Source organism: Cibotium barometz, chromosome 32, assembly GCF_041138505.1.
Source record: "Cibotium barometz isolate CiBa-2024 chromosome 32, ASM4113850v1, whole genome shotgun sequence".
In the NCBI taxonomy this organism is placed as follows: Eukaryota; Viridiplantae; Streptophyta; class Polypodiopsida; order Cyatheales; family Cibotiaceae; genus Cibotium; species Cibotium barometz.
The window spans coordinates 4666842-4811020 of record NC_141077.1 but is presented as its reverse complement, the minus strand read 5'-3'; the positions used below and the strand labels follow the sequence as shown (position 1 = coordinate 4811020).

At 40.3% G+C, this 144179-nt stretch overlaps 2 protein-coding genes across 2 annotated transcripts; both read left to right on the top strand.

The window, feature by feature from the left end:
- Positions 1-25676: 25676 nt before the first annotated feature.
- RPA32B (Replication protein A, subunit RPA32) lies at positions 25677-28551 on the top strand. The gene is made up of 10 exons (XM_086825582.1): positions 25677-25853; positions 26627-26740; positions 26823-26920; positions 27013-27060; positions 27173-27250; positions 27343-27421; positions 27511-27615; positions 27692-27780; positions 27941-28012; positions 28307-28551. Exons 1-10 carry the CDS (start codon positions 25746-25748, stop codon positions 28386-28388), a joined length of 873 nt encoding a protein of 290 aa, XP_086681708.1. The 5' UTR covers positions 25677-25745; the 3' UTR covers positions 28389-28551.
- A 31845-nt stretch (positions 28552-60396) lies between these two features.
- On the top strand, positions 60397-111393 carry LOC147619751 (protein disulfide isomerase-like 1-4). The gene is made up of 12 exons (XM_086825581.1): positions 60397-61152; positions 88544-88673; positions 88763-88928; positions 89018-89136; positions 89377-89457; positions 109808-109894; positions 109982-110059; positions 110143-110211; positions 110288-110368; positions 110477-110611; positions 110721-110777; positions 110908-111393. The coding sequence occupies exons 1-12, from the start codon at positions 60620-60622 to the stop codon at positions 111091-111093; spliced, it is 1722 nt and encodes a 573-aa protein (XP_086681707.1). The 5' UTR covers positions 60397-60619; the 3' UTR covers positions 111094-111393.
- The last annotated feature ends 32786 nt before the right edge of the window (positions 111394-144179 follow it).

The following is a 144179-nucleotide window of genomic DNA, read 5'->3' as shown; positions in this document are numbered from 1 at the left end:
AGAGTAAACCAAGTAATTGAAGATATTCTTCAGTCATGCTGTGGGCAAAGAACCCAAGAAGTGGCTAAGCTACTTAAATCTAGTGGAGTTTGCTTATAATGCCTCTTATCACCGAAGTATTGAGATGAGCCCATTCAAAGCTCTGTATGGACAAGATTGCCTCACACCATTAACTTGGTCCGACCCATTGATCAGGGTAGAGATGTCCAAACAGATGCTTGATGACATGGAGCAGCAAATGTAGGCAATCCGCAAAGATATTAAGGCTGCCCAGGACAAACAAAAGCAGTATGCTAACAAGAAAAGAACAAAGAGAGTGTTTGAAGAAGCAGATATGGTCTTCATTCGTGTACGACCCAAGATAAGTTCTTTATCTTTACGGAAGTACAAAAAGCTGTCTCTGAGATACTGTGGGCCGTACGCCATTACTAAGAAAGTAGGATATCTAGCTTACGAACTTCTTTTGCCTCCCCATCTCAAAGTACATTATGTATTCCATATCAGTTTACTTAAAAAGTTTGTACCCAGCCCAAGTCACGTTCTTGATGAGATGAACGGTTGATTTCTCCGACTTACGGCCAGATGGTACTCCAAACTTGAAGAAATCCTTGATGCTCGAATGAGAAGGTTCTTAGGAATAGAGTTCTCAGAGAATTTTTGTTCAAGTGGAAGTTCTACCCTTAGAGGACGCCAATTGGGAGAAAGAAGAAGAACTGATAAAGGACTACCCCCACTTTGCGAGATGAGAACATCTCGCGTTTTTCAAGTGGGAGAGGATGTAAGGTTCCTCCTCAGCCCTAAAAGATGTATATGCTCTCCTCTCAGTCCCCTGTAATCATTTCCTATTTCAGAATGCAAGAAAACATTGTTTTTCCTTGTTTTTAGCCTAGAGAGAGGAAATGTTCTAGAGAGAGATAATTCAATTTTGAGATATTTTTGGATATAATTTTTCTCCTAATATCTAAGATGAATTCCCCTAAAACAGAAGTTCAAAAAGAATTTTCCAATGTGCATTAAAAATTAATTGAATATGTGTGTTAAAGACCTTAGCCTAAGGGTCCACATTTTCAAAAAAAATTACTAAGGTCCAAATAAGGTTCTAAAGGGCCAATAGAATTAATCCAAGTGTTGGGATGAAAAAAATACAAAGAATAAAAGAAAATACCCCAAAAATGAGTAAATGTTCACATAAAATGAAGAGTTGACCAAGTACTGGGTTTATTAGTTAAAAATTAAGGTTTATTACTAAAAAAATAAATTTTTGACACCTTAGTAAGGAGGGAGAGGGCTCATGAAGGAGGCACCTTTTTCATCATTACCTTGCATTTTTAATTCAAAAAAATGAGATATTTTTATCTCTCCTCTCTCCTCCTGCAAACTGGATTAAAAAGTGAGCTAAACTGGTCCAAATCTTGTCCAGATTGGATCAAACTGAAGCTGGAAGCCTCTAGAACCTAGTTGGACTTGGTAAGTGGCCTCCCTCACCTATAAATAGACCCTCGTTCCTTTGTATTTCCATCTTTGTGTATTTACATACCAATATTATCTTCATTTTAGTGTAATTCTATTATCCCTCTATTTTGCCTCTACTTTGGGAAGCTTTGGAGCTTCACAAATCTCCATCCTCTCTTGGAGATTAGCCTCCCCATCTTGGTGGCCAAGCTTGCTTTGTGGGCTTCACTTCTTTTTGAAAGAATCAAGCCAAAAATCAAGGGTAAGCCTGAATCCATGGTGTTTTTCTATCTTTCTCAATGATAATCTTCTTCCCAACCCCTCTAATGCTTGGGAAGCTTTTTAATCAATGGTTTTTTTTTCTTGAAATCAAGCTTTTTAATGATTCATAATGTTTAAATGGTTTAATGCTAATCTTTATGCTTAATTATAATGTTTCTTTCTTAGTAAATCTCTCCTTTTGAAAGATTAATCATCTTTATGTTAGCAAGATGGATCTTAATGATAATCTCATTATCTTAATCAAAACTCTAGGTTTGATAAGCTAGAGAAGAAGATTAAATATTTTTTTGATTTTAATCTAGTTAAAAATAATGATTAATTCTTTTAAGCTTGTTTATGATTTAAAAAAATCATATTAATTCATTTTAAGATTGAAAGAGAGTTATGCTAATATTTTTGTATGTATTTTCATATAGTAATGATGAATGGATACTTTAAGAATAATCAAAAGGTTTAAATATAATTATGTTTATAATTATGTTTAGAAGAGGAGTTCCTATCACATTTCATAATTATGGATATTTATTTAAAAGTAGAATTTTGAGAATTCTCAAAAAATACAGCAAAACTATGGTAAAATTTAAAAAAAAAGAATTTAATTTTATGCATAATTTTGTTCATACAAAAAGAGGAATTCCCATCGTATTCTAGGCATAAACATTTTTATGCTAAATGAATGATTTTTGTTACATTTATGAAAAATACTTTTATAGTATTTATGCATATTTATTTAAATAGAGAAAAGTAGTATTTATGCATAATTATTTAAATAGAGAAAAGAGAAAATTTTGTGATATTTATTTTTTCGTTCATTAAAAAAAATTTAGATGCAAAAGAGAAATTCCCATGATATTCTAGATACAAATAGTTTAAATATTAAAAGAGGAATTCCAGGCATATTTCAAAACATGGATATTTTTATTTATTTAAAAGAGGAATTTTCATCGTACTTTAATTATAAAATGCATAAATTAAATTCGGTGTTAAAAGAGAAGGTTTCACCATAATTTCATGTAGAAAATTATGGTATATATCAAAATAGAGAAAAGAATATTTCTATGCAAATAAATCAATAAAATGATGTATGCATATTCACAAATGGATTATTGGAAAAAGAGCTATCTTTATAAAATTCCATTATTCTCGAATAAAACTATTTATAATTCTATTGTGGCCAGGAAAGAATAAATTTTCATAATTTTGGCTTTTACCCTGACAATTGGAAATCTTAGTTAATTTATCAGATAAATAGAAGAAAAATGCTTAGGAATCAAAGTTAGGATTAAATCCGAGTAATTTATGGTTAAACCATGACCAAGTGAGAATGGTGGGCCAGTAAGATGCTCACCTATCTCTCGAATCAAAAATGAAGCAAAACCTTGTGACCGTTCCCATTTCTTCACTATGAAGAATGGATTATCGGTGATTTAGAGAAGTTTTCCTTAGACCTGGAATCATCGAGAAATAAGTCAAAAATTCATTGTAATTGATGGGTGGGTTATTAAGATACTAGAATTGTGATTTTCATTAAGGGTCTGGATTCTGAGAAAAAGGGTCTTGTGGAATCAAACTCAACGGGAAATTCTTACTTGCATAGAAACTCTTTTTTTGAAAAAAGACTGTCTTACACCAGAATGCTGCAGGAAGCATTTGGCTCATGGTTTAATCTAAGGAGAGTCATGTTGCAACATCTGGCAGGGAATCATCGAATGACGTCTCCCGCACAAAGCCGGTCAAGGTCTTGACCAGTCTCGGTATGGTTAAAATGGTGCGCTTCCGGTACGATGGGCGAGGGTCGACAAAACGATCGCTGAGTGAAGTGCTAGGACACCTAAGGAGGATCCTAGAGGGTTATACCAAGCGATGCATAGGCTCGTGGTTGCTAGGACACCCATGTGTATGTCATAGGATTAATCCAAGTGTTGGGATGACAAAAATACAAAGAATAAAAGAAAATACCCCAAAAATGAGTAAATGCTCACATAAGATGAAGAGTTAACCAAGTACTGGGTTTATTAGTTAAAAATTAAGGTTTATAAGTAAAAAAAGTTAATTTTTGACACCTTAGTAAGGAGGGAGAGGGCTCATGAAGGAGGCACCTTTTTTTCATCATTACCTTGCATTTTTAATTCAAAAAAATGAGATATTTTTATCTCTCCTCTTGCAAACTGGATTAAAAAAAGTACGCTTAACTGGTCCAAATCTTGTCCAAATTGGATCAAACTGAAGCTGGAAGCCTCTAGAACCCAGTTGGACTTGGGTTAGTGGCCTCCCTCACCTATAAATGGATCCTTTTTTCATCTTTGTGTATTTACATGCCAGTATTATCTTCATTTTAGTGTAATTCTATTATCCCTCTATTTTGCCTCTACTTTGGGAAGCTTTGAAGCTTCACAAATCTCCATCCTCTCTTGGAGATCACCCTCCCCATCTTGGTGACCAATCTTGCTTTGTGGGCTTCACTTCTTTTTGAAAGAATCAAGCCAAAAATCAAGGGTAAGCCTTAATCCATGGTGTTTTTCTATCTTTCTCAATGATAATCTTCTCCTCAATCCCTCTAATGCTTGGGAAGCTTTTTAATCAATGGTTTTTTTCTTGAAATCAAGCTTTTTAATGATTCATAATGTTTAAACGGTTTAATGCTAATCTTATGCTTAATTATAATATTTTTTATTAATAAATCTCTCCTTTTGAAAGATTAATCATCTTTATGGTTAGATACTTGTTAGAAGGATGGATCTTAATGATAATCCAATTTTCTTAATTAAAAAATCTAGGCTTGATAAGCTAGAGAAGAAGATTAAATATTTTTATGATTGTTATCTAGTTAAAAATGATGATTAATTCTTTTAAGCTTGTTTATGATTAAGAAAAATCATATTAATTCATTTTAAGATTGAAAGAGAGTTATGCTAATATTTTTGTAAGTATTTTCATATAGTAATGAGATGAATGGATACTTTAAGAATAATCATAAGGTTTAAATATAATTATGTTTATAATTATGCTATGTATGTATAATTAAATTTTAGTTTAAAAGAGGAGTTCCTATCACATTTCATAATTATGGGTATTTATTTAAAAATAGAATTTTAATAATTCTTAAAAAATATAACAAAACTATGGTAGTTTTTTAAAAAATTAATTTAATTTTATGCATGATTTTGTTAATACAAAAAGAGGAATTCCCGTCGTATTCTAGGCATAAACATTTTTATGCTAAAAGAATGATTTTTGTTACATTTATGAAAAATACTTTTATAGTATTTATACATATTTATTTAAATAGAGAAAAGAGGAATTCCCGTCATATTCTAGACATAGATATTTTCATGCTAAAAGAATGATTTTTGTCATATTTATGAAAAATACTTTAATAGTATTTATACATAATTATTTAAATAGAGAAAAGAGAAAATTTTGTTACATTTATTTTTTCATGCATTAAAAAAAATTAGATGCAAAAGAGGAATTCCCACGATATTTTAGATACAAATAATTTAAATATTCAAAGAGGAATTCTTGGCATATTTCAAAACATGGGTATTTTTATTTATTTAAAAGATGAATTTTTATCATACTTTAATTAGAAAATGCATAAATTAAAATCGGTGTTAAAAGAGAAGGTTTCACCTTAATTTCATGTAGAAAATTATGGTATATTAATGTGAGGATCAAAATGGAGAAAAGAATATTTCTATCCGAATAAATTAATAAAATGATGTATGCATATTCACAAATGGATTATTGAAAAAAGAGTTATCTTTATAAAATTCCATTATTCTCAAATAGAACTATTTATAATTCTATTGTGGCTAGGAAAGAATAAATTTTCATGATTTTGGATTTTACCCTTACGATTGGAAATCCCAATTAATTTATCAGATAAATAGAAGAAAAACCCATAGGAATCAAAGCTAGGATTAAATCCAAGTAGTTTATGGTTATGACCAAGTGAGAATGGTGGGCCAATAAGATGCTTACCTATCTCTTGAATCAAAAATTAAGCAAAACCTTGTGACCATTCCCATTTTTTTAGTACGAAGAATGGATTACCGGTGATTTAGAGAAGTTTTCCTTAGACCTGGAATCATCGAGAAATAAGTTAGAAATTCATTGTAATTGATGGGTGGGTTACCGAGATACTAGAATTGTGATTTTCATTAAGAAAGTCTGGATTCTGAGAAAAAGGATCTTGTGGAATCAAACTCAACGGAAAATTCATTCTTGCTTAGAAACTCTGTTTTTGAAAAAGGACTATCTTACGCGAGAATGCTGGAGGAAGCATTTGGCTTATGGTTTAATCTAAGGAGAGTGATGTTGAGTCATTGAAGGACGTCTCTCGCCCGCGATAAAGCTTGCCAAGGTTTTGACCGACCTCGGTAGTATGGTTAAAATGGTACGCTTTTGGTACGATGAGTGAGGACCGATGAAGTGGTCCCTGAGTGAAGTGCTAGGACACCTAAGGAGGATCCTAGAGGGTTCTGACTAGGTGATGCACGGGCTCGCGGTTGCTAGGATACCCATTCGTATGTCAAGGAAGATATGGATAGACTAAAATTATCTATGTGAACTGGAACTTGAAATTGGATATCGTTGGTTGACTAGCTGGTCTTTAACGGAGAGTCTGGATAATATTTTGATTGTAAAACAATGGATTGGATATTTTGGAGGATTATGATCAAAATACTATGGTTTCATTTCAATTCTACTTTAAAGACAACTGAATCTATAAAAGGCAATTTTATATTGGGTGCATAAGTGGTGTGTCTAAATTGTATTTTGCATGAGTGCCGGCTATGGGACCTTGGAACTCTTTTCCCTGGTACCCGGGATAAAAACATAACCAAATTTTTATAAAAAGACATCCCAGCAATACAGTGGTTGGGCAATTGGCTAACCCATGGGCCGGTTGGGGTTAGGCTGGATCGGTGGATTCCTATGATACAGTTAGATACGTTCAAGTTATGTTATTTAGAATAAGTCCCATGAAGATTCTTGTTCTATGGGAAAGAATTAACGGCTATGCCTCGCTTAAGGATAAAAAGCGATGATTTCTATGAACCAAGTGCAAGTCCCTTCCTTGATCTGGTCACGTGACCTACAGGTTCGGTCAGAATAGAAAGGATAGTGAAGGCCTTGACCCATTAGTTAAGATTCTCGTTGGAAAATTTTCCTGGAGGAATCGCTCGTGCTTTCTAGGCGAGGGAATTTTTTCGATCTCTCAGTTTCAGAGGAACCACTGGATTAGTCTCTTGTCCGGACATCCGTGGGGGCGATGCCCCTGAGTGGGAATCCAGGCCTGCCCTACGCGAGAGGCTGCTACTTCCACTGCCAACACCCCCAGAGAAGGCCATGCGGAGAGGGTAGGGGTCTCACATCTTCATTAGCCACCACCATTATAGCTCTAGAGGTTATAGTTTGGTTTAAACCATGTCCCTGATTAGAAGGTTAAGAATTTGTTATTGGTACATTGTTTCTCCTAACTCCCAGCCTCAGTACATTTTACCATAGTTTTTCACGATTCTAAGACTTCTTCCCCTTTTCAATAATTCTGAGACTTCTTTCCCTTTTCACAGTTCTAAGTTTTCTTTCCTTTTAACTGTAAGATTCCTCCCCAACCTCTCAAGATGTCCAGCATCTTACCCTATAATCAAATCCCCTCTTCAGAAATATAAAAGATCTTGTTTCTGCCTGTTTTGGCCTAGAGAGAGAAAATATTCTAGAGAGAGATTATTCAAATTTTGAAAATTTTTGGATGGAAAAATATATCTTCTTATTAAAATAAGTTCCCCCGAAACAGTAGTTCAAAAATATTTTTAGAAGGTGCATTAGAAATCAAGTATAATCTGTTCAAGAGGCCTTATCCTAGGGGTCCAGATTTTCAAAAAATTTTAAATTAAGGCTTTGAGGGGCCAATCAGATTTATCCAAATGTGTGGAGAAGATAAATGGAAGAAATAAAGAAAATCCCCCCCAAAAATGAGTAAATACTCACATAAGATGAAGAGTGGACTAAGGACCAAAGAAATTCTTAAAAAATGGATTTTTGACACCTCAAAATGGGAATTCCCCCCCTCATGAATGAGGCGTCTACTTCACATGTGTAATAGAGTTTTAAATCATCAAAAATTGAGATATTTCATCTCTCCTCTCTCCTAATTCAAGTCTAGTTCCAAAAGTAAGCTAAGCTGACCTAAAAATGGTAAAAAATTGACCAAACTGATCTGGAAAATTCTAGAATCAGTTTGCTTGGTTAGGAGCTCACTTTTTCCTACAAATAGAAGCCTCCCTCTTTGTTGAAGCTTAATAGTGTTTTATGCATTGTTACTCTACTCCACCCCAGAGTCAAGAACTATGAATTTCTTAATAATTCATTAAGTTTTGACCATTCCCTCTTCTAAAGAATTGGTGGCCACTCTTGTTGCAAACAAGAGTAGATCCCTCAAACCATTAAGCCAAAGGAAAGCTCCCATAATTCTTGTAAGTTAGTAAATTTACCTTTTCTTTATTCTTTTAATGGTTTTTCTAATCTTGTTTTGTTTAAATTGAAAACTCTGATGCTATGCCTTGCTGGAAAGGCTTTCCCCCTCTCTCATTCTTAAAATCAGCCTTTCTTTATCCTAGTTAAGTGATCTAATAGTGGGAATTAAACTTTTCCTATTGTTTCTCTTTTAAAAGTGGATTTGATTAGTTTAGAGTGCTTAAAACCAATTGGAGATAATTTTTAAGTAATTTTAAGTTAGAAAAAATTAAAAAATGATCAGCCACACAAAGGAGGTTATGGCAAAATTATCTAAAAATTGGTGAAATAAGTTTAATCTTTTCTTATCAAAAAAGAGTAATCCCCACCAATTGTGTATTCTAAAAGTGTAATTTTGATTTTATGCATAGAAAAATTCATAAAGAAATTTATTTTTATTTTGAAAGAGTTATTCTCATCAATTTTGATTTTATGCATAGAAAGATGCATAAAGAAATTTATTTTTATTTCAAAAAAGTTATTTTCATCAATTTTGATTTTATGCATAAAGAAATTTATTTTTATTTCAAATGAGTTATTCTCATAAATTTTGATTTTATGCATAAATAGGTGCATAAAGAATTTATTTTTATTTCAAAAGAGTTATTCTCATCAATTTTTATTTTATGCATAAATAAATGCATAAAGATATATATTTTTATTTCAAAAGAGTTATTTTCATCAATTTTGATTTTATGCATAGAATGATGCATAAAGAAATTTTATTTTTATTTCAAAAGAGTTATTCTCATCAATTTTGATTTTATGCATAAAAAGATGCATAAAGAAATTTATTTTTATTTCAAAAGAGTTATTCTCATCAATTTTGATTTTATGCATAGAATGATGCATAAAGAAATTTCATTTTTATTTCAAAAGAGTTATTCTCATCAATTTTGATTTTATGCATAAAAAGATGCATAAAGAAATTTATTTTTATTTCAAAAGAGTTATTTTCATCAATTTTGATTTTATGCATGGAATGATGCATAAAGAAATTTATTTTTATTTCAAAAGAGGTATTTTCATCAATTTTGATTTTATGCATAAAAAGATGCATAAAGAAATTTATTTTTATTTCAAAAGAGTTATTTTCATCAATTTTGATTTTATGCATAGAATGATGCATAAAGAAATTTATTTTTATTTCAAAAGAGTTATTTTTATCAATTTTGATTTTATGCATAGAATGATGCATAAAGAAATTTTATTTTTATTTCAAAAGAGTTATTCTCATAAATTTTGATTTTATGCATAAAAAGATGCATAAAGAAATTTATTTTTATTTCAAAAGAGTTATTTTCATCAATTTTGATTTTATGCATAGAATGATGCATAAAGAAATTTATTTTTATTTCAAAAGAGTTATTCTCATTATTTTTAGTTCAAAAGAGTTATTTTCATCAATTTTGATTTTATGCATAGAATGATGCATAAAGAAATTTATTTTTATTTCAAAAGAGTTATTCTTATTAAAATTAAATTTATGCATAAAAAGATGCATAAAAGATTTATTTTTATTTTGAAAGTGTTATTCTCCTTAAAATTTAAAATTATGCATAAATAGACGTGTAAAGAATCTTTATATAAAAAAAATAAAGATTCTCTTACATTCTAAGAATGGATGTGATGAGATGGGATGTGAATCAGATAGATGAGAATGAATAGAGAATAGATGTGATGAAAATTGAAGTAATGAGAATGAGAGGTAAATAGATGTGATGAGATGGGATGCGAATCAGATAGATGGGAACGAATGGATGGATGGATGTGGATGTATGTGAATAATAGAAGTGGATGTATGTAAAAGAATGGATGTGGATGGGTGTATGTGAAAGGATAGATGTGGATGTGTATGTGATAAGTATGGATGTGGATGTATGAGAAGAATAGAAGTGGATGTATGTTAAAGAATGGATGTGGATGTAAGAGAAGAATAAAAGTGGATGTATGTTAAAGAATGGATGTGGATGAGTATATGTGCAAGGATAGATGTGGATGTGTATGTGATAAGTATGGATGTGGATGTATGTGGGAGAATATATGTGGATGTAAATGTGATGGATATGAACGAGAATTGAAGCGATGAGATGTGAAGTAAATTGGATAGATATGAATGATAAGGGATGTGAATGAATGTGATAGCATATGAATCGGGATGTGAATGAATGATATAGGATGTGAATGAATGATAAGGGATGTGAATGGATGTGATGTGATGTGAATTGGGATGTGAATGAATGATATAGGATGTGAGCGAATGATAAGGGATGTGAATAAATGTGATGTGATGTGAATCAGGATGTGAATGAATAATATAGGATGTGAATGAATGATAAGGAATGTGAATGGATGTGATGTGATGTGAATCAGGATGTGAATGAATGATATAGGATGTGAATGAATGACAAGGGATGTGAATGGATGTGATGTGGTGTGAATCGGGATATCAATGAATGATATAGGATGTGAATGAATGATAAGGGATGTGAATGGATGTGATGTGATGTGAATCGGGATGTGAATGAATGATATAGGATGTGAATGAATGATAAGGGATGTGAATGGATGTGATTTTATATGGATCTGTTGGTTGATCTTGCTGATCTTCAACGGAGATTCTATCTAGATAATTTTTATGTGATTATATTGCCGAGTACTATGAGCTAGGAACTATTGAAAAGGCCCCCGAGTAAACAGGTGGTGAGCGTTTTGGTCTCCAATGATGCCATAGGTACACCGATGAAGGAAGGAATTGGAAATTAGGATTCAACTGGATAATTAGAGGATTATGATCAGTAATACTATGGTTTCATAAAATGATTGTTTTAAAGATTGTTGAATCTGTGAAAAAGGCAAGTTCATATTGGGTATGTAAGTGGTGTGACTAGTTTTATGTTTGCATGAATATCCGGCTAGGGGGCCAGGGAACTCTTTTCCCTGGGGACAAAACCTAACCAAATTCCTAATTGGATCCCATCACTACAATGGTTGGGCGGTTGGCTACTAACCCATGGGACTAGATGGGGTAGGCTGGACTGATGGATCCCTAAATCGAGACTCAATTTCTGTATAGTACGATAGATGAAGTAAATCCCGGACAAAAATTGTTCTATGGAAAAGAATCAACGGCTGTGCCTCTCAATGAGGAAAAAAGCGTTGGTCTCTATGATCCAAGTACAATCTTTTCCCTGATCTGATTATGGGACTTACGAGTTCAGTTAGATCAGTTCAATTAGTTCAGGCTTTTGACTACGTTAGAGAAAAGTTTTTGTGGAGGAATCGCCTGTGCTTTCCGGGCAAGGGAAGTTTTTTTCGAGTTCGGTTTTTGAAGAAAAGATGGATTAGTCTCTCGTCTGGATATCCGTTGGGCGAGGCCCCGAGTGTGGGAACCTGCCCCGTGCAAGAAGTGCTACTTCTGTTGCTAGCACCCCCAAATTCGTTGCTCAGTGGGGTCAGGGATCTCACAGCTGGTATCAGAGCAAATTGGCTAATGAGGATCAACCGAGAAGCCAAGGATTTATGAAGAAGCACTAAAGGGTTGTAATTATGTGATAAAATTCATACAAATTGATATTCAAACTGAAATTCGTAAACTGGTAATTGGGTCTTCAGATGGAAGTACCGCAATTGTATGGAATCCCTGATTGCTTGAGGTCTAGACATGATGGTATTTACCTTATAGTTCCAAGGACTGTGACTACCCGTATACACCGAAGGTATAACTGCAGCTCTTTACTAGCAGTATATACGAGTAAATATAAGACTTGAAATTGTAAGCATTAATACTATCTAGATGATGAATTCAAATGTGGTTGATATGATTTTAAATTCTGATTTGAGAACTGATGAGTTGATTTGGATTTTGATTGACAAATGAAGATTTCTGAATTTTGGCTTAATTATAATAATTAAGCAAAACCACAATGAGGATGAATGGGACGAGTCCCTATGATAATGTTCGTAGCTGGAATGACGTTAATGACTTCAGCAAATCACTATGAGATTAATGGATTGTGCTAGCAGATTGCTGCTATTAACACTTGACCCGCTGGATCAAGTTAAGGGGTGTCAAATTAAAACTCTGTAAAATTGTAAATTTCCATGGTGAACTGTTCAGATAGAAATCTCGGTCTAATGGACCATTATTGTGATAAGGATTGAATGTTACGATTTGAGTGAATTATTATCTGATGAATGAGTTTTATATAAGGGATCTTTATCCCACGATTGTGTTGGGTTCTCCAGACCATAAGGAACCCACAATCAGTTGGATCTTAAGGATTATTGGTCAAATGGAAGTTCTATCCTTTTGAAGATGCCACTTGGGAGAAAGAAGCCGAACAGTTGGTTAAATGGAAGTTCTATCCTTTTGAAGATGCCACTTGGGAGAAAGAAGCCGAACTCTTGCGGGATTGCCCCCAGTCTGCGAGATGAGGACATCTCGCCAGCCTCTCAAGATTTCGAGCATCTTGCCCTGTAATCAAATCCCCTCTTCGAAAATATAAAAGATCTTGTTTCTGCCTGTTTTGGCCTAGAGAGAGAAAATGTTATAGAGAGAGATTATTCAAATTTTGAATATTTTTGGATAGAAAAATATCTCTTCTTATTAAAATAAGTTCCCCCGAAACAGAAGTTCAAAAAGCTTTTCAGAAAGTGCATTAGAAATCAAGTATAATCTGTTCAAGACAGGAGTCTAGATTTTTGAAAAATTTTAAATTAAGGTTTTGAGGGGCCAATCAGATTCATCCAAATGTGTGGAGAAGATAAATAGAAGAAATAAAGAAAATCTCCCCCAAAAATGAGTAAATACTCACATAAGATGAAGAGTGGACTAAGGACCAAAGGAATTCTAAAAAAATGGATTTTTGACACCTCAAAATGGGAATTCTCCCCCTCATGAATGAGGCGCCTACTTCACATGTGTAATGGAGTTTTAAATCATAAAAAATTGAGATATTTCATCTCTCCTCTCTCCTAATTCAAGTCTAGTTCAAAAAGTAAGCTAAACTGACCTAAAAATGGTCAAAAATTGACCAAACTGATCTGAAAAATTCTAGAATCAGTTTGCTTGGTTAGGAGCTCACTTTTTCCTACAAATAGAAGCCTCCCCTCTTTGTTGAAGCTTAATAGTGTTTTATGCACTATTACTCTACTCCACCCCCCAGAGTCAAGAACTATGAATTTCTTAATAATTCATTAAGTTTTGACCATTCCCTCTTCTAAAGAATTGGTGGCCACTCTTGTTGCAAACAAGAGTAGATCCCTTAAACCATCTAGCCAAATGAAAGCTCCCATAATTCTTGTAAGTTAGTAAATTTGCCTTTTCTTTATTCTTTTAATGGTTTTTCTAATCTTGTTTTGTTTAAATTGAAAACTCTGATGCTATGCCTTGCTGGAAAGGCTTTCCCCCTCTCTCATTCTTAAAATCAGCCCTTCTTTATCCCCTAGTTAAGTGATCTAATAGTGGGAATTAAACTTTTCATATTATTTCTCTTTTAAAAGTGAATTTGATTAGTTTAGAGTGCTTAAAACCAATTAAAGATAATTTTTAAGTAATTTTAAGTTAGAAAAAATTAAAAAATGATCAGCCATACAAAGGAGGTTATGGCAAAATAATCTAAAAATTGGTGAAATAAGTTTTATCTTTTATTATCCAAAAAGAGTAATCCCTACCAATTGTGTATTCTAAAAGTGTAATTTTGATTTTATGCTTAGAAAGATGCATAAAGAAATTTATTTTTATTTCGAAAGAGTTATTCTCATCAATTTTGATTTTATGCATAGAAAGATGCATAAAGAAATTTATTTTTATTTCAAAAGAGTTATTCTCATCAATTTTGATTTTATGCATAGAAAGATGCATAAAGAAATTTATTTTTATTTCAAAAGAGTTATTTTCATCAATTTTGATTTTATGCATAAATAAATGCATAAAGAATTTTTTTTTATTTCAAATGAGTTATTTTATTTTTATTTCAAAAGAGTTATTCTCATCAATTTTGATTTTATGCATAAAAAGATGCATAAAGATATTTATTTTTATTTCAAAAGAGTTATTTTCATCAATTTTGATTTTATGCATAGAATGATGCATAAAGAAATTTTATTTTTATTTCAAAAGAGTTATTCTCATCAATTTTGATTTTATGCATAAAAAGATGCATAAAGAAATTTATTTTTATTTCAAAAGAGTTATTTTCATCAATTTTGATTTTATGCATAGAATGATGCATAAAGAAATTTTATTTTTATTTCAAAAGAGTTATTCTCATCAATTTTGATTTTATGCATAAAAAGATGCATAAAGAAATTTATTTTTATTTCAAAAGAGTTATTTTCATCAATTTTGATTTTATGCATAGAATGATGCATAAAGAAATTTATTTTTATTTCAAAAGAGTGGATATGGATGTATGAGAAGAATCGAAGTGGATGTATGTTAAAGAATGGATGTGGATGTATGAGAAGAATAGAAGTGGATGTATGTTAAAGAATGGATGTGGATGAGTATATGTGTAAGGATAGATGTGGATGTGTATGTGATAAGTATGGATGTGGATGTATGTGGGAGAATATATGTGGATGTAAATGTGATGGATATGAACGAGAATTGAAGCGATGAGATGTGAAGTAAATTGGATAGATATGAATGATAAGCGATGTGAATGAATGATATAGGATGTGAATAAATGTGATAGCATATGAATCAGGATGTGAATGAATAATATAGGATGTGAATGAATGATAAGGGATGTGAATGGATGTGATGTGATGTGATGTGAATCGGGATATGAGTGAATGATATAGGATGTGAGTGAATGATAAGGGATGTGAATGGATGTGATGTGATGTGAATCGGGATGTGAATGAATGATATAGGATGTGAATGAATGATAAGGGATGTGAATGGATGTGATGTGATGAATATCGGGATGTGAATGAATGATATAGGATGTGAATGAATGATAAGGGATGTGAATGGATGTGATGTGATGTGAATCGAGATGTGAATGAATGATATAGGATGTGAATCGATGTAATGTGATGTGAATCGAAATGTGAATGAACGATAAGGGACATGAATGAATGTGTTAGCATGTGAATCATGATGTGAATGAATGAGATGTGATGTGAAATGAATGTGATAACATGCGATGTAAACTAGATAGATGTTAATGTATGTGAAGTGATGAGATATATGGGTGAGATCTGATGAGGAAAAATGAGAAAATAAGTGATAAGGTAGAAAAAGATGTGATTAGATAAGAATGGGAATGCTTATGAAATAGTGTGGATTGATGTGCATGGATGTTTGAATGATGTGGATTGATGTGTGGATTGATGTGGATGGATGTATGGAAGATATGGATGGATGTGTGGATAATGTAGATTGATGTGGATGATGTGGATTGGTGTGTGTGTGACAAGTGAATGATGTGGATTGATGTGGATGATGTGGATGGATGTATGGATGAGATGGATTGATGTGTGGATAATGTGGATTGATGTGCATGGATGTTTGAATGATGTGGATGGATGTATGGATGATGTGGATTGATGTGTGGATGATGCGATTGGATGTGAATTGATGTAGGAATGATGTGATGTGATTGGGATCGATGATGAAAATAAAATTGTGGTAAGATGAAAAAAAGATGGGGTCTAGTGTGAAAGGATGTGGAGTAATGAGAAAAGATGGAAATATTGTTGGAACTGTAATTGTTTATGAAATTTGTTTTTAAATGACTGTTTTATGTCAAGAATGCTAGGGAAGCATTTTGACCGTCTTGTGAATGAGGTCGTGGAGACCTATCTGTTAAAGTTGCAACTGCTGGACGGAGAGTCATCGGAGGACGTCTCGCATAGCAAAGTCGGCCGAGGTCTTGACCAGCCTCGGTTTGATTTAAATGGTGAGCTTCCGGTACAATGGATGAGGGACCTGCGAAGGATCCTAGAGGGTGCTGACCATACAATGCTCGTCGAAGATACCCACCACGAGTACGTCGGGGAAGATATTGGAACAAGGAGTAAGAGTTATTTTCTTAATTCGGGCATGGATCTGGTTGATTGACCTTGCTGGTCCTCAACGGATGAGTCTATGGCTCTTTTATATGGATCTGTTGGTTGATCTTGCTGATCTTTAACGGAGATTCCATCTAGATAATTTTTATGTGATTATATTGCCGGGTACTATGAGCTAGGAACTATTGAAAAGGCCCCCGAGTAAACAGGTGGTGAGCGTTTTGGTCTCCAATGATGCCATAGGTACACCGATGAAGGAAGGAATTGGAAATTAGGATTCAACTGGATAATTAGAGGATTATGATCAGTAACACTATGGTTTCATAAAATGATTGTTTTAAAGATTGTTGAATCTGTGAAAAAGGCAAGTTCATATTGGGTGTGTAAGTGGTGTGACTAGTTTTATGTTTGCATGAATATCCGGCTAGGGGGCCAGGGAACTCTTTTCCCTGGTACTCGGGACAAAACCTAACCAAATTCCTAATTGGATCCCATCACTACAATGGTTGGGCGGTTGGCTAACCCATGGGACTGGATGGGGTTAGGCTGGATTGTTGGATCCTTAAATCGAGACTCAATTTCTGTATAGTACGATAGATGAAGTAAATCCCGGACAAAAATTGTTCTATGGAAAAGAATCAACGGCTGTGCCTCTCAATGAGGAAAAAAGCGTTGGTCTCTATGATGCAAGTACAATCTTTTCCCTGATCTGATTATGGGACTTACGGGTTCGGTCAGATCAGTTCAATTAGTTCAGGCTTTTGACTACGTTAGAGAAAAGTTATCGTGGAGGAATCGCCTGTGCTTTCCGGGCAAGGGAAGTTTTTTTCGAGTTCGGTTTTTGAAGAAAAGATGGATTAGTCTCTCGTTTGGATATCCGTGGGCGAGGCCCCGAGTGTGGGAACCTGCCCCGTGCAAGAAGTGCTACTTCTGTTGCTAGCACCCCCAAATTCGTTGCTCAGTGGGGTCAGGGATCTCACAGCTGGTATCAAAGCAAATTGGCTAATGAGGATCAACCGAGAAGCCAAGGATTTATGAAGAAGCACTAAAGGGTTGTAATTATGTGATAAAATTCATACAAATTGATATTCAAACTGAAATTCATAAATTGGTAATTGGGTCTTCAGATGGAAGTACCGCAATTGTATGGAATCCCTGATTGCTTGAGGTCTAGACATGATGGTATTTACCTTATAGTTCCAAGGACTGTGACTACCCGTATATACCGAAGGTATAACTGCAGCTCTTTACTAGCAGTATATACGAGTAAATATAAGACTTGAAATTGTAAGCATTAATACTATCTAGATGATGAATTCAAATGTGGTTGATATGATTTTAAATTCTGATTTGAGAACTGATGAGTTGATTTGGATTTTGATTGAAAAATGAAGATTTCTGAATTCTGGCTTAATTGTAATAATTAAGCAAAACCACAATGAGGATGAATGGGACGAGTCCCTATAATAATGTTCGTAGCTGGAATGACGTTAATGACTTCAGCAAATCACTATGAGATTAATGGATTGTGCTAGCAGATTGCTGCTATTAACACTTGACCCGCTGGATCAAGTTAAGGGGTGTCAAATTAAAACTCTGTAAAATTGTAAATTTCCATGGTGAACTGTTCAGATAGAAATCTCGGTCTAATGGACCATTATTGTGATAAGGATTGAATGTTACGATCTGAGTGAATTATTATCTGATGAATGAGTTTTATATAAGGGATCTTTATCCCACGATTCTGTTGGGTTCTCCAGACCATAAGGAACCCATAATCAATTGGATCTTAAGGATTATTGGTCAAATGGAAGTTCTATCCTTTTGAAGATACCACTTGCGAGAAAAAAGCCGAACTATTGGTCAAATGGAAGTTCTATCCTTTTGAAGATGCCACTTGGGAGAAAGAAGCCGAACTGTTACGGGATTGCCCCCAGTCTGCGAGATGAGGACATCTCGCTAGCCTCTCAAGATTTCGAGCATCTTGCCCTGTAATCAAATCCCCTCTTCAGAAATATAAAAGATCTTGTTTCTGCCTGTTTTGGCCTAGAGAGAGAAAATGTTATAGAGAGAGATTATTCAAATTTTGAATATTTTTGGATAGAAAAATATCTCTTCTTATTAAAATAAGTTCCCCCGAAACAGAAGTTCAAAAAGCTTTTCAGAAGGTGCATTAGAAATCAAGTATAATCTGTTCAAGACAGGGGTCTAGATTTTTGAAAAATTTTAAATTAAGGTTTTGAGGGGCCAATCAGATTCATCCAAATGTGTGGAGAAGATAAATAGAAGAAATAAAGAAAATCTCCCCCAAAAATGAGTAAATACTCACATAAGATGAAGAGTGGACTAAGGACCAAAGGAATTCTAAAAAAATGGATTTTTGACACCTCAAAATGGGAATTCTCCCCCTCATGAATGAGGCGCCTACTTCACATGTGTAATGGAGTTTTAAATCATCAAAAATTGAGATATTTCATCTCTCCTCTCTCCTAATTCAAGTCTAGTTCAAAAAGTAAGCTAAACTGACCTAAAAATGGTCAAAAATTGACCAAACTGATCTGAAAAATTCTAGAATCAGTTTGCTTGGTTAGGAGCTCACTTTTTCCTACAAATAGAAGCCTCCCTCTTTGTTGAAGCTTAATAGTGTTTTATGCACTATTACTCTACTCCACCCCAGAGTCAAGAACTATGAATTTCTTAATAATTCATTAAGTTTTGACCATTCCCTCTTCTAAAGAATTGGTGGCCACTCTTGTTGCAAACAAGAGTAGATCCCTTAAACCATCTAGCCAAATGAAAGCTCCCATAATTCTTGTAAGTTAGTAAATTTGCCTTTTCTTTATTCTTTTAATGGTTTTTCTAATCTTGTTTTGTTTAAATTGAAAACTCTGATGCTATGCCTTGCTGGAAAGGCTTTCCCCCTCTCTCATTCTTAAAATCAGCCCTTCTTTATCCCCTAGTTAAGTGATCTAATAGTGGGAATTAAACTTTTCATATTGTTTCTCTTTTTAAAGTGAATTTGATTAGTTCAGAGTGCTTAAAACCAATTAGAGATAATTTTTAAGTAATTTTAAGTTAGAAAAAATTAAAAAATGATCAGCCATACAAAGGAGGTTATGGCAAAATTATCTAAAAATTGGTGAAATAAGTTTTATCTTTTATTATCCAAAAAGAGTAATCCCTACCAATTGTGTATTCTAAAAGTGTAATTTTGATTTTATGCATAGAAAGATGCATAAAGAAATTTATTTTTATTTCGAAAGAGTTATTCTCATCAATTTTGATTTTATGCATAGAAAGATGCATAAAGAAATTTATTTTTATGTCAAAAGAGTTATTCTCATCAATTTTGATTTTATGCATAGAAAGATGCATAAAGAAATTTATTTTTATTTCAAAAGAGTTATTTTCATTAATTTTGATTTTATGCATAAATAAATGCATAAAGAATTTTTTTTATCTCAAATGAGTTATTTTATTTTTATTTCAACAGAGTTATTCTCATCAATTTTGATTTTATGCATAAAAAGATGCATAAAGATATTTATTTTTATTTCAAAAGAGTTATTTTCATCAATTTTGATTTTATGCATAGAATGATGCATAAAGAAATTTTATTTTTATTTCAAAAGAGTTATTCTCATCAATTTTGATTTTATGCATAAAAAGATGCATAAAGAAATTTATTTTTATTTCAAAAGAGTTATTCTCATCAATTTTGATTTTATGCATAGAATGATGCATAAAGAAATTTTATTTTTATTTCAAAAGAGTTATTCTCATCAATTTTGATTTTATGCATAAAAAGATGCATAAAGAAATTTATTTTTATTTCAAAAGAGTTATTTTCATCAATTTTGATTTTATGCATAGAATGATGCATAAAGAAATTTATTTTTATTTCAAAAGAGTGGATATGGATGTATGAGAAGAATCGAAGTGGATGTATGTTAAAGAATGGATGTGGATGAGTATATGTGTAAGGATAGATGTGGATGTGTATGTGATAAGTATGGATGTGGATGTAAGTGGGAGAATATATGTGGATGTAAATGTGATGGATATGAACGAGAATTGAAGCGATGAGATATGAAGTAAATTGGATAGATATGAATGATAAGGGATGTGAATGAATGATATAGGATGTGAATAAATGTGATAGCATATGAATCAGGATGTGAATGAATAATATAGGATGTGAATGAATGATAAGGGATGTGAATGGATGTGATGTGATGTGATGTGAATCGGGATATGAGTGAATGATATAGGATGTGAGTGAATGATAAGGGATGTGAATGGATGTGATGTGATGTGAATCGGGATGTGAATGAATGATATAGGATGTGAATGAATGATAAGGGATGTGAATGGATGTGATGTGATGTGAATCGGGATGTGAATGAATGATATAGGATGTGAATGAATGATAAGGGATGTGAATGGATGTGATGTGATGTGAATCGAGATGTGAATGAATGATATAGGATGTGAATCGATGTAATGTGATGTGAATCGAAATGTGAATGAACGATAAGGGACATGAATGAATGTGTTAGCATGTGAATCATGATGTGAATGAATGAGATGTGATGTGAAATGAATGTGATAACATGCGATGTAAACTGGATAGATGTTAATGTATGTGAAGTGATGAGATATATGGGTGAGATCTGATGAGGAAAAATGAGAAAATAAGTGATAAGGTAGAAAAAGATGTGATTAGATGAGAATGGGAATGCTTATGAAATAGTGTGGATTGATGTGCATGGATGTTTGAATGATGTGGATTGATGTGTGGATTGATGTATGGAAGATATGGATGGATGTGTGGATAATGTAGATTGATGTGGATGATGTGGATTGGTGTGTGTATGACGAGTGAATGATGTGGATTGATGTGGATGATGTGGATGGATGTATGGACGAGGTGGATTGATGTGTGGATAATGTGGATTGATGTGCATGGATGTTTGAATGATGTGGATGGATGTATGGATGATGTGGATTGATGTGTGGATGATGCGATTGGATGTCGATGATGAAAATAAAATTGTGGTAAGATGAAAAAAAGATGGGGTCTAGTGTGAAAGGATGTTGAGTAATGAGAAAAGATGGAAATATTGTTGGAACTGTAATTGTTTATGAAATTTGTTTTTAAATGACTGTTTTATGTCAAGAATGCTAGGGAAGCATTTTGACCGTCTTGTGAATGAGGTCGTGGAGACCTATCTGTTAAAGTTGCAACTGCTGGACGGAGAGTCATCGGAGGACGTCTCGCATAGCAAAGTCGGCCGAGGTCTTGACCAGCCTCGGTTTGATTTAAATGGTGAGCTTCCGGTACAATGGATGAGGGACCTGCGAGCGAAGGATCCTAGAGGGTGCTGACCATACGATGCTCGTCGAAGATACCCACCACGAGTACGTCGGGAAAGATATTGGAACAAGGAGTAAGAGTTGTTTTCTGAATTTGGGCATGGATCTGGTTGATTGACCTTGCTGGTCCTCAACGGATGAGTCCATGGCTCTTTTATATGGATCTGTTGGTTGATCTTGCTGATCTTCAACGGAGATTCCATCTAGATAATTTTTATGTGATTATATTGCCGGGTACCATGAGCTAGGAACTATTGAAAAGGCCCCCGAGTAAACAGGTGGTGAGCGTTTTGGTCTCCAATGATGCCATAGGTACACCGATGAAGGAAGGAATTGGAAATTAGGATTCAACTGGATAATTAGAGGATTATGATCAGGAACACTATGGTTTCATAAAATGATTGTTTTAAAGATTGTTGAATCTGTGAAAAAGGCAAGTTCATATTGGGTGTGTAAGTGGTGTGACTAGTTTTATGTTTGCATGAATATCCGGCTAGGGGTCCAGGGAACTCTTTTCCCTGGTACTCAGAACAAAACCTAACCAAATTCCTAATTGGATCCCATCACTACAATGGTTGGGCGGTTGGCTAACCCATGGGACTGGATGGGGTTAGGCTGGACTGATGGATCCCTAAATCGAGACTCAATTTCTGTATAGTACGATAGATGAAGTAAATCCCGGACAAAAATTGTTCTATGGAAAAGAATCAACGGCTGTGCCTCTCAATGAGGAAAAAAGCGTTGGTCTCTATGATCCAAGTACAATCTTTTCCCTGATCTGATTATGGGACTTACGGGTTCGGTCAGATCAGTTCAATTAGTTCAGGCTTTTGACTACGTTAGAGAAAAGTTATCGTGGAGGAATCGCGCGCCCGTGCTTTCCGGGCAAGGGAAGTTTTTTTCGAGTTCGGTTTTTGAAGAAAAGATGGATTAGTCTCTTGTCTGGATATCCGTGGGCGAGGCCCCGAGTGTGGGACCCTGCCCCGTGTAAGAAGTGCTACTTCCACTGCTAGCACCCCCAAATTTGTTGCGCAGTGGGGTTAGGGATCTCACATTAATTGTTGACAATCCTCGCATTCAACAAGTCATATAGAAGTGATAGATCAACATTTTTGGTGTTCCTTCCATGATTAATGTTGGGCTTCTTCGTTCTTGAATCTGTAATCTTCTTCTTTGTGTCTAAGGGAGTGGCCCAAGCAAACACCTTCAGCTCTCCAGATCACAACATCGTAGATCTAACAAAAAGGGGGCGATTAGTCTTTCTATTGCAGTGCAACGACCTATGGATGAAATGTAGATAGATTCGGGCTGTAGAGCCCTTTACCTATGGTCTAAGCACCCCTAAGAGGGATTTGGCTAATGTGCGCCACAAAAGGAAAGCGACGTGTTTCTGCTTATGCTAGTTTTCTGGAAAGTTATGGTGATGACGAATGAATGTGAAGTGAAGTAAAAGACTTGAGTTGGAGGGCCGCCTAGGGTTGGGAAAGATATCCCCATGATGACTCGGTCAATGGTGGAGAGAGTGAGGAGATCTTAGAGCTCTAATGTTGTAGCTTCTCTTACATACACTATGTAAGAGGATAAGGTTCTACTAATCATAATCATTAGTACTAATGGCGCTAAAAATGAATAGCTTAGGGTGTGTAGAGATGGGTTGGGATTGAGGTGAGCTATGGGGAGAGAGATGGCGCTGATACCATGTTAAGAAACATGAGTACCTCAAGGAAGTTTTTTTTTTTGTTTTTCGAGCCGGGGTTAAGAGCGAGCACGCTCATTCTAAGACTCGAGCAGAGAATACCTCAAGGAAGATGGCTATGGTGTGAGCTATGGTAGTTGAGAGAATGCTAAGGTGGATGAAGCCTAAGATTACTCATGATGATGAATGTATTGTGCTAATGAAGCTTTAGACTCAAGTTCAATTAAGTTACAAGATTGAGACTTATACTCATAGAAAGATCTGAAATAGCTTGCATGATTTAATTGCTTGAAAATGACCCCTTTTATATGAGGTGTGTTAGTCATAACCTATATGGGAATGCCCACTATCTTATTTCAGGATATTTTATTTTGGATGTGCCTTTTATTTATATCATTTACTAGGATTAATGTGTTTAATCAAGCTATGTGCGTTGGAATGATGCTTACCAAGATTAATATGTTTAATCAGCTGTGTGCATTGTTATGATATGGTCAAGATTAATGTATTTAATCAGCCATGTGCACTCACTAATAGTATTTTAGATGAAGGCAATGATTGAATGGAAGAATATGTGTTAATCGCAGGTGGATGGACCACTATAAGATATTTTAGAAGACATGTATACCTTTTATGGTTTCATATTTAGGCATCAATATTTTTGTAAGGCTAAGGCCTCATACCTTTGTACATACTAGATAGTATTTTATACTTTTGGTAGACTTTATATTAATGCTCGCTATATGTTTGTAGAGCTTTTATGCTCATAAACTCAAAAACACTTGTGCTTATCTTTTTGAAACGCAAGATTTTTCTAATACATATAAATATGGGTAAGTGGTACAAGGGCCACACTCATCCCAGGGGAGATTCAACCCAATCTTTTGTCGACGGTGACCTTTACTCTATTCTCTATCTCACTTTATTTATTTAATTTTGTTTATTAAGGTTTATGCTTTTGATTCGTGCAAGTATATGTTATGCTCGAATTTTTGTATTGAGAAATTAGAATTCCTTCTCCAAGTGTCTTAAAGGTTCAACAATGGTATCAGAGCTTTGGGGACCACTCAAGGAGAAGGTTTTTTGGAGAAAAATTCAAAATCAAGGTTTACGAAATTTATTTGGTGCAAAGAAGGCCAAAGGTTTGATTTTTGGAAATTACTAAAGCTTCAACAAATCAAAGGAGAATTATCATGGGAAAAAGAAAGGCCTTCAAGCAAGGGTACAAGTACCTTGGACAAAGAGAGGAGCTCACAAAAACCCAAAGTGCAAAGAAAGCAAAGCCCTAGAAACCTTTAGGCAAAAGAGTTGAATGGTTTATGGGAAATTTTTAAACCATTAGATGGATATCTAGATCAAGGGCTACAAATCGTTTTCACCTTTCACCCAAAAACCACTTCCCACTTTCCAAATACCACCAAAAGAGTTGAATGGTTCATGGGAATTTTTTGAACCATTGGATGGATATCTAGATCAAGGGCTACAAATCCTTGTCACCTTTTTCCCAAACACCACTTTCTACAGGTCCCCAAAGTGCTCCAAGCACTCCAAATCTATTCCCATACCCAAATGTCATTCCATACGGTGTTACAAGTGTGGATTTGAACATGCTTACAAGGATTGTCCCAATAAGGTGACAAGTGTGGATTTGAACATGTTTACAAGGATTATTCCAATAAGGTGACAAGTGGCACATCCACTTTGGTGAGCCTTAATTTGTTGAGTGTATATGGATGACTTGTTCATACAGTCTCCTTAATATTATAATAACACTCCAAGCCAAGAGACGAGGAGCTAAGATGAGGGCAACTACCAAGGAAGCATCTGAGGCTACAAATAGGCAGAAAGCTCAAGCTTCAACCTTGAAGGAAGTAGCTAAGAAGCATGAGGGATGCTAGCCAGAGTAGCCCTTGAAAAGGCCAAAGGACTGGAGCTAGAGATATGAAAGAAGAAACTGTCAAAGAGCACAATGTGCGATCAATTGTAAAGGATGATAATGTCATGACCCTTATCTTTCTCCTTACTCTCACACACACTTACACGTGAACAAGCTTTGCTGTAGTCAAAACGATTAACTTCATCAATGACTGATGCTGGTTAACATGTTGTGTAAGAATTCTTTGAGAAGCTTGTTCCAAATCTAGGAGCATCCGCCTCATACTCATCCGCGTTATATAATTACATCTATCCAGTTTTGTAAATTGGTGACCAAAACCTACGCATCCCCCATCTTTTGGGCCTGACGTCCTCTATGATCCCCCAATGTGAATGTGTCCGAAACCGGGCGGGAAAACAGTCGGAAGGCTTATTAGTAATGCTCTGTTCCTACGCTGTATTCTTTTGCCTGCAAACCTAAGAAACCTTTCTTAGAGAGAGAGAGAGAGAGAGAGAGATGTATGGGTACCAAGGTCAGTCGGATGGCGGTTCCCTCTTCAGCGGTGGGGGTTTCATGCCCTCACAGTCTGCCACTCAGTCTGCGGACGGCCACTCCAGCGGCAGAGTAAGTAGTGTTTCGTCTCCACGTAGCGAGGGCATGTAATTGTTCATCACGCTGCATTTCTTTACGGAAACTTTAGCAGGTGGAAGGCTAGAGCAGGAGGCACTTCCAAGGTACCCGGGTATGAAGGGTGATGAAAATTATACTGTTCTCCTTAAAACAAATTGCTCTTAGGGGGGCCGTGATGGGGTGGCGAATTTCTTTGCATTTGGCCCTGCTTCTACTCTTCTCGTTAAGCTGAATGAGATACCTTGATTGCAGTTGTGAGTGGTATATTTTCTTAGATGCTAACCTTCATCATGCCATTTACTAGAGATGTAAGAAACTTAGCAATGTAGTCTCTGTATGGCGATTTTGATCTTAGTGCCTGACCTGTACCCACATCTGGGGCATCGATGATGAAACTGCGGTTGTCGTAGTAGCCTAAGCTGGATTATCCGTGGAGCTGGTGATGGTCTGAAGCTCTGCGAGTAAACCCCCATGAAACTTTAATCACACGTTTTTAAGTTCCTTCAGTACACGAGGATGTGAGCTTTCAGGTGCACTGGTCAGTAATGAAAAACGGAGCTATCTGCCAAATACTGTGTCATGCAACTAGAGGTGACAACTTCAGTCCCAGTGGATGGGAATGGCCTTTGACTTGTCTTCAAATTCTGAAGTTACTGTCCACATCTGAGCTCAAGGCGAAAAGTGGACATAAAGTTGGGAGGATGTGCAGGTATTCTTTAGTGCCAGGGTTTTGGTCTCTGAGTCTGTTTTGTTTTTTGTTGTTGCAGAAGGGTGGATCACAGAATACTGGCCTCCTACCATTGACAGTTAAGCAGATCAGTCAGGCTGTTCAAAATCCATCTGATGACAACTTTTATGTGGATGGCGTGGATGTCAACAATGTTAGTAGTTTTATTTGCTTTACTTCACACCCTTGGCCCAACCCAATGAACCACTGGTGCTTATGGTTCTTTTTGGATTCAGGTAACATTAGTGGGAATGGTTTTTAACAAGGAGGAGAGGTCCACTGATGTATCTTTCCTTCTTGATGATGGTACAGGCAGGGTTGAAGTAAAACGGTGGTATGTTCCTCACTATTTTGGGAACTCTTTTTTTGAGGTTGTTGCAGCAGTAAAGCCTTAAAACTGTTCTGAGTTTTGCGTTCTGCATGCAGGATCGATGGGCAAGACACACATGAAAGCATGGAGATGAATGCAATACAGTGAGTAATTCACACAAGCTCAAGCCTTAAGCTGGTGAGATCATGGCATCATGCCAGTGGAGTTTCTTGTAAAGCATTGTCTGCAATTCATGCTCTGGTATTGAATCCACAGGAATGGAGTTTATGTGCGTGTACATGGCCATCTACGATCTTTCCAGGGCAAAAAAAATATTGTTGCTTTTTCTGTAAGGTTGGTACCATTCTCGGTTACTGGCATTACCCTTCTCTCATCTGCGAGTTGGCAGAAAATGTGGTGTTAATTTCAAATTTTGTCTATTGTAGGCCTGTTACAGACTTTAATGAAATAACTTTCCATTTTTTGGAGTGCATATTTGTGCACCTGCATAACTTGAAAACCACGGTATGTTCTTGGCAGTTTCTTCGCAGCGAGTTATTAGAGCCATTGGTTATCTGCAGATATGATATCATCTCTGTATTTTGGTCTGCCAGGGTGCTCAGCTGAGTGGGGCAGGATCTGCTGTACAAGCTGCTTCAAACCCTACGTACGGAGGTCCAACTGGTGGAGGCACTGGCCTTGCTGGAAATTACAATCAGGTAAGCAGAACACTGTAATATTCATGCACTACTGTTTAGGTCCTTCCTTATTTTTGGCATTTTCTTTTCTGTGCAGTACATGCCCCCCAACATGGCTGCAGTCAGTGGCTCCATGGATGAGTGTCAGAAGCGAGTACATGCTATCTTTGAAGAACCATCAAGCTTGTATGTAATTGTGCTTACTTCAGTGTGATCCTTTTCACCTGGTCCTCTTCAGGCTGTTGTTTTATTTGATGTGGCTATAGTCTTACTCTTTCTTTCATTGGATGCAGGGCACAGTATGCTCTTCATGACTAAAATTTGAATATGAAAATTTTGTCTGCAGGTCTGCTGAAGCAGGGCTGCATGTGGATGAGGTGGGCCGGAGAATGGTTGGATTCAACAAGAAGCAAGTCAAGTAAGCATCTGTGAACTCAAAAGGCTTATGAATGTGTTTCACCTGGCATTGTATGGGCTGTCTTTTGACAGTAGTGGTGGGTAGGGTCTTTACACACGATTCCTGCCCAATTTAAGGGGATCTCACCTGTCCATGCCTCATGGATTGGGATCTGTCCAGTCCTTACCTGCCCGTCTGATGGGCGGATGTCTATGCAATGGTCGGAGCTATATTTCTTTTTTCTTGGAAGGTATCAACAGTACCTTTGGTCACACTACATACAAGCTGCTAATTCCAGTTTTGCTTGTGAAACAGGGATGCCATTGAGTTTCTGGTGAATGAAGGATTGATATACTCAACTATTGATGATGATCATTTTAAGTCAACAAATGGTTAACATGATGAGAATTGTTAGCACGACCTGTGGCTCATGGTTGTTGTTGCCTTTACTTTTTTGTTGATGACTTTGTAAAGACTTGATAGGGAGAGATGGCATACTTGGGATCTGCATGTTTGTATCTTTGTGCCTCATTTCTATAAGTTGAGAGTTTCATACTGTGAACTCCCATGTACAAAAGGTTTTGTTCTTGTTTCAACTTTTTTTGGAAGCTCTACTAACACTATGGGTATTTTATCTCTCTCTCTCTCTCTCTCATAGAAACTCTCACTAAGCGAGCTTCTTCAATGACCTCGAGGTACTCTCAAAGCTAGGCATATAACTCAAGCATCAAAGAGGTTGTACTGGAGCAAAACACCACAAAGATAATCAAGGAACAACTCAATGGGCTAAACTCAGTTACTAAAAAAGCTCAATGACAAACTCAATAGTTGATGCAAGAGCTTAGTCACAGAAATAATTTGGACTACTCATTACTCCAAAAATCAGTTAAGTGCTTGCATCACAACAGAGGCTAATGTGACCTTTGTGTTTTTTGCTTGCACCGATTAGGTGTCGAGTGTGCACGTTCACCACATAGGTGTCCATCTTCTAGAGTCTACTACATCGAGCTCTCATCGTTGTCTACAATTTGAGCCTTCACGTAGAATGCTTAACTGCACCAAGCATCCAACATAGATGGTTTAAATTTCATTAACTAGCACTCTTGATCAAATTATCTATGATCTATAGGGAGTGCTATGACCAAGGAGTTCAAAATATGATAGTTTTGTCATACTATCTACAAATACTAAAATAAATGTTGTATTTGGACACAATTGAGGTTCCTCTTGTCTAAATTTGTGGCAGATGGTGGGACCCACCGACGATTTATTTTCGTGACAACACATACATAGCCTTACACCCTCGACTTGGAATTTTCTTCGAAGTGTTAAAAAAGCCAAGTGTGTCAGAAACGTGTGTAAGGCAAGTAAGTGATCACGTGTAAGAGTATGTAACTAAGTATGTATGTGGGTGCATCGAGCGGGATTCAAACCAGGTCCTAAGGATCAACACACTTGCCCAAACACATCAACACATGCTTGATACCTGTACTCGTTTTGAAATAATAAGTGCGAGAAAGCTGTAAGACTAAGTTGAGCTTGTAATCGCTGTAGTCTTTTTTGCTTTTTGGGAACAAAAATAATTATGTATTCATAAACACCAGGCCATTTACAAAAATGTCTTTTTACACCATCACCACATCATGACTAATCCAAGTCTCTATTGAGAATGTGAAAGCCCAATTGCATACAAGCAATCAGCATAGAAATTTGTAGAAGGGGGAGTTCGCTATTTTTAGGGGAGCAAAAGATACCAACTTCTTCCAATCTAGTCCCACCCATTTGCCCTTGAGTTGCACCTCAGATGCTTCCACCACCTCTCTGAGCATCTTGGTCTAGATGCCTTCTTGTTGAAGAAATTTAGGAAGGCTCATTACTATCCTAGCCTTTGCATGAGTAGGCAAGCCATCTCTTTAGGCATGTTGACTTTATCCCAGGCCAACCATTCAAGTACCTTCTTACCGTTGTTACAATTTCTCCGATTTTATAATTGGGGCAATAATCCTTTTCCAATGGCATTTTCTAAATTCAATCACTGGGCAGAGAAACATGATATAAGCATTGAGAATTGTGTTGACAATGGCCAACTTGTCATGTTATGATACTCTAATCCCTTCCCATTTTTTAAGTTTTCACAAAATCTTTCAATAGCCCAGTTGGTCAGATCCTTGTTAGTCACTCCCGCCCCAAAGGGCACCCCCAAGTGTCTGATGATTTGTCCTTTTTTAATGGCTTCACACCCCCATCATTCCATATCAAAGTTGTCCTCCTTTGTCAAGCTAATGGTCCTAGATTTATGTATATTACAATTGGTGCCAGAGGCCTTAGCAAACAACTGCACTATCTGTAGGGCATTCCACACATTCTCATTCTCGGCTTTCGAGAACAACAAGGAATCATCAACAAAACATTGTATAATCATCTGCTCACCATTCTGAAGTTTCAGTCTTGATATTATTTCTCTTTCTTCAGCTTCATCTAGAGCTACTAGGAGAGGGTGAGAACCCACAAACAACCTTGTCTCATAGATCTTTTAATCTCAAATCCCCCAACCAATCTCCCATTTAGTAGCAGTTTAGAGTAGGCTCCAGCTACTGTAAGAGTATAGATACATGTGGCGATTATGTTTCCAAAGGCCAATTTCTCCAATACTCTTGCTACAAAAGACCAATGTACTCTATCATAGGCTTTCTCTTGATCTAGTTGGAGAATAATACATTCCTAGCAAGTTCTTTGATCAACTTCCTTACCTATCAATGCTGAGAAGATATTATCATAGATAGATCTTCCCTTAATGAACCCACACTGTTTATTGTTAGAAATCACCTCTTGCAAAGATGGGTTGATCCTCAATGCTATCACCTTGGCTAATATTTTATATACTACTGTAAGAAGAGTAATAGTCCCCAATGATTGAAGTTACTACATGCAAGTTGTTTAAGAATTAATTTTATCATACCTTCCCTCAAATTATTGTCCATCCTTCCTATGTCAAAAGCCCTTTTGCAAGTGGACCACATACCCCATCCTTCAGAGAATCCTAGAAGGCTATAAAATATTCTACTGACAACCCATCCCATCCCCGTGATTTTTCCTTACCCAGTTTTTGAAGAGCCTCTCAGCATTCATCCATCTCAAGCCACCTGGCTCTATCAGTTTGTATGCCTATCTTGACCAGATCTAACAATTTGGTTTCTGCGTGAAGCTTATCTTGTGAGTCATCCTCCTGGAGGCTCAATGTGGTGCCTAAAAGCTCTACCCATTTTAAAGCAATCTAGTGAATATCCCCCAATTCCCGACCTCTCTCATCTCTTACTTGTCCATGCAATTCCCTGCTCCCTCTATCTTTGGCTAGCCCAAACAAATATCTAGCTGGTTTCTTGCTGTTGTTGAAGGATGCCCATCTATCCCCTTTTTCTCTTTCCTTAGCTAGCTTGTCATCCTCCTTCCTTAAATGCTCCTGACATTCCACGTATTGGTTAATCTCCACCTTGGACAAGCCTCCCTTCTTCTGTAATGATTCCAACAAATTCCCCCAGTATTTCCTCTCTTGTCTTTTTTGCAAGGCCCTTAATTTGCCCACCCTTCTAATAATGCCTTGCATTATTAGAAGGCCCTTAATTTTCCCACCCTTCTAATAATGCCTTGCATTTTGTTAGCAAATTTCCTCAAGGACCCCTCCCTCTCCCCTTTATTCTTTAGCCTATTGATAGCCTTTTCTGTGAGAAAAGTGAATAATTCATCATTCAACAACAGATTGTTCACTCTTAGCTTTCTCACTAGGAAATTTCTGAGTTCCTCCTCCTCCCAATCAGCTAACTGCCATCCCCACATCAAAGGCATGTGATCAGATAACACAGAAGAAGTTCCACTTTAGCTAAAAGGGTGTGTGTTATCCAAGAGGCTTGATGGCTAAAGAAGACCCTATCAAGTCTAGACGATGATCCAAAGTATTGCAAGTTGAAGTAGGTATGTCCCAGCTTAGATCCAAAGTATTGCAAGTTGAAGTAGGTATGTCCCAGCTTAGATCCCCATGGCCCTAGTTCCCAGCCATCAATCACCCCATCTTTGCTCTAAGTTAACTTGTTGGGTTCATCCTAAGATGATATATTGGTTGGACATAGGTACAAATCCACTCCAATTTAATAGGTAATCCAATCTCTCTCATAAATTTCATCATCTCCTAAAATCTCTCTCTCTCTCTCTCTCTCTCTCTCTCTCTCTCAACTTGAAAAATTGATAAATGACCAAAACGATAATTAGAATCATGAATGAACATTATACATAAAAAATAATACATTTGAAAACTATACGAAAATGTGGTGCCCAAAATGCGTTACATACAAAAGTTCCCATAAGCTATATAGTGCTCACCAAATAATCTCACAAATATAATAGACTATACTAAAATGTGGTAACCTGAAATGTGATAACCAAACACTGAAATGTGATAACCAAAATGTTTCGCATCGAAGGTCATCAAATCGGTTGTCAATGTCTTCTTGCATGCCACAAAGTATGCTTGTTTGCTAAACCTATCTACTATGGTCCAAATCATGTTATTATATGAGGAAGTAGTAGGTAATCCCGTAATGAAATCCATTGAAATTTCTCCCCATGGACCATTCGGAATCGGCAAAGGCATCAATAGTCCATATGGTTTTCCATGATAACAGGATGCAAGTGTAGATGAGGTTAATGAGGAACAAATGCATAATTCTCTTAATGCGAATGATTATGGGAATAGTGATACTTATGATGAGAATCATCTTGTTGAAGAGGATGACTATTATATTAATCTTCATGATGGTGACTCTCAAAGGTCAATGTGTATTATGGTCATGAAGATGAGAAAAGTGTTAAAGATCCATATAATGGTTACTCTTAAGAGGTCAATGTGTATTATGTTCATGAAGATGAGACAAGTGTTAAAGATCCATATGATGGTAATATGGATGATAGTGGGGATTCAAATTATTGTGATACATATGAGGACATTTATGTGGAAGATGCTATGGGTTATGATGCCTATGAGGAAATTTATGCTATTGGTCTATGGCTCATGGGAGGTGTATGATGGTAATTCATTAGATGGCCATAATACCTATGCTTCCAATGATGATGATGATGATGCGTATCCTTTTGACCCCGGCATATGTGTGAGGAAGAGCTTCATAAATTAGAATTAGATGGTGCCACAAAATCTTGCTGTGCTACAAACGTAGAGCCTCCTTTGTTAAAACGGCAACGTCTACGTGTTGTCCTGCGCATGCTGCGAGACGCCACCTATACTCAAAACTGCGAGCTCTATTCTCAAATTGACCTATACCTAGATAATATATAAAAACCCATTGAAAACTTTGGATTTTGAGATACTTATAAAACCCAAGTGAAATGTATTCTCCATTGAAGAATAAATCATGTACATAGAGTTTCAATATAAACATATCCACATCGGCAATGAACCTATTACAAAAAGAAGATTCCTTATACTCACTTATGCATGATTGCCTTCATCTCATATCGAAAGGAAGCAAAGTAGTGTGTATGAAAGTTATTCTAGGGATGAAAACCCTGTCCCCAATATTTATACTTGTAATTATTTTTGCTTTTATAATCTTAGAATGGAATTGCTTACATATTAATCTCATCCCATTGCACAATCCTTTTGTTAGATCCCAATTCTGCAACAAAACTGATGTGAGCAAGATAACCGCTGCCTAGATTTAAGCTATTAAGATATTTTGTTGTATATAAAAAGTTAGACTCATCAGATCTAGACACAGAATCTGCACTTAATTATTTATTATTCTCTACAGGAGCATTGCACTTAGAGCAATGTCATTAATAGCATCAACCTCAACATTACATGCTCTTTATAAAAAAAAACTTGCATAGTCTCTAGTTCTCAAAAGCCTTGTACACCCATTCAATGAGTTGTTGCGAAGCATTGTGGAGGGATTGACATAAAACCTTCTTCTATTTCACTATATACAGTCCCATTAATGTTTAGGATCCTCCCATTAATGTCTAGGATTCTCCCATTAATGTCTAGGATCCACCATGCAAATTCTTGCTCTGTCGAGTTATTTGTGTTCTGAAGAACACACATGTTCTGCAAAAGATTTAACACTTGTGTTCTAAAGAACACACATATTCTAGGATTAACATAACACCTTCTTCTATTTTACTATGTATAGTCCCATTAATGTCTAGGATCCACCTTTCAAATTCTTGCTCTGTCGAGTTACTTGTGTTCTGATGAAGAACACACATGTTCTGTAAAAGATTTAATACTTGTGTTCTAAAGAACACACATATCCTGCAAAAGATTTAACACTTTGGTCTCTTTCTCCCTTTAGAAGAACAACTGGCAAAATATATCTAAAATTCCCACCAAAAAGCATGACCTCCACTAAAGAGCTTGTCATTAGACATTATATCTTGTAGCGTTCTATCTAATGCTTCGAAGGCATATTGATGTGTCATGTGCCTCATCCTAAATTATCAATCTAGCTAAACTCAAGACCTTTGCAAGTTGACTGTTGACCTTTATATTGCAAGTGCTAGTGGCATTTAGGTCAAATGGTATCTTGAATCAAGAGTGAGTCCAATAACTAACAGTAAGGCAGCTATACCATATGAAGCACACGTAAGAGCAACATGGCCATCTCCATGTACTGAACAAAGCAACCAATTGTAAAGAAAGGTCTCTCTAGATCCTCTAAGACCATCAAGAAAGAATACATCACCAACATTCTTATCAATTGCATCAAGAATTTGATTAAAGGCAACCAATTATAAAGAAAAGTCTTTCTAGATCCTCTAGGACCATTAAGAAAGAATACATCACCAACATTCTTATCAATTGCATCAAGAATATGATTAAAGGCACCCTCATTGACAATTGTTGAGAGTCATTTGCATTTGATTGGATATTTCTACTTGTTGCATAGGATCAAACATTATCTCTTCTTGCAACAATCCATTCACAACACTTGCCCTACTTAATGTATCAATCAAAGGCATTCCTTCAAACTCAGACAACCTTCACCCATGCTGCTAAAAAGAATACACTCTACTTGCAACAAAGCCACTTGTTTTTAACATAGCTTGACATACATTAATAGTTTGCATTGTACCTTGTAAATCATGGAATATATCCTTCAAACGATCTAATGAGAATGCTTCCCACAAACGCCCAGGAAATGCAGGCTCACAAAAGACAAAAATTGTTGTAAATAATTGTCTCAATTTTTTGACACTTTGATGAAATGTGGCCTCTTGCATACATGTAAATCACTCTTCATCACTTTCCAATATGCCTCGCCATGCAAGCAGCCTTGAAAGTCGGATAAAGTCGATCGCCTGTCAATAGTATGCAAGTCATCAAAAGACTTACAACCTCAACAAATAAGCAAGATTGTTACAGGTATATATTTTATCATATTTTTGATGCATAATAACTGTAAAAAAATATGCTTGATTTAATGTGTACAGAAATCAGCTTAATGAATGGAATGTGCGAATGTGCAGAAGGTTATTTTATGAGTTATTTTTGTTGGTGTTGCTATATTCCTAGCACATATGCTAGAAGAGTTGTAATTATTTACACTTGGTGTGTGAACAAGCTCTAGTGTTTGAGCTATTTTTATAAAAAGAAAGCTTGAAGAGCAAGTTCGGGCTAAAATAGCCATGTAACCTATTTTTGATGGAATAAAATCATTAAAAAATTCACCATCAGTAGGCAGCCCGCGAATGTCACTTGAGAGACAAATGCTAAAGAGTGGGTGTTTTGCCCTTTATACCCTCTTTGCCAGCTAGTAGGAACGTCATGTGGGATAAACAAGTAGAGGCATGGCAGCGTGAGATGAGCCGCGAGAGGAGAAGAAAAAGAAGAGGAAGAGGAGGAGAGAGAAGAAACAGAAGAGGAGAGAGAAGAAGAGGAAGAAGAAGAAGAAGAAGAAGAATAAAAAGAAGAAGAGAAAGGAAGAAAGAAAGAAATTTATTGTATATATAAAAAAAAGCGACTATTGTTATTCTCTTATCGTTGAACTTAATGGTTTTTCGATATTTTCTCAGCTCTTTAGGGACCCGTGATTTGGGATATTCCAATGATTTCTATCATGGAGCTGCGTTGAGTTTCCAACAATTATCACCTCGACTTATAGACGATAAGTCTTCATCTTTACCAAATAATTATGTTTTCAATTAATCACAAATTGTTTTAAATTTTCTATTTCTCTTAACCTTTTCATTTTGTAGCCAACAATACATCAAGGTAAAACTCTCTTATTTTATTTTACATTATCAAGTTTCATATTTATTATTCAAGTTTATTTTAACTTCAAATGCAAATTAATTTTTTTCATCATCATCTCGTTCGGTAAGTACATAGATTTAGAATTATTTACTTAAATCGTTTTAAAAAAAAGGTTTCTTTCCTCAAATTTGAGAGACACTTGCTATAAATATCTTAAAAAGGTATTTATACAAACTTCAATGAAATTATGCATTACATTTTGTACAAGTTTATTTTGTTTGATCTAATCTGAATTAGAGACTCTAGAACTTGTTTTTGAAATCCTTATCTTGTCCCCCTTATGACCATGTGAGTTCCCATGGAGCTTCATTAACCCAAACCTATGATTACAATTCCATCCTTAAAAGATGGTACACACCCTAAATCCTCCTTACTCTAGAGACCTTCTTTATGACCTTAAGAAATCACATATGGCCTATCCTTCCCCACCAGCAATACCTTTTTACATTAACTTGTTTATGTACTAAACTTTGTTATTTTGATTCATAAGAGAGAGTTATCATGAAATAGTTAAATTCATGTTTTTGTTTTATTAATCAAGATTGTTAGAATTGTTACTAGTCATTCATATTTATATTTGTGCTTAAACTTTGGATGTATTGAAAAATCAATTCTATTCTATCTATTGTTTATTTACAATCTCACACCCTCTCAAACAACTTTTCGATTCAAGGTTAGTATTTCCTATCTTTATATTAATAATCAATTTATCGTTTATTCTTATGATGTTAAGTTTCTCATCATGAATTATGTTCAACAACTTTATATTCACTATCTATAGAAACCATAACGATTCACATCTCTTTGGAGTGTTAAAATTTTTTTTCACAGATAATTTCAATCACACCACAACGAATATATTCACTTCTTTTTGTAAACTTTTCACATTTCTTCTATATTTCTTTAAGCATTTCTATAATATTTTTACAACCTACTAAGAACCTAATTACTAAAACATACATTAAACATTAAGATTAGTTCAAATTCTGTAACTTAAGTAAATTAATTTGTGTTGGAATTTAAGTTTTAGAGGGAACTGGTCACTCCGTCTCAAACTTCTATTCTGAAGGAGTGATATGTGGAATTAATCTGGTGGTATAGGACATCAGATTTGTTTCATGCACTTACTCTAGACACATTTATGTCTTCTATCTTTTACCATCTTATGTGTGTATGTGGAATGCGCCTTTGTGGTATGGGACACATAGACTCGTTTCACATATGTTCGTTTGATTGGTTCATTGCATTTTTGCATTATGTGTTGATCTAGTTTTCCACACCAATCATGAAGCCATCCTCTCATGGATTTATGCAACTGAGAGGACAGTTGCATAAATCCATGATTGGTTCATTGCAATAGACTTGTTTCACATATGTTCGTTTGATTGGTTCATTGCTTTTTTGCATTATGTGTTGATCTAGTTTTCCACACCAATAATGAAGCCATCCTCTCATGGATTTATGCAACTGAGGATAGTTTGATAGGTTCATTGCATTTTTGCATTATGTGTTGATCTAGTTTTCCACACCAATCATGAAGCCATCCTCTCATGGATTTATGCAACTGAGGACAGTTGTTGCAACCCCAACAAGAGGGAATGATATGAGAATTACTCTTATTTACTGGGAATGATATTTCTTATTTTATATCGGGGACGCCCGTGTGTGCCGTGCCTATTGGTATGTGTAATTTGATTTTATGGCTGCCTATATCTCAGGACGACGTTGGGATTAATTGATATGTTCAATTAATTGTGTAACTAACGTGGATTGTGTCTATGAGCATAGGTACCGAGATGTGCAAGGGTACCAATTGAGGTGTCACACCATACGAGGGTATCGATTGAGGTGTCGTATAGCATGATATGTGAGAGGGTACTGATTGAGGTGTCACACTATATGAGGGTACCGATTGAGGTGTTGTATGGATGGTGGATTGAGTAGTGGCATAAAGATGAGATCATTTATTTTAATCATATATTAGAATTGCATTAATTAGTTATAGCCTTTCATGTGGCTAGGTTATTTTGTGTGCGGGTGTCACACATAAGGGATCTTGTCTATATCATATTATTTTGTATTATTATTTGTGATTTGATAATGAGTGCGAGGGTCATCGATTTAGGTATCGCACAACTTTTATTGCAGTCCATGTTCACCCGAGCCTTTGAGCCATAATCGGTCAATGAACCTTTGAGTCTGTTGGTGGTATTCCTCCATGTCCACAAGAACCTCTGAGCAGCCATACATGATCAGCCTTCGGACCTCTGAGTTCACCTTACAGGTTATGACGTCCATAGCAAGGAGCATGATGTTGTTTTGCTGTAGCATTTTCTTCTACACAATTGAGGATAGTTGTTTCCTCAAATGCGAGGACTGTTTATAGGTATATATTTTATCATACTTTTTATGCATAATAATCGTAAAAAAATATGTTTGATTTAATGTGTATAGAAATCAGCTTAATAAATCAAATGTACGAGTTTGCACAAGGTTATTATATGTGTGAATGCACCATGCACAAGGTTATTTTATGAGTTATTTTTGTTGGCCACGTACCAAATGTTTGTACAAATTATTTATGCATGCTTGTGTATGGCATTGCTATATTCCTAGCACATGCTAGAAGAGTTGTAATTATTTACACTTGGTGCGTGAACAAGCTCTAGTGTTTGAGCTATTTTTGTAAAAAGAAAGCTTGTAGAGAGCAAGCCAGGGCAAAAATAGCCATGTAACCTATTTTTGATGAAATAAAATCTATTAAAATACTCAAACAGGGATGCTTTTGGCACAAGTTTAGGGAGGGCAGTTGGGACCCAATCTAGTGTTTCTCTCACGTCAGTGCTTTTTTGTTGGCACACTTCCCAAGGTTCCGTGTACTTTCCTATCTCAAAGAAACGTAAAAAATACTGCTTACCACCATTAAATGGAGAAACATTGTACATGCGGCCAAAGGTGCCTTTGTTATAGTCCACTTCTTTGTGTGTACCCAATTGCAAGGGAATTCACTATACATCAGATTGTTTGCATCCACATGAAGCTCATTAGACACAAACCACTTTGTAAGATTAGTTTTCTTATTGTTATCCTCCTCAATTACATCTCGCAAGTCATCATTGTCTTGAAACATCACATTATTTTGCAACGGTAGATAAACTTGCAATCTTTGGATTCCAACTTCTCCTCATGCAAATCATATTCATAGATTCTACAGCATGCCTTTGATGCTGATACATAATGTGCAAACAAGTATTTACAAACTTCATCAACTACACCACTGCGATCATCCATCCTTATCGTCGTTACTCTGACACAGCCCTTATACACATACTTGTAGCAAAAATTATGGAGCACACTTTAATATTAATGTGAGCCTTGTATCTCATAGAAAGGAAAGGAGAGTATGGCACAATCCACCTATTGTCCACTGTAATTCCCTTTACTTGTACACTCTTACCATCACCTCAATGCATGTAAATGGAATAACCATCACTATCCACCAGTACTGTAGATTGAGTGAAGTTACGCGGATAACCTTGAATACATCTCCCATCAACCATACATACAGCACTAGGAATCAATGTACCACATGGATCATGAATATTAGATTGTTTGATAACTTCATACAACTTTGGAATACAACTTTGGAAACATTTCTCTATTGGGTAGCTCATCACATACTAATTGATCATAGTGAGCTATGTCACTTGGCTTGAATTCATCGTCCAGAATTAGTAATATGTGAGTATGGTAGACCTATCTTTTGAAATTCAATCAAAGATGTATAGCTAGCCACTTTTCCAAATAAACTTTGCTTTGTAAGTAACCTCGTCATATCCTTATGCTTCTCATAAAACACACGGGTAGTAAGATCTAGTTGATCCTGGTGGGCAATTTGCCCCAACAGTAAGGCATAATATATTTCATGACATTTTGGGTTCCATCATGTGAAGGTAATAAAGAGGTCTAGCTCACCCTTCTTTCTTACAATTGCCATGGCATCTTGGTAAAGCTGATCATGCCATTTTTGGGTTGCATCATGTGAAGGTAATAAAGAGGTCTAGCTTACCCTTCTTCCTTACAATTGCCATGGCATCTTGGTGAAGCTGATACATAAAGCGAGGCCCTCCTATAAAATAAGATGGCAACAAAACTCCTTGCCCCTGCTGCACTCCCTAATACACTTTGTGCGCCATCAACTACATTAACCATATCAGGTAGTCAGCATTGACCCTAAATTCTTCTAGCAGAGCATCAACTTAAAAGAGGGAGACATACCTGTCAAACAACAGAGGTACAGAATGAACCCAAACTATGCAAAGCAAGTCAAATAAGAAATTGACAGACTACTAAGGGTGGGTTTCATTGTGCCTGTGGAAAAAGCTACCTAGATATCCCCCAATTATAGTTTTTCACAAAAAGAACATGAAAATTAGAATCTCTATGGACTACCACAAGCTGAATGCCGCAACTAACTAAGATCCCTTTCCACTTCCGTTCACAGACTCCTTGCTGGATGAGGTAGCCGGAAAGGAAATGTACTAATTTTTTGATGGATTCAACGGGTACAAATAGGTGCAGATGGCACCTACTTTTTGATGGATTCAACGGGTACAAATAGGTGCAGATGGCACCAGAAGATAGGGAGAAGACCGCCTTCATCACTAAATGGGGTGTCTTTGTGGGTGGCAACCGTCATGATGTTTGGCTTTAAAAATGCACATGCTACCTTCCAAAGAATGGTGCAAGAGATTTTCTATGGCTACTTGACCAATTTCATGAAAGCTTTTGTGGATGATTTTAGTGTGTCTGGAGATAAGGAAAAGCACATCTATCACTTAAGGCTATTTCTACAAAGATGCATACATACAAGGCTTAAGTTAAATCCGGCCAAGTGTACTTTTGTAGTAAAATTAGGAACACTTCTAGGACACATTGTGTCAGCCCAAGGATTGGCTATAGATCCGGCTAAGGTAGAGGCCATATCCAAAATGTTTGCTCCTCAAAACATTAAGAAAATTAAAAGGTTCCTTGGGATAAGGTGAAGTAGCATGCTAGATTTTTAAATTATCTAGCACATGTAGCTTACCCATTGTATGCACTTACCAAGAAGGATGCAAAGTATGAATGGAGTCCGACGTGTGAGAAGGCATTCCAATAGCTGAAGAGCAAAGTGTCATTTGCACCAGTGATGATCAATCCAGAATGGAATCTAATGTTCCGTGTTTATGTAGATGCTTCAAAAAAAGCAATGGGCAATGTACTAATGCAAGAAAAGTAAAAAGGATATATGTAACCCATCCATTATGCCAGCAAAGCCCTCACAAGGGTGGAGAGGAACTATAGCACAACAAAGCGTGAAGCCCTTTCAATGATCTATGCCGTGAACAAGTTCTAACACTATCTCTTGGGAAACAATTTTGTTTTCCATGTGGACCATAAGCCCTCATTTATCTAGTGAACAAAGCTTTTCTGGTGGGAAAAATGGCAAGATGGATGCTCCTACTTCAAGAGTTTAGTTCACCATCTAGCACACACCTGGAAAAGAAAATGTTGGTAGACTTTTTATCTAGACTAGATTTTGGAGAACCTGCTCTAGATGAAGTCGATGATCAACTTCCAAATACGAACTTATTCACAATAACAGGAGCTATTAAGATGAAAGAAAACTAGTATTATGATATGATGCGATTTCTAGAAGATGGGACTTTTCTAGAAGGATACACTATAGACAGGAAGAAGAGAATTTCCCCTTGGAGTAGAAATTTCACCATGACTGTTGGGCAGCTCTACAAAAGAGGCATAGACTGATCTTACGCAGATGTGTCCCGAATCATGAGCAGCAAGAAGTGTTAAGAGAAGCACATTGTGGTATCACCGGAGGACACATGGGCGGAGAAATAACAGCCCGAAAAATTTTGCAAGCAAGCTTGTGGTGGCCAACTATCATGAGGGATGCCAACAATGAAGCAAAGCAGTGTGATGTATGGGTCAACCCAAAGATTTCGATAGATTGCCCATCTCGCCCGTACTATCACTAATCTTCATTCATGAAGTGGGGATTAGATTTTGTTGGACCAATCAAGCCACCCACAAAAGGTTGCTGATGTGAGTACATCATTGTGGCTACTGACTATTTCACCAAGTCCGAAAGCTAAAGCTATAAAGAGCAAATCTGCAGAGGAGGTGGTGAAGTTCCTCTTCAAGGAAATCATTGCGAGGCATGGGTTGTCGATGGAAATAGTCAGTGTGACGAGGGCACACATTTCATGAATAAAGTAATGAAAGGGTTGATGGAGAGGTACCTGATCAATCACAAGAAATCCTAACCCTACTACCCACATTGCAACAGCCAGACAAAATCTACTAACAAGGTTCTGACCAAAATTCTAAAGAAAATTATAAATGCCAACAAAAATGATTGGGACCAGAAGCTAGATGCTGCCCTATGGGCATTCTGCACATCCTACAAAGTCTCATTTGGGCAAACACCATTCAAGCTAGTTTATGGGTTGGAGGCAGTAATGCCTATGGAATTTGTGGTGCCCAGTCTGAGAGTGGCCATTCAAGAGAAGCTACCAATGGAAGAATCCCGGGAGCATAGAATACAAAAACTCCTAGCCTTAGAGGAAGGAAGACAAATCAGCTCTCTACAGGAGGCAAAGATAGTGCAGCGGAGAAGAAAGGCTTGAACTAATAGGCATCTCAAGTATAAGATTCTTAAGAAAGGAGACCTTGTATTGATTTGCAATTCCAAGCTGGGATCTCACCTCGAAAAGTTCAAAATCCGATGGATAGGACCATTCATAGTAAAAACCCCGGTCAAAGAGAATGCCTTTACCTTAGAAAACTTGGATGGTACACCTTTTCCAAAAATAGTAAATGGCTTCAAGATGAAAAAATACAAGGACCAACTGGTGGTAATTACACTAGCAAGTGGAGGACCAGGAGCCGGTCCGCTGTGGCATGATCTCACTAGTGGAGGTTGATGTGAAAAATTCAAAAAACCACAAAGTCGCAGAAGGGTGGCTAGTCTATAAAAGCTCAGATTTCTGTAACCAATCAAAGCCAGGATAGTAAAAAAGCAAGTGACCAGGTGTGCGCCAGCCCGATCTACGTCAATAACACAAAAGGCCACAATTTGGCATAAGCAACTACATGGAGGACAAGTGTCACAACATCATGAAAACTCCACTTGCAACGGTAAGATAGGAAGACGGCAAGGATGCTTTAATGCCATTAAGCCAAGACGGTGGGCATGATACGAATCAAGCATCACATCACATCTAAAATTTGGAAGTCTAAAATGACAACGCCCCAAAAAAGGAAGTGAAAAGGAGAAAACATCGCAAAAAAAGAGCACAAGGAGTCTAAACACGCACATTCACAGTCGGCCCTCTTGCTCACAGCTCTCTCACCTATCTACAACACTCTCTCAAAAGACAGCGCCATGCCGAAGATCAACAAGAGACTCTAAGGCGAGACAAAAGGCTTGAGAAAATCCTCTGCATGCCCATGATGATTCCTGACATGAGGAAGAAAGAACGTTAGGAGTGGGCGAGGAAGTGCAGGTTTGAGAAACTATTGGATCGCGAGTGGGAGGAGTTGTAGGACCCCGAGGATTGCTGATGCAAACAAAGAGCCACAACAGCAAACAGCAAACAGCCAGTAGGTCAGGAGTCCCCCAAAACAAGTTCTTCCAAAAAGGGAAAATAGTTAGAAAATAAAGACCAAAGTTGGTACAAGCACTGAAGTCTACTGCTTGGAAAGCAGAACATTGGGAAAAGGAGGCGAAGAAGCTAGCAGAAAGAAATAAGACATTAGAGCAGCAAGAGTTGCAGGATGCCACACCATCCTAGGGGTATGTGGAAATATTGTTAGAAACTTTCCAAGACAGAGAGAAGGCCAAAGAGCAGGCAGAAGAATACAAACATAAGTTTGAAAGGAGCACAAAATTTGAAATAGACACCATCAATGAGCTGAACGCACTAGAGTTGGAAATGCAACAATGCATGGAGAATGAAAATCAGCTCAGAAAAGAAGGACCCAGAGACTAGAAAGAAAATCAGCTCAGAAAAGAAGGACCCAGAGACTGGAAAGACTACAAAGCTACTCTCTAGATGCACATAGAGGAGCCATGGCAAGTAGCATAAAGGGTACAGCAGACCCAGAAGACAAGGCTACAGTGGAAACTGGAGCTGAAGGAAGCAAAGGAAGAAATGGTCAGACTCCAAGCAGAACTCGTAAAGGTGAAGACTGATGCAGAGCTAGCTACGGAAAGCACAAAAATGCTATCGCCCGAAGTACCCAAAAAGGAGCGTGGAGAGCTACTGGTTGAGGTCAAGAAATTGCATGATGCCAACCAAGCCCTACACAAAGAAAATGAGCGCCTGAAAGACCAAGTGGTCAATAGCTCAGCAGCTCCGTGGGGCAAGCCTAGACAATCCATTCTTTGAGGCTTCACATGTGATGTTCTCGAAGCTACTAATGGCTAATAGAGAGCTGCCACATTATTTTTAGAATGCAAATAGAATAAAATCCATACTTACCATGAAACCTCTTCCTCCAGAGCACCCATGCTCTCAATTCTTGTTCTCACAGACCCCGAGCGAAGGGAAGGAGGATGCTTCTACCTAGAATGCAACCACCTACAAGTGCCAGTGTCTGGAAGTGGGGCACCGAAGACCCAAAAGTGGAGAAGGCACAAAGCCCACCTTCAGATGATCCGGCGGAATATAAAGAAGCTGCATAGGTCGAGTGGAGGCCCATACCAATGGTGAAAAAGAAGATTCTAGGGCAAACCCCACTTAGACTAGTGGGTAAAAATCTTTGATCTGAAGACATCATAGACCAACAAAAAGGGTCTAGGATGCTCACAAGAACATGCAATAAAATTAAAGAAGATGCATAAGTATGCCACCTACTCCGATGATGTATACATCTCAGACTGCACTCCCCCATAAATGTTCATAAAACTCAAAGAAAAATTTGTTAAGGGAACTGGTTCCGGAGAGCAGAAGCTCGAGCTCGGTGTGCCAAGTGTTGCGCCCAGCAGCTTAGTGGTGGCAAAAGGCTGAATGGCAGTAGAAGGCTCAGTGGCAGTAGGAGGCGCAGTTAACCCACTCCCCTCACGTCAAGAGCACCACCTCGGTATCGCACGTGTGAAGGTGGCAGACTGTAACCATTAGAGAACTGTTGCCAAGAACAAGAAATCTCAGGTTAAAAGGGCGACTGATCACTACTAAGATATAGAGAGAGATAGACAGACACACAAGTAGAATGAATATATGAAGGGTGCAGTCATTGTATGCTCTCAACTAGCAGTACAGTCAGTGTTATGAAGCTTATTACAGAGATAGTCCTCAAGAAGTCATAGCTTTTTGTTTGGCAATTGCTCTGTAATAGTCTGCAATACTTCTGGAAAGTAATCAAGAGCGATGTTGCCATTTCATCATGTCTCTACGTTACTCACTGCACTGTGTTGATGATGTGTCTCTATTTTAATAAACATGCCATGTATGTGTGAGAGAGTGAGTGAGATATGCAGTGGCGAGTTGTAGAGTGAGTTGAGAAAGTGTGAGTGAAGGTTTACATAGCAGAGGGGTGTTCTGAGTGTCCCCATACCACTTAAGAGTTGGTGTTGTATCCAAAAACTCTAGCGCGGCAGGTGACCACGTTTCCCACGGCATTTCTTGACTGGTTTGTCACACCAGCAGACTGTTGTCTTGCCATTCCGCTAAGAGGGAAACCAGCAAGAAACACCAACCCAATCCCAACCTTGGTCGGTTCTCCAATGTTGGGTCATCTGTTGCATTAATACAGCGTCCAACTGCTCGACTTGCTGTCCAAATGTGGACTCTTTGCTCTTTCTATCAGATTTAGTGTTGGTGGCCTTGAATGAGGCTTTTGATGTACCCTCATGAAGTTCTCGGGAACGTGTTCCCTTGAAGTTGTCCTGAAAGTCCATAGCACTCCTACAACATTGCTCGAAAGAGGTATGAGCCAAGGAATACAATGAATTGCATAAGGGTACGTCATCCAAACCTTCTAGAAATCTCCCTATGAATCTTTCATCAGAGAACTTGTCTTTGGGACTATAGTGAGAGTGGAGATATCTGAGTCTATCGATATAGTCTTGGATGATTTCACCATCCCTTTGTCTGACATTGTGCAGCTACTCCACTCGACTCCATCTGGTACCTTGGCAAGAATATCCTACCTTGAAGACCTCTTTCAAGGCTTCAAAGGTGGCCTTGTCCTCAGCTTTCAACAATGACCTAAACCATTGGCCTGCTTTATTGTCTAGGGGGGTGAGGCCAAAGGCACTCGCCTTAACTTGATCTTCCACGTGGCCAAAGGCTTTACAAATTTGATTAAACATCTCCAAATGTGGGATAGGGTCTCTAATCCCATCAAATTTAGCTTTGAGATATTTACATGTTTGTTCCACTCTAATCTAGGTCCTAGTGCTGGTTGCATTGGTGCTCCTCACTATTTCCATAGCTAATCTTAACATTCCTGGTGTCAGCCGGAGTAGGTGTTGGTTGAGGAATGATTGGATCAAGTTTGGGGCCAGCGGATAATAAACCATTGGAGGCCCTTGTCTTATAGGTGGGTTTGCCAGGGTACGCTCCTTGTGGTGGGTACTGTTAATTTACAGTGGACTGGGCTGATGTGATGGGCCTAGGTAGACCCTTTCTTGCTGGTATGCTGTTTCTGGTCCTTGAGAAGATGGACCTGGCCCTAGGTTTTGTATGGGTCTTTGGGCCCCGTCAGAATCAACCACTCCTGAGGCAGGCATGGCTCTCTAGACCGGTGGTTGGGTCTAGGTCTGATGGCTTTTGCTCTGCCCTATTTTCGCTCCAGGATTTAGAGACGCCGTGGGCTCACTTTCTTACTGATGTTCAATACTTCTTACTCTGCTGTGCGGCTCTTCCGACTGTGTGTTTCCCATGATAAAGTTACAGAGCCTCAAGGCTTCTCTGTGAATGTGTGGGAGAGGTAGGATCTTGCTCTTGAACGGGTGGTCTGTCCATACACTAAGGTTCGGGTTCTCCTGTCTCGAGGTCATGAGTTTATCATCCCGTGCTGGGATGGTCTTTGCTCTCACTGGTGCTATCAAAGATGAGCACCGTTTGGCTCCACACGTTATTGACCGATGGGTCTGACCTTATGAGCAAGGCAGCCTCATGAGAGTTTACATCGTCAAAAAAGAGGATTGTTTTGTACCAATTTACCCGAGCGTAGGTGCATGGAAATGTGGAACTACTGTGCAACAGAACCCCCCTGAAAAGTCCCCTCTTTTTTGAATTATACGGCTGTACCCTTTGGGATGGTACGGGCGTACGCTTCTCAGGGAGCAGATGGCATGACCGTATGCTTCCTTAAGGACACAGGCATGGCTTCGAGAAGAAACGGGCATGCGCTTTGAGATGGAGAAGGTACAGGCATGGCAGGTGAATGGTACGGGTGTGGCAAGTTTGCCCACGGGCATACGCTTTAGATAGGACAGCTGGTACAAGTGTGGCACAAGTGGAACAACCATACGCCTTTTGGAGCTAGGGCAAAAGGAGAATGGCACGGGCATAGCAAAACTGAAATGGACGTGGCAAACAAAATAAATGCATTGGAACAGGTGTACCTTTTGGGAAGGAACGGTCATGGCACAGAAGAAGGAACGGCTATGGCAAAAATGTAACGGCCGTGGCACTACCGGATTCTAGAGATTTTTTAGATTTTTCATGGAATTTAAGGCTGTAGGTCTTATAGCCACCCACTATATTCCCTGATAATGCAGTTGTACCTACTTAGTTAAATGCAATTGAATTCTCTTTATCCTCACTTAATGTAATTATTCTATTTTTAATGCTAACTGGCACATTCAAGGCTAGAGATTTTTCCAAATTTGGCTAGGGAGAATGGAACAAGCATGGCACAAGTACCATGGCTGTGGCCTGTGAAGGGAACTGCCATTTGCTTCTTCTCAGAAAAGCCTGCAAAATGTGATTTCCGCCTTGTTTCTCCCTCATATTCTTGCAATTTCAAGTATCTTCCCACTATTTTTTTTGGGTTTTTAATTTAATAAAGAGCTAGAGCTAGTCTCAAGCTATCTATTGATACCTACAACACTCAATGAAATCTAACTAATTAAGATTAATTTGTTAATTAAGCTACAGTGCAAACTTGATGGAAAAAGAACAAAAAATCAAAGATTTGCATGAATGTCAAGGGCAAAGTTTGAGCATTTACTTGTTTCTCTCGCCTCGGTGAAGATCTCAATGCTCCATGGAATCACCACATCAACAAACAAAAACAAGCTCAAACTCAAGCAAACCACTTGTGGATTTGCACTCCAACCGAGCCATGCCACATGCATGCAAGAGGGACTTAGTAGAGAGCAAAGAGAGGGGAGAGAAGAAGAGAAGCTAGAGCATCACCATCCCTACAGGCACACACCAACAATCAAGCATGCAAGCACAACAAGCAAGCATAAATCCACAAGCTCATGAGAGTGAGAGGCAAAACTCAAATGTGACTAATGGGATTGTCCCTTTTTCATATTTCATCAAATGTCTTATATACAAGAGCTCATAGTTTACACAATGGCTAGCTGCCCATTTACAATTGGGGGCCCAAAACTAGTATTCCTAGCTCTATGTACAAATATTTCCTATGACCGGCATGACACAAGCCGTAAGCTTAGTCATCCCATGTCTCTTTTACATTAAGCACTTTGCCTTACAAAAGATGAGTTACAATAAGCGTAGCCACACTTGAAAAGTTATGTTAACTAGAGTGGTTAACAACGCCACAGTCCTCTTGTGTCCACAAGAGGAAATCATACACACAGCCTCACCCTCGCCTGCCCCCCACATTCAAGTCCCATCCTCATCACCAGCAGTCTCCCCTACTATCACACCTCGTGCCTCACCAAAGCCGGTCAAAGAGCATTGTCGACACCATCCAACACTAACAATCAAGCCTCATCTCGTCTCGACAATCATCCTCAACTCTACATCCTCAACCACCCGCACCGCAAGCAGCCTGATCTCTTGAGAATCAATGGTGGATGCCCAAGAATCTTCCTTGTTGCAGCTCAAGGCTTCTACTATGGCTACATAGAAATCTGGATCCCAAAATGACTGACCATCTCAAAAACCCAAGAGAAAAGAGCAAACCAAGCCGAAAAAACCACCCCTAAGCCTAAACTTCAACGTTGGCTAGTCCCTGACTGCTTGCTAAGAGCATAAGGCTACTATGAAGGCAACATTTACCTCTGGCTACCCAAGAATGCAGCATGTGCTTCTCCAAACCACAACAAACCCCCAAGGACCTACGACAAAAGGTCTAATGGCCAAAGGTTAGGCAACCCCAAGCACAACGAAGCCAACAATGATGAGTGCCTACCAATGTGCTCAAAGTTTAAGGCTTCCATGAAGGCAACACACACATGTGGCTCCCAAATCCACAATCAACTGCTTGTCCTCAACGTTGACAACCTACTCGTGCTGAAAGCCCCGTCTCATGACAAACAACCAAGAAGCCTTGTCAACCCACGGGCCCTCATCACTCAGTATAACGATGGGTGCCCAAACATCTCCTAGAAGCTCAAGGCTTCAATGAGGGCAACTCCATCATTTGGATCTCATAGAATAACCCTCAAAAGTTGGCCCAAACCACACAAACCAAGATAGTCCTTGTCCAATTGATGCAGATAGTTTGGCGACCAACTAGGAAGTAAGTCCCCCTCTTCATCAACTCAATCCTACAGACTTGCCCACACACAAACCATGGGCACTCAAAAGCTCAATTCGCCCACTCATTTGAACGACAAGAGCCTCATCCCCGAAGCTCCAACCCACCCCTCAACCTGATCACCAAACCCCAAGAGGCAGTACCACAGATGTCAGAGCTTATATAGCCACTCAAAGATAACCTCAAGGGTAAGCTCACCAATCTAGCCAAATGGGCTAATCAATACAAAACCCTCTTTTGGGGTGATGACCAATAAACACATATAAGTCCTCACCCACCACAAGAGGACCCCAAAAAAAGAGTCTCTAGGTGATTAGGACCACGAACACACCTTTCGCCCTCGCCTAGCATGACACCTATAATTCTCACTAGGCTCTGGCATATGCACACACACCACACAAAGCTTCATCATCGACAACCATCCAAGTACATCTCTGGATGGGGGGACCATGGAGGGCACAAGCCTAGTCGATGGTACAACCTATCGCCTAAAACTTCTTAATCACCCCTTCTTTGCCCAAATAATTGTGCTTTATGCTTAATCCATCCTACCCATAACTTAACTTTAAACACCAAATAATCCAAAGTAGCTTTAATTTCCATACTCAAAAGCTTCTACCCCTATGGATCCTCTCCCCCTCAAGTACCACTCCCATCAATAGAGGATCCTAGTCCCATGAGCTACAATGACAGAAGAAGCCAAACCACTTAAAGAGAAAGAGAGACAATCGACCACTAATGAATCAATACCCACGGGAGCCAAGATACCCATCAAGATGTCTTTATGAAGATGCTATAGCTACAAGTACATCACCATCAAAATACAGCATTCGGAGCATAAACAGTTTCCATGCGAGTTACCTCCTTGTCCCTCTAGAATTCTCTCCTCACCACTTGCTTACTAACACCATTGTTTTACTAACCCCTCATTAACACCACCACCTACCACTTGGATACTAGTCATTAAGTATTCCGTGCTAGTCTGTCCCTCTAGAATTCTCTCCTCACCACTTGCTTACTAACACCATTGTTTTACTAACCCCTCATTAACACCACCACCTACCACTTGGATACTAGTCATTAAGTATTCCGTGCTAGTCTACAGAATGTGGGATACACCTAGCGAGGTGGGTAGTTACTATACATGGGTGCTGTGTGCTAGCTGGAGTGTGGGATACACCTAGCGAGGTGGGTAGTTACTATACATGGGTGCTGTGTGCTAGCTGGAGGGTGGTGGGCTCTCTCTCTCTTTGGTAGGAGGTCTCTGGGCCTTGATGAGCTGGTTCTTAACCTAGGCTTGGCACTGGTCTACAATCTTGAAATGAATCTATTGACATGGCTTGCACTTGGTTTTTCTCTGATTTCTCCCTCTAAGTGATGATTTTTTGGGGTTTTCTTTTTATGTATAGCTTCGGCTAGTCCTAAGCTAATGATGTAAGGAATGCGTAGCTTAACCTAATAACTTAAGATTAATGGTGTGATTAAGCTAACATGTAGTTTTTCTAACTACTTAAAGGAAAAACCAAAAATCAATGGAATCAAGAGTAAAATTAGGGCACTTACTTGTAGCTTTCAATTTTGGTGTAGCCTCCGAAGCTCCTATTGCTCCCAATCCTCCATTGTAACTCCATTGTACTAAGAAAAATAAAAATAACACAAATCAAACAAGCAACTCATACCAAACTCCTACAACTGGTGGATTTGCATTGTAACTCCATTGTACCAAGAAAATTAAAAATAACACAAATCAAACAAGCAACTCATACCAAACTCCTACAACTGGTGGATTTGCATTCAATCTAGGCAAGACAAGACTCTAGCTTAGGAAGAGATTGTGAAGGACTCTAAGTAAAGTGCTATCCCCCACAGGCTGTGCCAAAGATGTTCATCTAAATGAGCATTCTCTTTGCATGAGAGAGAAAGAAAAGAAGATGCAAGGGTCGGTTTGGGAACATGCACTTAGCCAACCCTAAGAGAGTTAACTCCTCGATGCAAAGCCACTAGGGACTCACTCCACCACCACTTGTATCACCCAAGTGGAGCTTTCCTTGAGCTAGGTAGGGAGCAATGAGAGAAGGAGCTATGGAGAGCTCAACTCCTATCTCAATGTCTTCATGTGTGCAAAAGGGAAAGAAAGAGAAAGAGAGACCAAGAAGAAGAAGAAGAAGAGGGAAAGAAGGAAGCATCACCTATAAGTACACACTCACAATAAAGCAAGCATACATGCATCCACACACACACTCACCACCATAGGTAGGGAGTAATGAGAGAAGGAGCTATGGAGAGCTCAACTCCTATCTCAATGTCTTCATGTGTGAAAAAGGGAAAGAAAGAGAAAGAGAGACCAAGAAGAAGAAGAAGAAGAGGGAAAGAAGGAAGCATCACCTATAAGCACACACTCACAATAAAGCAAGCATACATGCATCCACACACACACTCACCATAGCCACAAGAGAGCAAGAGGGAAGAAGAAGACGACTTAATTGTGATAATGGGATTGTCCCTTTTTATACTTCATAAGTCACTTATATACACATGAGCTCTCTTTTTACAATGGCTGGCCGCCCGCCGTTGGCTATTGGGGGCCTAAAATTGGTTCTCTAGTTCTATGTACACCTAGGCTTTGTTGCACATGGCCGGCGTTACACTTGTCGTAAGCTCGGTCATCCCATATCATTTTGCATGAAGCACTTAGTGCGGTTTTGTATAAAAATAAATTACACCAAGTGTAACCACGCTTTGAGTAATGTTAACCATTGTGGTTAACATCCTTGTTTGCCTGTAGCTCTCACGGACGGCCAAAGGTGTTACTCCAATATCCAAAATCAAAGAGGGAAAGAGATGAAATTACCCTTACCCATGTACTACTTCCTTTGCTTGCAACTTGAGATCTTCACACAAACCGACGCTCTGTTTACCATGAGAAGAATGTGGGGGAGAGGGTGAGCTTGAGCTCCTTGTACGTAAACATGCACACATAAGAGTAGACAAGCACACAAGAGAGATGGATGGTAGAATTTTTTTCTAATATCTTCTCTCCTCTATAATCATAACATAAAGAGATAATAGTATATACTATAAGGAAAACTTCTCTCCTATTATAACATACAAATGTTGATCCATAGTGTAAACCTGACTGCATGAGTTAGCGCTATAACTATGTCATAACTCCAGTACACCAAAGTGGCATAGCCTGTAAACCACTAGTGGCATATCACCCATAATCTCACCAACTAGCTAGTGGCGTAGGCGCGAAAGCTATCAACTAGGTAGGTCATCAATGTCCGTAGCACTAGTTGAGCTTGATATCTCAACACTATACTCTAGGGTGCTATAACTATGCCATAACTCGAGTACACTAAGGTGGTTGTCACACAGCCTATAAACCCTTGGCATCATATCACCCATAATCTCATCAACCATGCTAGTGGCATAAGTGTGGAAGTTATCACCCAAGCGGGTCATCAGTATCCATAGCACTAGTTCAACTCGATATCTGAACACTATACTCTGTGATGCTAGTGACAATGATGTAGAGATCCCTTTATCTTCAAGCTTGAACAAAGTTGGCAACCGGTGGTATGGGGATGCCTTCTACATCCCCTGTAAGAATGATGTCCCAAAGGTCATAAGAGGATGAGGATAGGATATCCTTGAGCTTGAACTTCCAGAGATGATATTGCAATGACTTTGTAACAACACCAAATGGTGGTGGTGGGCAAGTTCTTAAAGAAGGTGGTATTTCTCCTAAGGGTTTCTACTATAGGATTGCTAGACATTAACTAGCAAGAAAGTTTTGCACTGAGCACAGGAGCTACGATACCATCATAGCATGTAAGAGGATATAACATGCATATACAAGAGAACACTCACAAGAGCAAGATCTATCACAAAACTTTAAAACTCAATTTGCACAATAATAGAGATAGAGATAGAGAACAATATTGTGTATATATACACAATAGATGGCAAATCCCCATACACATGTGCTCCTATGAAAGAGAGCTTTGATGATGATTGAGAGCTGTTGAGATGGAGGTTGTATTTAGTAAAAGCTAGAAAGTAAACTCACAGTAATAACTTATGAATTGTCTAGAGAAGGGGTTGGTTGTGTATCTATATAGGTTTGTAATTGCAAGGCGGCCATGGCATATAATCGCTTAGATTCATGGCATATAATCGCTTAGATTCATGGTCATAGTTAGTGCCACTTTCATGATGTAAACTTAGCCTATAAAGATGTACTAGAATGCGTTGTAGTTTTCCCACTGCCATCCAAGTTGTGCAATGTTAGGACACGGTGTCCACCAAGAGTAAATTCTACCTTTGTTTTAGCACATCATCCCCAGTTTCTGCCCATGTTGGTCCCTTTTGCATGGCCCTTGGTTGTGGGATGGCCACACCTTATTTACATATTTTTATGGGATTTTTCCTAGTCTGGATGTATTTTCCCAGTCGGCTAGCTTTATTATATCCAGTCGGCCCCAGTAGTAGCATGTCCATTCAGCCAGCCCTTCCTACCTATAAATAGGTGGGCTGGCCTCTCACTTTTCTATCTTGCCTAGTCTTTCTTTTGGTCCCTCACTTATGAGACTATTTTTGTCTCTTGCTTGGCATTGTATCACTTCACTATATTCAGCATAGTTGCTCTCTCTCTCTCTCTCTCTCTCTCTCTCTCTCTCTCTCTCTCTCTCTCTACTCAGCACACTCTAGTGCTTATTTGCTTCCACTATGTGCACTCTTTCAAGGTATCATCACTCCTGGTTACGCGATTCCCTCTGTTGCCCCAAGATTCCACTATGTGCACTCTTTCACGGTATCATCACTCCTGGTTATGCGATTCCCTCTGTTGCCCCAAGATTCAACCCTATCTATAGCCCCTCTGGATGCTGCATTTTTCATAGATTTGCAACCCTCTGGATGCTGCGTTTTTTGGACAGCTTATGCTGATTGCTTTCCCTTCACTTTGGTTTCATTGCTTATAGCATGACGGTAATTTCTCATCAGCGTTTTCTTCTACTTGGAGTTTGGAACTAGGCGGCCTATTTTTTTCAGAGGACAGCAACCCCACTTTGGCTGTGTTTTCCTCTCTAGTGGACATTCCCTTATGTAGGGGTATTGTGGTGGTTCGGGCTTTGGTGGCAACCTTGGTACCTAAAGTGGACACTTCTTCCAAGATTGTGCATATTTCTGAGATTGAGCCCAAGCTTTTGTGATGGCTGCCCCGACTACACTTCATATGTTCTCTGAGTCTGCAAAGTTGGATGGTTCCAACTACACTTTGTGGAAGGTGAAGGTGAAATCACCCTTGTGTGGCGTGGATCGCTGGGATTGGCTTGTTACACCTGCCAATGCCACCCCTCCCACCCTTGCTTCTAGTGGTGTGACGACTCAGTCACAAATTGATATTTGGCAGTTGAATGATCGTCGTATTTTCTCCTTTCTGATGTTGAACTGTCAGGATTCTGTTCTCTCTCATGTGCGTATAGCAGATGCTGCACATGAAGTTTGGAAGGCATTTGTAGATCTCCTACGAGATTAAGTCTCGAGTTAGATTTTGGTGTTGGAAAAGCAGCTTATGAACTTATCAGTTTCTGCCTTTCCATCTTTATCTTCTTTCATCTCGAAGATGAAAGATCTGTGGGAAGAGCTTGCTATTTGTGGGTGGCAAGGATATCTCTACAGAGGATATGACAATTCGGCTTCTCTCCAAGCTTCCAAAGAGGTTTGATACTTATTTTCAGTCTCTTGTTTCTTCTCCTTGTCATGTTCCAGTTACTTGGGAGGAAGTTCTCCCCTCCATTATGCAGATTGAGTCTCGCCTTGAGGAGCGGATGGCACCTCTGGTTGTTCTAATGGAGCTTTGGGTGCACGAGATAAAGGAAAGAATCAACAGAAGAAAGGGAAAGGGGATTCTGACAAGAACTCCAAAGATAAAGACTAAAGCAAATCTTCTAAAAACAAGGACATTGAGTGTCATTATTGTGGCAAGAAGGGTCATAAATTGCCCCAATGTCACAAGAAGAAGCAGGATGAAGAAGCAAACTACTCTTCCTCTACAGCTATGTCTCAGACCAAGAAGGATGATGGTATTCTTCTATTAGTGGGTACTCGTCTTGTATACTTGCTCTTGTGACTTCTCAGTCTCGCGGTCATGGATTGTGGATAGCGGTGCTACTGCTCACATGACACCCCATCAAGATTGGTTCGAGGACTTCACTGCCAGGTCAGGCGAGATCACTTTGGGTGATTCTTCTTCCGTGCCAGTGCATGGACATGGCACCATCCCCATCTTCCGCTCTTCCGAGGAAAAGAGGTACTTCTTTGATGTTATGTACATTCCAGATTTGGCATTTAACCTTTTGTCAGTGAGTGCTCTTACAGCTTAGGGTGGAGAGGTGATCTTCTCTCGTTAATGAGATTACCATTCGTGTGATAAGGAGACTGGTAGCATCTTGGCTCAGGGAGTCCAAGATAGCGGTCTGTACAAGGTGACCGCTCTGCTTTCTTCTAGTTCTTCTTTTGCTCTTTGGCATGCTTGGTTTGGCCATTTGAGATATCAGCTTCTATTTAACGAGCTCCGAAGGATGGGTTGGTTGAGGGCTTACTGACCATCAAGGCTCCATCTTCTGCTTGTTTCTCTTGTTTACAAGGGAAGCAACACTGAGTCGCCTTTCCGAAGGAGGCGACACACAGATCTTCGACATCACTTGCTCTTGTTCATGCAGACTTATGTGGTCCTATGAGTGTACTGCATCTTTGAGTAAGGCGTTTTACATGCTCGTGAGATGGTGGTTGACTTCTCCATATAAACTTGGGTTTTCTTTCTAAAGACCAAGGATGAGGCTTTTCAGCACTTTTGTGATTGGAGAGTTGAGGTGGAAAAAGAGACCGGTTCCTCGGTCAAGGCTCTCAGGACCGACAGAGGGGGTGAGTTTACATCCCAAGAGTTTCAGCAATATTGCAGGACCCATGGCATTCAAAGACAGCTTACTATAGCATAAACTCCATCACAAAATGGAGTTGTAGAGAGGAAGAATAGGACCATTATGGAGGTGGCCCATGCTATGCTTGAGCATTCTTCATTACCTCGACGTTTATGGGCTGAGGTGGCGTCTACTGCTGTCTACATTCAGAATAGGTCTCCTACTACTGCTCTTCCGGATAAAACTCCATATAAGGCTTTCCATGGTGAGAAGCCCTCTGTTGTTCATTTTTGGATATTTGGTTGTTCGGCATATGTTCATGTGCCAAAGGAGCATCGCTCCAAGTTGGACTCAAAGTCTCAGCGCATTACTTTTCTTGGATACAGCACTGTGTCCAAGGCATATCGTCTTTATGATCCTCAGGCCGGCAAAGTTGTTGTGAGCCGTGATGTGGTGTTCGACGAGACTCCTACATCTTCAGAGGGGGGTGGAGAGCTTCTTCTTCCTCCACCTCCACCTCCTCCTCCCTCTGCTCTTCTGTTACACCTCCAGCTGTGGATCCTCAGTCAGATGATGATGACTCTGCTCCTCCTCTAGCGAGTTCGAGTAGATATGTGCCTAGACGGTACTATCAGACAGTTCGTGATTTTGGGTTACGTGAGCTTCCTTTTACTCCTCCGCCCTGGTTCTCTTAGCCGATCTTCCAGAGTTACAGGGAAACAAATTCATGAGGGAAACATGTTTGTTAACTATGCTCTTATGTCCTCTATCATTCATGGTCCTTCTGATCCCACTTCTGTGGATGAGGCTCTTTCACATGAGCCTTGGCGTCGTGCTATGCAGGCAGAGCTGGATGCTATTGAATGGAATGGCACTTGAATTTTGGTGCCTAGGCCACTACAACATAAGGTGATTGGTGTGCCGCGCTGAATCTTCAAATTGAAGTTTCGAGCTAATGGCAGCTTGGACAAGCACAAGGCGAGGTTGGTTGCCCTGTCGATGAGACCTTCGCTCCAACAGCCCGGATGACTACCATTCACACCGTTCTTGCTCTTGCAGGACATCATAGATGGCCCATATTCCAGATGGACGTCAAGACGACTTTCCTGAATGGAGAGCTTACACAGGAGGTTTATAATGATCAGCTGCTGCCGGGATTTGTTGTTCCAGGCAAACAAGATCAGGTGTACCGATTGAAGAAAGCTTTATATGGTCTGAAGCAGGCTCTGCGGGCTTGGTACCAGTGGTAGGAGGATAGCCAAGCTTCTCCAATAATCTCCACAACCAAATCACCTCATATGGAGCATTACAAACCACACGATGCTCTGCCTCTGTAGAGGAAAGGGCCACATTAGGCTGCTTTTTACTGCTCCATGAAATGGCTCCAGACCCAAGTGAAAAAACACAACTAGTGGTCGAACACCAAGTATCTGGATCTCTAGCCCAATCTGAATCAAACCATTCACCAATGCTGCCGGGGTTTGGATGAGAAAGAACTCAATAAGTTGACTGCGAAACATACATCCAATCGGAAGTAGGTCAACCAAACCAAACAACCGATGAGAACCCGATATTGTCCCTGATCAATCCCTGGAAAAGCATCAAGTAGAGAAAGCTTCTCACTAGTATTCATAGGAGAAGATACTGGTTTGCATCCAGTCATCTGAAATCTGTCAGAAATCTCCCGTGTGTACTTTTGTTGAGAGAAGAAAATGCCCTTCGGGGACTGCCAAATCTCAAAGCCAAGAAAATAATGCAGAAGGCCAAGATCCGTCATCTCAAACTCTGTCTCCAAAGCATCCATGACTGAACGGATCCACACAGAATAAGAACCTACAAAGATGAGGTCATCAACATAGACCACAATGATAACAATCAACCCCCTCTCAAGGAGGATATAAAGGTTCGAATCTGCATGAGAATGGTGCAGGCCGAGCTTCTGAAAGAACTCATCAATCCGGATCTACTCTTCTTTGGTGACAATCAGAGTTACATCGCCATCGCTAAAAACCCTGTGTTTCATGCTCGTACGAAACACATTGAGATATAGTATCACTATATCCTCCTACCGGATCTACTCTTCTTTGGTGACAATCATAGTTACATCGCCATTGCTAAAAACCCTGTGTTTCATGCTCGTACGAACACATTGAGATATAGTATCACTATGTTCGTGAACGGGTTCTTGCTGCAGATTTGTGTTTGGAGAATTGTCCTTCAGCGGAGAATGTTGCAGATTTGTTCACCAAGCCGGTTTCTCAGGCTTCCTTGGCTCCTCATCTTCGACTTCTCGAAGTATGTTCAGCATCTGGTGCTGAGAGCGGGTGTTAGCACATTCATCCCCAATTTCTGGCCTGGATGTATTTTCCCAGTCGGCCAACTTTATCATGTCCAATCGGCCAGTAGTAGCATGTCCAGTCGCCTAGCCTGTGGGCTGGCCTCTCACTTTTCTATCTTGCCTAGTCTTTCTTTTGCTCCCTCACTTATGAGACTATTTTTGTCTCTTGCTTGGGACTGTATCACTTCAGTATATTCAGCATAGTTGCTCTCTCTCTCTCTCTCTCTCTCTCTCTCTCTCTCTCTCTTGCACTCTCTACTCAACACACTCTAGTGCTTATTTGCTTCCGCTCTGTGCACTCTTTCACTTTGTATGGTCCATTGTAGCATGTAGCCTATTCGGTAGTGTGCCAAATCTTATCTAAGATGTCTCTAAACCATGTAGCCTTTCTGAATATGAGAATGTCAGGCACTCGGGCTACTCAAACATGGCTACCCCTCATAATGGGGGTCGTACAATTATCACCTGATGAATCAAGGACCATGACTGTATGAAAATGGAGTGAATAAAGCACACATAGCTTTTGTGACTAGGAGGTTGAGCCATACCAATAATGTGTCTTTTCATACATGCCATGCATGCTTGTTCTTGAGGTGTGAGTAGGGCTTGAAAGATCACTAATGTTTGGTAGTGAGCAAAATAAAGATAGAAGGGTCATAGTACTTTCAAATTTGAAGTACTTTCAAATTTGAGTGGCAAGATGGATTTGAGCATAGTTGATTCTCTCTACAAGTTCGAATTTTGAAATGAAAAGTTTGAATTACTAAAAATTTAGATTCGAATTTCTAGCCTTTAAGTGCTAAGGTATCAAGCAAGATATTTATAGTTTTTAAGGCTAGGGAGCCTAGTAGCCTATTACAGCGGATCATTTTAAACATCTCAATTTACAATTTAAAAAAATATATATATTTCAACCATTCCCTCCTTTCACATTACACAAATCATCAAACCTTAGGATTGTGTATTGAAAACCTGTGAAGTCCTTACTATTGCCGGTTTTTTTAAACCCTTGAATTTTTTGGGAGAAAGGTAAATAAAACAATCCAAAGGCGAGATTACACTCAGGCCTGGGTTTTTTTGGAGCAGCTAATGCTAGCGTCGTGCTGTAGTTGACTTATGGCTGATAACTTAAATATATACACGTTCTTTACGAATGCACACATCAAGTGAACGCGGAGAAAAACACCCACTGTCACAGACGGTGGCAGCGTCGTCGACTCATCTAGGCCACAAGGGTAGCTGCATCCTGGGCATTGCGAGAATCTGAAACTGGTAGCTCTCTAGCTATGGCGGAACGATGCAGATTGGGTTTTGGCGTCCCTCTCTTCATGGCATTTTGCATGTTTCTGCTTCTTTTCCGTTCAGTAAAGGCGCCTGAACCCTCATTTCCAGACCTAGATCCGTCGGAGATCGAAGCCCTTGGCCTGGAGGACGAGATTTCAGAGGACGAATCAGCGGCGTTTGAAGACTACAGCGAGGACGAGTTTCCGACAGGGGAGGAGGAGGAGGGCGACGCCTACGGCGTCGTTGCTCCTGATCCGGACGTCGTGGTTCTGTCGTTCGGCAATTTCTCAGAGTTTCTGGCGGCGAACCATTTCGTGATGGTGGAGTTCTACGCCCCCTGGTGCGGCCACTGCCAGGCCCTTGCTCCTGAGTATGCCGCCGCGGCGACGGAGCTCAAGTCCATTGGCGTCTCCCTCGCCAAGGTCGATGCCACCGGTGAAACCGAGCTCGCTCAACAATACGGTGTGCAAGGCTACCCTACTATCCTCTTCTTCGTCGATGGCAAGGCCAAACCTTACTCGCATCATCGCACCAGGTGAACTTGTTGGTCTGTTCTGCAGCGTCTGTAAGTTTTGGAGGCTTAGTGGCATTGTCGAAAAGTATAAGGCTTGTTGGCTAACGTTGTTAAGAGTGTTTAGAGTTTTCTGGGAACATTGTCAAGAACCTGTTAGATCTGCTGATAGTATTGTTGAGAACCTGTTGGGTTTTGCAGTCATTGCAACATTAACAAGAAACTTAACTGTTTGCTGGTTTGGTAACATGGATGAGCGACTCTAAAGCTTGCAGGCTTGGTGTGAGCAGTTATAGGGTTTCCAAGCTTCGGCAATATCTATGACGCACCTTCATGGTTTGCAAGCATTGCAACAACAACCTTAATATTAAATAATTTATGGGATGAAATACGCAACAAAACACACAAGGGAATATAAACCAATCGATCGAGCTCAAAGTTGGAGATGACCTTTGAGGGTGTGTCTAGCTCTACAAGAACCGCCACTCGCTAGCTTGGTTTCGATGGGATCTGGGCAAGTAGCATTGCAGGGACTCCATAGCTGAGTCATCCATGAAGTCTGATTACTTGTACTTGGTTTTGTATGTGATAATGTTGAGCATGATAGTGTTCTTGTGGATTGCTTAACTCAAGAGGAGATCAGTCTCTTAAACGCATACAAGGATTGTTTTACTAATACATTTCTATGTTAGTCACCACCTGAGCATCATGAGGATCATTGCATAGATTTGATCTCAATAAGTTTACCTCTGAACATGCCGCTTTATCGTGTTAGTGCTATTGAGCAAGAAGAGATCACGAAGCAAGTTAATAATCTCCTTGAGAAGGACATTCTTGCGTTCTCTAACATGAAAGAAGAGCATTGAGCTCACTTGTCTAGTGTATTCAAAGAGCTCCACAAGCATAAGCTCTATATTAATGGAAAGAAGAGAGAGTTTTTTACTCTCAGAGACACACTATCTGGCTTAAAGGTGGCATCTAGATGGACCTCAAAAAGGTAAAGGCCATTAAAGAATGGCCCGAGTTGAAAAATGTGCATGAAGTTCGAAGAGTATGCACAATCCATTGCAGGTATATTGTACATTTTGCACACATTGCTTCTCCGTTGCATGACCTTGCCAAGAAGAGGGCCATGTTCAAGTGGACATTAGTGGAAAGAAATGCCTTTCAAAGATTCCAAGATGTTGCCAACTTGCAAAGTGTTGAATGTGATGCATGTGGTATTGCATAGGGGTTGTTTTGAATCAAGAGGGACATGTTGTGCCATGTGAGCAAAAGGTTGCGAGTTCCCTCTCTGAGAAGGAGCTATTAGATATGATTAATGTCTTAGCCATTTGGAAGCACCATCTTTTTGGGGGTTAAGATTGATGATCAAAGTCTTAGGTACTTTCACACACACACAAAGTTGTTCGAGTAGCAAATGAGGTGGGTAAACTTTCTTTCTTTGCTTCATTTTCAGATTTTACACACCCTCGGGAAGAAAAATACAGTGGTAAGTGCATTATCAAGGAGGCTACAATTTCAGCTAAGTATCATCGTGTAACATGAGTGCATGCGGAAGCGTGTTTAAATTGATTGATTGCGATTAGCGCCTACTCAAAGACTTAAGCTTATGCACAACAAATTGCTTCTTCTTTATGCTCAATTCGAAATTGAGCAAATAGTCACTCCAAGATGCGCTCTCTCTGGTTACATGAATGGAAGGTGTAGAGGTAGGCCACGCTTTCAATGTGAAGCTAGGGAAAGCCTTATCTCTAATGTTACCCAAAGGGTTGATTCTGCATAGGTAGCTTATGATGAAGCTAGCATATCGCTTGGCAATAAAGAGAAGAGCCTTCTTTTGTGCTCCACACATACAAACATACATAAAATGTAGGCAAAGCCCAAGCGCTTTAGTAAGAGGAAACCGGCATTTCCTAGCCAAATGTTGTGTAAACTCCGTTTCCATGGAGGATTCATTTTTGATTCCGTTTCCCGGTTTCCTAATCTCACTTGAGAATTTTCCCACGATTTTCCCCTGTTAAGTTTTGATTTTCCACAAATTTTCTTGTTATCTATACTAGATTATGATCTTATCTCAAGTTTGTCCTCTATTTCTCTCAAATTTCTTAAAATATTTTCTATTTATATCTACTATATAATGACAACGACATGTCGTATCCCTTTTCTAGTGTCAAGTTCTTTCCAGTGCAGAGTTTCTGTTGCCGTTTCCTTTGTGTGCAACTATGCCAAGCGCATCTAAGCATGAGAAAATATGTGCCTCTTTTATATGTGAAAATATGAGCCAAACGTGCATTAAGACTTATTGCCTTTGGTGCCTTCTTGTAACATGCTAACCATGCGGAAGTGTGATTAATGATGATTAACACTAAGCACAAAAGATTAATGCTAATCACATGTGCAGAGATGAGTAGACAGAAAGAGAAGAGAGACTCTTTACCTAACCTACTCCTAATGTATATTACTCAACGAGTGAGTAATTACATTGATTGTAGATTACAAATCTGACATGTCTTTCAGATTCATGTATGCTGTTTGAAAGGATTGCTAGACTTGCTAAACTCAGGTTTAAAGAAAGGCTTCGTTGTTCACACGGTCCTAGGTCGGCGCATGCTATATTGGTATTAGAGTTTGGGACGTGATTCAACCAGGCAAAACCTAGGATGAGAGCACCTTATGGATGGTAAAGCTGAGATCGGGAAAAACCACTCGCCCATCCACCGTGGCATCAAGCTCCGAAGACATCACTAAAGAAGAAGAACCGTTTGAAGAACCGCTTTTGCAAAGAGAAGACGAATTCAACCAAAAGTTAAAGAAGTAGATAAGGCAACTCTAGATTCAACTCGAAAGAGTCCAAATGGAAAAAAACTAGCAGAATTATAGGTAACCTTGGTCCCGCAAGAGACACCTAAAGAACAAAGTTCCTCAATGGAACAATGGTATCGATGGATGACTGAAAAATAAGAGCGAGATTGTGAAGCAAGATTGGTTGAATAGCTGGCAGAGAAAGCCAAACGCAAGGCCATTGAGGAGCGATTGTGGGTAGAGCTCAAAGTGAAGGCGAACCACGAGCGACGGGCCTGAGAGGACTTGAGGGACCGGCTCCAACACACTCCGGACTCTGGTAACTTCTTTCCACCCTTCTCAATCCTCCACAACCCCAGCCATAGTCTTGACAACAGTTATCCGTGCCTCACTGAACTTCACCAAGTATGAGAGGAAGTGCGACCATTTTGTTGTGACTCAGTTTATTCACCAGTTTGTTGCCCAGTTTTCACTTCAAAGATCACAAATACCCAAGACAAAGTCCATCTTGTGGCTCCACACCTCACAGGTGATGCAGTCACTTGGTGGAAACATTGGTTCTGTTTGCACATAGATTCTTACACTGGCTTACCGGACTACGATTGGGACACCTTTGTATTCCCCCGTGCTCACCTAGTCCAACAAAGTGATCACATCAGCTCGATAGTTGGGAAAGTCCGAGGAGGAGAAGCCGAAGCAGTTCATTCGAGGATTGGATCCAAACATTTGGTTTCCCGTCCAAAATTTTGAACCCCAGACTTATGATAGGGCTTTGACAATTGCGCAAAATCATGAGATGTTGCTCAATGGAGGCAAGCCTAAGACCGCTCCAGTCACCTCCAAACCTTAGTAGCAGTAGACGCAGACCACCCAGTAGAACCAGGCGTCTAACCAGCAGGCAGGTAAGGGGGCTCCCAACAACAAGGACCAAAAGAAGAAGGGCCAGATTAGCACTGGGAAGTATCGTAGCCAGGGAGTTTCGAAACGCGGAGTTTCGGAATGGTTTCAGGAGGTTTCAATCCATTTATGAATCGCCATCCAATAGGTTTCATGAAAAAATGCAAAGATATATACATACATATACACTAATAATGATGCACATTGCCCAACATGTCAAGTTAACACATCAAATGAGCTTTAATATATGCAAAGTCATTCTTGATACGAAATCATAAGTTGAAAAACAAGATACTAGAGCTAGAAATCAAGAGTCTAAGTCAAAACTACGACAATGAAAACAAGAAAAGGGCACACGTGGTGTGTAGCTTCTAGTTTAAAACACATCTTCATAAGATGGAAACACTCAAAAATCATGATTCATAAGATGAAAAATAAGAGACTAGAGCTAGAAATCAAGAGTCTCAGTCAAAGAAACTTCACCAAGAAAGCAAGACAAGGGCACATGTGATATAAACCTTCTAGTCTTAAGCCAATAACATAGATATACACATCGCGTCATTTTCGACCAAAAACAAAGACATTCAAGAAATGCAAGTTTCGAAGAAGAAACGTTTCTGAAAGGTTTCCCCAAGTACTTTTGTTGAAGAAACGAGTTTCGTGGCAACTATGCTGGGAAGGAGCGACAAGATGGACTTGAGAAGACTGCGGAAGAAAAGATCAAGGAGGGCCTTACCGAAGGATTCTTAGAGTCAGATGAGAAGGAGCGGTACTTCAAAGAGAAACGTTGTTTTTTTTGCCACCACATGAGACATGCCAAGAAGGATTGTACCAAATGGCAAGCGGAAAAAAGCAAAGAGCTAGCCTCTACAGTGGCTACCACCACAACTTTACCACCTCCTCCACCCCTACCCTCAACCACCAATGATGTTCAGCTTTTACTTGCTTCGAATGCGGTATCCGCAGTGGTATTCGATGATAAACACGAGGGTGGAGTTGAGGAGCGCTAGAAAGGTCTTATCAGAAGTTATGGCATAGCGAAGGGGCAACAATTTGTTGTTCTCTTCGACATGGGTAGTTCAGAAGATGCTCTCTCTCTGTAGTTGGTGACCAAGACGAAATGTGTCCTTGTGCTGTATCATTTGGATGTGGCCGGATTCACTCCCAGCCTACGTACCCATTTTTCCCAGAAAGCTCAATAGTTTGTCTTCACAGTCCAAAAGGCTCAGTTTCAGAGGGATTTCATCATCTAACCCCTCGTGTGTGACATGATCCTTGGAATTCAGTGGTTCTGCCAGTATGTGTCCATTCCTGAATGGAGGTAGGACACCTTCGATTGTCGAAGGTTTACCTGAGCTTACTATCATTCGTGGGGATCGGAGGATTCAGGGTATTTTGCTTATTTCTCACCTTCAAGCTAGTAGAGCTATTAGAAAGGGGGCTTAGTGTGCGATGATCTATGTCCGCCCATGGTAGATAGCGACATCCACTGTGACTCCATTAGAGCCACAGATGACAAGCCCCCTCTAGCAGTTTCAGGACATCATGTTGAGGATGATCTTCCACCAACACCCCCACCCTCTTGTCTTGAGGACCATCGTATCGATTTGGTACTTGGAGCTGAGCCACCTAGTAAGTTTCTGTATCGTCTTTCCAAGCTGTTGGAAGCTGAGTTGGAGACGCAACTAGCACAGTTGCTTAGGTGTGGTTTCATCAGGCCTTCATCCTCTCCATTTGGTGCATCGATTCTTTTTGTGTAGAAGAAAGATAAGACCGCACGTCTCAGTGTGGATTACCGAGCTTTGAACAAGTTGACAATCAAGAATAAGTTTCCCATGTCAAGGATAGAGAACTTCCTTGAAAGACTCAACGATGCCAAGTACTTCACCAAGATCGACCTCAAAAGTGGCTATCATCAAGTTAGAATTTTCGAAGCAGATATCCCAAAGACGGCCTTTCGAATAGAACGAGGTCATTATGAGTTTGTGGTCATGCCTTTTAATAGATTATGAAGAGACTTTTGCTCCTACTTCGAGAATGACCACAATAAGATCAGTGATTGCATTGGTTGCACATAAAGGATGGAAAGTGCATCAATTGGACATCAAAACTGCATTCTTAAATGGGTATTTACAGGAGGAAGTATATGTAAATCAGCCCATTGGTTTTGTAGTTCCTGGTGAGGAACATAAAGTATGCAGGTTACACAAAGCATTGTATGGGTTAAAGCAAGATCCAAGAGCTTGGTATGATAAGATACATGCTCATCTAACCAGCCAAGGTTAGGACAATAGTCCAGCTGAAAGCACATTGTATGTGAAGAAAACCGATGCCGATATTCTCATAGTCATCTTGTATGTAGATGACATGCTCATTATAGGTACTAGCAAAGCACAAATTTCAGCTTTCAAAGCTGATTTGAAAGCTGAATTTGATATGTCAGATTTGGGGCCTCTATACTACTATCTCGGCATACAGTTTATGCATACAGATGATGGCATTGTTATGGAGCAAACTAAGTACATAAAAAGTTTGCTAAAAAGGTTTCACATGGATGAATGTAAGCCCATTTCTACTCCGGTAGAACCAGGTGTACGGCTTACTATGCATGATATTGGAGAGCCTTTTGAGGCCGGCATTTACAGCCAGTCAGTGGGATGCCTCATTTACTTGTGTAACACGAGGCCAGACATATCTTTTGGGGTGTCTTTGTTGAGCAAATTCATGCACAGCCCAGGTACAAAGCATTGGCAAGCAGTCAAACGCATTTTTCGTTCTCTTAAGGGTACCCTGGATCTTGGTTTGTTCTATCCCAGGGGGGGCAGCTTGCAGCTTTATGCATACAGTGATTCAGATTGGGCTGGTGATTATGATACCAGGCAATCCACCAGTGGGAATTGTTTTTTTCTTGGCAGTTCATGCATATCTGGGTTGAGTAAAAAGCAACCCACTGTTGCTACATCTACTTGTGAGGCTGAGTACAGGGCAGTCTTTACAGCTACAGTAGATTGTGTATGGTTGAGGAGACTATTGGATGATCTTCGTGAGTGTTAGCAGACACCCACCACCATTCTCACTGATAGCCAGAGTGCTATGGCCGTGGCACGAAATCCAGTATTTCATGCACGTACCAAGGACATTGAGATTCATTATCACTATGTCAGAGAGAGGCTACATGCAGGGGAGATCAGTTTATCTTACTGCCCTACACAGGATAATGTTGCAGATCTATTCACAAAGGCTTTACCTCGAGAAAAGTTTGAAGCTTTCCGCAAAGCTTTAGGCTTACTCTCATACAGAGAGTGATCTGCTACCTTGTACAGGTTCACACTTCCACTACAGGGGGGATTTGTAGGCATATGCTCACTTATGGTAGTGCTATGTGTGAACAGGGCTTAACCAAGGGCACTTTTTCCCATGTGGTTTTTCCCCTTGGACATCAAGTGTGAAAGGACACTCTAACATATAATATTTTGTACTTCTATATTATATGGATGTGGCACACATGCAAGGGTTGACTTGCATTTTGTGGATACCACACTTTTGGCTCTCTCTCTCTCTCTCTCTCTCTCTCTCTCTACAACAGAGGATCAGGACCATACGAGCACGGCATGGGAGACGTCCAGTCAGAGTACTCACCATGGAGGACATTGAGGATATCTGCCATCGACCGATGAGAGACTTCTTTGGATAGTGATGTGTATGATGCTTACCTTTGTTGCTGGAGTTTTCCTCCCAGATGTTATCCATTAGAAGCTCCTAGTACCGTACTTTTCCTCATAGTTATTTTAGTTTCAGTTAGTTGTTTTTAGCTTTTCTTACACAGACATTGTATCAGATCCACCAATTGTTGTAACCTTTTTGGTCTCATAGGTCATTTTGGCCTTTTGAAGACGTTAATATATCATTTCATTTCATTTCATTTCATTTCTCTCTCTCTCTCTCTCTCTCTCTCTCTCTCTCTCTCTCTCATTTTCTGTGTGTGAGCTTCGCTACCCTGCACCTAACCCTAATGTGCAGGTTTGTGTGTGTGAGTGTGTGAGTCCAACACCCAACAGTGAACTCCTACCAGTTATACAAGCCTTGAAACATTGGAAACATTTTCTATATGGCCGTGACTTTGAGGTTCGCATTGACCATCAGGCATTACGCTGGATTCAGACAATGCCAAGTGCACAGTGGAGTGACTGACAACATTGCTGGAGCCAGATATTCCAGCAATTTGGTGGTATGATTGAGTACCTTCTAGGAAAGGCCAATCCAGTGGCCGATGCTTTGAGCAGGAAGGGACAAGTGATTTCGATTCAGACCACTAGACTCGATCTTGTTGGTACAGGACTAGATGACATGAAGCACACGTACGGGGATTCCGAGAAATTTGGTACACAGTGGGAACAAGCATTGGATGCCACATGACCATGTCACTTTCTGATACGCGATGGTTGGCTTTTCTACAAAGGTCGACTATGTGTCATGAAGTCGTTCCGGGCAGCTCTCCTCCATGATGTCCATGACGTCATTACTGGTGGTCATAGGGGCATGGATTGGACTCTGGAGAAATTGGAACGGCAATATTATTGGCTAAAGATGAGGCGAGATGTGTTTACATATATACAACGTTGTGGTATTTGTCAAAAGGTGAAAGCTCCTCGTGGAAAGAAGATAGGGTTGTTACAGCCCTTGCCAATTCCTGAGGGTCCTTTCCAAGATATTTCAATGGACTTTGTCACGAATCTGCCTCCCTGTCCGAGTAAGCGTAATACGCAGTGCTTAACTATTGTTGATAGATTTAGCAAATTTGTTATGCTTATTCCTTGCAAGGCCAATGTGACTGCCGAGGATGTTGTCCAGTTGTTCATTCGGCATTGGCACCCGATTGGCGGGATTCCTAGGACCATAGTGTCAGACCTCGCGAGATGCCAAGTTTACCGGTCATTTTTGGAGAGCATTGTTTGATATCTTTGGTACTAAATTGAATTTTTCCAGTGCATTTCACCCACAGACGGACGGCCAGACAGAGATATACAACCAGTTGGCCTTTGATGTGCTAAAGTGTTATGTCCACGATCAGCAAGGTAAGTGGGAATCTTATTTGCCTTCAGTTCAAGCTGTTTTGAATGATTCTTTTTCTTCAGCTATTGGCAGGACTCCATATGAGGCAACGTTTGGAAGACCTTTCCAGTCGTTGTTGACCAGGACTTCGTCTTCAGTACTTGAAGCGAACAGAGTGACGGAGTCGTACTAGGAGATTTTAGAGTTAGTAAAAGACAGGTTGGCTAAAGCGCAAGAGGCCTACACTCAACAGGCCAATAAAGACCGAAGGGATTTGAAGTTTTCGGAAGGGGATTGAGTTTATCTTCCGATTATGAAGCAAAGGTTGAAGCAGTTGGACAAGCGATGCCCAAAGTTGTCTTTCAGGAGCTTCGGACCTTTTCCCATCCAGAAGAAGGTTTCCATGCAGTTAAAGCTACCTCCGAGTTGGACTATACACGATGTGTTTCACGTCAGTTGGTTAAAGCCATATGCAGGTCCGATCCCTTCAGAAGTTAGAGACGAGGCGGAACTAGATATTGTTGATGAAGCAGAAGTTATGGTTCCAGAACAGATCCTTCTGCACCGTTCCAAGCATGGCTCAGGCCGAAGACACAGACAGTTTCTCACGGAGTTTCAAGACCGAGGGACCCACGAAGCGGTATGGCTTGACTGAGTTTTTCGAGGACTATCCGGCATCATTGACGGATTATTTGGAGGCTATGTAGCTTCCGTCAAGTTAAGCAGAAGGGGATGTCACATGCATCCCACACTTGGATGCCACGTAGACATATCTGTACAGAAGGTGCAGGACTTGGGATGGTAAACTCGTCCCATGTGAGCCCAGTCCGGGACGAATCAGCCAGGGTTCCATCCTAGTCGTCTGAGGTCAGGTCTGCATTGTCCTGCACATGAGTCCAAGGTCAGGTGTGCACTGTCCTGCACATGAAACAGTGCCAGTCCGCGCTGTGAGTCTCCCTTTGGATGTCAATGATTCTGTGTATCTGGTATGGTATTGGATGCCAGATCATTGTGTAGATAGTTAGGGTTTGCATATAGGAAAGGGGCCAGCCCATAGGGCTACCCCAAGTACTTGTGTGGGCATGGGGACAGTGTAAAACCACCCCCATGAGGGCCAGGAAGGACTTGGCTGTACCCACCAGCCATGGATAGGCCATGGAGGGCTGTCCTAGGAGTAGCATACAGGTTGTCTAGCCTTTTTATGGCTGTAGGGCAAGTATGGGGCAGCGCAGTCTCCAAACAACATGTATAGAGTGCCCAGGCCTATTAGAAAACAGGCGCCTAGTGCCCAGCCGTCAAGGAAAAGATGCGCAGCATTTTATTGATTTTATTCAGCATTTAATGCTGTTTATACAATCGTGGGCAATTATTGAGATAGCCGACTGGATTAGAGCTGGCCGACTGCCTATTCTGGGTAGTATAAATACCAAGGCCCCAAATCCATTGTGTTATCTCATAATTCACCAAGAGCTAGGCTAATCAAAGGGGCAAGACAGCCAAGGATTTGTTAACGCAAAGAGGGTGAAGGACTGCAGGTCAAGGGTAGAGTTATCTCAGCCAAGAAAGGTCAAGTTTTCTGTATTTTCTTTTCAGATTTGCATCATTCTAATAAAGCAAATACACCATTCGTGGTGGGGGCCCTACAGAGGGTATTCGGGACCCAATACTGTGTCCTCTTCTCTCTCCCTCCCTCTCTCTCTCTCTCTCTCTCTCTCTCTCTATTTTTTGCACATCTTCATTCAGTTTTGTGTGTTAATTCCGTCGTGACAAGTGTGTTGTTTTCTGAGCTTTGAAGTTACCGATCTTCCCCGAAGCTTCCGCATGTTACAAGAAACCTTTTCTTTATGGAAGGGAATATACTGTGAAGACAGACCACCAGGTGGTTGCAAACTATGCCAAGTGCCCAGTGGAGCAATAGATAGCACTGGTGGAGTTAGTTGTTTCAACAGTTTGGCGGAATGATTGAGTATGCATCGGGTAAGCACAACCCTGTAGTAGCAGACGCTCTGAGTCGCAAAGGTAGTATTCAGACAATACAGGAGTCCATTGTGTTAGAGATACAAGGAAAAGATTTAGATAGTATGAAGACATAGTATATAGATTGTCCAGAATTTGAAACTCCTTACAGTATGGCTCTTTATTCAGAATTGGGTCATTATACCATTTAGGACGGTTGGGGTTGACTCTGTGTTCGCAGGGAGAAAAGATAGGCACTCCTCCATGATGTCCATGATTCCCTTGTTGGTGGTCATCGTGGGATCAATAGTACCTTGGAGAAGTTAGAAAGATCGTTTTGCTGGCCAAAGATGCGCAGGGATGTGTACAACTATGTTTCCGCATGTTTCATGTCAAAAAGTGAAAGTACCTTATACCAAATAGGCAAGTTTGCTTCAGCCATTGCCCATTTCTGAGGGTTCGTTTCACGACATTTCAATGGGTTTTGTTGGGTCCCTTCATCTATTGGATCTCGGAATATTCAGTGTATGACGATAGTTGACAGATTCAGTAAATTTTGTATGCTTGTACCATGCAAGCAAACGGCCACAATAGAAGATATAGCTCGGCTTTTTCTTCGTCATTGGTATTCAGTTTGTGGTTTGCCACGGACCATTACTTTAGATAGGGATCAAAAGTTTATATCTCACTTCTGGCGAGCTCTGTTTGACAACTTTGGTACCAAATTGCAATTGTCCAGTGCATTCCATCTGCAGACCGATGGCCAAACCGAGATTTACAATCAGTTGGCTTCGATGTGCTTAAAACTCACTACCATGATTAGCAGTCGAAGTGGGAGCTTCATCTCCCGTTGGTATAGGCGATTCTCAATGACACTCATCCAGTGTTGGCAGAACTCCGTACGAGGCAGCCTTTGGTCGAAGATTTTCATCCCTTCTCACACGGATGATCTCTCCTTCCTTGGAAGCCAACAAGACGACAGAAACCTTTTCAACTAATATTGAGTCAGTCAAAGAGTGTCTTACCAATGCCCAGGAGGCTTACACCAGACATGCAAACAAGTCATGGAGAAATTTCAAAGAAGGTGAATGGGTATATTTAAGGATCATGAAGCAAAGACTCAAGCAAGTGGGCAAGCGCTGTCCAAAGTTGTCATTTAGAAGTTCTGGTCCTTTTCCCATCATTAAGAAGATAAGTGATGTTGCCATGCAACTCAGATTGCCAGACAGTTGGACGACGCATGTCGTCTTCCACGTCTCTTGGTTAAAGCCGTATATTGGACCTTCATCGCAGAATGTTCCAGAAGAGCAGCAGCTAGAAATGGTTGATGAAGTAGAAGTGATAGAGTCTAAGGAGATCCTTTTATATCGTTGGAAGCATGGTTCCAGATGACGTCTTCGCCAATTTTATACAAAGTTCAAAGATCGAGGGACCCATGAAGCTGATTGGCTAGATGAAGAATTCTTCCTCGAGTATCCACAGTTATTGGCGGACTATCTCGAAGCTATGAACCTGCCGCCAAGCTAAGCAGGAGGAAATGTCACGTGCACCTATGCACTGAGGTACACGGTGACAAATTGCCTCATCAACAGTGCAAGAATCATGTACAGTAGTAGTACCTTTTAGGATATTTTGTCGTATGTCGTGACCCCTTTGTGAGCTCTAGTGCGGGACATGTCAGGCACAAACTACGTAGGTTAGTCTCCCAGCCATAGAGGTCTATCAGGTTAGTCCTCTTAACCCATTGTGGATAATTCAGCAAGTGTTCATCATGTGCGTGCATGCAGGTGTCAACCATAGGCATCCAAGTGTGGGATGCACATGACAGAAGATGACCTCTTGATCTATACTTTTCCACCGTGCATTTAGCCTCTTCTTGGCTGTCTTAGCCCTTGGACTTTAGCTCTTGCAGAGAATATGAGATGAGATATGCAAAAGGCTGACCATTGCTTATATAGCCTACCTCATATATAAGTCGGTCCAGATTGATAGAATGTGCAGCGGAAGAAGGGAAAGTGGAAACACATGAGAGAAGAGTGAGAGAGAGAGGTAGAGAGGAAACACAGGTGAGAACCTGCTCTCAATATCATCACCAAAAGGAATACATGTCCCGAGCAAGAGGACTTAACCTCGTATGTGAGGGACTGCAGCTAGGCAAGCTAGGCAAGCAATGAAATAGGAGGAGAGCAGTGATCTTTTCAGAGATCATGAGCCGAGTTTATTTTGTCCGAGCTTGTGTTCTTTGCAGTATTTGCATAACAAGGAGGGTGTTTTTGCCCTTGCGGTGTGATCCTTTCACATGGATCCTTTATTTGTTGCTAATTCTTGGGATCTGGTTCTACTTATGGAACAGTCTTTTGCTATCTATGATGCTTTTGAGGACTTTGTTACCACTGCAGTTTATATTCCTACTTCCCTTCCTCATTGTGAGGAGTCTATCTCTGCATCTCTTTGTGATGCTTTTGAGAGGATGCCCCTCTCCCTGCCAGTTCTGCAGGTTTGTTATTTTGGAGGATGTTTTTTTGGACTCAGTGGGATGCTTTGGATCTGTGGTTGTTAACCGTGCCTAGGGCACAGTGGTACTTCCAGAATTTTTTGGATCAAAATCAGGTTGGGCTTATATCAGTCCGACGATATCTTTTTTCAAAGGGAGATGTGGAGTCCTTTTATTTTGCGATGCCTATCTCAGTGGTGTATACTTATGTACAGCATTGGGCAACTCATGTTATGGAGTTTGAGCAGATGGACCCCATCTTTTCGACAGAGTCTTTACATCTTGCGATGCCGACCTTTTCAGAGGTTGCTTTTGTACAACATTTGGCTACTCTTGGTACAGAGTTGGAGGAGATTGACTCTATTTCTTTTGAGGGTTCCAATGAGGAGCAACTTGCTTCTCCTAGGATTGGTTGTATACAAGATCTGATCTTGGTTGGTTATGAGGTTTTTTATACCTTCTCCAAGCTGGATACATGACATTCGACTTCGGGGAGTGTTCTTACACTTGGGTTTGTAACCATTATTTGGAGCGCACGTCACAACTATATGGTTGTTTTCTTCAAAAGGAGCGGTGTACCTGGCAGCTTGTTCTGTTGCTTTTGTAGCTGAGTTGTTGAGGAGATTGCTTGTGGAGCTTTCTTGGTACCTGTTTCTGCAGTCTTTCATCTTTGATCGAGGACGGCGTCTCTGGCTTCTTGGAGTTCACTCAGCATCCGGTGCTGAGAGGGGGTGTTAGACATCATCCCCTACTTGTTGGCTTCCTATTTGGTGTCCTATTTTAGCCTCTAGGGATGACCATGTTAGTCTGAGGGGCTGGTCACCCCTCACATATATTTTACCCATATTTATTCCCCATTTATGGTCATGGGAATTTTTCCCAGTCGTGGAGGTACTTTTGCTCCAGTCAGTTGCCTTCATGTAGGTGTATATATAGCCGGCATGCCTCCCTCAAAAATCTGTAAACTCCTCACAGAAGAAAGTCTCCATCGATACAAAACAGCTCCCGAAACTGATTCTCAAGTGAAGTAGATGGAGATAGACCCCCTGTGAGTGTAGAAAACTCTTGTGGGAAGCAAAACGCAGCCAAAACACTGCTATCCAGCAAAAATAGCACTCCACTGCCAACTTAAGGCAAGGAACATGTAGAAACCGGGAAACCGTGTAGGCCAGGAACAAAACACAGGTATGGATGCTCCAAAATTAGCAAAAACGTTGACTGAAATCTGAAATTCAGAATCCTCCTCAAGTACCAAACTGCCTCCAAAGCCACAATCCAAACAAGAAACCCCCTCTACAAGTGATCTGTGTCCATTGGAGAAGAAAATGCAGCCAAACAAGGGCTACAAACCTGAAAATTCAGGTCAACCAGTGTCCACACCTCCTATGAGGAAAAAACGCTGAAGAGAAGGTACCTTCGGGTCCAATAGATGAAGCCTAGGTGAAGGTAGAGCTACCAGCAAGATTGGTTCAGAAAAACGCAGCAACCATGGTTGCAAATCTGAAAACGCAGAGGTAAAAGGGGCTGTAGAATAGGCTGAATATGGAAACGCTGAAGCCTCAGATCAAGAACTGGTGTAGAGAACAAGTACAATCGGGGGGGGGGGGGGGGGGATGGCACAAGATAACCAGAAGGGACAGGCAAAAGGGAGCCGAGAGAGCTCCAAGAACAAGGCGTGGGAAAGCAAGCCCAAACAAGCCAAAAACGCAGTCTGTTTGGGACAGCTATGTTGCTGTCCAGACCTGGAAAAAAACGCTTGAGAACCCTGGAAGGTGCCGCCAAGAAGGGCAGGTATGCTGTCCAAAAAAAACCGCCCCTGTCAGGCTGCCTAGAGGCTGCCAACTGACGCCTTGATGAGGAGAAACTGCAGCCCAATGAATGGGGATGAGTCAGCTGACACTTGAAAAGCTGAAACGCAAGCTTTAATGTATGAAAAACGCAGATCTGCAGGCATGGGCACACGAGTGGAACAGATGCTCAGTTCTTGAGCAAGACTTGGAAGGGGAGATAAGAAGTGGAAGGTGTTCAGACAAAAATATCAATCCAAGTCAAAGTCAAAAGTTAGTTGTCTAGGGAGAAAGGATGACAAAGTGCCCGTCATCAAGTTTAGCAGGAGGGGATGTCATGTGTAGCATGCGCTGTGCAACAAGCACGATTAGTTCCAATGGGTGACCCATGGCTGTGTCAAGGGTAAGGGATAGCAGGCATGGGGACACGAGTGGAACAGATGCTCAGTTCTTCAGCAAGACTTGGAAGGGGAGATAATAAGTGGAAGGTGTTCAGACAAAAATATCAGTCCAAGTCAAAGTCAAAGGTCAATAGTCCAGGCAGAAAGGATGCAGAGTATCCACCCCATCATCAAGTTTAGCGGGAGGGAATGTCACGTGTAGCATGCGCCGAGCTAGGACCGTGTGAAACACCAAAGCCTTTCTTTAAACTTGAGTTTAGCGAGTCTTTAGCAATCCTTTGAAACAGCACACATGAATCTGAAAGAGATGTTGTAGAGACGACACTAGATGGGGTCCCAGTTTGCGCGGCGAGTGGAACAGATGCTCAGTTCTTCAGCAAGACTTGGAAGGGGAGATAAGAAGTGGAACGTGTTCAGAAAAAAATATCAATCCAAGTCAAAGTCAAAAGTTAGTTGTCTAGGGAGAAAGGATGACAAAGTGTGCACCCTGTCATCAAGTTTAGCAGGAGGGGATGTCACGTGTAGCATGCGCTGCGCAACAAGCACGATTAGTTCCAATGGGTGACCCATGGCTGTGTCAAGGGTAAGGGATAGCAGGCATGGGGACACGAGTGGAACAGATGCTCATTCAGCAAGACTTGGAAGGGGAGATAATAAGTGGAAGGTGTTCAGACAAAAATATCAGTCCAAGTCAAAGCCAAAGGTCAATAATCCAAGCAAAAAGGATGACAAAGTGTCCACCCCATCATCAAGTTTAGCGGGACGGAATGTCACGTGTAGCATGCGCCGAGCTAGGACTGTGTGAAACACCAAAGCCTTTCTTTAAACTTGAGTTTAGCGAGTCTTTAGCAATCCTTTGAAACAGCACACATGAATTTGAAAGAGATGTTGTAGAGACGACACTAGATGGGGTCCCAGTTTGCGCCCCCCCCCCCCCCCCCCCCCGCGCGCCGCAAGCAAGAGTATTTGCTTTATTTCTTCTTCTGGAGAACTGTATACAAGATGAACCGTGTCCACAAGTCTGAGTGGACAAACTGATGGACCGATTGCTAAATGGAAGGACAAAGCGACCAAACGTTGGGCAGAACTCTACATAAGCTGCAGGTGACTGTGAAGCTATCTTCGAAGAGGATACACTGGAATACTCCTGAAGAGACTGAGCTTCTTTGCCTTGGGCTGAAAGCACAAGAGTGGCTGTAGGTATGCAAAGGCTGGAGCCTATGCACACATTCTTGCCTGACTTTGCTTGATAATCTTTGATTTTATCTGATGATTTTTGGGACTGAACATGGCTTGCCTTTTTATACAATCCCAAGGGACTGGTCGGCTGCCTGTATATGCTGTCAGCCTGCTAAAAAGCCCATGACTGGTATTTTAATGGCATTTAATGCCTTTGTTTGTTGGTGGGGGGCTGCTGGCCGGCTGTCACATAAACTCGCCGCCAACAACAGTCTGGCACTGGCCAACTGTTGTCCAAGCCCCATTTGTCCTGGCCGACTCCACTCCCATGCCATATAGGTTGCCGACTAGGCTTATAGGGTAGCTAAGGGTGTTAGCTACCCTTCCAAGGCTTGCCCATGGTTAGGGGCTGCCTCCTCCTACATGAAGTACAATTAAATGCTTTAAATGCATACTACCTGTACAGTGGGTGCAGGACCTGAAGTGGAAATTGGTCCCTTGAGAGTCCCGGTCCGGGACGAGTTATCCAGGGTTCCACTCTAAGTGTCCAAGGTTAGGTGTACAAGTCCCGTACATGGTCTTGCTTAAGTGTGCATTGTCCTGCACATGAAGCGGTGCCAATCCGTACGGTGAGTCTCCTTCTGGAATGATGTCAGGTGTTCTTGTGGAATGATGTTAGGTGTTTTGAGTGTTTAGGCATCTGGGTAGATGCATGTATGAGAAGGGGGGAGCCTTTTGTGCTACTCCAGAAAGGGATTGGTATCCCTTGAATTTGCATGGGGTAGGCCTTTTAAGCCACCCTAAGGGGCCAAGAGGCCCAAGAAGAGGCTAGCATGTTGTTGGCCAGCCCTAGGGTGGCCTGGACAGCAAGGCGGCCAGCTCGGAGGATGGACTTAGATGACCAAGCTATATGGATGTACACATGTCTCACGTTGTGAGGGTGACTGTCACATGGTGACAAGATGGCTCGTCATCATGAGTGCAACATTGTACAATATTAGTACCCTTTAGGATGATAATTGTCGTATGCCGTGACCCCATTGTAATCCTCAGTCCAGGATATGTCCGGCACGAGCTACGTAGGTCATTCTTCAGCCATAGTGAGTGAGTGAGTCAGTCAAGTCCCTTAACCCACTAGGAAGATTCATTCATGCATGTAGAGTCCCTAGAAATCTTAGGGTTTGCATTAGAAAGCACTCTGCATATTGCATATCATTCAGCCATTGCATATAGACCATTGCAAAAGCCTTGAACTAGCATGTAGTATTTTTAGGATATTTATTAGCATTTATATGGCATTTTTCCCATAATTTCCAGCATTTAATACCATTTATCATCATGGACAAGTCGTGTAGCAAATTAGCTACAACCAACCAACCCTATCATCATATAAATAGGCTTGCTTTTGCACCCTTCATTCAATCATATCATAATTCAGCAATCAAGCATCAAGCGTTGGAGCCTTCAGCCTAAGCAACGATTGAACATTCAGCATCTAGAGCACTTCAGCCCTCAACGTTTCCAGCCAGCGTTTCATCCTTCAGCAACTAGGAGCATCAACGCATGTGCATTCAGCCTTCATTGACAAAACGCATCAGTACACAACATTCAGCCCATCAGGAGACCTTGCGTTTTCTGCATAGGAGCAGTTTTCAGCATACATATCATCATCGTTTTGCTACTTCACTTTGGTGAAGGTAACTTGCATTCATTCATTCATTTTCAGCATTCATACATAGCTTAGAACAGTCCCAAACAGCCTATACCTCAGCCTCAGATTTGCAGCCTTCCCTCATTCCATTCGAAAGAGTGCATAGGCTTGAGATTGGTCATCATTGGTGCTTCTACAGCCGTGTACAGTTCAGCCCGACTCTTGGTCCTCCGAGATCTTGCGTTTGGCTTATCGTCAGTCCAAAGTCAGTCTCTTCAAAGTAATAAAGCAAATACTATTCCGGTAATGGGATAGGGGGCTCCTCAGTGGGTAATTCGGGACCCCATACAATGTACGATTTATCTCTCTCTCTCTCTCTCTCTCTCTCTCTCTCTCTAAACCTCTTAAAGCTTGAAGTCATAAAAGTGGATTGCTAAACTTGCGAAACTCAGGATACAGAAGGCGGTGTGAGACTTGTGTGACAGGATCCTTAATTACGAATATTTCCGCTGCATGTTATAGTGACTATTGGTCAACTTAGAGTTTCCTCTCACACTCTGGAGATTGAGGCAAGGAGAGCAGCACGGACCCCTAGAGAGGACAAAGTATGCAGATTATGCCACAGAGAGGTAGAGTCAGAGAAACATTACATATGGAGATGCCCTGTATATTAAGAGATCAGAGGGAGATACCATTGCTTGTTCATAGAGGGTTTTGGCCCACTTAGTTGGGTGATGGAGTATCTTGATCAGAGATGCCCAGGGCTTTTTCTCCTTGAGCTACACCGAGGCTTCTACAGGTGCAAAGCCAAAGATCCCAACCAGGGGTATTAGCTACCCCTTGCAAGGCTGCCCATTTATTGGGGCTGCCTTGGGGTTGTGACCTTTAGTCCCCAACTACATGAATGCAACTAATATGCCTATAACGCATACTCCTATGGCTGCCATTTGCATGCACCTATATGGTGAACACTACTTGAATTCTCCAAAGTGGGTTAAGAGGACTGGCCTGACACTGACCTGACAGACCTCTATGGCTGGGAGATTGATCTACGTAGCTTGTGCCTGACATGTCCCGGACTGGGGCTCACAAAGGGGTCACAACATACGACAAAATATCTTAAAAGGTACTACTTTTGTACACGATTCTTGCATTGTTGATGAGCGAGTTTGTCATCGTGTACCACAGTGCATGGGTGCATGTGACATTTCCTCTTGCTTCACGGCAGGCTCATGGCTTCGAGATAGTCTACCAATAATTGCGGATACTCGAGAAAGAATTATTCATCTAGCCAAACGGCTTCATGGGTCCCTCGGTCTTTGAACTTTGCATAAAATTGGCGAAGACGTCATCCTGAACCGTGCTTCTAACGATGTAAAAGGATTTGCTCAAACCTCTGCTTCATCAACAATTTTTGGCTGTTGCTTTTCTGGAACATTCTGCAATGACGGTACAATATAAGGCCGTAACCAAGAGACGTGGAAGACGACGTGTATCGTCCAACTATCTGGCAATTTGAGTTGCATGGCGACTTTGCTTATCTTCTTGATGATGGGAAAAGGACCAAAACTTCTGAATGACAACTTTGGATAGCGCTTGCCCACTTGCTTGAGTCTTTGCTTCATGATCCTTAAATATACCCATTTTGATTGACTCAATGATGGCTGAAAAAGTTTATGTCATCTTGTTGGCTTCTAAGGAAGGAGAGATCATTCGCATGAGAAGGGATGAAAATCTTCGACCAAAGGCTGCCTTGTACGTAGTTCTGTCAACACTGGATGAGTGTGTGTCATTGAGAATCGCCTGTACCAACGGGAGATGAAGCTTCCACTTCGACTGTGCTGATCATGGCAGTGCGCTTTAAGCACATCGAAAGCCAATTGATTGAAAATCTCGGTTTGCTCATCGGTATGGGGATGGAATGCTTGGACAATTGCAATTTGGTACCAAAGTTGTTGAACAGAGCTCGCTAGAAGTGAGATGTAAACTTCAGATCATTCCAATGTGAAGTAACGGTCTGTGGCAAACCACAAATTGGATACCAATGTCAGAGAAAGAGCCGGGCTATATCTTCTGGTGTGGTCGTTTGTTTGCATGGTATAAGCATACAAAATTTACTGAATGTGTCAACTATCATCGTACACGGAGTATTCCGAGATCCTGTAGATGCGAGAAGAGGTCCAATAAAATCCATTGAAATGTCGTGAAACGGACCCTCAAGAACGGGCAATGGTTGAAGCAACCCTGCCTGTTTGGTATGAGGTACTTTCACTTTTTGACGTATGGAACATGCGGAAACATAGTTGTATACATCCCTGCGTATCTTCAGCCAATAAAACGATCTTTCTAACTTCTCCAAAGAATTGTTGATCCCGTGATGACCACAAACAAGTGAATCATGGTCATCATGGAGGAGTGCCGGTCTCTTCTCCCTTATAACACAGAGTCGACCCTTGTAAATGAGCCAATCATACTGAATGGTATAATGACCCGGTTTTGAATAAAGGGTCATACTGTAAGGAGTTCCAAATTCTTGACAATTTGCATACTGTGTCTTCATATTGTCTAAACCTTTTTCCTGTATCTCCAACATAGTGGACTCTTGTACTGTCTGAGTACTACCTTTGCGACTCAAAGCGTCTGCTACAAGGTTATGCTTTTCGGTACACACTCAATCATTCCGCCAAATTGTTGGAAACAACTGACTCCACCAGTGCTGTCTATCCCTCCATCGGGCACTTGGAATAGTATGTAACCACTTCAAGGCTTGGTGGTCTGTCTTCATAGTAAATTCCCATCCATAAAGAAAAGTTTTCTACTGTTTCAAGGCTGTGATAACCCCTAGCAACTCTTTGTTGTATACATAACAATTTATTTTTGCATCATTTAACTTTCTACTGTAATACGCCACGGTCTTCCTTCTTGTTGCAAAACTGCTCCTATGGCGAGATTACTAGCATCGGTGATCACCTCAAGGGATCATCCCATGATGTGAGTTTAAGGACTGGTGCTTCGGAAGCCACCTTTTGCAGAGCAAAGAATGCCTCTAAAGCCTTACCTATGACTAAAAACCTTCCGTCTTCTAGTCTTCACTCTGTTGAGCAAATTTGTCAATGGTGTTGCAAGGTTAGAAAACGGATCCATATGTGAGTTATACTCTTGGCACAAGCCCATGAAGGATCGTATCTCTTGGGCTGTGTTTGGAACGTCCCAATCGAGGATTGCCTTTATCTTCTCAAGGTCAAGGCGAATTCCGTCGGATCCGATGACGTAGCCTAGGTACTGGACTTCTTGAACTCCAAATATGCTCTTCTTTGCATTAATGTAGAGTTTGTTGTCGCACAAAATTTGCAAGACCTTCTGCACATTCTTCTCGTGCTGTTTTACAGTGGCAGAAAAAATAAGAATGTCATCCAGAAAAATGAATAGACATATATTGATGAGTACAGTGAAGACTTTAGACATCATCTTGTTGACTGTCGCCGGTGCATTGGTCAAACCAAAAGGCATGATCATGAACTCGTAATGACCTCGTTCTGTTCGAAAGGCTGTTTTGGGGATGTCGGCTTCAAAAATTCTGACTTGATGGTAGGCACTTTTGAGGTCGATCTTGGTGAAGTGCTTAGCACCGTTGAGTCTTTCAAGGATGTTCTCTATCCTTGGCATGGGGAACTTATTCTTGATTGTCAACTTGTTCAAGGCTCGATGATCCACACAGAGACGTGCGGTCTTATCTTTCTTTTGCACAAAAAGAATCGGTGCAGCAGATGGAGAGGATGAAGGCATACATGAATCTGAACGATGTAGTAGAGACGACACCAGATGGGGTCCCAAATTACCACCACTGCAGCACCCCATACCCCCCCCTCTTGCAAGGAAGAGTATTTGCTTTATTTCTTCTTCTGGAGAACTGAATACAAGTTGAAACTCTGCCCACAAGACTGAGCGGACAAACTGACTGACTGACCGCCAAACGTAAGGACAAGTGACCAAACGCTGGGTAGAACTGTGCATAAGCTGTAGGCGACTGTGAAGCTATCTTCGAAGAGGATACACCAGCCCGATACTGAGGGTTGGTGTGTGCTGAGATCTCTTGAAGAGGCTGAGCTTTTTTTGCCTTGGGCTGAAAGCACAAGAGTGGCTGTAAGTGTGCAAAGGCTGGAGCCTATGCGCACATGCTTGACTGAATTTGCTTGATAACTTTGATTTGATTTGATGATTTTGGGATTGATGATGGCATTGCCTTTTTATATGGGTTTAGGGGTTGGTCGGCTGCCAATAGGTATTGTCGGCGTGCTAAGAAATGCCACGACTTGTTTATTTTAGCATTAGCTTGTGCCTTGTGGCTGGTCTAACATTTGGCCGATTGCTGCAACCTCTGGCTGATAGCAGTCTGCCATTGGCCGATTGCTTGCCAGGTCCATAAGCGGCTGACTAGTGACTAAAAGGTGGCTGGGCTGGCCTTCAGGGCTGGCCCCAGCTACATGACTGCAATTAATATGCCTATAATGCATACTACTCCTATGACTGACATCTGCATGCACCTATATGATGAACACTGGCTTATTCTCCAAAGTGGGTTAAGAGGACTGACGTGACAGACCTCTATGGTTGGGAGAATGATCTGCGTAGCTCGTGCTTGACATGTCCTGGACTGGGGCTCACAAAGGGGTCATAGCATACGACAAAATATCCTAAAAGGTACTACTTCTGTACATGATTCTTGCACTGTTGATGAGCCAGTTTGCCACTATGTACCATAGTGCCCACTGTGTACCATAGTGCATGGGTGCACGTGATAGTTCCATTGGGTTTGGTACCTCATGTACTTGCTTGGAACACGTCTATTTTGGTATAGTCTCATGAATGGGGATTGTAACATGTGGAAGCTCGATGGAAGAATCGGTAACGTCAATGCTTAGAATTGATGGCAGGTATAGTCTCATGAATGGGGATTGTAACGTGTGGAAGCTCGATGGAAGAATCGGTAACGTCAATGCTTGGAATTCAGCAATTGTTTGTGACGAAGATGACGCACAACATAGAAGAAGATGTGCAGAAATAGAGAGAGAGAGAGAGAGAGAGAGAGGATACTGTATCGGGTCCTGAATACCCTTTGTAGGGCCCCCACCACGAATGGTGTATTTGCTTACTCTGCTCCCACCGACTTTGGGACCTCCTTAAGAGCTTCCATTAGTCAACACTTCTTACTAGAGGAAACTATCTCGTGATGCACTTCCGGTCTTGGAAGCTCCCTCCGTGTGGAGCTTTAACCTCTAGTAAATTCTCCACTTTCGTGCCTTTGCCTATGGTCTTTGTGGTTGAAGTATGTCCTTACTAAATGGCTTCCAAGCATGCTTGACTTTCTTTAAGTTCTTGACACCATTGAGCTTGTCGTTCTTCGTATTCTCGACGCCTTCGAGCTTCACATTCTTCTTTAAATCTCGCCATAATTTCTTCCCATTCTGGAAGATAGCAAGCTTTCTTCATTTCTTTGCTAGTACATCTCATCGATCTCTCACATTGCCCGTTCGTAGGGTGGCTCCTCGGCCATGAAGAGAACACTGATTTTGCCTACTAGACATAGACTTGGCACATGTGGACTCTTCTACATGCAAAATGCAAAACCCTAATGTTGATGCAACTAAAATAGAGCTGAAAACGCTGATGTAGGGGCTGATTTGAGGGAAAACACGGAAACCCTGAAACCCTAAAAACGCAAACCCCAACTTCAGAAACCTTAATTCAGCATGCAAAAACTCTACTTAGGATGAACCTAGATGCTCCGATACCAATGTAACATGCTAACTATGCAGAAGTGTGATTGATGATGATTAACACTAAGCAAGAAAGATTAACCACTAATCACATGTGCAATGATGAGTAGAGAAGGAGAAGAGAGAGACTCTTACCTAACCTACTCCTAATGTATATTATTGAATGAGTGAGTAATTACAATGATTGCAGATCACAAATCTGACTCTTGAATGCTATGCATAAACCAAATGCTTATTGCCCTCCTCTGTGCGTTAGTGGAATGCTGATGTGGAGGTGTACTTGGCTCCACATGTCGTGGCTACATGCCCTCGGTCTTGGCTCTCCAACCTTTGTCTCCGAATGCCTACAAATGAACCATGACTTGCCTTTTAATAGGGATCTTGATAGCAAGTTGTATTCAGGTCAGTTTTGTCTTTTTGACCTACATAATAATATCCAAAATGTCATATTTAGCCTCCAAACTATACTTAAAAGGTGTCATAATATTGGTCCATGTCTTGGGCAGCTCCGGGCACCAATTAGGCTCCCAAAATTGCTCCAAATTGCCCATAAATGGCCTCTAACTTTTATTGGAATTTATGGCCCCTCTACATGGCTTTAGTAGTGGACCTTAGTAGATTATTTCTCTAAGGTTTAGTAGCATGGCTTTAGTAGTGGACCTTAGTAGATTATTTCTCTAAGGGTTAGTAGCTCCTTTTTGGATGGTCCTATTTTCAGCTTTTTATATGCCTTGTGGAGAATCTCTACATCTTGCACTCTACTCTAGGCTTTGGGTGCTCACTTCTAGCCAAGTGATAAGCATCTTGATTAGGATTAGATCCTAATCTCCTCCTTAATTCTTTTGTACTTTAGCCTATTTAAAGGCTCCTCATCTAATGAAGAAGACACTAAGCTTTTGCCCTATTCACATTGTCATTATACTCATGTGATTTGTCTTTAGCTAATCTTGCCATGCTTAAGCATAGTCTAGCTTCCTTATTCTTAATCCTTGCTCTAATCATGTGCTCAATCCATCCTTGAGCTCCCATGTTTTCTAACATGGTATCAGAGCCATGTAAGTCACCCTCAAGTTGTGTTTAGTCCCTAATCTCATTTGCGAATCATCCCTCACTAATTAAGTCACTTTTACCTCTTCTCACCATTGCCCATCTGCACCCACAGCTGAACTTTGTCTTGCTGTGCACAAACTACTTCACCAATGATCAAGCCCTCTTAGGGGCTTCAAGCTAACCCCTAGGCGACCCTCTACGTGAAGACTCGAAGCAAAACGCAGCTCACAGCAAGCGGAATCGCCATCGCTATCTTGAAGGGAAAAATATGGTTTTTTACAAAAATTGAGCCAACCTCTACAAATTGACCTAATTCCCCTTAGCCCCGGGGGTTTTTGGGCATGGCGAACACGCCTGTAGCATCAGATTTGGCTGAAAACGACTGCTTGTAGCTCATTCAACACTGTCACAACTACAGAAGGCACTTTGGTCAAAACAAAGATTAAGTAATGATTTCTTTGCTTAATCAAGTGTTTAGGGTGATGATTATCATGTGGACACATTGCTATTGAAGCATGTTGAAGCCTTTTTTAAAATGTTTAGTGAAAGACATCCATTCTTTCACTCCAAGGTTATCCCTTCTTCTGCACTGCAAACAGTTTTTTACCTCTGTTAATCAAGTGATTAATGCTAATCTTTGAGGTGATTTTGGACCATTGAGGGTTCAAACCTACCATTGAGGACTTGCTACAGCTTGCCAAAGGTTCATATCAAGAAAGCCCCTTGATTTGCCCTTCCGACGGTGCTCTACAAATGAGGATATTTTTTGCTCAAAAACCAGAAAATTACATTCACTATAATACCTTGATTAGTGCTAATCATCCGAGGTTTTTAGGGCCATTAAGGGTTCATATCTCACATTTGAGTGTTGCTAAACCTCTGTAAAGCATCAAATCAGATTTTTCCCTTGATTTGAGTGGTCAATTTGTTAATCCAAAATCGGGTATAAATCTGTATCAGCATTGTTTGGGACAATGGGATTTCTATATTCATCTCGAAATCCTTCATTGATGGCATGCACACCATGCAGATTGAGCTTCATCAAGAAAAGAAAAGATGTCAGCATCATCACAAGAAGGAAGACAAGGACTACAATCCAAGTAGAGAAAAAGCTCTTCATGGATGTAAAGACACAAAGAAGACCAAGAACTACACCAACAAAGAAGGATAAAGCACACTTGGTTGAGGAAAAAGAAGTTTTGGCAAAGGAAGAAGAAGCAAATTTTGCTTCTATTGATTCTGATTGGTCTTTTTGAAGTCTTTTTTGATGTATGTTACCTCTGAGCACCACATGATGTAGCTCATGTAACTTTCTTAGTAGTAGTAGTGGGACTTTTGGATGGTTACCTCTGAGCACCACATGATGTAGCTCATGTAACTTTTTTAGTAGTAGTAGTGGGACTTTTGTAGGTTACCTCTGAGCACCACATGATGTAGCTCATGTAACGTTTTAGACATTTGCCTCCTGGGAGGGCAAATCTTCTTGGATAGTCCCATAGTTAGTGTTTGGAACATGGGAGGGTATTTTGGTATTCCTTCACACTTCTTGGCCATGTTGAGGTCCAGGGAGGGTATTGGAATTTATGGCCCCTCTACATGGCTTTAGTAGTGGACCTTAGTAGATTATTTCTCTAAGGTTTAGTAGCATGGCTTTAGTAGTGGACCTTAGTAGATTATTTCTCTAAGGGTTAGTAGCTCCTTTTTGGATGGTCCTATTTTCAGCTTTTTATATGCCTTGTGGAGAATCTCTACATCTTGCACTCTACTCTAGGCTTTGGGTGCTCACTTCTAGGCAAGTGATAAGCATCTTGATTAGGATTAGATTCTAATCTCCTCCTTAATCCTTTTGTACTTCAGCCTATTTAAAGGCTCCTCATCTAATGAAGAAGACACTAAGCTTTTGCCCTATTCACATTGTCATTATACTCATATGATTTGTCTTTAGCTAATCTTGCCATGCTTAAGCATAGTCTAGCTTCCTTATTCTTAATCCTTGCTCTAATCATGTGCTCAATCCATCCTTGAGCTCCCATGTTTTCTAACAACTTTGCCCTTTAGGCGGTTGCCATAATTTCATGTCTACATGGCAGCGTCAGAAGGTGTGAAATTGACACTTATACTCTAGCATGTCAATGCATCTGTTCTGGGCAAACTTATTATGTTTTGTTGATAGATTCATTGTCAGTCTTGTAAAGTGGTTGCCTTTATTTGTCTTTTTGAGCTTGCAGCTGTGTGCTTGATGCTTTTTATCTTGCTGATCTGTTCAGGGTTTTAGACGTGTGATTGTAGCCAGATACTTTACACACAGAAAAAGCGATTATTCAAGAAAGTTTGCAGAAGTTATTCAAACCTTATTTATGTGGCAGTGAAGCTATTGTTACGTGGGTCAAGAAGAAAGTGGGTCCTGCTGTTGCAGAGGTCACTACTACAAGCGATGCACAGATGGTCCTGGAAAGTGGCAATACGGTTGTAGTGGCTTTGTTTGATAAGCTAGAGGTATCCTTGCAGTAGCACATTGTGTGCTTAAAGTTTGTATGTTGTAAATGGGAGGACAGTTTATGTGACCTTTACAAATGCCGTTGCAGGGCACTGAAGTGGAAGAGTTTGCATCAGCTGCACGACAAGAAGATGATGTTATATTTTATCAGACGAAAAGTACAGAGGTTGCTGAAATTTTTCATATTAAGCAAGGCATTAATGCTCCCGCTTTGGTGTTGATCAAAAGTGCAACAGAGAAAGTTGTTCATTATGGTAATTTATTCTCTATTGAGGTTGCCATACAGGCATGAAAGAATGCTAGTGAATGGCTTCATGGTAACATGACAATCCACCTTTTGCAGATGGGAAGTTTGAGAGAGCTTTTCTCTCAGAGTTTATTCTTGCAAACAAACTCCCCCTTGTTTCTACTTTCAGTAGAGATACTGCCACAGCAATTTTTGAAAGCTCTATCAAGAAACAGGTTCCGAATTTTTATGAACTGTTGTTCTTTTGTGTGTGTGTGTGTGTGTGTGTGTGTGTGGAGAGAGAGAGAGAGAGAGAGAGAGTTTGTGTGCACATGTATGCATGTATTTTCTAATTATGATATTCATAATTCACAATAGTTGGCCATTTATGTGCACGTGTGTGCGTGTGTGTTCAAATTATGACATTTATAATTTACAATCGTTGGTTATTTGTAATTTTTTGTTTGCTTCCACAGCTTCTTCTCTTTGCATCACCTGAAGATGTGGGAAAAGTTCTACCGGCTTACGAAGAAGCCGCAAAGTCTTTCAAGGGAAAGGTAATTTGTTGATCTTGCATGATATACTTTGCATCATTATATAGGACCAGTTTTTACCGTCTCAAAGAGTATGATGCAAACTAGGACCTCTGAGAAGTGTAGAAGTCTTTCCTGAAGTGCCTTTTCAAGCTTAATTGAAACAATGCAGGTTCTTTCTCAGCTTAGGGTTTGGCTCAGTCAGAATAAGCTTGAGAAGAACTACTGGCTGCAACCCTGAAGCTGAAAACGCATGCCTGTGCACACTAGCTATGCCAAAATAGGGGTGCTCTAGGGTGGTACAACTGTTTCGGCCTGCGCGGCGTGCGCTTTTTGGGGGGGGGGGGGGCTGGGGTTGACTTTGAGTAGGAAACATGAGTTGGTGATTTTCAACCATTTCTTCTTCATAAACACACATCTTGAAGGTTTTGGCATTTCCACTTTGCTTTTTCATCCATTTCTTCTACAACACTTCACATTTCCTCTTAGCACCCCTCCAATTCCATTTCTATCAAGTAACTCGATTCTATGATTCTTTCTTCTTTGTATCACCTTCATACGATGAGGCTGTTTTTTATAAATGAACATCAGGATCTATAATTTAAAAAAAGCTACACCGCTTTTTTGGGAAAAGCATACAAAACCTTGTGGAGGTTAAAGAGGGTGTCCCTTTTGAGATACTTTGGTGCACATATGAGGGCAGATTTCAGCCTATAGTTTTCTCTTTCCATTGTCAGATTTTTGCGAGTCGGCAAGCTTTGAGCATATATACAGGCCAGATGGCACACGTTTTCTTGAGACAGTCCTATGTGTGGACAACCTCATTACGACGGACCTCATTACAACGGGGAACCATGAAGAGATCTAGTAGACACAGAAGATGATGAGTTCAGAGTTTGAAATGACAGACCTTGGGCTTATGCATTTCTGTTTAGGATTGAGGTATGGCAAGAGTTAGATGGAATCTCTCAGCAAAAGTATGCAGGAGAAATTCCATTTGAACACATGCTTGATATGTTTTGATCATGGTCTTGATGTGTGCATTATCTGATATTACTCATGATGAGAGTGCAAAGATACCTGATAGTTGTATGATTCTCGGATAGGGTGGTATTTGCCATCATCCTTAGTTTGATGGGCAAACAAAGAGGGTGAACCAGGTTTTGGAGGCTATACTTCGTGCATATGTCTTCATGTGACCATCTGATTGGGAGAGGTTCTTCCCGTTTGGTTGAGTTTGCCTAAGATCCTTGGTAACGACATGTCGTTAGGTATTCTAATTTATGCAGTTTCACGACAGGTTTCTATCAGTAGTGCTCAAGTTAGAGCATAGTTTTACGTTGGTAGGGATCGTTGGCCAAGGAAGTTTTCCGAGAGAATGCTTGTCTATTTGAGAGTAGTGCTCAAGTTAGAGCGTAGTTTTACGTTGGTAGGGAGCGTTGGCCAAGGAAGTTTTCTGAGAGAATGCTTGTCTATTCGAGAGTACCCAAAAGTTCTGAGGCGTTATGGGTAGGGATAGATCCCCTAGGTACGAGGACAAGGAATTACCCAATCTTGTATGGATAGGTAATTGATTAGCTTCGATAATTGTTTCCATGATTTCACGTTATCCAATTCCATGGGAATTGGAGGTCATTAGGTTTTTTATGGCCTTGAGTTGGTTTTGATTTTGTCTTTGTTCCATGGAGATACTCTTGTAAGAACGGTTGCTTAGGACTAAGCTTGTCATGTGCACACATGGACAGGCTGATTTTCAGTGCTAATCCTTGATTAGGCAACATACAAACATTAGATTTAGGGCAGTAGCAGTTGTGACAGGCACCAGAAGGCTTATCTGTGGACCAGGACCCAGTTGGCCGTTGGCAACATATATACTATTTTATGTGGAAGTGGCCAACCATCAGTTGGCCAGTTGAATAAGGCTTCCAAGAGCCTATAAAAGGCAAGACAGATTTATTTGTAATCATCTAACTCCTCATAGTGGGGGTAGGTCAAGCGTCAATGCTTAGGGTCTTTAGGTTGTCTTTTGGAAGGCCAAAGGCCGCAATTTTGTACAGTCTTACGGACATCTTTATGTACTATATAATTTACTGAAAATACAGTTCTCTCTCTCCCTTCTCTCTGTCTTTGTTGGTGATTTGCATCAAGGTTCCTATTCAATTGCTTTGGGCTGAAAGAAGGCACAAGGAGCTTCCATTCATCTCTCTCTATCTTGGAGTTGGATCATGTACAATAGTAGTAGTCAGTAGCCCTTTTGGGAAGGCCTATGTAACCTTTTTCCATGTACATAATACATTATACTGGAAAACCTGCCTCTCTCTCTCTCTCTCTCTCTCTCTCATGCGTTATGCTGTAATGTTCCTAGAGGGTGCTTGAGTACTATGATTAAGCAATGAAGGCTTCCGCTATGTAACATTGGTATCAGAGCATTAGGTTGGTGACCCAACTTAGCTACTTAAAGAAGTGAGCATCCGGTGGATGGTAATACTACAGTCAGGAAAAACCACCTAGGCCTCCACCATGTCGGGAGAGACATCTTATCAAGAAGAAAGCCAGCAGGAAGTTATGAGGTACAAAGCCCACACCCAAAGAAGCATAGAAGAGCTTCTCAAGATAATGAATTCATTGAAGATGTAGCTTACAACAAAAAAAGAGAAGCCCAAAGAAGGTCTCTTAGATTTGGCAAGAATGTTCTTCGTTTCGGAGGAACAAAGAAGAAAAGACAAAGAAAGATGTGAAGAAGCAAGAAGAAAAGACGAAGAAGAAAGAAAGAAAGAAGAAATGAGATGTGCGAAGGAACAAAGGGATAAGGAAGCCACACGCAAGTGTGAGGAAGACCAGTGCCGTCGGATTCTCTGCATTTTTACGATGGATAGGACCTCGATTTGTATGATTTCATGGGACACTGTTGATTGGGCCATAGAGGCTGAGGTTGTCATGGCTTATGAGGAGGAAGGTGGGGGGGCTAGCCCTTTAGGTCTCTCACTTTTGCATTTTGGCAGTTCCAGTCTTAGCCCCATCTACTGATCATTGGACTCCGGGCTTGTGTGAGAGGTGGGAGATTTGTAGCAGCATTGTAGCTTGGCACATCTGGAGAGCTCGATGTAGCAAAGCCATTGACACTCCGCTTGTGGAGTCCATCAAAAGCATTTGGCTCGACATCCTTCATACCCTCGATTAGTGGGGGAAGCTGTAGGGTGGCTTTGACTGCATGCGGAAGCAGCGGGAAACTTTCTTGAGGCTATGGTGGCCTGGCCCTTTTCTCACAAATAGAGGTGGTGATCCCACTTGGCACTACAGACCACCTGTGTGGTTATTCCCTCCCCCTCCCCTTGTATGAGATAGCCTTCTCCTCATAGAGTGGCTAGTTGGAAGAGAATTCATCTTTCTCCACTGTTTTTGATTCGTTGCTTTCTGCCCCATACATGGAGGCGAGTTTGTATCTAGCCCTTTGTGGTTGTATTTAGCCCTTTGAGGCTGTTTTTTTGTTATCTAATAGAAGGATCTTTTTATTGGGAAAAAAAAAATCACTAGTGCTGTCGTCGGGAAGAAGCCAACCGAGAGTACCAACAAAAGTTCAATTGGGAGGCTATGCAACTCTAGCATCAGGAGACGATGGCACAGATCCTGGCATCCCTCCTCAGGATCGATGGCAGAGATCTTGGCATCCCTCTCTAGGATGGCTCCAATTTGTCGTCCTCCACCGCCCCAACCACCACCGTTATCTGCACTTCACCAAACTTTAGTAAGTATGATGGTAAGTGTGATCATGCTGCTGTTACTTAGTTTATTCATCAGTTTGAAGCACATTTTCCATTACTATAATCACATATCCACAAGACAAAGTCCATGTGGTAGCTCCTCAACTCACTGGGGAAGCTGTTACTTGGTGGCAGCATTGGTCTCACCTTTACACAGACCCCTTACCAGGCCAATATCAGTTTGCTTGGGCTACTTTTGTGGCTTACCTCAAGAACCATTTTCTTCCACTGCAGTGTGTGTCCAGTCTTGAGGAAGAGTTTTACAAACTCACTCAGAGTGGTTTCCTTGTTTTGACCCATTCTACCATGGCCCAACAGTTGGGTATATTGGAAGACAAGACGTTGAAATAGTTCATTCGAGGTTTAGATACAAACATTAGGAACCTAGTCTGAAACTTTGAACCTCAGGCTTATGCACGGGCATTGACCCTAGTTCAGAATCAGGAACTGATCCTGAGTGGAGGTAAGCCCAAGCAGGCACAGTCTAGTCCTAAGCCCCAACAACAATCATCTACCCAACAGTCATCCACCCAAGGTAAGGGGGCTCAGAGCAGCAAGGACCAGAAGGACCAAAATAAATTTTTTTAGGGTCAATTGAGCAATAAGAAAGATTCCACGTCCAAGAAAACACGTGAGGAAAAATCTAAGGTGGAGGGCCGTTGTTTCTTCCGCTACACTATGGGACAGGAGAAGAAGGATTGCACTAAGTGGAAAGCCAAAAAGTCTGCCAAGACACCTACTTCCGTAGTAGCGGCCGTAGCATCCACAACCACACCTCCACCATTAGCCTCTAATGCCGTTCAGCTGTTGCCAGCTTTGAATCTGGTGCCACGAGTGGTATTTGATGATAAGCAGGAGGGTGAAATTGAGGGACAGAAGAAGGCTCTCATCTGTGCCTATGGCATTGCGAAGGGACATTAGTTGATTGTCCTTTTCGACATGGGTAGCTCCGACGATGCCATCTCTCTGCAGTTGGTAGAAAAAATGAGCTGCACCTTGGTTCCTTATCATTTAGATGTGGATGAGTTTACACATGATCTACGTACACATATCACTTAGAAAGGTCAACAGTTTGAGTTCTAGGCAACATTCCAGAGGGATTTCATTGTCTCCCCTCTTTTAGGGCGTCCTCACGATTCGATGGTTTAGACAGAATGCACCCATTCCTGATTGGAGGCAGGATACTTTCACTATTGTTGAAGGTTTTCTTGAGTCTATCATAATTCGTGGGGATAGGAGCATTCCTAGAATACCACTCATTTCCCACATTTAGGCCCAATGAGCCATAAGAAAAGGAGCAGTGTGTGTGTTAATTTATGTCCGCTCTTTGTTCAGACAACACTCACATTGGAGCAGAGGACGGGTGGGCTCTTGTCTCAATACACTGACATTATGTTGCGAGACGACCTCCCACCCAGTAGACTTGAGGACCATCGTATAGAGCTGTTTCCTGGTTCAGAGCCTCCTAGCAAGTTCTCTTACCACCTTTCTAAGGCATCGGAGGGTGAGCTAGAGCAGGAGTTATCTTAGCTACTCCAGGTTGGATTTTTCTGGCCTTCCTCCTCTCCATTTATCACTCCCATCCTGTTTGTCCAAAAGAAGGATAAGACCTCATGCTTATGTGTGGATTACAAGGCACTAAACAAGCTAACAGTTAAGAATAGATTCCCCATGCCCAGAATAGAGTACATCCTAGAGCGACTCAATGGTGCTAATTTTTTTCTCTAAGATAGATCTTAAGAGTGGCTACCATCGGGTTTGGTGGATCTTTGATGCCGACATTCCAAAAACCGCCTTTAGGACCAAGGGAAGCCGCTATGAGTTTGTGGTGATGCCTTTTGGACTCACCAATACACCAGCGACGTTCAACAAGATGATGTCTCGGGTTTTTCGGGAGCTCATTTGCGAATGCGTCTTCATCTTTTTAGATGATATCCTAGATATTGGTGTTTTGGTGTGAACCCACTCTTATATTGGTTCACATAATACCTAGATATTTATACCTGCTTGACATCATTGCTTATGTTATGCAGAAGAACCTTCAAGGTTATAAAAGCATTGTACTCGTTGTATCTAAAATATCACATCAATCATATCATTGAGTCGTGGAATCCATCTTACTCTTGTCTTGTCACATCTCTCTCTCTCTCTCTTTGCATCGACGCCATGGATGCCCTTCCCATCCTCCATGGCTTGAGCTCTAACCAACAACTGTGATACCAAATGGCATCTTGGATTAGTTGTTGGCAAACATTGATCCACTTAATGCACAAACAAGTCCTAGTGCCATATGTACTTCCAGAAACACAAGATCTCCCTTGTCCACTGAACGGACATTGTATTTTCACACAACCAGTAGATACTTATGTCTACTTTAGGGCAAAAGCTTAGAACTCCCCATCAATTTCTGCGTATGTCCCATGTCCTCGAACAGCTTGGAGGCAACATACGGCTTCAGGCTACTTTTCCCCCTACCAAAGTGGAATGAACTTAAACTTTAAAGCTAGCATAGGTCTACACAATCCCATTAATAGAGGTCTTGAAGGACAATGGTTATAACGGATTCCACCCCTAACATGTCCATGGGTTACACCCCATTGAACAGGTGGGAAGTCCATATGACTTCAAAATCTTGGAATCAAAATAACTCAGTGGAACTGCGTCCATCCTGAGTATCTCTTGCCATTGTGGAATCCAACCACATATATAAAGTTAGTATATCAAATTGTCCAACTGTCAACTGATCTAGATATTCAGTCTATGATATTCATCTCTGTCATGTACAATTCTGAGGCTTCCTCATGCTTCAATATGCATCACTATCATTTGGGCATCACGAGAAACTGTGTGATGAATCATAAAACTTGTCACCCTACGAGTGATATGCTGTCATGGCCCTGTGAAAATGGAACAGCACAAGTGTGGGCATGGTGGTTGCTGAGCGAAAATATTAAAAGATTCACATTTGGGGTGCCCGGACAAATGAAATGATGTGTGCATACTTCAGATGTGAAAGGGGGGACCCAGACATTAATGTTTTTAATGTTTTATTGATGGTTGCCCCTAGGCCTTAGTGGCCCCTAGGGAACTTTAATGTTTATTAAAGTTGGGACCCTAGGACATTTTTGGGGAGAGGCCACTCCACTTTTGGAGTTGCATGCCTCTCTCACCTCTCTCTCTCTCTTGCTTTTGGGAATCGTGCAAGCTCAAGCGTGGAGAAGAGGAGAAGCAACGTGGACTGCTGGCTGCTGTGTTTTTGCTGCTGTTTTCTGTGCAAACCTGCCCGTACAGTCCATGTGTGCAGGCTGTACAGAGTTGTACGACTGCAGGTACAGTACGGCTGCTGCAGGTTTCTCTGCTGGTACAGGCGGCGTTGACAGGCTGAGCAGGTACAGGCGGAGCTGTGGGATTTGACAGAGGTTGTACTGCAGGTACAATCGTACGGACAGCAGGTACAGGTATCTGTACGACTGCTGACAGGCGGCTGTGCTGCAGGTACAGAACTATACCATCAGGTACAGTCGGGTACAGCAGGTGCACCAGTAAACTCAGGCGATAGTAGCACAGTCCGTACAGTTCTGTACGGACAGATTCAGTCAGGTGTGTGTAGGCTGTACGGACAGGTACAGTGCTGAATTACTGACCTGTACGGACAGGTACAACATCTTCAGTTGCCGACAGAGTTTTTCCAGAGCTTGGTTGGTGCAGAAGTCAAGTGATTGCAGGGGAAAGAGTACAGACAGTGGTTGTCAAGTGCAGACTGGTACGAACTGTTCCACGGGTGCAGAATCACGCACTGACTTGGTAAGCTCTGAACTTGTTCGTCTGTCTTTCTTTCCCATTGGCTTATGTCTGCTGCAGATTTGTGCTATCTGGCCCCTTGTGAGAGGAGGGGTATGGCAGATTGAAAAGGGTGGAAACAAAGATTGGACAGTGAATGTATGTTTGTGCTGAGTTGTGGAATCATGTGCATGAGATATGCCAGATGTATGCTCAAGGCTGTCCCCTGCTGAATGGTCTTGGCTGATCAGAGGGAAGCACAAAGTGTTGCTTTGAGACACAGATCTGTGTGTGTGAATCCTCTGTGCTAAGAGATATTGTGGGCTGCCAGATTGGACATACAAGTGTATTCTCTTGGCTGGTTTTGTTGTACTCAGCCTTACATATTTTTGAAATTGAATAAAGAAATACCGCAAGGGGCGCCAAGCTTTGGGGCCAACAGGTGTTGTTCTCTTTTCAGATTTGGGGCACTCTAGCTCCAATCAAATTTGTTTTCATATCTGGACTACAAGTGGAAGGGTGACTGCTAGTCTACCGCACTTTGGTTTCTACCAGAGGCCGGTTTCAAGGTTTCGTTTGCCGGGACCTATCATCAACTTTCTTAAGGGGGTGAGCTCGTGGTTGACTCGAGGAAAAGTCATCGCTGAAAAATTCAGCAACATGTCTGATATAGAAGATGAGTACTTTTATAAGAGCAAGAGACCTCTCCTGAGAGAAATGCATCTGAGGATATTTTTGCAGGAAAACAGGCTGTAGATGATGAGCATTATGAGGATGTAACATAGCCAGAAGATGTACTTGGTAAAGAGGATGATGATGCTCGGTTTAAAGATCGTTTGGCTAGTGTTATGGATGTGTTTATGCAGCTCACACAAAGTGAGAAGTTTGCTGAATTTATGAGATTCCGTACAGAGCCTGAAAAGAAGAAGAAGAAGGTGCGTTCTAAGAACCTTCCTCAAGGTCATAGTGGTGCCATCCCACAGGATCCATCTTTTGGACAGTTTCCGAACATGCAGCATGCTTATGGTGCTAACTCTCAGAGTTCCTTCTTTGGACAGCCATCTATTCCTCAGCAGACTATGCATCCAGGTTATTTTGGTGGTGGCTCGGTGTTCCAATCTATGACTGGGGGTTATCCTCAGGGAGGCATGGATATGCCAGGGCCTTTTGGAGCAAATTTTCAGCTTGGTATGCAGGGGAATATGTATGGTGGTATGCAGTCCGGAATGCAAGGAAATATGTTTGGGGGCATGCAACTTGGAATGCAAGCAAATATGTACGGTGGCATGCAGGCCGGTATGCATAATGGAATGTTTGGAAACATGGCTGGAATGTATGGCATGCCAGGTGTGGGAATGGGTAATGTTGACCCTATGATGGACATGAATGTTGGGGGCAGCAATCTTGTGAAGCCACTTCCATATGATAATCTAACGCCTATGGGTAAGACGAAAGATTATAAGGAAGGGAGAGCTGTTGTGAAATTTGATACATTTAGTGGAGCCAAAGATAAATTAAAAGCACTTACCTTTTTATAGCAATTTGATGCTGCTTTTTCTGGTGGGAATTACACAGAGTCCTCTAAAGTGAGGAAAGCTGCCACTTTTCTCAAAGGCAATGCTTTGCAGTGGTGGTCTACTCTTCTTCTGCAGGGCATAGCACCCACTACTTGGGTACAATTTAAACAGGTCTTCTCTTCCGTATGGCTCACATCTACATTTGAGGTGGATGTTATGACTGCATGGCACAAGTTGGATGCTTCAAAGTGTGAAAATTTGGAAGATTATAACAAGAAGTTTTGGGAAGCTTTACTCCCAGTGACTTCTTACCGTGCAGTGCCTTTGTCTGAGCAGGTAGAGAAGTATTGTTGTGGGCTGCCCAAAGAGGTGCGTGATTATTGTATCAAGACTCGAGTAACGAACATGTCACAGATGATAGAGAATGCTATGACAGCTAATGCGTTACTCACTGGAGGTTCATTTGGGTTTAAAGGAAGTAAAAACTCGAGCAAGAAAGCTGAAAAATCTGGGCATGCTTTGCGTGATGCTAAAGGGTCTTTAGAGACGCGTCTTCAGAGACGCGGTATAAGAAGTTGCCAATGCCCAAGAGAACTTCTGAGGAGAGACAAGCTTTGAGAGATGCTCGGAAATGTTTTTACTGTACTGAAGAGGGACATATGTCATTTAATTGTCCCAAGAGAAAGTCCCAAAAGGACTCTGACAATAAAGGAGAGCCCAAGTCAAAGAAACCAAAACCTTCTACAGGGTTAGTTCCTGATCTTGTGGGGGAACAGCCAGGAGGTGAAGAGACAGAGTCGTGCAGGGCATGGGGCAAAGTGAGAGATCAAAATACCTTGATATTCTTTGACACAGGTGCTAGAGCCAACTTCATTTCACCAGATTTGGCTGGCCGATTGGGGATTCGTGCAGAGGAGATGGGGCCGTTATATGAGGCTAACATGGCTTGTCCAGGGTATGCAGAACCCGTTACTCCTATCATTGGGAAGCTCAGGCTTCATTTGCAGGGTTATGTGGACAGTGAAGAATTTTTCATCATGCCTCTGGATGGCTGTGATGTTTTGTTGGGTATGCCATGGTGCCACAGAGTACATGCGGTGGTGGAGGAAGATCACTCTGACTCATGGAGGGAAAGAACATGTTTTGGTTGTAAAACTTAAAGGGGAATTTGTTCCTATTGTTTCAGCTTCCGCAATTTCATCAGTAATGAAAAAGCATCTTTCCGCGTACTTGATTTATGTAAAGGATGCACAAGATGATGAGTCTAAGTCTAATTTGTTTGTGTTAGATAAGGACAGGACTGATTTCTTAAGTGGGTTCCAAGATTGTTTTTCCGAGTCATTGCCAGGAGAACTTCCTCCTGAGAGGCCAGAAGATCATGCCATCGATCTAATTCCTGGTAGTACTCCACCGAATAGACCGCCGTACCGTGTTAGTGTAGCCCAACAAGAAGAAATTATGAGTCAGGTGCAGGAGCTTTTTGAATAAAGGGTTGATCCAGCCTAGCTCATCACCCTTTTGCTCACCTGTACTCTTAGTGCAAAAGAAGGATGGTTCTTGGCGCATGTGTATTGATTACAGGGCGCTGAACAAGAATACCATCAAGAATCGATTCCCCATACCGAGGATCGATGATATTTTGGACCGCTTACAGGGCTCCATAGTCTTTAGTCGTATTGACTTGAAAAGTGGGTATCATCAGATACGTATTAGACCCGAGGATGTGCATAAGACAGCATTCCGAACCACGTTTGGGTTGTATGAGTTCTTGGTTATGCCCTTTGGTTTGACAAATGCACCTGCCACATTTAACAGAATGATGGATAGGATTTTCAGGCCTCATAGAGCGTTTGTGGGCACATTCTTTGATGATATGATTGTGCATTCACAAACTGAGAAAGAGCATAGAAGGCATTTGGCCATTGTGTTTGCTGAACTCAGGAACCATAGGTTGGTTGTTAATGGCAAGAAGAGTGAGTTCTTTTTGCAAGAGATACATTTCTTGGGGCATATTGTGTAACTCGCGGCGGGTGCCCGAGGGACTAGGGCCTTCGACACACTTGTTGATACCATCAATGCATATTAAAACATTTAAACATCCTTGAGTCCACCAGACCCCTTTCAGACTGGGAAATGTCCAGGTTGGTGACATCCTCCCCAACTTCTTAAAAGTTGTCCGCAACTTTAAGCTTCAAGCCATATATTCAAGATATAATCATGTCCCATCGATTGGGCGAGACGAGACAGTCTCAAAAATCCAATATAACTGAAGAATCCATGTCCCAAAGAAATGGGCGAGACTAAATAAGTCTCCATAATACCAATATCAAAATCATGTCCCAAGATAAATGGGCGAGACAAAAACAGTCCCATAAGTCCAGATATCATAATCATGTCCCAAGATAAATGGGCGAGACAAATCAGTCCCAGAAGTCCAGATATCATAATCCATGTCCCAAGTAAATGGGCGAGACAAAACAGTCCCATAAGTCCAGATATCATAATCCATGTCCCAAATAAATGGGTGAGACAAAACAAGTCTCTTGCCAATAAGGCATCGGTCCACATGACCCTTAGCGTAGACGTAAGTCCTGTGCCAACCAGGTATTTCATGTCCACTTTACCACTTTCACTCCGTGTTGGTACTCTGACCACACACCTTGGATGAGAGGTGGGCTCAAGTAACAAGATAAAACAATCACTCGCAGGCATAGATTACCTGGTGTTCCATAAGCATTTCTGCTACACATAGTTTATAGGCATTTCGGCCACCAACTCACACTACCCTCTCAAGTGCCAATGTTCCCTTCCATCTGCTGTCTATTGCTCTATTGTTCTACCCACACATGGTAGAAACAATCTTCAAGAGGGCACGTAGGACAAGAGAACACTACACAGGGTATGTTGTGCTTGTCACTACCCTTTGAAGTGCCCATGTTCCCTTCCATCTGCTCTCTATTGTTCCACCCACACATAGTAGAAACAATCTTCAAGAGAGCATGTAGGACAAGAGAACACTACACAGGGTATGTGAACCATGAGTTTCATAAGTCCAATGCATCCCAAATAAAGGGAACCAAAAATAATAATCCATAAACCTGAGGATAGATCCAAATCCCTAGAAAAGAAGTCCAGGAATCCATAGACCTGTATACCAAAACTCTTACCACATACTCCGTGCTAACCACACACCTTGGAGCAGAGGTGGACTTTATCCATAAAAGCATCATATCCATGAGATATCCAAAGATTTCTTCTCTATAAACTCGGACAGATTCGTCCATAGAAATTGCTTGTGAAGCCCAATATCTATATAAATCTCATCCAAGAAAGAAATCTCCATGGATATAATCCATCCCAATAAAGGGAGCCATGAAAAGAATTCATCCCATTAAAGGGAGCCATAAACAATGTTTCCCTGAAACCATCTCAAGGCAAACAACAACAACTTTCTCCTTGCATAGCTATACAAGGGTTAGTGAACATCAAAAACACTTCATAGTAAATAGCAAAAGCACCAACTTTGCAAACTCAAAGTATACTTAGCTTTTCTTTGCCAGGTTGGTCATGAAGCCAAAAGAAATATCTCCTCACCATATCCGTAAGATATATCTCCATATAGCTTGCCTGTAAGCTTGATAATATAATCCACAATATCCATATGGAAAGAGTGCTAAACGTGTGCACATAAAGCCAACTCCATACTTCCAAGATAAATTTTGTGAATTCATAAATTCTTAGATCAACAAGCTGTCTACTGCTCATGCTCTTGCTTCATAAACTATGAAGCGGCTGGCCATGCTTAACAGCAATGATGGTAAGTGTGGTCCCCACTTGAGATCTTTTCTCTTCCTTATTGATAGAAGGAAGCCTCCGCTTCCAAGAAAGCCTATGCTCTGATACCAATGTAACTCGCGGCGGGTGCCTGGGGGACTAGGGCCTTTGACACACTTGTTGATACCATCAATGCATATTAAAACATTTAAACATCCTTGAGTCCACCAGACCCCTTTCAGACTGGGAAATGTCCAGGCTGGTGACATATTGTATCTAAGCATGGAGTCAGATGGATCCAGCGAAGGTGGAAGCAATTCTTAATTGGCCAGATTTGAGGACCGTGCATGATGTACACAGCTTTCTAGGATTGTGTTCCTATTACAGGCAGTACATACGGTATTTTGCTGAAATTGCTTCGCCCCTTCATGCCTTAACAAAGAAGGCAACTCCGTTTAGATGGGCTGATCGGGAAATTACAGCATTCAAAAAGCTCAAAGAAAAGCTTACTTCGGATCCAGTTTTGGTGTTACTGGACCTCTGAAAGGCTTTTGTTGTCCAATGTGATGCATGCGGAAGTAGCATTGGGGCAGTTCTCATGCAAGAAGGACATGTGATCGCCTATGAGAGTAGAATATTGCAAGATGCCGAGAAGCATTTACAGGTTTATGAGAAAGAGATGTTGGCTGTAATTCACGCTCTCTCTACATGGAAACACTACGTACTTGGGGCTGATTTCACTGTGCAGACAGATCATTAGACCTTGCGTTATTTCCTCACGCAAACTAAGCTTTCAGAGAAGCATATGCGTTGGGCAAACTTTTTGTCTATGTTTCACTTTCAGATTGTGCTTGTGGAAGGCAAAAAGAATGTAGTGGCAGATGCTTTGTCACGCAAGCCACAGGTCTCCGCAGTTTCACTTGCTTATCATCATGAGCTTGATGAAATGAAAGAGCAGTATGCCAATGATGAGAACTTTGAACGGTTGTATGATCAGATGTCTGAGGGTCAGCGGCATGAGCACTATACTCTCAGAGATGGGTTTTTGTTGATGCATGGCAGATTGTGTGTTACCAGGCCATTGCGACTCAAGGTTATGATTGAAAGTGATGCTCCACCGTATGCAGGTCATAGAGGTATTGACGCCACAGTAAAAGCAGTGGAGTCTTTCTTTTATTGGCCAACCTTGAGAAGAGATGTTGATGCCTTTGTGAGGCAATGCATCGTATGTCAGAAGGTAAAGTTTGACCGTCAAAAGACACCAGGGTTATTACAGCCTTTATCTATTCCAGATAGACCTTGGGAGAGCATTGCCATGGATTTTATATTTGATCTTCCACGAACACAAACTGGCAATGATGGCATTTGGACTATCATATGCAGGTTAAGTAAGCAGGCTTATATTATTCCCGTGCGTAAGACGATCAAAGTGGATCATATGGTGAAGTTGTTCATGGCGAACATCTTCAAGTATCATGGCTTGCCTACGTCTATCATTAGTGACCGTGATCCACGGATGACGAGTTTGTTCTGGAGAGGGTTGTTTGACAACATGGGTACAACTCTCAAGTTTTCATCGTCATTTCATCCACAAACAGATGGTCAGTCAGAAGAGGCTAACTCTACAGTGTTGGATCTTCTTAAGTGTTGTGTGTCAGAGCACAAGGAACAATGGGAAAAGTGTCTTCCTTTGGTGGAGTTTGCATATAACAACACTGTTCATACCTCGACAGGCAAGGCGCCTTTTGAGATTGTGGAAGGAGGGAAGAAGGTACCTGCACACAAAGAATAAGATATTTGAGGCTGATCAGTATGTGGAAAACATGGATGAAGCTTATCGGAGAGTTAAGTTGGCACTCCAGAAAACTCAGCAGAAGCAAAAGAAAGCCGCAGACCGTCACAGACGTGCTTTAGAGTTTGCATTGGGTGATTGGGTTCTTTTGCGCTTTGAAAAGGCTAGACTCAAGAAGATGAAGGGTAAAGAGCGCTTATTCTCTAAGTTGAGCATGCGTTATTATGGGCCTTTTCAGGTATTGGAAAAGATTGGTGAGGTAGCCTATCGTTTGAAGCTACCAGATCAGTGGAGGATTCACAATGCTTTTCACGTGAGTCTCCTTAGACCTTTCCGTGGGGATGTGCTTGAGGATGTATCAGATGAGGCTCAGCCGGAAGTTGAGGAACTTGATGAGGTTCTTATTCCAGAGTAGATACTGGCACATAAGGAAAGAAAGGTACGAGGTAAAGTTTCCCGTCGCTATCTTGTGAAGTTCAAGAACTATTCACCGATGGATGCGAAGTGGATGGAGGAAGGTGACTTAACAGATTCACCTCAGGTTTTGCAGCTTTATCTCGATGCCTTTGAGTTAGAGCCGACTCTTGTTGTGGCTCATTCAGGTTCAACAGAGCATGGGTGTGGAGCATTGCCTGATGCTCAAGAGGGAGGTAGCACCTCCACTCCCTTGATACAGACAGGCTCAGATGACATCTAGAGGTCGCTTGGTGCAGTTTTTATCTCACCCGAAGGTACTGATGGCTGACAGTACATCTGTTTATGGGACTTCTATGATATATGTGTACTAGTCACATGGGATGTTGTGGTTGTGTATGGTTCACAGTGGTATACAACTTGGACTACTACTACGCCATTGGTTTGCAGTGAATGTTGATACATGTGCATGGCTTAGAGAGATTGGGACGCTGATTTTGCCATATTGTATATTTCACTTTGGATATTTTGATGTATCACCAGAATGCAATCGAGGACGCTTGCCATTTTTCAAGAGGGGGGTATGTCCTGGCCCTGTGAAAATGGAACAGCACAAGTGTGGGCATGGTGGTTGCTGAGCTAAAATATTAAAAGATTCACATTTGGGGTGCGCGGACAAATGAAATGATGTGTGGATACTTCAGATGTGAAAGGGGGGACCAAGACATTAATGTTTTTAATGTTTTATTGATGGTTGCCCCTAGGCCTTAGTGGCCCCTAGGGAACTTTAATGTTTATTAAAGTTGGGGCCCTAGGACATTTTTGGGGAGAGGCCACTCCACTTTTGGAGTTTCATATCTCTCTCACCTCTCTCTCTCTCTCTTGCTTTTGGGAATCGTGCAAGCTCAAGCGTGGAGAAGAGGAGAAGCAACGTGGATTGCTGGCTGCTGTGTTTTTGCTGCTGTTTTCTGGCAAACCTGCTCATACAGTCCACGTGTGCAGGCTGTACAGAGTTGTACGACTGTAGGTACAGTACGGCTGCTGCAGGTTTCTCTGCTGGTACAGGCGGCGCTGACAGGCTGAGCAGGTACAGGCGGAGCTGTGGGATCTGACAGTTACTGTAGGTACAATCGTACGGACAGCAGGTACATGTATCTGTACGACTCTGACAGGCGACTGTGTTGCAGGTACAGAACTGTACCATCAGGTACAGTCGGGTACAGCAGGCGCACCAGTAAACTCAGGCGACAGTACCACAGTCCGTACAGTTCTATACGGACAGATTCAGTCAGGTGTGTGTAGGCTGTACGGGCAGGTACAGTGCTGAATTACTGACATGTACGGACAGGTACAGCATCTTCAGTTGCAGACTGGTACGAACTGTTCCACGCGTGCAGAATCACGCACTGACTTGATAAGCTCTGAACTTGTTCATCTGTCTTTCTTTCCATTGGCTTATGTCTGCTGCAGATTTGTGCTATCTGGCCCCTTGTGAGAGGAGGGGTATGGCAGATTGAAAAGGGTGGAAACAGAGATTGGATAGTGAATGTATGTTTGTGCTGAGTTGTGGAATCATGTGCATGAGATATGCCAGATGTATGCTCAAGGCTGTCCTGCTGAATGGTCTTGGCTGATCAGAGGGAAGCACAGAGTGTTGCTTTGAGACACAGATCTGTGTGTGTGAATCCTCTGTGCTAAGAGATATTGTGGGCTGCCAGATTGGACATACAGGTGTATTCTCTTGGCTGGTTTTGTTGTACATAGCCTTACATATTTTTGAAATTGAATAAAGAAATACCGCAAGGGGCGCCAAGCTTTGGGGCCAACAGGTGTCGTTCTCTTTTCAGATTTGGGGCACTCTAGCTCCAATCAAATTTGTTTTCATATCTGGACCACAAGTGGAAGGGTGACTGCTAGTCTACGCACTTTGGTTTCTACCAGAGGCCGGTTTCATATGCCAATGCTCAGACAACCAAGAAAGCCCCTTATCTTCTTGTACCTCACAGACTAGCATTGCTCCTTACATTTACGAGAGGTAACTATGCCAAAGTATAGAGTGTCCTAGACAAGGAACACACGAAGCCTTGGGAGATCCAACATGGGAATACACTCTGGCGTCCCATACCACCAGAGAACACCCCACATAAAACCCCCATTAAGCATGATCATAGGTGAAATGGGCAACTTTCCCCTCTACAACCTAGCCTTTAAGCAACCAAATTCCTCTTTGAACACCAAGGTCAAGCCTTAGGTCAACTTGAGGGTCAATCTAATCCATGAAAAGCCAAGGATAAAGAATATCCACGCGGTAGATAGGAGGGCTACCAAGAGCGTGCAAGACCTCATGGCAATGGAGCTGCAAGGTGGGTGGTTCGACTTGGTGGTATGGGACGCTAGGTTGGGGCCATTGGTATCAAGGAGGCTTGCAACAATTAGACCTCAGGCCTCGGGGTTGAGTCCGTAGGACTCTACAGTTGGGTGGTGAGTCGCTAGACACAACCTACCATGGTCATGTGATTCTTCCGATGTCGGGTCTATGAAACCTCGTTAGGGTTTCGGTTCTAGGTCAGATGATCCTTGAGCGTGGTTTGTGAAGATGCTACAGTCTCTGAGGGAGAGTTGTCACAGTTGCTGATTGCACTAGTTGGAGAATCTTTGGCTTGAGTGGCGGTTGCTTCAATTTTTGGGCTAGTGGAAGAGGACTCTTCTCAGCTACCGATTGCATTTGGTGGAGTATCTTCAGTGTCTGATGTCATGGAGGCACCATAAGAGGACATATCACTAGTTTTGTCTTCGTCTTGGGAGGATATGCCAGTCACTGTCTTCACATTATTACACACATTTTCTGGAGAGCGTACCCCACAGCAGACGGAGTTTTTGCTTCAGTGTATCGGAGGAGGTATTACTTGGATTATGTCCACAAGGTGATGGTGGTCTAGACATAATGGTGCCAAACAGTACTGGTGGTCTAGACATAATGGTGCCAAACAGTACTGGTGGATACAGATTTGGTGCAGCTCTTGTAGGGCGTAATGTTATTTGTTCTTCTTTCTTCCTTCAGGGTGGAGTTGGTGCAAGCAGTTATTGTGATCTGTTTGAGACGATGCATTAGTTATGAAATTTGGATAGCAGGGTTTTGTTGGGCCCTACTTTGTTCTTCTCGTGAGCAACAGAAGGATACTCAATGGTCTGTTCTGTTCCATCATGGACGGTTGGATCATGTGAAAGTTGGTCATCCCCAGGTTTCTTCGTAGGTTTTTGTGCCAATGTGGTGAGGATGGAAACTGGAATGTGAGCCTTTGCATTGGGCGCGGTCTCGTAGTGTTTGGGATCTTGGCTAAGTACCGTGGATGAGCTTTGCGTGGATCTCTTCTTTGTATGAGAAGGCACTTTATATGGGTACTGTGTAGCTGAGGACAGCTGCAAGGAGAATGTGACACACCTGACCTATTGTACACGTGGGCTGCAGCTTGCAAGGCAGTCAGACAGTAGGCGTAGCCGTCTGACAGGCGTAGGTGCCATGTGGCAGTCGCCAGTGGACAGCTTGTTGGCCAGCATATAAGTGGTCATGGGCAGTCCTCATAACAGGCCTACAGCATTAGAAGTGGACGACCAGCTTTTATGGGACATTTATATTCATACGTAGGGTTTCCATCATTCTCATCTGGTGTTCATCAGCGATCAACCTAACAGAGCGATTCTCTGGGATGAAAACTGAATCACATCATCTACATTTTTCAAGCATTCAAGCCGCAGTTTTCATCATCTACATTTTTCAAGCATTCAAGCCGACATAGCGATTCTCTGGTGCAAGGGCTGGCCAAGAGAAACTTCAGCAGGACATTGGGCTACGAATCATGGTCAACAGTTGGTTCACAATCACCTTTTGTACTATAAATTCAGTTGTAACACCTTTTTCTTGTACATAATACAATCAATAGTTTTAGGGCTATTGTGTATGTGCTGTGTATTTGAATTCTGTTGCCCTCTACTGTCAAAACCCCAGCATATAGGTACAAGAGCTCTACATCCCACAAGATGAGTGCAACACACACTCAGTCAAGGCAGCTTTGAGGGGAAAAACAGATCATGGACAGCACACCCAAGCTCATCGGGAGGGTGCATCCTGTACCCAGAGACATGTTGGTGCTACACACGAATGGCATCATCAGAGAGAAGCATAGTCTCTCCAAAAAGCTATCCCTCAGATAGGGCATAGTGCCCTGAGAAAACCGGACTGCCCCGCCCATAGAGATCCAGGCCATCCTCTTGGCAGTCTCAAATCCGGGCTATACTCCGGTGCCACAGAGCAGCGTTGCCTCAAAAGGTGGATCTTGACATTATGTACCCTGAGCGTGGGGAGGAAGGATGACACATGATGAGGTCTCCTTGATTTATTGTACATGCATGGCCTTGTACTATCCATTTGATAGATCGGTCTTTTCTTGTTTCCATGTTTTATGATCTTAGTTTACACATGGATCATATGTACCAGATTTTTGGTTTTATAGATTCTTGTTTCCAGGGTTTATGATCTTAGTTTACACATGGATCATATGTACCAGATTTTTGGTCTTATAGACCCATTGGGACTTTAGTGGATGACAATACAATCCCTTTGGACCTCTCGAGAGAGGTTGGAAGCATGGTCTGGTTAAAGCATGGGGCGAGTCTATCCTAATAGCACTCATTGTCTCTACAAGTGCTAGCTCTGTTGCATGCCTCCTATAGAGACTTTTACATGAACAAAATCTAGAACCCCTTGTTGATTTTTTTTTTGCACTTGCTTTATTTGTATATTATATTATGTGTATAAGGATAATGCATTGTAAATGTATGTGCAAAATGTTGACTTTTTGGTTAAGAGTGATCCGTGTAAAGTTAATTGGTGACTGTCCTAATGCTGCTCTAAGTTTTTGAGGAGGAAAGAAACAGGCTGCCCGTGTATATAGATGAGGATGTGAAGAAGTCTTTTTTTTTTTTTTTTTTTTTGGGGTTGCTTGTGACCTTGATGTGATTAACTGTGTTACACCTACCCTACTGGCCGACCTGTTTTACAGCAGTTTGGGCCGCGTTCTGGGCTGTCTAGACAGCAGGTTTTGGGTGCCCTACTGTGGGCCATTCACTGGCTGTGTAGGGCAGCCATGTGTGAACCCGTTGTTGGGAAAAAGGGGATTTTCAAGTGGTATAGAGTGGGCAGTACTATTTTGTACTTTGTGTTCCGCTGCTCTATGGTAACTCTTGCGCATAACACAATATACCACATTCACATATTGATTTATTAGTCTGGGCACTAGTGACAAATGTCAAGTTCTGAGGCTTCGCATTACTTGCAGATTATTTTTGTGTACGTGGATTCTAGTGACGAAGAGGTTGGAAAGCCAGTTGTGGAATTTTTTGGCGTTACTGTAGACAAACCAACGGTATTGATCGCCAAATTCTTCTCCTTCAAATTATAGGGAAGTGTTTCTCTTGACTCTGTATGTTATCTTTTGCAAAATGTATTGCAGATTGTAGCATTTACGGTTTCTGAAGAGCACCCAACTAAGTTCTTGTTCGAGGACGAGGCCACAGTCGACAAAATTAAGGTTTGATATGCCTCTCTTAACTGAGAGAGCCATCTCTTTCTTCTGTGTCCATATGTTTATGATGAACGTTTTGCACCTGTCAGGATTTTGCAACTGGTTTTCTTGGTGGAAAGTTGAAAGAGTTCTACAAATCTGAACCTGTCCCTGATACAGTAAGCTGTTTTCCTCAAAGCTGTATTAGATTGTTGGCTTGTTGGTGATTCTTTCTGATGAAAGTTGTCATCGCAGAACAATGGGGATGTAAAGGTTGTTGTTGGAAAGAACTTTGAGGAGATTGTGCTGGATGAGTCCAAAGATGTGCTTCTTGAGGTAACCATTTCACTACACTTAATTTTACCGCTGTTATTAAAACATAGAACGTTTTTTTTTTCCCATGAAACCTTGATACCTCGATGTGTTGGCCATTTTGGTGTGCAGATTTATGCCCCATGGTGTGGGCACTGCCAAGCTTTAGAGCCCATCTACGATAAGCTGGCAAAGGTGCTACGCAATATAGATTCTCTAGTCATTGCGAAGATGGATGGGACAACCAATGAACACCCCAGGGGGAAGGTAGCGGATAATTAGAGTTGTAACTTGCAGGGCCATCTTTTATGGTTTATGAGATATCTTTTTCAGCACTTCCCATCATATGGCTCACTGCTCCTTACTTTTATTTCAGTCCGATGGTTATCCCACTCTGCTGTTCTTCCCAGCTGGCAACAAGAGCTTTGATCCGGTGAGTATATAGCTTTAAGTGGGACAATTTCTTAAGACACGTTTTTAATGTGGGCTTGGGAAGGTATGCAAGGCTTAAGGGCCTCATTGAGCTAGACAACTAACCAGAGCAATTTGAGCTTTTGGAACAGATCACGGTGGACACAGACAGGTCTGTGAAAGGCCTGTACCAATTTTTGAAGAAAAATGTTGCTATTCCGTTCACAATAGCTAAACCAAGCAAAGACGAAAAGAAGACCAGCGAGTCCGAAGTGGATTCCTCAAAATCTACAGAGAAACCTCAAGAATCCAGCTATGAAACAAAAGATGAGTTGTGACTCCAATAGCTGCCCTGGGTTGGAAATGTAAAATCTTGTCCTTGTGTCAGAGGCGACAAATGGGATGATCGAATGGTCTCCTGTCCTGAAGTAGAAACATATTTGAAACGAGGTGAATTTTTGCAAATGAGAGCTGTATTCTATTGAGGGACACACGCAAGGCATCTTTCTGTAGTAGGATCACCTTTTAAAGAACAGGTTTGTAAGAAAATTGTCTTTTTTTATGGATGAACTGTCACTAGCTGTTTGCAGTGTATCCAACTCATAACTTAATCAATCAAGTAAACATTTCTTAGAGAACTCTTCACACACACACACACACACACACACACACAGAGGCAAGAGGTATTGTTTAATTGCTGTAGGGTTTCCTGCATTCAGCACGGCATTGGTTCCCCAGGATGACTAGTTAACCAGCCTGTTGCTGCTGATTATATAAGAGGTTGCTGCAGCCCTCTGCTGTTACAACCCCTACAAGTACATGCTGGCAAAGTGTGGGAGCATATGACAACACATCACCACTCACGTAGTTAAGTGTGCTTATTTGTAGTTGGCAAGGTTCTTGTGTGACATGAGGCTGCAAACCAAACGACTCACAAGATACCAATTGAACACATGGTATGGTGTGTGGCTGGGAAGGTACACACAGGACGCTTGAGGCGGCTGGTATATATGTGGTTGGATGATGCCAGGGTTCTTGTTTCTACCTAGGGTGCCTCTCTTCATCTTCATCACGTTTTTGCATGCAGGTGGAATTACTAGGCTTAGGGTTTGCAATAGGAAGGCCTAACATTTGATACGAGAGATCAGGTCAGCTTTCCTTGGGGGAGGGTGAGGCTTTTCACCTTAGCAGGGAGAAGAAAGCAACAAGCAAGTTTTAATATGATGTATTTTCTCGGTGCTTTTTCTTATGTCTTTTTTTTTTTTTGGGGGATATGAGAGAGGGTACTGAAATACAATGCCGCTAGGGTTTATTTGAACCCTTTTTTCTTGAAATACATGCCACCAGGGTAGATTTGAACCCACAACCTCAGGGCGCTAGCATAAGCTGAAGCCCAGGAGGGGTCTGTACCTCTCTTTTTAGAGGCAAGGGCACAACCGTTGGGCTAAAGCCTAAGAGGCGACTTTTTCTTGTTTGTTTTTTCTCTCCTAAAAGCAAAACAGGAGCAGTAATAAATGTACTGACCTGCTTCCTTCAGCATCAGTAGAATTGCAGCAGTAACATCATTGTCTGTTGCCTCTATCCATCTGTTTTCGTACATCATTCTTATAACCGTTGGGATCAACAGGTTATAGGCCTTAGTCTCACCATTCAATCTTATTTTGAGGAGCTGTTATCACTAGTCTAGTATGTTTTGATGAAGGAATGGTATGCAAGGAAGAAAGTGACGATTGACTTTCGAGTGAATATCTACCAATTTGTGCATGAGGGGGACACATCACGTCAAAGGTGAGCCAGTTCTTGTCAAGATTGCCTTGATGACAAAACATATGTCGCAAGGCTTTATTTATACCTTAAATTCAAGAAGTTTAGTGTGTTGTAGGCACGCAAGAAAGTGGAACCCTAACTTTTACACCACAAAATATTTGCAACAGAAAACTTTTGACAGAATTTTTGGAAATTCAAATTATGATTTGTTCTCTTCTTTTCCTCCATGCAAAAGTTGTGGAGCAGCCAATAGAGCGAGAGCCTAGTGCAGCTGTGGTCAAGTTTTGTCAAGGAGAGCGAGGTTTCAAAGGTGATCGAGGAGCACCTCGCTTAAGGAATCATTTGTTTGAAATTGCTCACTATTTACTTTAGTTTTGTTAATACAATAAAAAGATGGCTTTCATAGAATGTGTGTAGATTACAGAGCTTTGAATTAAATAACTATATAACATCAATATTTGATGCCACCGATAGATGGTTTGTTAGATGCCATAAAACAACCAACGGTCTTTACCAATCACATTTATGATGCTAATGAATGGTGCTTTTATAACGTTCATAGGTAAATTTGTGGTGGGACTTTATTAGTCTAGAGTAAGTCTCTTCAAGGACACAAGCTATGCTTCTTTAGAGTATTTTAGTCAAATAATCCAATTTAAGATGAGCCTTCATAGCTCTTTAGACTGTTTTAGACAAATAATCCAATTAAAGATGAGACTTTTTTGTGTCAACAAGAAGTTTGAGTAATTTTAGACAAATAATCTCGGTGCAAGGAGTAAAGATGCATTCGAAGAAAGGAGTGGCAATATTGGCTTGGCTAATCTTAAAGAATGTTACTATGGTCAGATCTTTTCAAGGATTGTTTATTATCTAATGTTACCATGCTCTGAATTTTGTAGAAAGTTTAGTATTTTGTAAAAGTTTTGACGAGTTAAAGCATGTGGTTTTACACCTCCTTTGTGTTGAAAATCATGGATCTGACTCGACCATTTGTGGTGGAAACAAAGGCAAGTAGCATCACGATATGCATTGTTTTGAGTCTGTTGGAAGGCAACAATGGGTGGATTTCGAAAGTAAGTAAAGTAAGAAGATTAGTAATTCACAACCAGAGCAGCTTACTCATGAGCTTGAGTTATATGTGATAATACATGCACTCAAGTTGTGGAGGCATTACTTGTATGGAGCTGAGTCTAAGGTATACACAGATCATGTTACACTAAAGTATTTTTTGCAAATAGCCAAATTTAAGAGGTCATCATGCATAATCGAAGGACCACATTAATCATTATGCACATTATTTTTAGTGTTAAATGTCAAAATTTGAGCATGTGAAGGCATCCGGATTGTGTTTGCCTGATTCCAAAAACAAAATGGCAAAGTATTTCCATGAGAATTTTATCGTAAGACCATAAAAGAGCTTGTTGCTATTTTTGTGATATTGGATAGATTGTCAAAAATAGCACACTTTGTTCCTCGTATGGAAAAAGTGGAAGTTTCACAAGTAGCATAATTGTTCTCCCTTGTGTTTAAATTACATGGCTTCCTAGTATCCTTTTTGTTAGATATTGATATGTGAGTGCTTGAGAAAACGAGAAAGCGATTGAGAAGAGTATTTTCCTTTGTTGGAGTTTGCGTACCATTTGTACAAGAATTCCTCTACAAGCTTTTCTTCATATAAATTTAAATTGAACTAGGAGTTTAATCCATTGGCATTATAGATATAACTGGATTACCGCAAAGAATACCAAGTGTGGTCGAAAACATGTGACTATTCGTTCTATTAAAGAGAGGGAGAAAGTGTTTCTACTCATCCCTTGAAAGTTTGGAATGCTTTGTGTGAATAAGACTGTGAAGTTCTCCTAGATAATGTAGGTCGTGGACAATTTTGAAAAGAGAGAGAGATGTGGCTTGTAAGTTGGATTTGCCACAAGATTCTTGTCTACCTAGATAATGTAGGTAGTGGACAATTTTGAAAAGAGTGAGAGATGTGGCTTGTAAGTTGGATTTGCCACAAGACTCTTGTCTACCTAGCATTTCAGGTGAGTTGATTGAAGCATTAACTTCATGACAGTGATACGGTGGGGGAGGAAATGGTTCCTTTGAAGGAGCTTGATTGGAAAGATCATGGACTCGAGCAATCTTGGAGTAAAGAGCAAGACGATTGTAAAATCAAAATCTTTGAGAGTTCCTTGTAAAATGAAAAGGACATCAGGCTTGTGAGATGCAACTTGTGAAATGGAGTCGTCTTAATTAAGAAACTGTCAGATACAACTTGTGAAATGGAGTCTTAATTAAGAAAGCATTATTTTGAGTTTGTCATCAAGAACGTTACAACCTATATAAGTACATGACTGGAAAAGAAGAGGGCGGCATACAACACCACATCACTACTTCCGCAAGGACCACAAAAGGACGCATGAGCATCGGTATTTATATGATTACTATGTCAAGGTTTGCAAGATGAAGATTTGACATCCTGAGTTGCCTTAGCTTTTGGATATAATTTGGGGGGGAGGGGGTTACCCTCGGGGCCACTAGCATAGATAGAACTGGGGTGATTTGAACTGAGAGCGAAAGCGACAATGAATGAGTGAGATCGTGATAAAGCCGACGGACAGTGAGAGTTACTCAAGGGTGGTCACGTGGTTCGAGCTCTTCAAAAGAGTGTTCCTCTCTCCCCTCTCTCTCTCTCTCTCTCTCTCTCTCTCTCTCTCTATATATATATATATATATATTATTTTGAAAAGAACAATCACATTTTTAAAGATATTTGTTTTTCTATGCGGATATCGCAAATCTTGATAATGATATAATGTAACGCTTCCGGTTGTGAATTTTGAAAATTTTGTGCCTATAGGTAATTGGAAATTCAACTCTTTGATAGGGCTTGTCCACATAGATTAAATCACCTTTTAGGAGCATTATCTATAGCTTTAATTGCTTGAGTTCCCAGTTAACGGTCCCACATCTTGAATTGTTAAGAATTTGCCTTTTCTTTGGTGTAGTATCTTCTCTTATTTTTTTTAAAAAATACCTTGATAGAAAACATTGGTAACATAAAAAAAAAAGTGAAGTTTTATTAACATAGCGGTCTCTCTCACGCTCTCATGCATACTTTTTGAAATGCTAGAAAGAGAAAGATTTATGAACATCTCCATAAGACCAAAAGGCCAAAATTTGTGTATGTCATGCTTTGATAACACTCAATGTGTGTCAAATGCTTGTTGTTCCTCCTCATTTCTTACAATTGGTTTGCTTAAATCATTTATCCTACCCACCAATTATTCTTCACAAGAGGGTTTTTTTTGGGTTAATCAAATGTAATGTCTTGAGACAAAAAAGATCAAAAGCCATGAAGCCTTTACCGTATGCTTGAGCTTACGTTGCATTTTTTTTTTGGGCTATTGTATTCAACATTGATGTAGTACCATGCAACTTGTATCACTCATTATTAACAAGTTCTTAAGACTTGCTATTGTTCAACAATTACTTGATCCTTATATGTTGTAGGTTTAGTTTTGACTAAGAGGTGCGTGCACAATTTTTTGAGATAGAATTTGAACCTCGTCACCTTAAAACCATCAATCACTAAGGCAAATAAAGTTGGTCTTCTTAAAAAGGCATATAAAATGGAAGCAATGTGAGGAAGATTGTAAGCTAATTCACCACAAAGTCCCAAAAGTTACGAAATTCACAGCTCACATGTCTCTTTCTTCAATCCTCTTTTTTTGAAATTTTGATGAATATACAATTCTGTTTTTAAATCCTTGGATCTTTGAGACCATATACATACCAACACCTCAAGGGTTGAAACGTTGTATGTAAATAAAGAAAACTAGTATAGGCAAATTGAAAGACAAAGTGAAAGACATCTTATATAAAAGCTGAAAATAAAGAGATGCATGCACATCATCAACGTGTCTTCTTGTTGCAGTTTAATTTCATTTTTCTTTAGAGATAAGTGTGTATGATTAAAGTTGTCAAAGAGAAATTATTTTTCATCTAAGTTAAGAACCCTAGCCTTTAGGCTTAGCAACTTTGTGCTTGATCTCTTATTGAAACCTTACTTCCATTACATTTTAGTTGTGTAAATTGATAAATCTAATTTATAAAGATTTTTAAATAAAATTATACATTATATATTTTTATTAAATATTTAGAGCATGGGATTAATAAAATGCTTTCTTAATCAACATCGGAAGAAATTGCAAACCATTGAATTAAAAAAATGGCTTGAGCATTAGATTGCAAAAGCAGTAACTTCATCGACAAATATCCCAATAATCATCAAGTTTTCAATAATATTCCGATGATAATCTTGATAAATCTCAAAAATAATTATAGAATCAACAGTTTTTAATGGTAGTTTAACTGATTAGACTAGCAAATTTATAATCAATGATTAATAATTATGAGACAAAAAATGGGCAACAATTTAAATATGAGTGGCAATTAAGTGGTTTTCATGGAAGGACATTAAAAGCACAAACATCTTTTTGTTTTTTGTTTTTTTTTTTTGCGCGAAAGGCCCCTCCTCTATTTCATTTAGATTTATTGTGGTTGATGTGGATTGCACACGTATTGCACATGTGATCCATGTAAAGGCGTTTGTGTATACTCATAATTAAGCACTGATAATGTCGTCTACTACTTGCAGTTATTTGATCTTAAGATAATGCAAATAGTTCAAACTTCACACATTCTTTTGTTATTTAGGCACCATCTAAACATTTGAACAATATATACAACAAATACATAATAAAGACTTTGTATTCTATTAAGGCAATGCAATATATACAACAAATACATAACAAAGACTCTTTATTCTATTAAGTCAAATACAACAAATACATAGCAAAGACTCTTATTCTATCTATTAAGTCAATGGGTTTTTCTTACATTTTGACAACTTACATATCACGCCATTGTACTATACATGCTTGCAAATGATTTTGCTAATTTACAAAGTCAAGATAAATATGTGAGCTTGAAATTTTATAGTTAAGGAACATAATTTAGCATTATTTTTTGAATAATTTTACTTTGGCAACAAAATGATGTTTTTAGAAACAAGGGAAGTAATTTTTCTATGTCACGAATTTTTGCATTAAAAAAACCATTCTACGTGGAAGAATTAGCATGGAAAAAATAGAACACATGTGGAAGAGAGAAAAAAAGAAATGTGCATTCAATGAATTGAGCTTAAAGTGAGAATTTTATAACCTGCTAGTGTTGTTGTGTTGTAGTGCAAATTGATTTTAGAGCCTGTAACATGTGCATTTCATTTATGGGTGCAACAAAAGTGTACATAATTTCTTGTAAACATATAATCAATATATATGTGTACACGTATATGCACACACACACGCGCAGGTGCACGCACACGCACACGCACACGCACACACACACATCCATGTGGGTGGAACACTTTCACTAGTGTCCTTCATTGGAAGAATAATTTTGTTCATGTAATCATAGTAACATAGATTTGTGAGTCTAATTTGTGTAATTTAATTATCATAGTATGTTATATTTCTACAACGTTGCACATATTGGAGTGAAGTATAGTAGATTGGAAGAAAAGCTTTGAGTACATATCAATTAATCCACTCCGATGTAAAAGATTTCATTATAGATGAATCAAGCCACTTTGATGGTAGAAGTGTTTGAAAGTGTACATTTTTGAGTAAGTTATTCAAGAGCTAATCCTTAATGCTAATTAACCTATGTGCAAACTTTTACTTTGCTAATTGAAGATTAATGGTTCATTAAAGATTAAGCTTACCTACATGGAGGAGGGTATGGAAACACTTGCTTATAAGAGTCAAGAAGGTGTTGAGGTGAATTGGAAGCCCTATCCCGATAATGTCCTACTAATAGGGATATTTTGGAGTAAAAAAACCATTTTTAAAGAAAATTCATTAGTGCTAATCTAATCACATGCTAAGCTGGGAAAATAGAAACATGCCATTTTGCACACTAAAAGGTAATTTATGGGCCCTCTACTCACCCCTTTCCTTTCAATATTCCATTGGTGGGCCCCTCCACTTACCCCTCTCCTTTCTGTTGCTGCAGGAAAGATCCCCACCACCCAAGTTACCCTAAGTCAACATGCACTTTTTCTTGGTGGTGGGTGTCTCAAAAAGTGGACCACTCCCACCCACTTCTTTTTGGTGGGGGGTGCCGTAAAAAGTGGACCACTTCCACCCACTTACCAAACTCCCAAAATTCAAAAAATTAGTTTCGCTTGTAAAATGGAAATCTTTCTTAAAAAAAATTTCTGTGCACACTCAGGTTCCCATGTTTTTTGCCTCATTTGGACTCTCTAGATGCTCTTGGATCTTGCAACATTGAAGCTTTCACTCTATCCCTTAATCCCCCCACTTTCTTGAGAGATCTTCCATTGTAGTTTTGGAGATTTGATTCATCCTCTACTCTTTCTTTCTCCTACAATCCTAAAATATTACATAATATATTTCTGAATGGCAAGTAGGAACTTAAAGAACATAGTTAAGTTTCAATCTTGCAAGCATACAGTTGGATCAATATCACTAGAAAGATTTCTTTCTAGAGTCTAACATTGAGGTTGTATTCCCCATGGGACTCACTAGACAAAATATATGATATCACATGAGTTCCACAAGATATCTATTTTAAATTAGGCCATTTATAGATTTACAATTACAATAGGTGTCCTATAAGTTGCTAGTGTATTTAAAAGAATATATATATATATATATATATATATATATATATATATATGTGTGTGTGTGTGTGTGTGTGTGTGTGTATGTATGTATGTATAATTGTAATGAGATGCTAAGGCATAAAAGGGGGCCATGGGCATGGTCCAATGTGGGGAACAAGGCAATAAGTGTGTCTAAACATGGGAAAAGTATATAAGATAACTATAAGCCCTAATTGTATATAACTCATAATCACTTTTGATATTACTAATCAAGACTTGCTTAGCAAGATTTCACGAAGAAATCTCCCGTGTCATAGATATCCATGTAAACGAGATCTACGTGTCTCTAGACTCTACACTAACGAGTCTCTCTCTCTCTCTCTCTCTCTCTCTCTCTCTCTCTCTCTCTCTCCCAATTCTTGTGTTGATTAATGGACTCTTCTAGTTGTCGAGAGGGACTCAAGCCTTTGCGTTAGTCCATCACACTTGCATCACATTGTGTCGGTGACTCCTCCATATCGGACCTCGTTACTTGTGGATAGATTCCCTTTTGAAAGCCTCTAGCAAGGATGCATGATTCTGGTTCATGCTTTCAACCAAGGTGGCTTGATTCTTGTTCATGCCTTCAACCAAGTTCCCAAATACATTAGCTTGTTGAACTTGACCATTGTTGAAGGTTTGAAGGATTGCACGCATCATTTCAACCATTGATTGCATTTCATTGTTCACCGGTCCCACTTGGATACCCGAGCTAGCATGCACCAATCCTTCATCAACTTTGGTGTCCTCTTCCGGCATGAGCACATTGTCCACATTTGCCATATCATCCAACTCTTCAAGTATTGCCTCTTTTGCTTTGTGAGGTCTCCCTTTGGGCATGGCTGAAAATGGGAAATGGATGTAGAAGGCTCAAAACTTGTCAAAATTTGGATATTTTGGTTCTATAGAGAGCATTAGGTAAGTAATACTCGAGTATGGAAAAATAGTAAAATTTCAAAGTGCCCTAGTATTTTCTATTTTAGGGTTTATGTGACAATGCTGAAAATCACTTTTTGGCCCTAAAACCTTGAATATTGGTCCAAATCTTGGTTTGCTTGGCTTGTTATAGGAAGCTCTTGATTAGTACTATCCACTATCCAAAAGATTTGACTAAAGTGATCTTGGGTGTACTACCCAACCATGTGCTCAAACCCCAAAATCAACACATTGTTTTTGATTGGACCCACTTTTATCCTTGCAGCAGGCAGTGAATTTTACCGGTTGGATAAGCAAATGGTATCGGAATTGGACACTTGAGGATTACAAACGTAGCCCTTGGAGAGCATTATGAGGCTATGCAAACACCTTGAAATCAGCCTCAACCATTCCGGACTGAATTAGGGTTTCTTGCCTCAACAAAAATTGCAAAGACCTAGCTATGGCCACTCAAAGCATGGAGTGGAGACGTGTGTAGGAGCACCATCCATGAGTAAGGAGAAGGGCAAAATTGCCATGAAAGCTGATTAGCTTGTAAATTTTATTAGTATAAGTTAATTCTGATTAGCTATTCACATTGGCCTATATACCATGGCCTCCTTTTCACACACTTATTAGTGTCCACCCCCACTTGGCCTTTGGCCCATAAGCCTATGTCCCTCAATTACAATTGGCCCTTTGGCCCAATACACTTATGCTTGGCCCTTGGCCGCCTCAGATGTACAAGTCGTGTCCACAATTATCTGTCCACCACTTCATTACAAACCATCCCCACCCAAACATGTTTCGTCCTCGAAACATGCTCAAAGTAGAACCATAATATAGATGGTTTACATAAGCATCAACATGAATCACTTCACACTTCTTTGCCAAAGCTGTCTAAAAGAGCATCATTTGAGACTTTGAGACCTCCAAAACTTCATGAAATGCTCCCCAACACATTGCCAGTCATGGCTAAGAAGTGTATATGTCAATTGCATCCATTTGACTTTTCCTTATGGCATCATAGGTTTTGAACAAACCCAAATGTCCCGCCATGGGAATAGAATGCATCTCATCCCCATGACCTTTTTCTTGAAGGATGAGTGGGGTACAAGATACACACTTTCCTTATAATAGAGGAGACCATTGTGCAATTGAAAATGAGGTAAATCATCATAAACACCATGCTGCAATTTCTGCACTATTTGTGAAGCCTCCTTATCAAGCACATATTTCTCTTGAATCTCCTCAACCCAATCATTATGCACTTCCATGATGGCTGATAAGAACATGCCCACATTCTAGAGAGTGAATCCGCCACCACATTCTCCTTTCCCTTCATATATGTGATCTCAAAATCATATTGTTGAAGTGTAGCTAACCATGTTCTTTGCTTAGGTGAGAGATTTGATTGAGATAGGAAGAATTGAAGAACCCTATGGTCACTTTGCACATAGAATTTGCTTCCATAAAGATAGTGATGCCATTTCTTGATTGCATGCAAAATAGCAATCATCTCTTGATCATACACATGCATCTCCATCTCTTTGTCATCAAGTTTGGGGCTTTCATAAGCAATGAATCCATGGTCTTGATACAACACCACACCAATGCCTCTTCCACATGCATCTGCCTACTAATAGTTAAGGGCTTGGAGAAATCCGGGCATACCAAGATAGGTGTTGAAGTAAGCATTCTTTTCAGCTCATCAAAACTCTTTTGTGCGGTTGCATCCCAAAAGAATGCCTCTTTCTTCAACTTATCTGTATCAAAGGAGCTGCTATATGTGTATACCTCTCAATGAACTGACGATAGAACCTAAGAATCCCCTCACTTGAGTGAGATTGGTGGGAGTAGGCCAATTCTTCACACATTCCACCTTCTTGGGGTCCACCTTTATTCCATCAATGCTCACAATGTGACCAAGGTATTCCACCTCTTTTACCATGAATGTACACTTGGTTTATTTGGCATACAAGTGGTTGGCTCTCAATGCATCAAATACCTCCTTCACATGAACCAAGTGCTCCTCTTCACTCTTGCTATACACCAAGATATCATCAAAAAACACCAATACAAACTTGAAGAGGAATGCCTGTAGCACTTTGTTCATCAATGTTTGAAAAGTGGCCGGTGCATTACATAAACCAAATGGCATCACCATGAAATGATAGAGACCTCTTTCGGTGCGAAATGCCGCCTTATGCTCATCCCCACTTTTCATTCTTATTTGGTGGTAGTTGGTTCGTAAGTCAATCTGGGTGAAGAACTTGGAACCCTTCAATTCATCCAAAAGATCATCAATTATTGGGATTGGGTACCTATTCTTGATGGTGATTTTGTTAACATCCCAATAATCAATGCACACTCTAAAAGTCCCATCCTTCTTCTTCACCAATAAAATAGGCGATGCAAATGGCAATTGACTCGGTTCCACCAAACCAATATCAAATGAGCTCTTTAAATTGCTTTCCCACTTCATCTTCTTCCACTTTTGACAACCTATATGGAGGTTTCTTGACCGGCCTTGCATTTGGCTCCAACTAAATTGCATGATCAACCTCTCTCATTGGCGACAAGCACTTGGGCATATGAAACACATCTTCATACTCTTTAAGTAACTTCTTCATGCCCTCATGTGTAACTTTGCTCTCTTTTTCATTGTCTTCATCCTTACAAATTTGTAAAACATACATATAGCCACTCTTCTTCAATTCCCTCTTGAGTTGTGTGCTATTGATCAAGGTTAACTTTGAGGTGCCAAAACCATGCAATGTAATGGTCTCCTTCCCATGCATAAGCCTAAAAAATCCTTGTTTCAAATTCATGGAAAAGGTTCCAAGAGTTGATAGCCAATCACACCCCAAAACCATATCAATGGGCCCCATATGGAGCACTAACAATTCAGCTTTGCAAGTGTACTCTTTTGAGAGTATCAATTCCACATTTCTACAAAATTATTGTGCAATCCATGCTATCCCTGTTTGCTACTTCATTTTTTGTTTTCATTGCCAATGCATTCGGGTATAATTTCAGATTTCCTAATGACTTGTAGTTTACAAAACTATGTGTGCTACCGCTGTCCACCAACATAAATGCATCTCTTTCCTTGACCTTAGCCTTGAATCTCAATGTATGTGCCCCTTTGAAACCAAAATAAGATTCATTGGATACGGAACAAAGAGAAGTATTGTGTTCATATGCATTTGTAGCACCCAAAGTATGAGGTAAGCCATCATCATAATCATGAAGATCACCTAGAGAACCACAGGGGTCAAAAGGAAACTGCCCATCCGGATCTAAATAATAGTCGGCATCCACAAACTCACATGGCTCTTCAAATGGCTCCAATTCTTTGTCATTAGTGTCATCTACCACCTCCGAATAAGCCATATAATCTTGACATTACGGGCTATACGTCTCACCACATTTGTAGCATAGGTTTTTGTCCCTTATCTCATTAATGCAGTCTTCCTTCACAAATTTGGTCTTGGTGACCCCATTATTAGTTGGCTTTGCGTCTGCTTGTGAAGGCTTTTGAGAAGTATTTCCACCTTTGAAAGCACCTGCATTGTATGGTTTTCCACCACTACCATAGACGGCAGAAAATTTGGGTACATTTAGAGTGGTAGGAGACGGCTTTGTGAAAGCATTTGATCCATAATCTGGCCGACGGTTCACCCATGTATTTGCATACTTTTCTTCATGTACTTCAGCCAAGATCATTGCATCCTTGAGAGTTGTTGGCCTTTGTGCCTTCACATCCATTGTTCCAATTGCATCAGTCAACTTGCTAGTTTTGACCTATCAAACCATTGTCGAAATAGAGTGGTTCTTGGCTCATTGGATAGCTATAAGGGAGTATTATGAAGACCTCTAAACACACCTTTTTGAAAACCCTAAGGGTCTATGATTGAATTAGGGTTTTTAGTTTATTGATAAACCCTAATTTGGGTGCCCTACTACGAGTGTCCGATTCAAAAGGTTAATAGCTTTCTTTGTAGCTTCCAATTGGCTCTTCCAAGAGGTGTGATTGTCCAATGGAGACTCTTAATTACCAATGAATAATTAGTGATTTTCATGATCAGCTGCTATATAGTAGGCTTTTGGGAAAAATTGGGTAGCATCTCCTTTGTATTTTGGATCAAATCTCAATAAAGATATGTCCACAATGCAATCTCCAACATTCACAACAACTCTTGCCAATACCCCATTAACAAATTTGCATCACTTGGCATCCAAAAAAGGCATCATTTGTCTAATTATGCATATAACATAGGCTCATGCAATGCCATTGCCATTGTCCATTCTCTCTTTGTCATGTGACATAATTGCATTTGCCCATGCAATTTCTTGAATGCAATGCCGAATGTAGAATGTTGTTGATGCCGGAATCAATCCAATTGTTGTTGATGTAGCCGATTTGCTGATCTCCCGGCCAAGCACGTCCCACCCTTGTACCTAGGTTAAAACTAGGCATAAGTTGGGGTCATTTCTTCACATCCATTGTACCTAATCCTCTTCCTTACCGTTTTACCATGGCATTCACAGCAAGGAAGATTCAAAACATGCTCCCCTTGGCCTCTCCAACCAAATGCCAAGGTACCCTCTCACACATTAAGATTCTAGGAATAGAATGTGGGTACAAAGTGATGTGATAGGTGTGATTTGAACTGCAAAGATATAGGTATGATGACTTACAATGTTTGCATGAACTCATGCGCACTCCATTATTACATTAGCATGTACCCATGCTATACTTTCACTTCCCAAGCTCCATTGTCCAAAACAACATCAACACTAATGCAACAAACAAGGTGAAACAAAAGGCATATGGATTGGCATGTATTTTGACATTCCCAAGCATAGAGATGGCTTGAATGCCACACTAATGATTGAAGAAGCATCAAATGGTTCCAATGGCATCCAATGGTGTATGGATTTGATAAAAACCACCAAACTTGAGACAAATGGCTTGATCATTGGTCTATTTGAAGCATTAGATTGTGTAATGGCATAATTAGTATAATTAATGATGATTAGACAAGGCTAATGGCAAGTTTGAATGACCAATGTCAAGAAATTAGGGTTTCTTGGAAGAAAGCCCTAAATCTCAAGGGAGGATTCAATAACTCCAAGATTTAAACAAGAAATGCAAGGAGAAGCTTAGCAAATGCTCAAAGATTACCCCAAGGCTTTGCTTATGAGTGTATGGTGGAGAATGTCTTTGCCCCCATGAGTAAAAACATAGATCCTTGTTTTGTAGCTTTTGGAGAATCCATGGGCTTCATAGCTCAAGAAATAATACCTCAAATTAGTCAAATATGGTAGGAAACGCCATTGCTAAGGCAAATGAAGCATTTAAGCATGTAGATGAGCTTTATGGAGTGTGTTCTTGACAATTTTTGCCGCCAACCATTTATAATTTGCCACCCAGCTATTGATCTTCTAAGGCTCAAATCACTTGCCCATGGTGCTCAAGAAACATCACTAATGCTTAGTTAGAGGCTTGGCTACATGGACATGAAGTTTGAGCACTAGATTTAGTGAAATATAAGGGATTCTAGGGTTTTCTTGGAGTACAAAAGGGGTTGAAAATTCTGTAGCAATACATGATGAAATTTGGGAAAAATGGGATGAATGGAAAGCTCTGATACCACTGCAGCAAAGAACTAGCTATGGCCACTCAAAGCATGGAGTGGAGACATGGGTGTAGGAGCACGATCCATGTAAGGAGAAGGGCAAGATTGCCATGAAAGCTGATTAGCTTTTAAATTTGATTAGTATAGGTTAATTATGATTAGCTATTCACATTGGCCTATATACCATGGCCCCCTTTTCACACACACTTATTAATGTCCACCCCACTTGGGCCTTTGGCCCATAAGCCTATGTCCCTCAATTACAATTGGCCCTTTGGCCCAATACACTTATGCTTAGCCCTTGGCCTCATATGTACAAGTCGTGTCCATCGCTTCATTACAAAAATTGTCAAAGGTGTCCCCAATTTCTATCCAATCCTCCCAATTGCATTGGTGATGTCTTGGACCATCCAAAAGCATCTACAAAACCAATTGGTATCCTTATGAATATCTAATATCAACTCCAAGTGTCATGCATGTGTATTTTGCCAAAAATTTAGCATTGTCTCATTTGTTTTACTGCCAAATTTTAGTAATCTAAAGTATCAATTCAATCATACCATCATTGTCCCAATCTCACTATCCAATGTACATATGAAATGTATCCCTTACTGGTCTTCAACAACGGATGAGTTCATACCCTTTTATATGGATCTTGTTGATTGATCTAGCTGATCTTCAACAACGAAGAGCCCATCTGGATTTTTATATGATTATATTCCCGGGTACTATGAGCTAGGAACTATTGAAAAGCCCCTGAGTGAGCAAGTGGTGAGCATTCTGGTTGCCAATGATGCCAAAGGTACACGATGAAGGAATGATTGGAAATTGGACTTCAAGCTAGATATTTTGGAGGATTATGATAAGTGATACTATGGTTTCATTAAAAGATTGTTTTAAAGACAACCAAATCTGTGAAAAAGGGCAATTTCATATTGCGTGTGTAAGTGGTGTGACTATCTTGAATTTTGCTTGAAGCGTCGGTGCTAGGGGGCCTGGGAACTCTTTTCCCTAGTACCCAGGACAAAACATAACCAAATTTCTAACTGGATCCTATCAATACAGCGGTTGGGCGGTTGGCTAACCCATGGGACTAGATGGGGTTAGGCTGGACTGATGGATCCCTAAAGTAAGACTTAATTCTATTAAGTTATAATAGTTGAAGTAAATCACGGATAATCCTTGTTCTATAGAAAAGAATCAACGGCTATGCCTCCCATAGAGTTAGTGATGTGACAACAGAGAGGAGAGAGGTTGGGGATGAAAAATTCAAAAAGTAATATAAAGGAATGTTTAAAAACTAGAAAAGTAAAGAGGAAATATTGTTTATATATTTAAAAACTAAAGGGAGGGATTGTTTGTATATGGTAAATTTTAGGCAAGTAGGGGGGATGGAAAGTTAACAAAAGAGCCTAGGAATAGGGGTCATCATTAGCCTTGTCCCCTTTTTAACCTTTAATTCCTTAAAACTAGGAATCCTTAGAGGGCCCTTTTTGAGTCCAAATGCCTCCTAAATGATTTACCATTCTTTTGTTTTTAGCAATGGTGGTACCAAGAAGTTGTCTATCCTTTATGTGCTAGACATCACGAGGAATCTATGGTTAAGTGTGGCCATAGTGATCATGACTTTAGGGTTCTCTTTGATAAGGCTTGTGCATTCATCACATAGATGCAAGTACTATTATTAAGGAATCTAGCGTAACAACTTGTATAAGAAGTCAGCTTTTATAGCTCAAGCCAAGATGTTGAGATAAGAAAGCTATGGCACGAAATATTTAGGTACCTAAGTTTTGTAGCTGTAAAAGAGATGAAAAGGATTAGGATTATGGCACATCTTTCTTATACATGGAACATCCCCCCCTAGGTGCTTGATTAGCTATCCTCAGGAGGTCAAGAATCTTTACATTTGCATCAGTTCCCCTAGGTGCCCTCTGGCTACTCTTAGCTAGTAAAGTGCGCTTACAAACACATAGATTTGTCTACTCATTTGGTGGCTTACAACATATGAATTAATTAGGTTAGGATAGTGGTTGGTAGCTCCTTTGTTGCTCATGTCTTCTGCTTTCTTGAGATCTTCTTGATCTTTCTTGGTGAAGACTCCTTGTTGTGTTGAATTTCATGCTTCATGATGTCGATGTCATGTCTTTCTTCTTCTTTTTTGCATTGTTGGATGCTTCTTGGCTCTTGGTCTTTGCTCATGGCTTGACTCTTGGATCTAGGACAACTCCTTTAATGTGGACCTCATTCTTCTTGCTTCTACTTGATGCTTGTGATTGATGCTTTAATTCTTCTTCCTTAAGTGCCATTTTTACTTCATTGTATATGCTTTAATGTGTGAGTGCCATGCACGTGGTGACCCCATGCATGTGTGCTTTTGGCATGCTTAGGAGAATGTTTTGTGCAATCACATTATGCTTTGTGAGGTGCTTTGCCCAGGTGTGTGTCCCTTCCCTAATAAAATTCCCAATGCTTAATGATATGTATCTATTTGCCATTTGAGAAGGTCTTACCACCATGAGCTTTTATTGAGTCTCTATGGCAATGTCGCATCTCATACAAGTGATAGTGAAAATGATTTAAATGCTTTGCCCAGGTGTGTCTCCCTTCCCCAATAAAATTCCCAATGCTTAATGATATGTATCTATTTTCCATTTGATGCTCCCGCCTCGCGTATTTGGTGAAATGCCTTGAGATTCAAGCTATGGGCTACATGTACCATGATCCAAGCTCACCTAAGAGAATAGAGAAAAAACCATTAAGGAGAGATGCACCGATTTTTGGCCGTACAACACGAATCTGGTGGAATGGTGTGGTGATGATGGGCGGCTAGGAGAGCTTTGACTTGTGGCTAAAAGGGTTTGGGTAATGGTGCTATGAATTGAGAGAATCAAGCTTAGCAAATTTTGACCACAAGAAGAGTGTGAAGATAAGATTGAGATTAGTGAGTTAATTAGCACTAATGAGCATGAGTTAAGTTAATGAATTTGAGATGGATGAACTAAGCTTATAATGGAGAGGGTCATGGGGGGAGAGGGGAGGCTATGATACCATGTTAAGAATCATGGTGCCCTAGGAAATGGCTATAGAATCTTGTTAACTTTAAATGCATAAACACACTTAACCTAATCTATGGTGGGTGATACCTAGATGAACATATGGTGTGTGTGTGTGTATACTAACTACGAATTGCATTTAAGATAATTAGCTCATGCGGCAAAGCCTGCCCAGGTCTTGACCAGCCTCGGTATGGTTAAAATGGTGTGCTTCTGGTATGATGGATGAGGGCTGATGAAGCGGTCCCTGAGTGAAGTACCAAGACACCTAAGGAGGATCCTGGAGGGTTCTGACCAGGAGATGCACGGGCTCGCGATGCCGAGGACATCCATACATATGTCAAGGAAGATATTATATGATGGACCAATGTTTATTGTAATCTGTTACTAGATCTCGTTGTTGACCCGCTGGTCTCAAAACGGAGAGTCCAGAGTGATACTATTTTGTGAGAAACAAAGACTCAATGGAAATTTTGAGTTATGACATGTGTAACCTATAATTATTTGTCAATAGATTGTTTTATAAGTTAAAGTTTAAAGAGGAGTGTGTGCGTATCTGTTTTCTAAAGCAAAAGTTAAGAAAGGCATTCAATTATGGGTGGGTGAGTACTTTTTTGGTTCTAAAATAAAATTGATTAATAGGAATACGCTTAGAACTCGAGTAGTTAATTAGAATCCTGAAGACTTCTCTAAAGAATAAATCAACGACTGTGTTTGATTCAATCAGGAAAAAAGCGTTGATTCCTTCAACGCTTTTTTCTTAACTTGATTCCTTCAAGTTAAGTCTGTAATAGTTTCCCTTCTATCTAGTTTATTCAGATGAAGGTTAGTTCAGTACCTTGACCTCGTTAGAAAGATTTGTTAATAAAATAAAAATGGTGGAATCGTCCCCGCTTTCTGGGCATGGAAAATTTTCCCGGTTTCGATTTTCGGAAGGACCACCAGCTTAGTCTCGTGGTGCCCAGACATTCGAGGGCGAGGCCCCGAGTGAGAAACCCTGCCCCGCGCAAGAGAGATCTACTTCCACTTGCTACCATCCGGGAATCCGATGTGCAGAGGGGGCAACGGGATCTCACAGTTGGTATCAGAGCGCTGTTGTAAAATTTACTGAACAGCAGCAGAAATTGCTTAAAATTTTGAGAAATAATGTTTAATATTATGTTGAATAAACTTCAAAAAAAATTAAAAACTTATAAATTAAATTGGAAATTATAGATGGAAGTTCCATACTTATCGGGTATTCCCGACCTCACCCAGTCACAAGACATGACCGCGTTCGCCTTTGAGCATCTCATCTCTTCTGCTTCGACTCGAACAAGTGGAGCAAGACTCGTAAGCCATTTCGAGGATTTATATTTTCATGACCCAGCGGAGAGACGACAACATAAGTGGTTTGCAGGGCAGTATATCCACGCCTCTTGTGACCGGCATGCAATGTTGAGGCAGAACCTCTTATTGGCAATGATTCTGTTAAAGCTGAAAATGGTACATGGTGTCATTCTATATCATTCGACGCCTCGAAATTTCAGACTTTCATGCCAAGTCTACAGACTCCTTAGTTGTTTTATTCCTAAGGAGAAGATAATAGCTCCCTTGTCAGTAAGTGAACATTTGTATTAGGACATGGCTATGGCCTAGTACCGTCTCATCTTATACGTCTCCTGAGGAGATTTTGAATTATAGAGTTGGGCTGCTCTATGTACATATTGCAACTTTTATATAAATAAAGAAATGTTTTCTGGAGAAAAATTCCCTGTTGTATAAGTGATTGTTTATGGACGATCTGAGAAAGAAAAAAAAATGTTATCGGACATATGTCATAGATCTCCAATAAGATCATTGTCTTGTTTAAGAAATTGTTTTTTGAACCTCTTAAGTCTTAGGATCTCGTAGATGATATCAAAATAAAAATTTAATAATATATAAATTTTTGGCAAAATCATGAGACGAGGAAACCGTGGTCGTCAGCCAGACCCTCTCTCTGAAGATGACGAGCTTGACCCTGATGTTCACAAGGCTCTTCATAGGACTCAGCCAGGACTCAGCCAGGACCCTTCAAAGGAGAAGGGGAGAACCTAGGTGAGGCTGTAGCTCTTCATAGGACTTAGCCAGGACCCTTCAAAGGAGAAGGGGAGAACCTAGGCGAGGCTGTGGAGAAATGGGTGGAAGCCATGGAAGAATGTTTTGATGTCACAGGCTACAATGAGCGGAGAAAAATGGCTCTTGCCAAGGCTGAAAATAGTGGAAACAGCCAGGGTAGCATGGAGGAACCACTGTGGCACCAACCGTCTGGACAGAAATACTCAGTTCTAGACCGACCTTAAAACCTATTTGAGAAAGAGATTTTGTCCCCCTAGATTTTTGGAAATCAAAATGAATGAATTCTTAGAGCTAAAGCAAGGGAGAAAAACCATCGAGGAATATCACTAGGCCTTTGCTCTTCTACTCAAATATTCACCACCTCTAGATGAAGAGCAACTCATGGCCAGGTTCATTCGGGGAATGAACGAACCCTTGGACACATTGGTTAAAAATGCCAAGCCAGTGTCCATGGCTGAAGCTGTCAGAATGGCGAAGGACTTTGCCAAAGCCTTCATCGTAAAAGTCCCACCAAAGCCAGCTCCCTCATCCTTTAAGAGATTTCAGACACCGGGAAGTTCTTCCAACTTTTCGCCTCCAAAGAGACACCAAGGTCCTAACTAGAATGTGGAGATGGGAAGCTTTAGAAATGAAGGAAGACCTTTCCCCCAAAGTACATTCTCCAGAGCTCCGGCTCTGTCTAAAATGCAAAGAGAAGACCTTCGAAGCGAGAACAGATGCTTCGGATGTCAAGGTCTTGGGCACCAGCTCAAGGATTGCCCATCTCTTTCTGTGGGCCAAGGAAGCCAGGGTCCCAAAGTTCCAAGACAGACTCCTTCTTATCAGTCCAATCAGGGTCCCCTGTGATAGAATCAGGGAAATCCCAAGAGAACTCTAGCTTAGCCGTCTGCCTTTATCCAAAGTAGCCTCAGAACTCCTTCCCAGCACTGGGGCAACCAAAGAGAAAGAGTTCCGCCTCAGATTGCAGCAGCCAGAGCAATCACAATAGCAGAAGTAGTGGAAGAAGAAAGAGGCCAGATTTATGCAGCAATTGAAAATCAAGGGCCAAATCGTTAATTCTCCGTCATCAATACTCAAGCTGAGTATCAGGGTAAGCCTTTTAAACTTTTGATTGATTAAGGCAGTACTCATTCTTTCATTTCCCTTGGATGCTTGCGTAAGCTAGTCTTAGATCAGAAATCAGGGAAACCTATGCAAGTTGAATTGGCAAGTGGGAAGATTCTTTTCACTCACCTTGAAACAGATTGTATTCAGTTCAATCTAGATGGGAATTTAACTGATTGTCAGTTTAGAGTTATACTTTTGGGAGTTTTTGATGGGATCCTTGGAATGGATTGGCTCCACAAAAATCAAGCTGACATTCACTATCATAATGGAAACATTTCCTTCCATGACCTCCACGGAAACAAGGTTCAAGGAACCGGAATTTTAGGATCCCTGCAGTTAGTAAAGGCTTCTCAGTTAATAAAAGGACTTAGAAAGAAGCAGGTGCATTTATCTTGTCAAAATGAATCCGGTAGACTCAAAGTTAAAAGCCAAAGAACCTGAATGGTTAAGTGATTATGATGATTTATTCCCACCAGCAGAGCTAACAGAGATGCCTCCAATTCGGGAAGTAGATCATGTGATAGAATTGACCCCCAGAGCTCAGTCAGTAGCCCTGCGCACGTACAAAATACCAGTTCCTGAAGCCATTAAACTTAAGGAATAGCTTAGATAGCTGTTAGAACAAGGGTTTGTAAGACCCAGTGTTTCACCTTGGGGTGCGCCAGTTCTCTTTCAGAAAAAGAAAGATGGAACGCTAAGACTCTGTGTGGACTACAGAGGTCTAAATCAGCTCACAGTTAAGAATAAGTATCCTATCCCCAGAATTGATGAGCTTTTGGACAGGCTAAGTGGAGCCCAGATCTTCACAAAGACAGATCTCAAATCAGGGTATTATCAGATCAGGATTAATGAGCAAGATATCCCGAAGACAGCCATCAATACTTGGTATGGGGATTATGAATTCACTGTCATGCCATTTGGATTGACAAATGCCATAGCTACATTCAATCGCTTAATGCAGGACATTCTCAGAGAGAATACTTGGATGATTTTGTTCTTGTTTTCTTTGATAATATTCTGATTTACTCAAAGAACGCAAGTGACCATGAAACTCATGTCAGAAAAGTTCTTGAGATTCTAAGGAAGCACCAACTCTTTGCTAAAAAGAGCAAATGCACTTTCTCTGCTGACCATGTTGAATACTTGGGCTTTCTGGTATCAAAAGATGGAATTTCTCCAGATTCTGCAAAAGTCCAAGCAGTCTCATAGATTGGTCTGAACCAAAGACAGTGAAAGAAGTCAAAGGATTCTTGGGATTGACTGGTTGGTATAGAATTTTTATACCAAAGTATGCTCTCATAGCTTTCCCCCTGACTAATCTTCTCAAGAAGAATATCCCGTTTCAATGGTCTGCCAGGTGCCAGAGTGATTTTGATAAGCTGAAGACCGCCTAATCCCATTCTGAAGCTGCCAGATTTCTCTCTACCCTTTGAGGTAGTAACTGATGCCAGTGGTTTTGCCCTGGGAGGTGCACTCATGTAGGAAGGTCATGCAGTGGCCTATGAATCCCGAAAACTCAGAACGCATGAGAGGAATTACGCTGTCCACGACTTGGAACTACTTTCAGTAGTATATGCTCTGAAATTATGGAGACATTACCTACTGGGTCAAAGATTCACTTTGATGACAGATCATCAGAGCTTAAAGTGGATCTTCACTTAGAAGGATCTCAACATGTGCCAAAGAAGGTGGATGCAGACCCTGCAGGAATTTGATTTTGAAATCAAGTACCGCCCAGGCAAAGAAAATGTGGTAGCAGATGCCCTCAGTAGAAAAGCCTCCTTGCTTGCAATTAGTACTGTAGTGTCAAATCCCTTGATTATTGAAGCAAGAGAGAAGATCATGCAGGATAGATTCTTTGGCCCTATTGCTACCCTACTTATGCAGGAAAGCAAAACTCCACAGGAGTTGGACCGAGTTCAAGGGTACAGCCTGGATGATGGAATTATGTATTATAATCACAGGCTATGCATTCCCAATTTAACCAACCCAGTCAAACTGCTCATCATCGGAGTCTCTATCTTGATCTTTGGGGTGACTGCGTCGTGGAGTCTCCTTCATGTGCTTGCTCCCACTAGAAGGGCCTGCATGTGTGTGCGTTGGTGTTGCTGTGGGAGGAGGGTTGTACTTTGGTGATCTTGTTGGGCGTGTCCTAGAATCCTAGGGGTCACTCTCTTCCATGGTGTGCCAATATGTGGTCGTTGGGTGCCTTGCACTGTGTTTTGTGAAGGCATGGTAACACGTGCGGTGTTCTTGGTGCATGCCATATTCATGTATGACTATGCCTACAGTGCTAATGTGGTGATGTGTTGGTGTCCTTACGTGGGTGCCTACGTAGATCTTGAGCTCAATCTCTCTAAAAAAGTGAAATGAAAATGAAGTGAGTGAAGGAACTATTAATACTTTTTTTAAAGGGAAAAAAAGAAAAACCTAACTAAACTTATTTTCTTAGCCTTATTATACCTAGATTTGTGCTGGTGCATGCACAACCCAACGCCTCCCTTGTCTCCTCATTCGTGCATGCCAAGCACCATGCCTATAGGGAGCATTGGTCTGCAGCCACTTAAGCCGAGCATGACTTTTTGTAGCCTTGTGTGCCTCTTACGCAAGATTTGATTGTTGGGCCCGCTCCCTAACCAATACCCTTTCAAAGGTTGTGCGATAAAACCAATTGAACATCTCTCGTAGAGATAGTTTGTATGTGTTCCTCTTGCACAAGCTCCACCTTCATGTCTTTTATTTTTTAAATAAACCCCTCTTGCTTTATAATGTGTTTCTCCACATGTCAAATGATCCATACTCATTCATGAAATATGCACCATGCACATAAACTATGCACATAAACTATGTACTGTACACATGACAATAGAATTTAATTAGAAAAAGTCCATGTTAAAACACCAGTTTATTTTTTTATTGTACAACTTAACATATAGTGTGTTACTTTACTCTCTCCCCAAGCACCACTTTTGGTGAATTCTACGATATGTTGTTGGAATGATGCTCATTCTTGGGCAATTGTGCTACTTTGATTCATAATGCAAACCATGTTATTGAAATTTATCCAAAGCTGTTTGTGCATATTTACAAGAGCTGGCATTGCACACAGGTCTCTCCAGAGTCCCCTAGCCTTCTTTGAATGCTCTATGTTTGCTGGCTTCTCCAAAAATCTCCTTGCCTTTGCTCCAGTCATGGAGACCTTTTGAGCAACCTCGTATGACATACTAGAGGCCTGCTTATTCACTTCATTTTTCACGTTTCCACCATGGCAGCCCAGAGAATTCAAAAGATGCTCTAATTTACCAAGGGCTGCAACTTTCTTCTCTTGGTGTAGGCATTGTGAATGCATAATCGATATGGCACCTAAGCAATCGATCGAAGATTCTCATGAATGCATGAAATGTGCAAAAGTGAATATTCTTTAGTGGAAAATTAATGATGGGGCTCCAATTTGAATTCCTGTTTGGTTCTCCTAGCATATGAAGAGACATGACACCTTCCACCCATCTTGCATTTGGTTGTTCCTCATATTCATTGCGTTAGTTGACTCGGTTGGATCTATTGCATCTTTCTGTTGCTTCTTCCCTTTCTTGGGACCTTTCAAGGCATTCTTCCCAACAGAACCAACCTTCTGTATACCTTTTCCATTTGTCTTTTTCTGCTTAGGAATATCAATCTGAGCATTGCAGTATGGACAAGGCCATCTTGATGTCACGCCTTGAGCACAACCCATCATGTATTTAATTGTCTTCAAATCTCCCCCAAGATGCCAATCCACCTTGAACTTTCCTATGTTTTCTACATCTAAAAGTTGACCATCAATTTGCTTTTTGATTACATATGTTTTCCAGGGAGTCCTTTCAAATATCCATGTCAATACCTCATGTGTCTCCTTTGGTACCTCGAATGCACCAAGCCACCAGACCTTTTTTTTTCAAATTTCACACTAAAACTTGGTTTGGTAGTCTTTTCCTATGCACATATCATGGCCTCATTCATGAGCATAATGCTCATACGTTCCAGCTTCTGACCTTTCACAATTTGGCACTTATCTAGCTTGAGCACAAATGAAAGTGTGCTCCCCAAAACTGCAAATAAACGGTAATTTACAATATTCAAAACAAAATAATCGTCTTCATTTTATACTGAAAAACATGAATAGTAGCAATTGCAAGTTCTCACCTTCTGGTGGAAGACCATAGAACTTCACCATAGCTTGTTGTAGTCTCGCAATATGAACAAAGATGTTATTGTAAACATCATAGTGAAATTCTATACTTTTTGTCTTGCTTTTCTTTCTGCTCGACCCTGTGTCTAATGTTAGTGTGTCCTTAACGTGATAAAACTGTTCTATTGCTTGCTGCACATCATCATTATTGTTATGCTTGACATTGTGAATTACCTTGAGTGTAGGAAATAAAGTGCCAGTGATCCATTAGGAATTTTTTGGACCCAAAAAGGGCCTCCTAAGGATTCTTAATTTTAAGGGATTAGAGCTTAAAAAGCTGGCTTAAGGGAGACAAAGGCTATGATGACTCCTATTTTTTGCCTTGCCACATCAGCCATACCCTCCTAGTTTCACTTTTTAAAGGGAATATTCTCATACTCTCTCTCTTACTTTTTGACTTTTCTCATACTTTCTCCCTTACTTTTTGAATTTTTTATCTTCACTCTCTACAAATTGAATCTTTCTTGTCAGTTTGAAATCTCCTTTCTTATTAACTCCCACCATATCTCCCTTCCACATTAGCAAAACATTCTCGTATTTAGGTGGGTCCCAAAAAGTGAAAATTTTTTATTTTTTATTTTATTTTTTACATTTTGAGGTGGAAAAAACACCACCCAACCAATATGTATGATGAAAATAAAATTTTTCCTCCAAAAAGCTTGTAATTCAAGGGTCACGTCAAAAGCCTGTCAGGAGCCAGTACATCCATAACTAACTGTCAGGTCCCCACAACCCCATAAACATAACTAACTATCGAACCACTACATCCATGAGATCCCGAAATTGTAGGGACCCCAAAAATTATTATTTTTTAATTTTTCTCATAAATGTAATTTATTGATGAAAAACTCCATGTTAGTATATTTGTATATCAAAAATATCATTTTCTACTTAGAAAAACGGATTTGTGTTAAACCTGCAATAGCAAGGTTTTACAGTCTCCTTACTCACTCCCTCTCTCTCTCTCTCTCTCTCTCTCTCTCTCTCTCTCTCCCTATGAGGATCTCTTTGCTTTAGCTTCTTCCTCTGCTTAGCTATGGAGCCTTTGCAAGCTGTGTGTGTAGCCTCTTGTGAAGCTAGAAAACGAAAGGTTGATTTACACATTCATATTCCTGAAGAGTATGGCAGCTCTAAAAAAACCCATCCTACTGATGCACAATCTGTCCAAGCTCGTAGGATAGCTAAGGAGAAAAATGTAGATCTTTGGGTTGATGGGCATCTCTATCCAGTTGACCCTCCATTAACAGCAAACCCTTTATCATCTTTTATACAATTTGTTGGTGAAGGAGAGCCTGGCTTGTCAGGATACTGCAGAAGATTGACTACAAGTGGAGCTTGGCAAACCCATATTCTCCAATCTCAATTGCAAGCATCACAATTCAGCCTTTTACAATGTCAAGAAGGACTTAAATCATCATCAGATAAAATGAAAGAGATCCTCACAGAGAATGTGGAGAAGGATGCAAAGATTCAAAGGCTAGAGGAACTTATCAAATGACTCAAAGCAATGCCAAATGGTGCTCATGAACGCAAAAAGACATTGGCTGGTATAGAATCTCTTGCATTTAAAGGTGGAGCATGGAAGAAAAGGATTCGTACAACAAAGTAAGTAACACAAACTTTCATTATGCACTTAGTGATTTAAACAAAATAGTCATGATTTGTGTTTTGCCAGGAATTTTCTGCAAGAGGTGTGTGGTTCTAATGAAGAGGGATGGAAGGATTTGGTCAAAGCCATTCTGAATACCAAGGATATTCTCTCAATTATTACTAACCCTCATCATCCTAAAATACGCCAAGCTATTGTTAGCAATGTAGTGAGCAAGATTACCACCTCCATCGATTCTTCATTAATTCAACATGCTTGTGATGCGACTGGAATCAGCATGAAAGGGTACCAAGCAATCCGTCAGGTTGTAAAAGATGCATTTCTAAGACAAGGAATCACTGGCACTTTATTTCCTACACTCAAGGTGATTCACACAATGTCAAGCGTATTAATAATGATGATGTGCAGCGAGCTATAGGACAGTTTTATCACGTTGAGGGCACACTAACATTAGACACAGGGTTGAGCAGAAAGAAAATCAAGACAACAGGTACAGAATTTCACTATGATGTTTACAATAACATCTTTGTTCATATATTGAGAGACTACAACAAGCTATGGTGAAGTTCTATGGTCTTTCACTAGAAGGTGAGAACTTGCAATTGCTACTATTCATGTTTTTCAGTAGAAAATAAAGACGATTATTTTGTTTTGAATATTGTAAATTACTGTATATTTGTAGTTTTGGGGAGCACACTTTCATTTGTGCTCAAGCTAGATGAGTGCCAAATTGTAAAAGATCGGAAGCTGGAATGTATGAGCATTATGCTCATGAATGAGGCCATGATCTGTGCATGGGAAAAGACTACCAAACCAAGTTTTAGTGTGCAATCTGAGAAAGAGGTCTGGTGGCTTGGTGCATTCAAGGTACCAAAGGAGACACACATGAGGTGTTGATATGGATGTTTGAAAGGACTCCCTAGATAACTGATGTAATCAAAAAGCAAATAGATGGTCAACTTTTAGATGTAGAAAACATAGGAAAGTTCAAGGTGGATTGGCATCTTGGGGGAGATTTGAAGACAATTAAATGCATGATAGGTTGTGCTCAAGGCGCGACATCAAGATGGCCTTGTCCATACTGCAATGCTTAGATTGATATTCCTAAGCAAAAAAAGACAAATGGAAAAGGTATACAGAAGGTTGGTTTTGTTGGGAAGGATGCCTCGAAAGGTCCCAAGAAAGGGAAGAAGCAACAAGAAGATACAGTAGATCCAACCGAGTCAACTGATGATGATGAAGATGAGGAACAACCAAATGCAAGATGGGTGGACGGTGTCATGTCTCGTGATATGCTAGGAGAACCAAACAGGAATTCAAATCGGAGCCCCATCATTAATTTTCCACTAAAGAATATTCACTTTTGCACACTTCATGCATTCATGAGAATCTTTGATCGATTGCTTAAGTGCCATATTGATTATGCATTCACAATGCCTACACAAGAGAGGAAAGTTGCAGCCCTTGGTAAATTAGAGCATCTTTTGAATTCTCTGGGCTACCATGGCAGAAACGTGAAAATTGAAGTGAGTAAGCAGGCCTCTGGTATGTCTCACGAGGTTGCTCAAAAGGTCTCCATGACTGGATCAAAGGCTAGGAGATTTTTGGAGAAGCCAGCAAACATAGAGAATTCAAAGAAGACTTGGGGACTCTGGAGAGACCTGTGTGCAATCACCACAAATGTAGATTGTCCAATGCCAGCTCTTGTAAATATGCGCAAACAGCTTTGGATAAATTTCAATAACATGGTTCGCATTATGAATCAAAGTAGCACAACTGCCCAAGAACGAGCATCATTCCAACAACATATCATAGAATTCACCAAAAGTGTGCTAGGTGCTTGGGGAGAGAGTAAAGTAACACACTATATGGTAAGTTGTACAGTAAAAAAATAAACTGATGTTTTAACCTTGACTTTTTCTAATTAAATTCTATTGTCATGTGTACAGCACATAGTTTATGCGCATGGTGCGTATTTCATGAACAAGTATGGATCGCTCGACATGTGGAGTACCCAAGGGATGGAGGAATCACATTATAAAGCAAGAGGGGTTTATTTCAAAAATACAAGACATGGAGGTCCGCAAAAGGCACTCATCAAACGATGATCCCAAAGAAGGAAAAAAGCTTCAAAAGCTAAGAATAATTAGGAAGAGTATGTCTGCACTCTCGAAAATGAGAAAATGAAGGTACGAGCAACATAGATCTGTCCTCCGTAAGCTAAAAAGGGTGCAGAGACACATGCAACGCATCATCCTAAATCTCCCTTTCCAACGCCTCACAAGATCCATTTGCGAACAGATTCAGTATCAATATGTGTTGCCAGTCTTCTACCATAGGTTACCTATAGGAGACTATGGAGGTCTTTCTTATCAAATTATTTCAAGATAGTTATGTCCTTGTTGCCCATGTGCATAGAGTCACAGTGATACCAAGGGATATTAACTCCCTTCGGCTTGTTAGATTTTTATATGACAAGACTCTTGAGCCTATGCTTCTTTTCTACACGAAGATGAAAGACATTCTTGAAATCCCTCCTTTAAGGAGAAAAGTTAAGTCACAGATGTGACAAATCTCACTTAATCTCCATGACGCACGGCTCAATTCACAAGGTAGAGGCAAAAAAGTTAGGGATTAGGAGCTGGAAGAGAGGCGTAGGAGGGATGCTACTATTGAAGATGCATGTTAAGTGATTTCTCATAATAATGTTGAATCACTACGTATCTAGGGCCCCTCCTTTTATGCCAAACTTTCAATATGAAACAAATTACAATTCTTTCCTTTCGACATAGAGGAGATTTTGATTCTATCGAATTTGCACAAGGAATTCAATGATAAAGCTTTGCTAACTACTCTAATGTTTGCTAAATCATTATCATCATCTTAATTCTAAAGTATTTTTCTTGCTTAAAGTGACTGATATAATGTTATTTTGCTATGGTAGCCTAGTTTTATCAAATCTCCCATCACAGGTTCAAACGAAAGTTTATATTGTAGATTCCCTCCTTTTAGTTGTTCTGACATCACAGTAGACTTCCCTCGTGGATGTATGCCCATGGTTTAAAGCCAAATAGCATGCTCCTAATTTTTTGAACAAAGCTGTGATCCAATGTCAAAATGCATATTTGACAATGTAAAAACATATTAAATTTTTTGTATTGCTCTTAGAAATACAAAATGGTTTCATGATTGACGTTAACAAGGCATTGATCCTTTGTAACTAGTTGCCATCAAGAATATAAGAGGCTTTTTTTAATATCTCCAAGATTTCTATCATATATGTATCTTCACGTTGTAATGATTCTTATGACAGTTGGTTGCACCAAGAAAACTCGCTTCCTGGTAATGTCTTTACCTGAAACACTCCTTTCTTTTCTCCTTGGTACCTATTTCTAGAAATGACAGTTGTATGTAAATAATAATGATTATGGCATATTGTTAAAATCAAAACTTTTTCAAGATTAAAGTGATTGGCATAACTTACGGTCATTACATTTGAACATATAATCATCCGCTGGTACCTATAGTCCTCCTCATTTTCCAAGTCTATTCTCACTTGATGCAGAGAGACATTTGACCTAATATTGAGTATTATCAAGAGCTCATGTTCAAACCATACCTTTAATAAGATCAATGGGTTTTCAATGTCATCCTCCAATTCCTGTGATCAATTGCTACAAGATTTTTATTGACATAATGCCATCTCATATAATGAAGGCTAAAATAAAATTCTAAGAGTTAATCATAAATTTACAAATAAGAGACTTCCGTTGGAATTTTCAAGTAACCACATTTACTTCTTTCACATCCCAATTTTGATTTAAGAAATCCAAATTCTAAGAGTTAATCATAAATTTACAAATAAGAGACTTCCGTTGGAATTTTCAAGTAACCACATTTACTTCTTTCACATCCCAATTTTGATTTAAGAAATCCAAACATTTCTCCGATTTATAGATAAACATTGATAATGTTTTTCTGACCTTCTTATCATAAAAGAAGTCCACAAAAACATGGTGATTTGCTACATTTGGTCTCATACATCTTTTCAGGTCTTGGTATATCTTTAATCTAAAATACTCACCAGTGTTTCTATAGTGGATATTGGCCATTTTTGACTTTTAAATAAAGGCAGCACATGACTTATAACACTATGATGTGCCATGTAAAATTTGTCATAAAAGAAAAATCCCCTCTTTGCCAAAGACCTACTTAAGATTTCTTTGTATAGCTGCTCACCAATAAAAGCATGAAACACATCAAAGATTCCCACCATACTATCTAGTCTACCACATTTGAAGAATATATATCTATACAGAGAAATACAAGATAAGTGTACGTATAAAAATGGAACATGTTATATAAACATAATGTAAAACCGTTCTAAAAAAAACATTCACTTATAGTTTGGTCTATGGAGTGGGATGCCATTAGGAAAATTTTGTAAACGTAGTTCTGAGTGCATGTAGGCATGCTGTATAAGGACTTCCTTAATGCTCCTACCTATGTCAAATAGCTTGAAATCTTTAACTCTGCCTTTGTAAGTATCAATGAACTCATTCGTTTGCATTTTTTCTCTTCCTCATGTCATAACATAACCCAACTACCAATAGAGATGGTGATAGGAATTTACCTTTGATTATTCATATCAAAGCTATTGTATACTATCATAGCTCTAACAAAGGAGTAGGGGCACCTAGGACATGTAGTTCTATTGGAGCAAACACAAGCACAAATGCAAACAAAAGAAGAGATAACCTTCAAAACTCAAGAAGATGGAAGAAGAGATAACCTCAAAAAGGTGCAAAATTAGAGGAAAATCCATTCATTAAATGAGCTGGGATTCAAAGAACTTTTGGAGGAAAAAACTGCCCTTATTAAATGAGCTGACAACACTCTAGTTTTCATGTGTATTAATGAAGTGTCAATATAAAGTGTAGTCTAAGTATTTTACAAATGCAATTCATTTTTCTCTATTAATAATATATTCATATAAAGAATATATAAAAAATACCTAATTATCAAAAGTTTCGTTTACAGAGTCTCTCTTCTTATTGGTCCAAACCCTTTCTCTCTAGAGAAAAAAGGCCTGAAATTGAGTCCAATTCTCTTCTAATGGCACATTTGGATGCCAGGGATTATTTATTGAGTTTTTGATTGCCTATGTATAAGCATAATGCATTATGCTTAATACACATAATACATTAAGCTTATGCATGAAGCCTGTATGTAATGTTTCATACATAAGCATAAGCATAATGCATTATGCTTAATGCATGATGCATAAAGCTTTTTGCCTATTGCATTAAGCTTATACATTACGTATTATGTATTAAGCATTATGTATTAATTCTCAATGCATTAATTCTGAATGTATAATGTATTAAGGTTATGCATTATGCATTACTTTACATTAATGCATTACGCATAATGGGTAATGCATTACACATTAATGCATTATGCACTACACATTAATGCATTACGCATTAATGCATCAATGCTTAATGCATAATGCATAATGCATAATGCTTAGTGCATTCAGCATTAATGCATAATGTATAATGTATAATGCATTAATGTGTAATGTGTAATGCATAATGGATTAATGCGTAATGCATAATGCATTACCCATTACGCATTTACATTATGCGTAATGTGTAATGCGTAATGGATTAATGCAGAGTAATGCATAATGCATAACCTTAATACAGGAAGAAAAATAAAGGAGCTAAAGGAAGAAAAATTTAAATGGGATACAACCCTCATAATAAGAAGGAATGCAAGAACTAATGAACCAATCAGGCACAAAAAATGGGATGAGGAGGAAAAGTTGAGGAAGCAAAAAGGCATAATGCTAGGAGAAGTTGGCATGATATCTTCACTGAGAGTAGACAGAGAAGACATACTAAACACATTAAGAGCACAAGCTAAGTAAAATGAAGATCCAAGCAAAAAAAGTGCTAGCACTCAAACTATCAATCGAGGAGCATGTGGGTGGCTATCAAGGAAAAAAAAAGAGGGGGACCCGTGAGTCCCCCCATGGTTTGTGCTAACGCAGATCATGAGCCCCCCTCTATTTTTTTTGCCTTAATAGCCACCCACAATACAAAGTAAGGAAGCTCACAAAACAAACCCCCAATACAAAGTGCAAGCTTATAGGAAGAGGAGATTGCTAGATGTGGGTAGGTACAAAATGAGAAAAAGGCCTAAGAACAAGGAAGCGATCAAGAAACTGCCACCATAGCACCCTTAGGAAATGACAAGAGTGGATTT

Excerpts from the sequence above, each read along its gene's own strand:
- RPA32B (XM_086825582.1), top strand. The coding sequence starts at position 25,746 with ATGTATGGGTACCAAGGTCAGTCGGATGGCGGTTCCCTCTTCAGCGGT. Across the intron at positions 27,061-27,172 it reads ATGGAGATGAATGCAATACA|GAATGGAGTTTATGTGCGTG; the intron begins GTGAGTAATTCA and ends TTGAATCCACAG. Across the intron at positions 27,781-27,940 it reads TTTGAAGAACCATCAAGCTT|GTCTGCTGAAGCAGGGCTGC; the intron begins GTATGTAATTGT and ends TTTTGTCTGCAG.
- LOC147619751 (XM_086825581.1), top strand. The coding sequence starts at position 60,620 with ATGGCGGAACGATGCAGATTGGGTTTTGGCGTCCCTCTCTTCATGGCA. Across the intron at positions 88,929-89,017 it reads AGAGAAAGTTGTTCATTATG|ATGGGAAGTTTGAGAGAGCT; the intron begins GTAATTTATTCT and ends CACCTTTTGCAG. Across the intron at positions 109,895-109,981 it reads TTACTGTAGACAAACCAACG|ATTGTAGCATTTACGGTTTC; the intron begins GTATTGATCGCC and ends AATGTATTGCAG.